General features: G+C 35.9%; 2 protein-coding genes across 2 annotated transcripts; both read left to right on the top strand.

Annotated features, from left to right (window-relative positions):
- Positions 1-3278: 3278 nt before the first annotated feature.
- LOC129255856 (protein O-linked-mannose beta-1,2-N-acetylglucosaminyltransferase 1-like) lies at positions 3279-44090 on the top strand. The gene is made up of 21 exons (XM_064096451.1): positions 3279-3400; positions 6612-6716; positions 8960-9109; positions 10027-10171; positions 11457-11509; positions 13861-13911; positions 16701-16730; positions 27341-27555; positions 28558-28627; positions 29426-29588; positions 30404-30525; positions 32277-32367; positions 33041-33234; positions 34001-34192; positions 34965-35135; positions 35833-36006; positions 38155-38218; positions 39714-39932; positions 40313-40474; positions 41629-41760; positions 42487-44090. The coding sequence occupies exons 2-21, from the start codon at positions 6656-6658 to the stop codon at positions 42572-42574; spliced, it is 2547 nt and encodes an 848-aa protein (XP_063952521.1). The 5' UTR covers positions 3279-3400; positions 6612-6655; the 3' UTR covers positions 42575-44090.
- Positions 44091-53755: 9665 nt separating this feature from the next.
- LOC129257771 (uncharacterized) lies at positions 53756-66977 on the top strand. The gene is made up of 5 exons (XM_064096450.1): positions 53756-53915; positions 56315-56486; positions 57388-57531; positions 58781-58949; positions 60335-66977. Exons 2-5 carry the CDS (start codon positions 56318-56320, stop codon positions 60843-60845), a joined length of 993 nt encoding a protein of 330 aa, XP_063952520.1. The 5' UTR covers positions 53756-53915; positions 56315-56317; the 3' UTR covers positions 60846-66977.
- The last annotated feature ends 54919 nt before the right edge of the window (positions 66978-121896 follow it).

Here is a 121896-nt window from a genome sequence, read left to right as displayed (position 1 = left end):
CAAAACCTATTCTTTCCTCCCTAAGTGGTTTCAAGGATTTAAAAGTGGCAGAACTATATATCAGAAACGCCTTTTTTCCTCAATGGAGGCTCCAAAATGGTGAATTTCAAGGGGGGGGGGGTAATTTCGACAGTCCCCTAAAGGGAGTAGGCTTTTATTTGCCAGCACATCTTTTTATGTAGCTGATAAAGCAAAACCTATTCTTTACTCCCTATGTGGTTTCAAGGCAGTAATAGTGGCAGAACTATATCAGAAATGCCTTTTTGCCTAAATGGGGGCTCCAAAATAGTGAATTTTCCAATAAATAGACAATAATGCAAAAGGGGTGGGGTGATTTCAACAGCCTCCCGGAGGGGGTAGGCTTTTATTTGCCAGCACTTCTTTATACATGTATGTGGCTGATAAAGCAAATCCTATTCTTTCCTCCCTAAGTGGTTTCAAGGCAGTAAAAGTGGCAGAACTATATCAGAAACGCCTTTTTGCCTAAATGGGGGCTCCAAAATAGTGAATTTTTCAATAAATATGCTATAATGCAAAAGGGATGGGGTGATTTCAACAGCATCCCGGAAGGGGTAGGCTTTTCTTTGCCAGCACTTGTTTATATGCAGCTGATAGAGCAAAGCCTACTCTTTCCTCTCCAAGTCATTGCAAGAAAATGAAATTGGCTATATAGTAGAAACGCACTTTTGCCTCAATGGGTGATTCAAAATGGTGTAATTTCCAATAAATAGGCAATATACATGATATAGAGGGGGAGGGGTTGACTTAGACAGCCCCTGAGAGGGATATTTTTCGATGTGCCAGCGCTTCTTAATAATTTGTAGCTGATAGAGCAAAGCCTACGCTTTTCTCTCAAAGTAATTGCAAGAAAATAAAATTGGCTGTATGATATAGAAATGCCCTTATGCCTCAATGGGTGATCCAAAATGGTGAAATTTCCAATAAATAGGCAACATACATGATATAGAGGAGGGGGTGACTTAGACAGCCCCTGAGAGGGCTAGGGTTCGATGTGCTAGCGCTTATTTATGTAGCTGGTAGAACAAACTCTACTCTCTCAAATTAATAAAATACTATTTAAGCACAAACGCTTTTTTGCCTCAATGTTGGGTCCAAAATGGTGAATTTCCAAATTCATTGGCAATAAGCAAAAGGGGGAGGGGTGACTTCCCCAGCGCCCTCCCCCCCCCCCCCGAGAGGGGTTGGCTTCGATGTACGTGCCACTTCTTTTGATATAGCTGGTAGAACAAACATGACAAAGCTTACTCTTTTCCTCTCCAAGTGGTTTCAAAGTAATTAAAGTGGCTGTACTGTATAGCAGAAATGCCTTTTGCCTCAATGGGTGCTTCAAAAAATAGTGATTTTTCCAACAAATAGGCAATATACAACAACATGATATAGCCAAGGGCAAGGGGGGGGGGGTGACTTCGACACCCCCACCCCATGAGAGGGTCAGGCCTTGATGTGCCAACATTTTGTTTTATGTAGCTGATAGAGAAAAGCCTACTCTTAACTCTCCAAGTGGTTAAATAGCGGAGATAATTGCATTTAAATTTTATTAAACTATACATTATACATATTATACATGTACAGTACATGTTATACGTATTAGTCTATGGAAATGCATACAAAAAGCGACATTTCTGAAATTGAAGTATTCAAGTTTGATACCTTATAAATTTGCTAAGAAGAATGATACAGAGTTGGAATTTCATCCACATGATAATAGTATATCAATAAAGTTTTCTGGAACATTTCAAGGTAATTCATTAATTTTTTTTAGAATTATGTAAAATCATGTATTTGCAAAATTTTCAATTTTTGGGAAAAAATGACAAAAAATGCAGTTTTCTACTTAAAATCTCAGCCAAATGACCTACTTATCCCCTATAAATAGTACCAAATTGTAGAAAATTTATTTGTCTTTCATATGACACTAATTTTGTGGCAATGGAATATTTATGTCAAAATCTATGTACGAAAATTCAAATGTTCTGAAAATTTGGCGGCCATTTTGAAAAAAGCGCCCTCACGGGTTAATTTTCAGGATACAGCCTGGTTACCTCATATATTCATATTCAGCGTAAAAAACTGGTCTAGAAGCACTATATGAAAATTTCTCCTTTTTCTTGTGGCACCTTGCTCAATTATAACCCGGACTAAGAAGCCAATTTGAAATTTGCATAGTCTTAGAGATCTCGCAGACATAACTTTCTTATTGCTTGTCCGATTTCTTTCAAACATTAACCATTCTGTTTTACTTATTTTTCTCCTTTCCCACACAACATATTATGACCATGGTTGGTTTCCCCTTTAAAGCTTTTCTCCGATAAGTGAAGAAACACAAATGGTATTTTAAAAAATCAGGAAGTGAAAGTGAAATATATATGGCAGAAGGAAAAGAAAAATAATGAAAATTTCTTAAAACAGATAAAGTGATACACAAGTCATATGGATGAATAGATACAGATATATATACGGTACCAAGTGAGAAAAAAAACACTTGAGACCTCACAGATCCCCAATTCAAGGAAAAGAATATGTCATGAGAGCATATATATATATCAAATCAAATGGTTTGATACCATATTTATTTCTTTATAACACAAACTATACCACATGTACAACCAGTGGCGGACCGTGACCCGGAGGAGACCAAGCATTGGGGGGCACAGCATTGTTCACAAACAATACAGTGCCCCTCCAATGCTTTGTCTCCTCCGGGTCACGGTCCGCTACTGTGTACAACAGCTCATTGGCAACTGTTGTGAAAGAAAGGAATAAAAACTAGTGGTAGTCGTAGCATTAATCAATTTTCCCCAAAGCTATCCTCCCTCACCCTCTTTAAACTTTTGATGGACATATGCAGCCCCTCCCCTTTTTAGTGAAAGGAAAGTAGGAAAGGATCAATTGTGTTCCTTGAAGTGATTTGTAAGTTTATCTATATACCTGTGGGGAATACCCCTCCCCCAATAAAAAAACAAATGAAAAAAAACTTAGTGAGGGGCGGTCGACGTACTAGACATGGCATTTTTCTGTAATAAAATAATATTGTTTAGATTTTCAAAAGCTATTTTCAGAAGATATTTGTCAGTTCGTGGTTGTATAACCATTTGATTGCCATGTATATAAAGGAAAGAAGTAATACATTAAATATATATATATATATAAATTATATATATATATGTATATATATTCATTTGTGCTCACGCCATAGGCACAGGCTCACACCCCTTATGCTCACGCCCCTTACGTTCATCCGGTTGGTACGTACCGGTACCTGTATTTACGTGAAAAAGACAACATCAATTGGGCCTGGGCTGGAGGATCTTTTGAACGATATAAAACCATAGCCTACTGATTGTGGACGGTGCAGATCGCAAGAGGAACTCTTCCCAGAGTAAGTTCCCTATGTGGTTTTAGGTACAGCAGATCTGTTAACGAATAGAATGATTAGGAGTTATAGGGACAAGATGTGTGAATAATGAACCGGGCTAGTATCCGGCGCGCCAGCGGGGCGGCGAGGAAACTCGGGGGGACTCCGCTAGCCAAGGCTCGGGGGCCCGTTTCTCAACACATGACAAGTTAGTCATATCTTTATGCACATCTTACTAACCTCGCATGTTGTGTGAGTGCATCTTACTAAACCCTAACGATAATCCCTTGATACTATCGGTATAAAGAGCAGACGAGACATAGCCTTTGAGTCACTAAATTTAAGTTTCTAAAGTTGCAAATGTTGTGATCAAATGGGGACATCTAAACAAAATAATATCAGAGCTAGGCAAAATCACTCACACGTATTGCGAGGTTAGTATACTATTAGTATATTACTATACTAATCTCGCACTACGAACGTGCTTACGCTATGGATTTTAGAGTTGTCGGTTAACATCGGTTCATAACGCGAATAATGTTAACCGAAACTCATTCCGCTAATCACCAAGGGCAGGGCATTTTCTGGTGAAAAGCGTTCCATTTTCAATTTTACAAATATTTTTTTATGATGGGGTGTCCAAACTTCGCGCACTTTTCAAAAATATTCATCAGGCTTAAATTTTTTCACAAAATATTCATAATTTATACAAAACCAATTCAAGAAATAGTTACCACATTGACGGCAAGATCGTAAACTATAAAATCATGAACGAAAATGTAAAGTAGGTCAAGGGGATTTGCCGGTATCGCGATCTCAAAATTCTATTCCGATCGGCGAATGCGCGCTGTGCTGGAAAACCGTTCAGAAAAAGTGTGACCTAACTTCGCGGACCAAAGTTTTTGTGGACATTTAAACAAAACTCAAGCTCAAAAAGTGAAATATTTATATCAGATTGATGGCAAAATGCTATAGAATCGGTTAGTACCACATTTAACTTACATTTTTGATGATTTCTGCTTGCAAAATGGTGATATCGTGATGCTTGTTGAGAATATCAGATTTCTTCAAAACGGGCGCTAATGGTGACAAATTTGCCGATCTTTTGCCAATATTTTCATGAATACTGAACTCATCCTAAAGAAACTTACACCAAAGGGTAATTTTAGGTCGCTTTTCATGTTGATGATGTCAGATTTTAAGGATATTGGCTAGTTTTTTAGATAATGACCGTCCGCGAAGTATGGACACGCGCGAAGTTTGGACTCACTGCCATATATAAAAAACACATAAAAAAGAGCAAAATCGCTTACCTTGGCCTGGAAAGTTGCTTCGCATGTCTCTTCCACGGAAATAAAAGGAAGGTCGTTGGTGGCGCTAATACAATTCACAACCTTAATTCAGCTTGTCAGTATTTTTAAACTAGATTCTTGATTCATTATATGCGCAATTCCCATGATTGTTTGATAAAAAATAGACACCTATAAATGCAATAACTTAAAAAACATACTTTTTAATTATTTTTGCTGAGGATAATACTTTTTGGAAAAAATTCAAAGCGATGACAAATTAAAAAAAAATATTGAAAATTCTACGTACCTTGAACGGCGCCCCGCAAGTGCTACCGTTCGTTTGTCAATTAACGTTCCACCAAAGTCTTTACAGTAAAAAGATTTGACACTTTGCCGACTTCGTGTAACGCTTTTCATCGATTTACGTGTAAAATAGTTTTTGTGCCTAGTCTTTCCCTTGTAGTGTCTTTGATATGAAGATAAATCGCACGCCCTCTTAAGCTCATTAGGTGAAAAATTTGGGAAATTGCAAGCTCGTTCCGTATTTTGTCAACGAGAAGAAAAATCAACGCTCAAATGACGCTATTTGAGGGATATTTATCATATTAGGGGGAATTGACTTCACATCGTTCGGTAAGTTTTGTAGGAGGACTTGATCCTGTAAATCCTCATGAAATTTGTGGGAGTTTGTTTCAATTTTGCATGCGCCGTGCTTTCAATTTTCCTGTTCACGGTGGCAGTAATGCACCCATGGGTGAGGCAAAATATGCGCCATACATAAACTATGAAGAATGGAGCATTCAATTGCTGAGAAAATAAAATTATGAATAATTCATTTCATGACGAAAAAATTGCTTGTGTTGAGATGGGTTCCCCGGGATATCAAGTTTTAATAGTTTATGGAAGCAAAAAAAAATGTTTTCTTTGTAAAAGGATGATATTTATACATTTTTTTTATGATTCCAAACATCATCAAAATATAGTGTAACATAAATAGTTTAAATCTTTAAATACCGCAACATACAATTCGGCAAATTCTATGCATAAATTAGAGATAGAATTTATCAAAATGTTGATAAGGGTCTGAAAACAGCGAATACGAGTCCAATTATGGATGGCCTGACATGGTGGAATCTTTATCGATTCAATTATTCTACTTTTTAAAATGAATGGTTTTGAGGTGGTTTACCAACAGTTTTTATGGTCTCTATGCAATACAATATTAAATTCTATCCCACTTGTTTAGCAAGATTATCACTTGATGGATGAATTCACTCAATTACTTGTTCATTTTTTTATTTCAATCTCATCCCCCCACATTCAGTGCCAGGATTTGGGGGTATCTTGTTGATCTTTTATCTAGGTGCAGATTAAAAGAATTTTTTTCTAGGGTACTAAATCTTTATTAATTCATTCTTAGATTTTATTTATTAAAATACTCACTTATCACAGGGCTCGACATTAGCAGTGGCCCAGGGCAACCAAAAATGAGAGTCAGGCCACCAAATTTCTGTAGAAGCGCACACTTTGCCCGGTTGGGCTCCTAATTTTAATAAATTGTAATGTTTTTTTTATCATTTTAGGGCCACCAAATTTGCTTTGCAGGCCACCAAAATATGAAATAGATGATTTTGGTGGACTGATCGGGCCAACAAGAAAAAATTTAGTGTGGAGTTAGTTTGTGCTTATCAAGTCCCTATCTACTTTTGGATTCATTAATATATATTTCTGCAATATTTGAGAGTTTTCTCCATGCTTGTACCTACTTGTTCTAAGGACAATCACGCACAATGAAAAATATCCATGTTTGGAAAGGAATATTAATTTATATATTTTCCCAATATGTCATGGCAGAATACATCCTCTTTCTATGATTTTCTGTATTGTAAAATAATCTTGACCCATCTAACCTGTTTTTTCTTTTCCTATATTAATTGTTACAGATCTGTGTTTATTGATGATGTAGTGAGAACACCCTTGACCCTTTATGCATAGAGGAAGCTGGGATATAAAAATGAGGCTTCTACGCAGGTTTAGGAGAAGCAGTTGTGAGTAATAGTGAAAAATTCCTGATTTCCTCTGAATTTTAACCTTACCGGGGCCCTGACATAGAAAGGCTTTTTAACAAAATCCCATTTTCCAAACATATTTACTATCAGGCAATGAAATTTAGTATCTTTGATCAGTATTTTGCAATTTTTGGATGTAAGATTAACAAGAATTATTAGTTGTTTTATCGAAAGTTGCTGATTTTAAATTCTGTAGGTTAATTTGTATCACAAATCTCTGGAGGCAGATGCAATCAAATTATGTTTATCGTATTTTAATTATATTTTTTAAAGATGCAATTTTAGATTATGAAGTAATTCTGAAGATGGATGAAACACACAGGTTGTACAAAAAAAATGCCCATAAAAATGATGATTGAATCAAACCTGTATAAAGATGCCGGTTGGTCACTTTTCAGACTTGTGTCTGAATTCAGACTTTTTAAACATATTTTCAGATATATAAAACACATTTTCATACGCCCGTATTATGGTATCACGCTCGGTGTCCGTCCGTCCGTTCGTCCGTCCGTTAACCTTTCCTTGTAAACGTGATAACTTCAGTTTAACTTAACCTAGGCTCATATAATTTAGTATGTATAATACTAGCATGGATCCCAGGAAGCCTATTGACTGAGGTCAAAAGGTCAAAGGTCAAGGTCACAGTGACGTATTTTCATCGTACCCTTCTGCAGTCATTGTAAACGCGATAACTTCAGTTGAACTTAACCTAGGCTCATATAATTTGGTGTGTATGATACTAGCATGGATCCCAGGAAGCCTATTGATTTTGAGGTCAAAAGTCAAGATCACAGTGACGTATTTTCATCGTACCCTTCTGCAGTCCGTGTAAACGCAATAACTTCAGTTTAACTTAACCTAGGCTCATATAATTTGGTGTGTATGATACTAGCGTGGATCCCAGGAAGCCTATTGATTTTGAGGTCAAAAGGTTAAGGTCACAGTGACATGTTTTCACCTTACCCTGCTGCAGTCCTTGTAAACGTGATAACTTCAGTTGTAAACATGATAACTTCAGTGTAACTTAACCTTTGGCTCATATAATTTGGTGTGTATGATACTAGCATGGATCCCAGGAAGCCTATTGATTTTGAGGTCAAAAGTCAAGATCACAGTGACGTATTTTCATCGTACCCTTCTGCAGTCCGTGTAAACGCAATAACTTCAGTTTAACTTAACCTAGGCTCATATAATTTGGTGTGTATGATACTAGCGTGGATCCCAGGAAGCCTATTGATTTTGAGGTCAAAAGGTTAAGGTCACAGTGACATGTTTTCACCTTACCCTGCTGCAGTCCTTGTAAACGTGATAACTTCAGTTGTAAACATGATAACTTCAGTGTAACTTAACCTTTGGCTCATATAATTTGGTGTGTATGATACTAGCATAGATCTCAGGAATTCTATTGATATTGAGGTCAGACAGTCAAAGGTGAAGTCGCCACCTTCCACTTTTCTTGCTTGAATGATATCCCCCTTAGCGACACTCTTGTTCATGTATAAAAATGGGCCATTATGAATGATTTCCTGACTTTTTCAGCAATTCGAAGTGGCATCCCTGAAGAAAACCTAAGGTCGATACAAGTAAATGGTCTCTATGACCAGGGGGGTGTTTCACAAAGATTTAAGTATGACTTAAGTAGCACTTAAATGCCAACGCGTACATGATATGCAACGCGCGATCTTATTGATAGATACGCTTTAGTGCGCGTCTTCATGACACGATCTGACCAATGTGGTCAAGCCTTTCATTCCGTACGCAACTCAGTATTTAAGTGCGACTCTAAGTCATACTTAAATCTTTGTGAAACACCCCCCTGGTGGTCTTTTGGAACAGGTTCATGTAAATTTTCAAAAAGGAGTACCATTCAAGAGGGTCAAGCTTTTCTTCCATATTTTTTTATTACAAGCTTTAAAATATTTTCAATAGGCAGTCTTGGGGTACAAGAGCCGGCTCGTGCCTCCCCCCCTTTTGAGAGGCACAATTAAAATTTGTAATTTATAAATGCCATTAAAACACAAGTGTGCCCCTCTTTTAAAAGTGAGGACCTTTCTTTTTCTTTTTCTTTTTTTTGCTTGTCAAATTTTTTCGTTGACAAAATGGACTTAATTTTGGGTTGAAAACTTTTTTCTTTTTTTTTTTGCTTGTCAAATATTTCCTGTGAAAATGTGCCCCCCCCCCTTTTTGGAAAATCCTGGACTGTATCATTTTTGTCCTTGCAGTGTCATGTCAGCTAGCAGTGATAGGTGTGCTGGCTGTGGTTATCGTTGTGCTGAAATCACATCTTCAGGCTGACACCGTTGATGAGAAGATCCTACTTCATAATCTCAGGAAGGAGTTACATAGGATGGAGGGGCATGATGTAGGAAAAGGTCAGTGGGAGAGTATACCTAAGTATTTAATCAATGGCACGCATGCCCGTTGGTGCAAATTTTAAAATGGAACGGTATTCTGGGATGTTCTAGAGTGAATCCAGATTTATTATAATATAATTAATTCATGGCTTTCAACTCAGTAAATAATATCACATTGATCGATCTGTCTGATAAGTCAGATCGATTTTTTTTCTTCAACTTATCAGATAGATTGATCAATGTAATCTTATTTAGTGGGTTGAAAGCCATAAATTGTATTATAATGAAACTTCTCCAGCAAGCCTTTAACATTCAAATCCAGATTTGTTCAATATGGGGGGGAGGGAGGTTAATCCAAACAATAAACCAAGTGGAAAAACACCAACTGCAGTTTTAATTCATGTGATTTATGACATGAAAACAGAATATTTTAAGCATTTTTAGTAATCGTGAATAAGATACGTTTGTCACTAATGAAATAAGGAGTGCCTTACTGAAAAGGCAAAAATATAAGGACGATTTCGTTCAAATTTATGAAGAGGATACGTATCTCACTGAACAAATATAGGAGCGCAAAACACAAACTGAAAAAAACTAATCTGAAACGGGACTTTTACAAATGTGTTTAGGATTTATTACATCCCAAGGACATATCTCAAACAAATTATGCGAGAGCGAGCTGAAAGTTTTTTATATTCAGTTGTAAAAAAAAAACAAGCTTTATAACCGAACAAAATGCATTTGTCACTAAAATACTAATGCAAGTGCGAAGTGAGAGCCTTTAAAAAAAAATCATCCCTGTGATCGAGTGCTTGATTTGTGTTATGGAGCCTTGAATGGAATTGCTTATCTTTACTTAAACTACATGTAGAAGATGTAGCCTGTTTCACTTTGACTTATCTTATTTTTTATTTATTTTCATCACTATTTTATAGATAATTCAAGGACAGAGGTCCCCTTATCAACCAAGTCAATGTGTGGTAACATTGAGCCTTGCCCAGTTGGTCAGTTTGCATACAGGATACAAACTGGTTTCCAGAATAAACACAGACCTGAGATGTGCCTTGATGATGACTATGGGTGAGTACAGGGACTAAAGGGGATTTCCCCTAAATATCTAAAAATAGGGTTGTAGGTTTCAGAAGAACTCACACAGATTGCTTCTGGATTCACAATACATTGGTAAATCTGAATAAGCCAGTTCACGGTTAGCTCATGATCAACTTTTCTCAAATGACCTTTGTGATTTTTCATTAGGATAAGCACTATCATTTTCAAATGTATATGTTGCGTAAGCTTTACCGGTAGAGTATTCAAATTCTAAGAACAAAAGGCATTGTATAGACCAGGTGACTAGAATAGTACATCAGGGATAAAGTTTGGAAATATATTTTATTGTCTGCCTTTGGCACATTTGACTATTGTTTAGGCTACGATCAAATACCAGTGATTATGAAGGCTCTATTTATTGCTCTTCAGCTTGATGTGATAAATATTTTGAAAGGAATACATGAATAATAATCATCAAATCACAAATGCCTATGTCAGTGAATTTGAAAGCCACCTTCATGGTTGTCTCCAATGACCTTTTTCTGCTCGTGCGCAGTTTACAACCGTGAACAGGCTTATTAACAGAATGAAGACAATGGCTGTAGCAGAGCTGCAAAGTAGTACAGGTTTTCCGTAGTAAGTTCTGAAAAATGAGAAGGATACTGATGGTTTCATGCAAAATAATGATTTCTAAAGTTTCAATTGATATGTTGTTCTATGGTATTTCTTTGAAAATACTGATTTCCTCACCGAAATGCTGATTTTCAGTTTAAAAAAATACTGAAATGTTCTTGTTAAGGTTGGTACCTCTGCCGTTCTACTTTGAAATTAATTTTTATCTTGGTAAGAAGGCAGTATATTTTATGGAGTGCTAGGATATATGCTTACCCAAAGTCACCCATTAACAACATGCAACATCTCCGTTCCCCGAAGAGTATTCTAGTCATATCCCCAATTTCAGAATGTTATTCAGAGAAAAATCAAGATTGCATGTTCACATTTAGCAACTTTTTGTCATTTGCATTGTGAGTACCGTAATTTAACCACATGTTTTGAATAGATCAATTTTCCAATTACAATTATGATAAGTATTTTTGCCTAATTCAAGTTGATAAATTTAGTTTGTTTTAGTGCAGGATAAACTTTAATGTTGGTTTGTGAAAAATGAATATTTTGTGTACTTGTTAAATCTGTCTTCATGTAAGCAAAGCAAATCTTGGTTTAAAGTAACCCTGCTTTGCATACACATGCATACATTCATGATTTATTTTGGTTTCATTTCTTAATACTTTTTGTTTTCTTTACCTTTCTACAGGGTATTTCCTCAAATTGAAATGGGAAGAGGACTCAATATATTGCATATAGATGGTAAGAAGGAAGGAAATCTTTTTTTTTATAGAATAGTAGTGTGTATAGGGATTCATTTGATAGTGTTATGTTGATATTAAAGGGATGGTCCGGGCCGAAAATATTTGTATCTTAGTACATAGAGTAGCATTCACTGAGCAAAATGCCGAAAATTCATCAAAATCGGATAACAAATAATAAAGTTATTGAAGTTTAAAGTTTAGCAATATTTTGTGAAAACAGTCGTCATGAATATTCATTAGGTGGGCTGATGATGTCACATCTCCACTTTCCGTTTTCTTATGTTATTACATAAAATCATATATTTTTCATTATTTCATACTTGTGTGAATAATATGTCTCTCATATAATGAAATAAGATGCAGCAATAAATATCAAATGCACTAAATCAATCGTCGATCTAATTTTTCTAGTTCTTAGAGGAAAAAAATTGAATAAACCTAATTTCATAAAATAAAATACAAAAGAACAAGTGGAGATGTGACATCATCAGCCCACCTAATGAATATTCATAAAATTTAACAACTTTGTAATTTGTTATCCGATTTTGATGAAATTTTCGGCATTTTGCTCAGTGAATTCTACTCTATTTGTTAAGCTATAAATACTTTCAGCCCGGACCATCCCTTTAATATGCAAATATTGACTGACAGGGTGTGTAATATAATATTCTTTGGACCGCCAGATTTATATTTTCCCAAGGGTATTATTTTGCCGAAGAGCAAAGCACTGTGGAAAATACGATCACAAGGGAAAATCCATTTGGGGGTCCACAGAATGTTATATTTCACAACCTCGCAGTCTGGTAAAGTTTCGTAGGGTTACTTACTCAATGTGCTATTCCGAGGGCTGTAATTCAGGGGTGTTATCCATGGTTAATGGATGTTATATCTGATCTGATTTCATACTGTAAATTGCATACATGCCTTTAACAGAGCTGCCAAGTAGTACGATTTTTCCGTATTTAGTACGTTTTTGCAACCAAAATACGGCAGTACGTTTTTTCTTTAAAAAATACGTTTTTTGTATTAAAAAAAAAAAAACAACGTAAAACGTACACAAATATGTTATTAGATCAATGTAATTTCAGGTAACTTGTTTTTTTTTCAATCATTTTGTAAAAACCAGGGTGAGATATACACAAGTTTCAATGTTTTTTTTTTTTCATCTGCAAGAGCAGTGCACATTTTAGCTTGCATGCAGCTTGAGCGCCGTGATGGGCGAGTGCGCCAAGCATTTTATTATGAAATACACTTTTTTGGGAAAAAATACAAAATATTTATCTCACATGGTAAAAATACTGATTTTTTTGTCAAAATACTGATTTTGGGGGATAAGAATACTGAAAATGCAAAATACAACTTGGCAGCTCTGCTTTAAATGTCAAGTTTACCCCAGTAAAATTTTGATTTGAATCAATAGAGAAAAGTCAAGCATAACGCTGAAATTTCATCAAAATTTTAAAGTTTCACTTTAATATTTTACACAACTCAGTGACATGTAAATGAGAGATTTGATGGTGTCCCTCACTGTTTTTTATTTTTTTAATTATACAAAATGTAAATTTTTACAGATTTGACATTAAGGACAAACTTGACTGAACAATAAAATGTTAAAACAATGGTAATTCCATATGTTCAAGGAGGAATAAATATTTGTTTCACGTTACAATGAGGAGAAAATTTGAATATTTCATGAAATACATAAGAAAGTCCCCTCATTTGCATACGACCAGGATGTGCATATAACTATTTTGTAGATTTAAGCGAAACCTAAATATCCCATAACTTTCTTATTTTACTACCGAATTTGATGAAATTTTCAGTGATATGCTTGTTTGATTTTTCTCTTTTTGTCAACAGCAATCAGTGGGGCAAGCAACCCAAAGTTTTGATCACACAATTGTTTTCTACACGTGATTGTTGATCAATGTAATCGGTCATAATGATCAGCTTTAGATCGATTGCTAAGCTTTCTGTGTTATGGGGTGCTGGACTATAGTCTAGCCCAGAAGAAGATGGTGGAGATAGAGAGGCCAACCAGTGTGATTTCTTTGTAATAAATATGATAAAAAGAGTGAAACTCATGAAAGGTCAATTTTCACAGACTCTAATGAATCCAATTTTGTTAACTTTCATCCAGAGTATGACATGGATGCTTCTGTAAAAATTGATAAATTCAAGTTTTTTAACTACGGTTCAAAGAACGTAAGTTGCAGACCCCCGTGCAAAAAGATGTGTTACTACCAAAGTTCTCTACACCCAAACTCTATGGTTACTACACATTATTCTATGTGGGTTGTTCATATTTTATGCTATCAAAAAAAAATTGTACTTTATTTCTAATTGCAGAACATACAAAGAAGGTCAAGAGGAAAAGATCATTTGACACATATTTACATGGTAAGATATAATTTTATTTATTCTGGAGTACTCACTTGTGTGAGATCAGTCTTCTAACCTCACTCAACAGATATGCCGTAGCTAGTGATTTCGCTCATGTACTTTTCCAATACACGTATCGAGGAATCATGATATTGCCTATTTCTATTGGTGTTTGTTTTATAAAATAGTGATGTGGATCCTTGGTATAAGATAAACCATTTTTGTCTCGCCTGCATAGCAGAGCGAGACTATAGGTGCCGCTTTTCCGACGGCGGCGGCGTCAACATTGAAATCTTAACCAAGGTTAAGTTTTTGAAATGTCATAACTTAGTAAGTAGATGGACCTAGTTCATGAAAATTGGACATAAGGGTAATCAAGTATTACTAAACATCCTGCCTGAGTTTCAGGTCACATGACCAAGGTCAAAGGTCATTTAGGGTCAATGAACTTAGACCATGTTGGGGAAATCAATATCAAAATCTTAACCAAGGTTAAGTTTTTGAAATGTTGTCATAACTTCGAAAGTATATGGACGTAGTTAATAAAACTTAGACATAAGGGTAATAGTGTATCACTGAAGATCCTGCCTGAGTTTCAGGTCATATGATTAAGGTCAAAGGTCAATTGGGGTCAACAAACTTTGGCCATGTTGGGGTTATTTGAGGAATTGTCATCATAACTTTAAAAGTTTATGGATCTGTTAGAAACCTTGTTGCTTACTTTGATAGTAATATGAATATGTTAGAACAAGTTAATCAATTATGTAAATCTGTCAGATTCCATCTAAGAAACATATCGCAGATAAGAAAGTACATAACTGAAGAAACCTGCCACAGTGCTGTTCGTTGTCATATTTTGTCCAGATTAGATTACTGTAACAGCCTATTAACATCTGTTCCCCACGTGTATTTGAAGCGCCTACAAAGTTTACAAAACTGGGCAGCCCGTATTATCTTTAAGGTGGACCGACGTCATGATCCTGGCCCTTTACTTAAATCTCTTCATTGGCTCCCTGTAAAGAAGAGAATTGTCTTTAAATTACTTCTTTTTGTCTTCAAAGCCTTTAATAACCAGATGCCAAAATATATCAAAGATAGCCTTGCTTCCCATAGACCAACTCACCCTAATCTCCGTTCATCTAAAGACCCATATTTGCTTGCCATACCCAAAACTCGTACAAAAACAGGTGATCGCACATTTAGTGTTACTGCTTCTAAAGAATGGAACAACATCCCCACTTTCATTAAATCATCAAACTCTTCAGATCAATTTAAGAAACTTCTAAAAACATACCTCTTTTCCGATTAATTTCTTTTGCGTGTATTTGTATTGTAATTATTATGTACTTTTGTTTTAAATCGTTTGTAAACGCTGTGATATAGTTAACTATGGAGCGCGTACTAAATGCTAGTTATTATTATTATTATTATTATTATTATCTAGTTCATGAAACTTGGACATAAGAGCAACCATGTATCCCTGAATACCATGTGCGAGTTTCAGGTCACATGATGATGGTCAAAGGTCACTTAGGGTCAACAAACTTTGGCCATATTGGGGGAATTTGAGGAATTGTCATCATAACTTTGAAATTTTATGGATCTAGTTCATGAAACTTGGACATAAGAGCAATCAAGTATCCTTGAACATCCTGTGCTAGTTTCAGGTCACATGACCAAGGCCAAAGGTCATTTAAAGGTCAATGAACTCTGGCCGTGTTGGGAGTATGTGTTGAATTGGCATCATAACTTCGGAATTTTATGGATCTAGCTCATGAAACATCGACATAAGGGTAATCAAGTATGATTGATTGTTTTGCACATGTCTTAGGTCACATGATCATGGTCAAAGGTCATTTTGGGTCAATGGACATGATATTTTATTATCATATTAGTGTTTTCTTCTGTGAATAATTATTCATTAGCTATTTTCAAAGGAAGCACTGCTGCTATATCAAATTGCGTAATGCAGGCGAGACTGCCAGAGGCATTCCACTTGTTCATCTTGAAATCAGGATCACTCGAAAGAACTAGCCGCAAGCGTATGCAAATTTGCTTGTTAGCTAAACTAAATGACAGGTCACATTATAGATTTCAGCCGATCATTTGATTAGGAGCTATATCATAATTTCATCAACTGAATTCTGTCCACTATGAGAAAAAATGAAATCTGTCCTGGCAATTTGTGATAAATGGCTACTCTAGAAATGAGATTTGGTTGATATATTTCAACCATTCGGTGATAATGTGAGATTGTGTATTTGTTTTGTGTGTTGAAAGGGCCAGCTCACCTCCAACAAAAGTGGATTTGAATAAAAAGAGAAAAATCACAGAAGCATAATGCTGAAAATTTCATCAAAATTATGTAAAATAAGAAAGTTGAGACATTTGAAAAATTTTGCATATTAAAAAACAGAACACTGATATGCACAACACAGTGGAGAGTTGGAGATATTACCCACTCACTATTTCTTTTGTATTTCATCATATGAAATACATATTTCATTATTTTGCATATTTGACAATAAGGACACATAATGTAATACAATATAAAATAGTGAGTAGGTGATGTCATTAGTTTCCTCACCTGCATACCCACTAGGATGACTAACTGTTTTGTATAAAGCAAACTTTAAAACGTCACAACTTTCTTACTTTACATCTGATTTTGATGAAATTTTCAGCGTGATGCTAGTTTGAATTTTCAATTCAATGGGTTTTTTTCTGGGGTGAACTTGCCCTTTCAAGAGAGGGTGTAGAAGTTCTTAGAATGTAGATTAAACATTACAAATTTGTTTTCTATTCAGGCAATCAAAAAGTTTCTGAGCAACTGAGAAGTAAGTTTTAAGTCATTGATCTGGATCGACCTCTAACGCTATTAAACCATAGTCATGCTCCTTCAGAAACTTCATGTTTCTTATTTCTTAAAGGAGAATGAAACCCTTGAAAACAGCTGAATCCATATCAAAGAGAAAAATCAAAGAAACATATTGTTGAAAGTTTGAGGAAGATTGAATGAATAATAAGAAAGTTATGAGCATTTGAATATTGAGATCACTAATGCCATGTAGATCCTCCTATTGGCAATGCGACCAAGATCTGTGATGTCACACACGTACAACTCCCTCATTACTTTAGTACTTATTTCACTTGTATTCTCACTTTTATAGAGTCTATCACAAGGTGATGTGTTCTCTTTATGAGAGGACAAGTACAGAGGTTTCACAACATTATATCATTGATGAATCGTTTGTCATATATGATTAGAATGAGCAAAAAGAGATGTTTTGGGGTATATTTTCAGTGTCCAAAAGGGGAGAGTTGTTCATCTGTGACATCTAGATCTTGGTCGCATTGCCAATGAGAGGATCTCCATAGCATTAGTGATCTCGACATTCAAATGCTCATAACTTTTCTATTACTAGTCCTATTTTACTCCAACTTTTGTTGATCTTATTCTTTGATTTTTCTGCTTTCACAAAAGCTAACTTGCTCCAAGAGTTTCATTCTCCTTTAATCATAGAAATTCCGTTTATTTTTATGATTTGTCATAATTGATGATTTGATTTCAGTTTTGTCAGTTCATAGGTACATCTATTTTAAAGGATAATAAGATTTTGTTAAATGATTTTATAGAAAATCTAAAAAATTCATTAAAAAAGAAAATCTTGCGACAAAATTTATGACATTATGCCATGCATGTACTTTGAAAAATCTTGCTTTTGGCATTTTTAGGCTGGTTACATGTAAATCTATTTGCTTGTAAACATAGGCCAGACCCCCCCCTCCACCCCCCCCCCAAAAAAAAATCACTTCATAAATTTGTATTTTGTTTTCATGACACCACAAATAAACTCTAACTTCAACTGATGTGAAATACATGTTCACATAATCATCTTAATATACTAAATACAGTGGTTTAAGTCTTTTATGTGACAAAAATGATGAATGCAAGAAATATCCATGAAGATGGTTAAATTCTAATTTGTCTGTTTACTTGAACTATTCTGTAATTTGATATTGGAATGCAATGAAAGCATTTGTCTAGACTATATTGTCAAAGGTATTAAAACAAAAGAAAAGAGAGTTATGTCATATATCTGGTAAGTAATATCAGTAAATTTACAATTGTAAGTAAGATACATATACATGTTTTCAATTCCTTTATACAGAATTTGACTGATTTTTTTCATTCAAACTTGCATGTGAGTGTCCAAGGTATGAAAATATCCACCTTAGTTGTAAGACTGTGAAGTCATGAATCAGTTGTTATTGCTGGTATATATAACACTCAAGTTCCTGTACACTTAATGGGTTTTAAAGGGATGAATTAACATTTGGTGGAAGTAAATCACAAAGGTATGCTATTAAGCTATTTTGTATTGAAGTTGCAGGCACTATACACATGACTGGGTTCTTGTGGTTATTAGATTTTCTAATGATTTTTTTTCCTCATGTTTCAACAAAGTCTGACTGAATTTCCTTTAAACTTGATCATATTTTGACAAGTAAACTTGCATGTAGATTCTTGTCAGAACAGGCCTTATATTTTTATGTTTTTAGAGCAAAGCCACTGTTTAGTCACATTTCTTTATCACATTACAAGTGAGAAAACTTAAAGGGGCACACAACATTACCGAGGCAAATGAGAAGGGCATTAAAGGGATGGTCTGGGCTGAAGATATTTATATCTTAATACATAGAGTAGAATTCACTGAACAAAATGCAGAAAATTTCATCAAAATCGGATAACAAATAATAAAGTTATTGAAGTTTAAAGTTTAGCAATATTTTGTGAAAACAGTCATCATGAATATTCATTAGGTGGGCTGATGATGTCACATCTCCGTTTTCTTATGTTATTACATTAAATCATATTTTTTTCATTATTTCATACTTGTGTGAATAATATGTCTCCCTTATAATGAAATAAGTTGCAGTAATAAATATTTAATGCACTAATTCAGTTGTCAATCCAATTTTTCTAGTTCTTGGAGGAAAAAATTTGAATAAACCTAATTTCATATGATAAAATACAAAAGAACAAGTGGGGATGTGACATCATCAGCCCACCTAATGAATATTCATGATGACTGTTTTCACAAAATATTGCTTAACTTTAAAATTCAATAACTTTGTTATTTGTTATCCGATTTTGATGAAATTTTCGGCATTTTGCTCAGTGAATTCTACTCTATTTATTAAGCTATAAATACTTTCAGCCCGGACCATCCCTTTAAGCCAATCTACAGAACATCCAAGGCAATGATCTGAGATGTCCTTGGATTCATTGAAGCTTGGTTAAAAACGATGATTATAATCTACAAAGATCAGTTTCAACTAGCATCCATTCCAAGAACAGGGGCCTGTTACACAAAGCTTAGCAATGATCGTAGAACACTTTCTACAATTGATTACATTTTTGGAAAGTCAAGCATGCGATTAATTTCAATGGGACCCTTGTCTTTCATAAAAGTCCTGTGTAACTGTTGAACGTCAGTGTATCTAACAGCACCCCCCCCCCCTTGGAATGCATTTTGGGTATCTTAGAAAAAAAAGCTTTGCAACAGAAGCTTGTAAGTGCCCCTGAAGAAAAAAAAAATGATTCAGAAAGCAAAGACAAGATGAGAAGACAAAAAGATAAATAGAGAATACCTGGTAGCCAGTGAATAAATTTGCTTAGGAAATTTGTGTAGAAGTTTTGGTCATGAATGAAAAGCTGAAAGAAAAGCTTTTAACCAGGACCTGTACAGTCCCTTGTAAAATCTGCTACACAAGAGATTATTTGTGTAGCAGTCATCAAAAAACGTGGAGCAAATTGCGATTCAACACCAAGGAAACTATTCTGTGCTGGTACCACAGCAAATGAAAATAATCCTCTAGTCAAGTTTGTCAGTACAAGAATGATATCTGAGGAGTTATCAAGATGATTTAATGGGGACTGGTAATAAAAAAAGAGTTTTTATTTGACTTGATGACTAGTTTCTTTGCTTCTTTTCTATGAGGATTAAACTTGAGAGGATCAAAGATATTTCCTTTCATCCTTCTCACCTCATCTTCTTGTTATTTTTTATTTTAGAAATATTTCCTTCTCATTTGCCTTCTGGCGGCACCTTTCAGCTTTTGCATTTTTTTTGGTAGGTTTCTTGATAAAGCAAGGATGGTATTGAGACTGATTTATTAATCTCATGGGGCATTGCAAGAAACTAACAATCAATTGCAATTAGCTATTTTGGGTCCCTTAGTCAATCCTCAGTTATTGCTGATTTGCTTCTTGCATCAAAAAGCACAAACTGATTTGCTGCCGCTGAAATTGATCTATCAATTGTTAAATTGATTGCAAATTTTTCTTGCAACACCCCCTGCTTTAACTTATTTTGTTCATACTATGGGACATTATTGTACTTGGTATGTAAACTAACAAAATGAAAATCAATAGTAATGAGAAAGGTCAATAGAAATTTAATGCTGCGTACATTTATATTGATGTGGGCATATGCTTTTGCATTTTTTTTTGCAGTTGTATGGAATAGCTGCATTACAAATTTTAGGTACATAATCGTCTTAATTAGACTGGTTCAAACTAAATTTGATTCTTTTATCATTTTCAACTTTACAAGTTTGAATCAAAATCTATGTAGATTGATATTTTAAATATGAAGTAGATTTATGCTATAATTGAATGGGGATTTTTGAAAATACAGTCGGGATTTCTTGAAGCATGATATTTCACAATCAAGTTATTCATGTATCGTTTTATAGACTTGAAACCTGTATAATTTTATGAATAGAAAAGCTGTATAAAGTGCCCACAGGTCACAGGAAATAGTAATCTAGGACAATAAAGCTTTTTGGAATACTCACATTTGTATGTACAAAGGGAACTAACTCGCTAACAGTCTTGAAAAGAAAGAACAAAGGCTTTTGTATGGTCTTGAGGAACACTAATTATGAAAATAACCTAGCTTTGACATTACATTAATCTGTGGGTACGAAGTACAAACTGACTATATGATTTCAAGAAAAGGAACTTATGGAGTACTAACTTGGTATTGTATTACAAATTTTATGCCTCAAATATTTTAATACATTGGATAAAGCAATAAATACCGAGGCCTCTTGACTTCTCATTTATGCCATTTTTGGAGTCAAGGTGGGTTAAGAAAACATCAAGGATGAGGCTAGATATCTGTTTATCTTTGCTGGAAATCCTAATTATTATCTTACCATTTACATGTAACATAATTTTCATAAATCTCTTAAAATGCAGTCTTATCATTTTCAATGCTACAAGATACTATAACCAATTGTGTGGATATTAATTCAAAATAATAGCAACAAATAAAGTAAATATATCATATTGGACAAATGAGCTTCATAGATGTATATAATTGATTTCAATTGTCGAAGAGGTTTGTGCAGATTTTTCCTTTTATCGTCATGTTGTATCAGTTGTATAATGTATACACAACAAAAAAAGTAAGTCCCCCCTTGAACAAACATCAATAATTTCCGAACCAATGCAAGTTTTCAATATATTTTTACATGAGCGTATAGGTAATTTTATAAGCTACCCTCTGAGTAAATGTTATGGACGTATTTTACGTCATGCTTCAGTGAGCACCGTCAGAAGGCAAAAATGTCACTTTTCAAAAGTCACAAGCCAAATGTCAGGACTTTGATTCCATTTTATTGGAACTCATTCTTCATTCTCATCATGAAAAATAGTCAGAAGGTTTGTAAAAGGTACTTTCTAAAAGACGATACAACTTTTTTGGCTAAATTTCACGGTTGAATAAACACAAGTCCAAATTTGCTATAATTGGATTTTTTACACATTTTTATCAATAATAATGATAGAATATGATGACAGTTATTTTTGGGAAGAATATCTTCAACATTATTCATCGTTTCACGGTTCGATGAACATTTATTGAAAACAAAAAATACGATTTTCAAATATCATAGGCAAGTATTGTTTCATTTTGGTAACTGAAACTGATCTTTTATCAACTTTTTTGTCATGTTCATGACCAATTAATATGATTCAATGATTCAAAGGCGTTTAATTAAACATTCACGCTTGAATGAACATGTGGAATGTGATTAGCTCTTTTTTACGTTATTGGAAAAAATGCAATTTGTAATTATGGATATCTGTCACAAACCTCCTTGCATGGTTCATTTGATTTGATTTTTATGAAAATCCCGATGTTTAATGCATCAGTGAGCACACAATATTCGAAAATTATGCAAATGAGAAGAAAGTTCAAGGCCTTGGCCCCACTCTGTGCCGTATCGAATTGTTATTTTGGTGAGCGCGCCTTTTGGATAGTGTTACTCTGAAGCAATGTGCGAAGTTTCATGAAATAACTGTTGGCAGAAGTAACAAAAACCGTCCATGAAACAAACCCTCATTTCATATTTGTTAAAATTTTGACTTCCTCTCTCATAGACTTGTGTACATTATTGGTGCATATGTTTAAGAATAAGTAACCCCTTATTCAATATGGTGGAACTTTTTTTCAAGGCTGTCATTAGCAATGTCATTTGGCAGTAATGTTTATCAACCTATCGGCATAATTCTGTGCAAAAATGAAATCGATTTGTTCATTTACGGATGAATGAGCACGCATCAAAGTGGGAAAATGGGTATTTTCAATGTCACAGACTCATTTTAAAGGGTAATAAGGTGAATATTGGGGGCAAATTCGGTTTCAAATGTGACTTTAATTGCTGTTGTTTTTATCATCCATCATTTCTATCACCACAAGCTTTCCGAACTTTTAACATTTTCATGGTTGAGCGAGCACATTCGAAAACTTAGGAATGAATACTCTTTATACTGCATAAATGTATTCTTTTCCTAACAATATATCATGATCAGTTTGATTTATGGACAAATCAGTAGTGAATCCAGAATTTTAAAATGGGGGAGGGGCCTATATTCGGGGGAGCCACCAAAATTTTCAAAGTTTAATATGACCTAACAAGTTGTAGAGGATACTACCAAAAAACCTTTTAATGATACGTCACAATACAGGGGCCGCGGAACGGTTTTCGAAGTATGGTGGAGGGGCTGAGCCAAAAGTGGGGGAGTGGGCTGACCATGCAAAAACTCACAATCGTATGGTCATTTTTACATTTTTGTACATGCTTTTGGAGTGGGGGCTGAGCCCCCCCCCCCCCACCCACCCCACCCCGCTTCCGCGGCCCCTGCAATATTGTGCTCACTCAACCATGAACATACAATATCAAAATTGTGTGTGGAGTGGCTAAATGATGGATAGTAAAACAGCATTAACACCATAAAATTCACCTAAAAACAACTTTTGCCCAACTTTGTATTTGCACAATCTGAAAAACGACTCTTGTGACTTTAAAAAATTGTCATTTTTAATTCAATCTTTAATTTCTCATGCATGACTCAATCGATCAATCTCATTTTTCCCCAGGAGTTGCTTAATGAGAGCAGAAAATCACCTACCAAATATCATATCTCAAAATAATTCCGTTCAAAAGTTACAGCAATTTGATTTAGGGGGGACTTACTTTTTTTTTGTGTGTATATATTGATATTAATTAATGACTATTAAAGCACAAAGCTTAGCAATCATCGTATAACATTTTTTAAACAACTGATTGCATTGGCTACAATGTACAATCAATTGTGAAAATCAAGTGTAGGATTAATCGCTAACCTTTGTGTCACGGAGCCCTGGTCAGTTTTTGTTTTTTGTCAGTGAATTATGTATTAAAATTTTGATGTTAACTTTTTCTTCATGATGTATCAATCCCAATTATTAACTCACCATTTACATATGATTAGAATGAGCAAAAAGAGATGTTTTGGGGTATATTTTCAGTGTCCAAAAGGGGAGAGTTGTTCAACTGTGACATCATAGATCTTGGTCGCATTGCCAATGGGAGGATCTCCATAGCATTAGTGATCTCGACATTCAAATGCTCATAACTCTTCTATTGCTAGTCCTATTTCACTCAAACTTTTGTTGATCTTATTCTTTGATTTTTCTGCTTTCACAAAAGCTAACTTGCTCCAAGAGTTTCATTCTCCTTAAAGTTAGTCTTACTCTTTAGGTCTGGAGTCGAATTAAGCAGTCAATGAGTCTAACTTATCCAAAATAGTCTAGATCTAGCCTTAACTTAGTCTAACTTTCTAACGACAACAGTTAACGTTGGTCAAACTAACCTTTTGCGAGCGTGAATAAGCTTGAGTAGGCCTACGGTATTAACTTTAACAAAACAAGGCTTGAATTGATCCATCCGTCAAACAGTCCATGATAAATTCCCTTTAGATTCTTTCCAATAATGTCTTTATTCTTGAAACATATTCAATAAAATATTAGTGATAGAACAAGCTGGGGTCACGAATCAGTATCGTTCTATCGATATGTCATTTCCATTGTGCGCACTTGCGCAATAAGCGGGTAAATGCGCGAGTTGTCTAAAAAATTTTGTTAAATCGCGCGGACCTTTGTGGTAGCCGCAATCACCGCAGAGAGCAGCATTTTGCATGCAATCAAATGGGGATCTCAGCCAAATTTAACTGTGCCCATCTTTAAGGGGTAGGTCAGGGGGCAACGGGCAGAAATCTTGTTAACTGTGCCTGTTGCCCTCGGTTACCACCTTAATTTGTTGTATTGAAGGCATGGTGGAATACATGACCCCACTTTTGACCAATCAGAGGAACAGAGTATTTGATATTCTTAAAGAGAGGTTTATAATCCTGGCTAGTTCATGTCATATTTGCGATGCTAAGCTGGCATATATGCATAACATATTCATGCACATGACCTTACCCCAGCGGGGGGGGCAGTTGCCCTCCCAGAAATTTTGAAAAAATTTCATTTTCTTACAATTTTTTAAATACAAATTCACCCAAATTGTGCACATAATCCTTAAATTTCACTCTAGAAAATGCGCCCCAGTGACAAGCTCAGTTGATTCACTCACTTGCTTTTGATTTTCTTCAAAAATTTGTTTGCATCTTGCCCCCAGGAGCAAATTTCTGCGTACAGCCATGTTCATGCAGTATTTGCAGATACTTCACCATTCATCATCTTTCATTTGAGGTACAAAAGTTGACTCCATGGCTTGTGAATTGCCATGCGTTATAGCCAAAGGAGCATGTATTGGCTTCATAGCATTCCTTGTTCTCTATCTTTCATCAGATAGCATCGATCTGATAGCATTCCTTGTTCTCTTTCTATCATCAGATAGTACTGATCTGATAGCATTCCCTGTTCTATTTTCTTCATCAGATAGTATTAATTTGGTAGTATACCTCGTTCTTTTTCCTTCATCCGATATTACTGATCTGATAGCATTCCGTTTTCTCTTTCCTTCATCAGATAGTACTGATCTAATAGCATTCCTTGTTCTCTTTCCTTCATCAGATAGCACCGATCTGATAGCATTCCTTGTTCTCTTTCCTTCATCAGATAGTACTGATCTAATAGCATTCCTTGTTCTCTTTCCTTCATCAGATCACACCAATCTGATAGCATTCCTTATTCTCTTTCCTTCATCGGATAGTGCTGATCTGATAGCATTCCTTGTTCTCTTTCCTTCATCAGATAATACCAATCTAATAGCATTCCTTGTTCTCTTTCCTTCATCAGATCACACCAATCTGATAGCATTCCTTATTCTCTTTCCTTCATCGGATAGTGCTGATCTGATAGCATTCCTTGTTCTCTTTCCTTCATCAGATAATACCAATCTAATAGCATTCCTTATTCTCTTTCCTTCATCAGATAATACCAATCTAATAGCATTCCTTGTTCTCTTTCCTTCATCAGATAGTACTGATCTGATAGCATTCCTTGTTCTCTTTCCTTCATCAGATAATACCAATCTAATAGCATTCCTTGTTCTCTTTCCTTCATCAGATAGTACTGATCTGATAGCATTCTGTGTTCTCTTTCCTTCATCAGATAATACCAATCTAATAGCATTCCTTGTTCTCTTTCCTTCATCAGATAGTACTCATCTGATAGCATTCTGTGTTCTCTTTCCTTCATCAGATAATACCAATCTAATAGCATTCCTTGTTCTCTTTCCTTCATCAGATCACACCTGTAGCTGCAGCCAATCAATCAAACATAGCAGACATGTTTTTACGGGAGTGGTTTTGTTTATTCTGTCTTTTCCTTGACTCCGTGAAAACTGTAACAAATAAAATACATAAATGGAAACCAATTAATATCATGAAACTTGACATAGCTCTTCACACTAGATGATATCATTAAATAAAGCTTCCTTAGGTCCATGCTATCATATATCTCTTCTAACATCTCTATAACTAAAAATTTGGGCGTGACCCATGGGCATTTCAACACAATTGCCCTTTTTCTGACCTTATAAATATAGCCTTAAAATGCCCCTTCTTTGTATTTCATTGATTATCCTAACACTTCTATAATAGCTAAATGCTCACAAATTCACTCACTTAAATACTTGTCTCATACAGGTCGATACTACATGTATATTCAACAATAAATCTATCCTTTTATCAAAGAAACTATTTCATAATGACTTTCGACCTTCGTAATAACTTCGTAAACTATAACCAACATGAATTCTTATATGTGGGGCATGTAACGCTACTCACATGTACGAGTGTAATCAACTAATATTTTAACACAAAAATATCATATTAGCACACATTATTTCTAATAAATTATACAATACGAGTGTAAACACTGACCTTCTTGCCTCTATTTTGTCGTTAAAGTTGGCTGCAACTAAGGGATTACTTAGATTTTCTTCAATTTATGGAAACATCAGGCATTTTATGCCTATCATCAAAACTCAAGATGTGGTGCCGCAGATGGCGTTCTAACTTTTTTGTTATCTGGACCACAAAATGTTTCCTTAAAGTCACGCAGTTACAACACCAATCTGATAGCATTCCTTATTCTCTTTCCTTCATTGGATAGTGCTGATCTGATAGCATTCCTTGTTCTCTTTCCTTCATCGGATAGTGCTGATCTGATAGCATTCCTTGTTCTCTTTCCTTCATCAGATAATACCAATCTAATAGCATTCCTTGTTCTCTTCCCTTCCTCAGATATTACTGATCTGATAGCATTCCTCGTTCTCTTTCCTTCATCAGATAGTACTGATCTGATAGCATTCTGTGTTCTCTGTCCTTCATCAGATAGTACTAATCTGATAGCATTCTGCGTTCTCTTTCCTTCATCAGATAGTACTGATCTGATAGCATTCCTTGTTCTCTGTCCTTCATCAGATAGTACTCATCTGATAGCATTCTGTGTTCTCTTTCCTTCATCAGATGATACCAATCTAATAGCATTCCTTCTTCTCTTTCCTTCATCAGATAGTAGCATTTCTTGTTCTCTCTCCTCCATCTGATATAATAATACTGATTTGATAGCATCCCATGTTCTATTTCCTTCATCAGATAGCGACGATCTGATAGCATTCCTCGATGGGGTTCCTCCTCGGGATGTGATCATGGCTGTTGTATTTGATGACGCTACCAACCGGTTGGCACCAGAAGCTGTCAGGATGTTTGAGGACCATTTTGGGAGTCGACAGGCGCATGTGCTTGGCTATCGGTCAATGTGGGCTTTCATAGGACAGAAGTACGTCCAGCATGATGGGGAACATGAAAAGGTTTGTACAGGGGGCCAATTTGCTCTTAGCCAATCAGTTGCAAGGATTGCAGTAGCTTGTAACAGCCGTCAGTGGGTGTTTGGTATAGCTGTTCGTAAGTTATGAATAACTTAACGTTAACTAAAAACATGTTCCAGTAGTATTTATGAAACACCCACTGGATATATATATAAATTGTGAATTTTACAACCCTTACCGTACTACTACTACTACTACTACTACTACTACTACTACTACTGCTACTGCTACTGCTACTGCTACTGCTACTGCTACTGCTACTGCTACTGCTACTGCTACTGCTACTGCTACTGCTACTGCTACTGCTACTGCTACTGCTACTGCTACTGCTACTGCTACTGCTACTGCTACTACTGCTACTACTGCTACTACTGCTACTACTGCTACTACTGCTACTACTGCTACTACTGCTACTACTGCTACTACTGCTACTACTGCTACTACTACTAACTACTACTAACTACTACTACTACTACTACTACTACTACTACTACTACTACTACTACTACTACTACTACTACTACCACTACCATCACCACCACCACCACTACAACTTATTATTACTTCTACTACTACCACCACTATCACTACAACTTATTATTACTTCTACTACTACTGCTGCTACTTTTAGTTTGAGTTTGATAGGACTAACCTATGCTAACTCCTGAGTCATGAACAAAATGTCTTCAAGCAGTCCTATTTTGGCTTGGGTTTTTCCTTTCTAATTGATTTGTTTTACATTTATCATTAATTTTGGCAAAAACACAACTTCCTTTGAAGTGATACACCATTTTGAATGACTGCATGATATGTACACCTAAATATGAGGTCAAGTCAGTTCACAGGGTTGCATATTATATCCTTATTTCTTACAAAGAATCATTTTTTTACTGATAGTAAGTCATATTTTCAGATTTGACCTGCATTTTTTTTTACCACTTTGCATCTGATTTATTTATGTCATATTCTGTATTAATATCATAGTATACAATGAAGAAACCAAATGAGGAATGGGGAGCTCAAACAAATGTCCAGGGATGTTTCTCAATACCATGTAAGTATTACGTTTTATTCATTTTTGTCTTGCCTGCAAAGCAGAGCAAGAGTGCCACTTTTCCAACTGCGGCGGCGGTGTCGTAAACTTTGAAACCGTAACCAAGGTTAAGTTTTTGAAATGTCATCATAATGTAGAAAGTATATGGATCTAGTTCATGAAACTTCAGGGTTAATCAGGTATCACTGATTGTCTTGTATGAGTTTAAGGTCATATGATCAAGGTAAAATATCATTTAGATTCAATGAACTTAGCATTTTATTATTATATATATAGTGCTTTTTGTGAAGTAATCGTTTTAGTTGTTGATTTCAAAGTCAGTACTGCTTCTGTATTGAATCGCGTAATGCAGGCAAGACTGTCAGAGACATTCCACGTATTTGTTCATTCATTTTTCTGTCCATTTATTCATCCATCCAATCATTCAGTCTTCCATACATCCATCTTTTCAATCAGCCACCTATCCATCCATCCATCCCAGTGACTTGTCGAGAATTCCATATCCTTGCTGTTTAGGAAAGGAGGAATTGAAGTGTGGTTGGGAGTTTGATTAAGGGATATGTTGTAAATGCCTTAGATTGGTGCATCTCTATGAATTCCTGAATGTTTAGGTGAATGTGTTAAAGTGTTTGTTTTTTATGTAGTGTTTTTAAATGCCTCTCATAGATAGTAAACATACTATAGATAGCAGTATTAGGGGTGATCCATGAAGGATTGCAAATATGATTATAAAATCAGTGATTATGATTTTAAATCCTTTGCAAATGCCCTTAAGTCTGCCCTTATTTTTTTCAATAGTGACTCCAAAGAAAGAATCAAGCAACAATGAAGGGATGCCATACCAGAACCTTTGTATGGTGCCACGAGTCTGTGAGAGTAACGAGGTCGCTGTTCATGTTGAGTCGGGTCACCTGTCAAAGAAGGCTAAGATATACCCCAAGGTCTGCGTCGATGGCAAGACGTAAGTCCATATTTTTCATTAAACCAATTTTAAATTGGATGTTTCGGTTTCCTAAACTGGATTCGTGGATCATGAGATCCTTGTCAGTGGGTTAAGGGATGCTCTATTTTCTTATATTGATAATTATAATATTAAACATTTATGTATCACTTGTTTGTAAACTCTGCATACTATTTTCCCAGGCTACCTAGATCAGGTGCTCGAGCATTCAATGAATTCCTTCCTACTGGGATCCATTAACTCTACCTGGCAAATGTAGATAAACATGTGACCTAGAGCATATATATATTTTAGATGAGACCACACACTGGCATTTAAGGCATGTCTCACTTCAATTCTTGTAAAATCCCCAAAGTATTTAAAAAAAAAAAAATGTAGTAGTTAATGGTACATGAAGTTTTATCATTTTCAGCGTTGTGGTCTGATGGTTTTGCAACTAGAGGGTTGTGGGTTTGAGTCCCGTCCATGGCGTAATTCCCTTTAACAAAAAATGGATTCACATTTTGCTGCACTCAACCCAGGTGAGGTGAATGGGTACCTGGCAGGATTAATTTCTTTGAATGCACCAAGAGCCTTTAAGCAGCTGGAGCTACAGCTAGGGTAATACATAGTGCGCCATTGTATAGGCAACAAGATAATTGGCGCCTCATAAATGCTGTATTATTGTCATCATTATCGCCATTATAAATAATAATAATTATTATTGTTATTATCATTATTATTATTATTGTCATTATTGTTATTATTATTATGTAAAATGAAATTTCATGCTTAATTTATCCTTTGTCATATTTTTTTTTTTTTTTCCATCCAAGGATTCTTAGTGACCATAAAATTGAGAAAGTAAACCCAGCAAAGAGAGGGCTGAATTTCCTTGTAGTAGACCCAGAGACTGCACAGGTTGTAAGCTCTGGTAGCTTTGATACATATGATTCAGGTAAGTCTATTTCTATCAATCTCAAGCCCAGTCCACACTACACAATCTGATACCATGCAGATTTTAACAAATCGCATGTTGCCTTAAATATAAAAGTTCTAAGAAGTAAACATACTTTATTGAAGTTCGGCCTACTGCAAGGAATACTAAACTCAGAATTCTGCCTTGCTGCGAGACTTGTGGTCGAGGTAAATTCGAAATCAGCTTCGAATCGCACCCGATGATGATGTCATTTTGATTTTGAATAGAATTTGCTTTGATTCCCACCGAGAGGCTCTAAATTTCCTTTGGAATCTCAGTTTTGAGTATTCACACCACTATTCGGAACTTTGATCGTAAAGATTTTATAGGTTTGATTGTTCATATCAAATGCTATTTAAATTCGGATCAGAAACGGATCATGTAGTGTTCACCGGGCTTTAGGTTATGCATTGTCAGCTCTGTGTCTGCGTACCTATCTCAATGGGAGGGTTTCATGAAGATCTTTGAAGGGGATTTTAACTGACAGATGTTATAAGCTACTGAAATCCGTGTGTCTGATTGGCTGAGAGCAAAGTAGTCAGAGAGACTCATTGACACAACTCTTCATGCAAAATGCTCCCTAGGTCTTGTCATTTTGAATCGCTTGAAGCATTGAAAAGGTATTGAAAATCCTTTTGGTTTTCTTCTTACTTTTGTTGTATATGTTAATGTAATATGATCTGACCATACACCCACACTAGCAAACATCCCCCCCCCCCCCCCCCGTAACCCCTCCATCCCTCTGCGCCTCTGAATAGTTTACTAGATAGATGGCGCATAATAAATGCTGTGTTAATTATTTTTATTATTTTTCACTTTTGTCATTTTTCTACCTGTGTTTAATCTATGATCAGTCAGTGCTCAGATTATAGGCTAATTTAGATGTTTATATCAGTTCAGGATATCTGGAAGAAGAGGGAACTGTGTGGTCTCTCATTGACTATGATAAATTGCTAGTCTTGAAAAATACAGAGAACATATTAGCCTATAAAATCTTAAAGGAGAATGAAACCCTTGAAACCAGCTGAATCCATATCAAAGAGAAAAATCAAAGAAACATATTGTTGAAAGTTTGAGGAAGATTGAATGAATAATAAGAAAGTTATGAGCATTTGAATATTGAGATCACTAATGCCATGTAGTTCCTCCCATTGGCAATGCGACCAAGATCTGTGATGTCACACACGTACAACTCCCTCATTACTTTAGTACTTATTTCACTTATATTCTCACTTTTATAGAGTCTATCACAAGGTGAGGTGTTCTCTTTATGAGAGGACAAGTACAGAGGTTTCACAACATTATATCATTGATGAATCGTTTGTCATATGATTAGAATGAGCAAAGAGAGATGTTTTGGGGTATATTTTCAGTGTCCAAAAGGGGAGAGTTGTTCATCTGTGACATCTTAGATCTTGGTCGCATTGCCAATGGGAGGATCTCCATAGCATTAGTGATCTCTACATTTAAATGCTCATAACTTTTCTATTGCTAGTCCTATTTTACTCAAACTTTTGTTGATCTTATTCTTTGATTTTTCTGCTTTCACAAAAGCTAACTTGCTCCAAGAGTTTCATTCTCCTTTAAATGTTTTGAGAAGAAAAGAACTTGTTATAGGAGCACCTTGGGCGCCTAACAAGATGGATATGTGCACTATATACAAATACCCAATATACTCCACCTACCAATCTATTACCCTTTTAAATGGTGTCTGTGTTGCTTTCTTTCAGCTCTCCACGACACAAAGTGTGCTGACTTTCTACGATCAGTGGGTCCTGGTATGATGGTGATAGGAACCACGTTTGATGAGGCTTCCAGGCAGTGAGTGGTCCTTCATGTAACCCAGTATTCTTCATTATAATTTGTTTCATTTGATTTATTTTCCCTTCATTCAATCTTTTCATATTTACAAGTTACATAGATCAATGTGTAAAATACAATAAAGGCATCAAATTGAAAGAGAAGGAGGCCGACCAAATGCAGGGTGATGAAGGCCCCTTCTTTTAACTAATCAATATTAATTACAATAACTACATAACAAAAATATTTGATTCAGAATATACACCAATCATTTATAATGCAAATGACAATAAATATGTATAAAGAGAAAATAAAAAGTACATTCTACTATATTAAGCTATGAGATACATTGCATTGGGAAATAGAATGATGTAGTATGTAATTTATAAGAATGGTTGACTCCAAGTTAAGTATAGTTAACACACCTTATATTAGAGTCAAAATATTGATTTTTTTTGCCTTGGAAGATATTTTATTTTTATTGGGTACCTGATCAATATAGATTTAGGTGTAAAATTGTTAACTTTATGCAAATAAAATAAATCCATACCTTATATTCTTCATGTTAAAATTGTTTTAGGGCATTGACATCAGTGTAATCTTGTAATAAAGCAGACCAGTGACATGCACCTGCACCTTTGGGGAAGTTACCTTAACAAAAGCTTTAATGCCCCTTATCTTTCTGTGAATACAGACTTGGTTATGACACCAAGCGTGAGCTGCAGAGGTTAGGTGCTATGAAGATCCAGGACCTTGGCTACAGGGAGATGTGGGCGTTCGTTGGTCAGAAGGGAATCAAAGGACTCACACCCTACGAGAAGGTCAGTGAAGACTTCATCGACGGATGGGGCGTCAAGGCGGAAGTCTGGCAGTGCATCCCCAAATTCAGTAAGTTAACGGGGTACTTTTCATAACGAGACTTACAACTAACTTTAAGGTAACATTGCATCATGGCAAATGTCATGATAACATGGCTCATCTGCTAATTAACTTACTTAATAACCATCCAGGCCACTTTTCAGTGAGATAACTTGAAGTTTAAATAAAGCAAGAAATCATGAGATAGTACAATTATATTCCTGAATACTCAATATCTTAAGAAAAAAGTCTGAAAGAGGTTGACAAGTGTAAGATGGAGCTGGATTGGCACTCATGAACATGATATCACTGTAAACTGGAAAACTGAACATTGTTTCAAAATGGTTAATAATAGTTGCTATCTATATAGGTTGCTTAAAAAATGCATTAAAAATGTGTATTTTGGTTTATAAGATCTCACCATCCCATCTTCCCTTCTATAGTGATTTGTGTGAAACAATATCCCTTGATATCTATGATCAAACTGATCCTTTTTTTTTTTTTTTTTTTTTTTTTTAGTTTCATCTCTTTTTAAAATTTATTTACAAATATGTTTTATTGATTTTCAAAGGTTTACAATCATCGAATCAATATAAATGTAACAAAAGACAAAATAAGCAGCAAAAATAATAATAACAATAAATCAAACTGATCTTATGAAGTGATGCCATGTGTGATGAGAGAAACGATCTGCTCAATCACTTTTTAGGGGGATAGATCAAAATAATTAAATCAAAGTAATAGATATATTTCTCATTTGCCAATGTGAATGCTCTTCGTTGCTTGTGTTGTACAGTCAATGGGACATCCATGACCGATACCAAGATGGGTCTCAAGAAAAAGACTGAGTTCTGTCAGAAGTACCTTCCAAACTTCCGTGAGATGTGTTCACCGGTCAACATCCACCGTCCTGTCGTACCCCTTCAGCTTGATGATGAGAGCTTGGCTTCAAATCCAGCTTACTCTACACCCATCATAGTGGTACCAGGTAACACAAGACATTGCAATTGATGGATTTTAGAACCTGTTGTAATGATTTATTGCATTGATAATTATGTAGAGTCAATTATACAAATCAGTTGGATGATTCATAATCAGGCTTTGTTTTACACGGTCCTGGTGTCATAAATTTGGAGGAAATTGACATTAATTGTTTTTGTTACAAACTCTGATAATGATAGTAATAAGCATGAAACTATATAGCAGAAATACAAATCAAAATATATGTAGCTCCTCTAAGACAAAGTTTTATTTTAACTAGTAAAAAATAATGACTTGCATCTTGGATTCAAACATGACATGAGCTCTCATAACAATTCCCTCTAGTTAGTATTACTGCTACTACTTCTATCACCAACATCCAAACTAAAGACCAATCTTTTCTTGCAACTATGTGAATAATGTGTGACATATTGGAGAGTCAATGCCGTTGAATGTTTTTTTTTTTTTTTAAGATTAATGATACAAATTCTGTCATCATCATGGTGTGTTTGTGATATCTCACTTTTAACCATGAAATTTGTTCTTTGGTTTTGCTCTACACAATTCAAAAGTTCATTTCTTGACCTAACCTTCAACCTCTCCTAACCTATACAGGGTCTGACCTGGAAGCACTGTAGTTGACCCTCGAGTCTCTGAGGGCATAACGCAGCCTTCAGAATCATCCTATTGTTGTCCATATGAGTAGCATTTAGTTTAAGCAGACTGATTCTTGACCCAAAGTTTGTGACTTAACCTTTAACCTCATCTTACTGATTCAGGATCTGACCTGGAAGCACTTCAGTTGACCCTTGAATCTTTGATAGCAGTACCCGGCCTTCAGAATCACCTTGTGGTTGTCATCTTGGAAGGAAACTTTGCTCAACCTAATGAACTAGTTGGAGTTTATGGCTTCAGAGTTCACTATATCAAGGCCAAATCTCAGTACATATGTAAGTAATGTGTTTATTATTATAATAGAATTATCTTACGAGATACAATTTATTCCGAGGTGCACAATTATTGCCTCAGCTTTAGCTCCAGTGCTCAGTGTATAAAAGGAATAAGCCAGTTAATAGTTATCTTATGGCCAAGTTTGTACAAATGACCTTTGCTTTCTTTCATTAGGTTAGTCAAATGTCAAAGCAAGGTATTACGTAAGCATTTCTGATATAGCAGGATGCAGAAATTGCAAAGACAAGGTGACTAGAATAGAACATCAATGTTCAATTTCTACTTTGAATGCATAGCATGCTGCTCTTACGACATACTTGGCTAAGTGCAAAATTACCAGTTGCCAGGGGATGCATCCTTGTTTTCCAGTGAATCTAATGAAAATCACAATTCAAAAGAATAGTTGAATAATCAACGACGTCAAAGACATCTCACTGAATATTAAATCACCATGCCATTTGAGTGCAAATGACCTTCTGATCATGCACAAAAGGGAACTAGGAACTGGCTTATTAGCCCAGTTATTATAAAGTCGAATCTACTTTAGTGACAACTTGTTGTGAGTATTCACCTGTTCATAAAGACCACAAGCTTGGTTTCTTTTGAATAATTTTCTATGATGAAACATGTATTATGTGAACATGAGCATAAAGACACCAATTTTTTTTCTCTTTAATTTTTTTTTCCTTTTCACAGACACCCTCCTTTCAGGCATGGAGGAAGCCATGGGGCTCTTTCCAAAGAATGAATACTTTATCATCATAGAGGAGTATGTAGAGGTTGCTCCTGACTTCCTGCGGTACTTCTCACAAACCATGCATCTATTAGAAGATGAGACGATACTTTCTATATCAGCATGGAATGAACATGGTAGGTCACGCTTTACTTAGTCTGATTGCAAGTAGAGAGTGATTTAATACCATTGATGATGGTGATGATGATGATGATGATGATGTTAAAGGTGATGATGATGATGATGATGGTGGTGGTGATGATGATGTTAATGGCGATAGTAATCATAATAATAATATGTCCATTTATATAGCGCAGTTACTATGTGCTTATACTTAACTGCGCTTTGATACTTGGTATCATATTATGATAATGATGGTAAAGTTAATGGTGATGATGATGGTGACGATGTTAATGGTGATGATGATGGTGACGATGTTAATGGTGATGATGATGGTGAAGATGTTAATGGTGATGATGATGAAGTTGGTAATGTTAATGGTGGTGGTGATGGTGACGATGTTAATGGTGATGATGATGGTGACGATGTTAATGGTGGTGGTGATGGTGACGATGTTAATGGTGATGATGATGGTGACGATGTTAATGGTGATGATGATGGTGACGATGTTAATGGTGATGATGATGATGACGATGTTAATGGTGATGATGATGGTGACGATGTTAATGGTGATGATGATGGTGACGATGTTAATGGTGATGATGATGGTGACGATGTTAATGGTGATGATGATGATGACGATGTTAATGGTGATGATGATGGTGACGATGTTAATGGTGATGATGATGGTGACGATGTTAATGGTGATGATGATGGTGACGATGTTAATGGTGATGATGATGGTGACGATGTTAATGGTGATGATGATGGTGACGATGTTAATGGTGATGATGATGGTGATGATGATGGTGACGATGTTAATGGTGATGATGATGGTGATGATGATGGTGACGATGTTAATGGTGATGATGATGGTGATGATGATGGTGACGATGTTAATGGTGATGATGATGGTGATGATGATGGTGACGATGTTAATGGTGATGATGATGGTGATGATGATGGTGACGATGTTAATGGTGATGATGATGGTGATGATGATGGTGACGATGTTAATGGTGATGATGATGGTGATGATGATGGTGACGATGTTAATGGTGATGATGATGGTGATGATGATGGTGACGATGTTAATGGTGATGATGATGAAGTTGGTAATGTTGATGGTTGTGATGATGGTGATGATAAAGACAATGATGACAACAGCGATGGTGGTGGTGGTGGGGGTGATGTTGATGATGGTGATGATGCTGCTGCTGATGATATACTATGTTTATTAAGCCCACGTATCCACTTATCAATGTGCTCAAGATATTCTCAAATTGCCCTTTTTGCAAGGTTACTTATTACGAAGCATTCATGGAAATCAATCCTGTCCGTTCTTTTTTTTACCAGGGTGTGGAGGGGCAAATATAGAATCTTGTCTTATGAAAGAACATCATTGTCACAGCAGGATATTAAAGGAGAATGAAACTCTTGGAGCAAGTTAGCTTTTGTGAAAGCAGAAAAATCAAAGAATAAGATCAACAAAAGTTTGAGTAAAATAGGACTAGCAATAGAAGAGTTATGAGCATTTGAATGTCGAGATCACTAATGCTATGGAGATCCTCCTATTGGCAATGCGACCAAGATCTATGATGTCACAGATGAACAACTCTCCCCTTTTGGATGCTGAAAATATACCCCACAACATCTCTTTTTGCTCATTCTAATCATATGACAAACGATTCATCAATGATATAATGTTGTGAAACCTCTGTACTTGTCCTCTCATAAAGAGAACACCTCACCTTGTGATAGACTCTATAAAAGTGAGAATATAAGTGAAATAAGTACTAAAGTAATGAGGGAGTTGTACGTGTGTGACATCACAGATCTTGGTCGCATTGCCAATGGGAGGATCTACATGGCATCAGTGATCTCAATATTCAAATGCTCATCACTTTCTTATTATTCATTCAATCTTCCTCAAACTTTCAACAATATGTTTCTTTGATTTTTCTCTTTGATATGGATTCAGCTGGTTTCAAGGGTTTCATTCTCCTTTAAATTCACTAGTTCCCATTACCCTTTTGCCTTAATATTAACCTTCAAAATCATTCGAAAATTATGTCTTTTGTAACACAACCACTAAGATAATTTATTTTTAATAAAAATGAAAAGAATCGTGGTTGAATTAGATTTATTCCCATTTTCGTTTTCAGGATTCAAGCATACGTCAGGAGACACAGGGTTACTCTACAGAAGTGATGTTTTCCCAGGATACGGGTACCTATCTTAAGTTTTACATTTTCATTAAAGCAGTTTAGTTTTATTTTATACTTATTGTTAAAAACATTGAACATATCCCCCCCCAAAAAAAAAAAAATTGTTTTTAAGAGTAGATTATGGTTATACAATCTAATCGACTGGTATTGATGTTAGGATTATTTGTCATATTCATTGCCGTAACTTGCCCTTTCTTTTTTATGTATTTGTTACGTGTCCTTGTCAGGGTCAATCTTACCCTCCCTGATGGTTTTTCTTATTCTTCTTTTCCTACCTAAATTCTCTAACCCTGTACTCTTTCCTTTTAATTGTATCATAAGATCAATGGTATACAGTATACTGTATTTTATCTACTTACACACTTGAACATTGTATTGTAAAATGTATTCAATGAAATGTATACTTGTATTTTTAGCTTTGTAATTCACATGCAATTCAGTTTGTTAACTGCAATATGTGGAGAATTTTAATAAATACCATTTATCTATCTATCATCTATCTATTATGTATTCACTCTCCCAATATACCTCTCTGGTTGCAGTAATTTTTAGATCACTAGTGATATGGACATCCCCCTTCTGGCAATGCAACCAACATGTGTGATGTCACATTTGTCCAACTCCCCTATTACTTTACTACCATGTCTTTCCGTCTATCGATAAATTAGGGTTTTTTCATGGGAGGACTTGTAATAGAGGTTCATAAAATATATCATGGGCAAAAAGTTTGCATTATCATTAAAATGAGTGAAATACTTGTTTCGTGGTTGAATTTTAGTGTATAAAGGGAGAGTTGTAGTTTTGTGACATTACAAATCTTGGTCACCAATGGGAGAATATCATTAGCATTTGTTATTTCAACATTCACATGCTCATAACTTTCTTACTGTTTGTCCAGTTGTTCTCAAACTTTCATTGGCCCTATTCTTTGATTTTCTATTTTCATACACGCTAACTTGTTCCATGAGTTTTGGTCTCCTTGAAACATCATCATCCCAAAAAATGAAAGAGCAAATGCCTCTTAGGGCATAAGTCTCATGGCCAGGCTTCGAACCCAGATCTTGAAGTATGAAGTCAGCCGCCCTCGACCTCTCAACCATGGCACGTCAAACTCAATTATCTTTTACAGATGTGTATCAATCGGATGTGGTTATTTACGTCTTGGACCGACCTTGAATCTGTAAATCAATTTGTAATTTTTCCCCGTGCAGCTTGTATTACAAGCGCATGCAACAACGTCCAGTCACAGTATCACAGATATTCTTCATTCATCTCAATGGCAATGTTGGAGGATACACTTTGAACTATCCTCTACTTGGAGATAAAGCCATCATCAGAATGCTGCTGATAATGACCATAGGAGCATTCCATGACACTAATTTTCACTGACATTTGTTACAAGCTACTGAAATCCTTGCTGCTGATTGGTTCGGAACGAAATTGTCCCTGCCTATTTGTTTCGTGACACACTGCCCTGTTTTTTTGCTTGATACTAGATGGGTGCTGAGGAGGACTGTTTGGAAGAATGAAATCAAGAAGAATGAAATGACCTGCTGTGTGGATCAGACATGGAGAGGCTGGTTGAGGGATGATAGTAGGAAGAAAAGAGAGTCCATCGTACCCGACGTCTCAAGGGTCAAAAGGTCGATCAAACCAGGCATCTACGAAGACAGGCCTTTCCTAGAAGAGTATCTCTCAAATAGGACCATGACAAGGTATGATTTCCTTTCGATGGATTCACAGAGAACAACAACTTCCCCCTCCCCCCCGGCTCTGTTTTTTTTGTATTGATGGGACCATGATGAATGAGTGTATGTACTTATCTGCTTGAGAGAAAGTTTTATATTGCATGAAATTAGGTAATATACAAGCAAAAGAAGGAGTGAGCAGATATAGAAATATCATTTTGCGAGATCAAGAACGTGATACCTCTTACACAATAATAAAATTTACAGTGCATCCCACAAACAACGAAACCAAGAATTATCGATGATTTGTCAAATCAATCACAAAAATAATGCACAAATGACGTAAATTGACTCGCCTCAATAGGGTAGTCATTGCCTTTTTATCCACAAATATCTTCCTCTCTCAGTGACCCTAGCACTGAACCATCGAGGGCGTTCTACCTCAAGCAAGCAGAGTATGAGAATTATATCAAACAACTCATCAAAGAAGGGATACCTTTAGATCGTAATCTGTTGATTGGATGTGAGACCATTGGCAAGACATCATTAAATCTGTCAGAGTTTTCAAGGTAAAAGATTGCATCTTTAGTTTAACCCTAATAAATTGTAGTCAAAGAATGGATGCCTTTAGATCAGTATTTCCTGATGGGATATGAGACCATTGGCAATACATCATTAGTCAATCAATTATGGTCAAAGAAGGAACGCAGTTAGATCATAATCTTCTTATAAGATAGTATTGAAAACGATAATAATAATAATAATAATGATAGTGATGATAATAATAATAATGATAATAATAATAATAATAGTGATGATAATAATGATGATGATGATGATGATGATGATAATATGTAGCATTTATATAGCACAAGAAGTTGTATCATAAACAGGTTGATTTGTTTTGGCCGTGAAGCCTTGCAAAAAGGAAGTAAGTGTCATATTATTAAAAAAATTAATGTTACATCTTACATATATTAAATCTATACATAAAGCTATATGCATTTTTGGTATTACTGTGTGTACTTTGTTTGTTTTTAAAAGAAGAAAATATATAGAAAAGATATCATTGCGCTTGATCCCTCTGTTGTGAGATACCCGCACAATAGAGCAACAAATTATTGAACTCCGGTCCTTGCCTGTATCTGCAGGCAAGGACCAGGGGCCCGTCTTACAAAGAGTTGCGATGGATCCAATCAATCGCAACTATGGAAAGCCAGCAAAGTCAACATATAAAATGCATGTTTGTTTAAAAGATTTTCTAGATATGAATGTATTTCCATGAATTCATTGATTTCTTGACAATTTGGTGGGTTCTCCTTTGTTTACAAAAGACATTTTGCAAATTCCTTTTATAAAAAATTATGACACTGATGGATTTCCATAGAGTTACAATTGATCGGATCAATCGTAACTCTTTGTAAGACGGGGCCCAGAGTTCAATAATTTGTTGATCAATAACTTGTTAATCATTTTTATGATTATAAACAAATTTCAAGCGCAGAACTTTTTTTTCCATTGTAATTTATACACTTTGTTTCTCATATTTTTTAATCGGTTTCTTATTGACAAATGAATGAAAAGATATCTATTTCATGTGTAATCATTTTAAATGTTTAATGTAATGTTGTAAATAGCAGTAATCTCTTTTACCAGCATGAAAATTACATGTTAATGTTAATTGTCTCGTTTGCATTGTTTTAAACTTTAATCTGTCGAACAGAGGAGCGTATACATTATTCTATCGTCAAGACTCGGTGACAGATTACAGGGTATTGGTCAAGCTTTCTAAATGCCTTGGAATATACATCTACAATGACAACACAGTAAGAGGATTACACAACGGTGTACTCAGGTTAGTCTTGATAAAGTTCATCCATAGTTTAAACAGAACTATATACCAGAGTTGAAACTATACTGGAGTTAGTCTCGATAAAATCCATACTTGGGAAGCTAAAAGCACGCCTCACATTACATGATATATTACAGCGCAATTTCTTTAAACAAATATCGCATTTGCATTCATTGTGAAAGTTTCCAGAAGCAACTATTATGTGAAGTTCGACATCATGCGAGGAATACTAAAACCAGAATTTTACTTTGCTGCAAGCTTTATGGTCGGAGTAAAGTAAAAATCAGCTTCAAGTCACAGCTGAGGATGACATCATCACGTTTTAAAATTGAATTTGCTTTTGTTCCTACAGGGATGCTCTTAATAGTCTGGAATTTCATTTTCAGTATTCATATCACTATTTGGAACTTTGATTGTCAATATTTGATACACGACCATGTTTTCATATCGAATGTTACCTTTTTTTGATGTATAACTCTTCACTTGTATGTAGTAAATAACCTTTGGCAACTCTTTTTTTTGTTTTGTTTATATGTTGTGAAAGAAATGGAGATGGGATGAATCTCATTTGTTGATGCTTTTATATGAATTGAATACAGTACTTTTATTGACTGACTGATAGAAGTCATGAATCAAGAATTCCTAAAAAGATTTGTGTTCAATCGTGTTGGTTTGAGAATTTTTAGAGCAAAGGTTATATTCAATAATATTTTTTCATCTTCTCTGCAGATTGGTATACCAAGGCCAGCAGTTGTTATTGATAGGAACCAAGTCACCCTACTACCAGTACAAACCAATTAATACTGTACCCTATTAGTGACCACACCCACCACCACCACCCTCCTATTCTTGAAGTTTAGCATTCGCCATTCTGCTCAAAGTGACTTCTCCTTCTTGCAGGCATTGACACTACCAACTTTCATGAAGGGGTAAACTTAATTCGGTACCTTCAAAGGGGGGTAACATGTGTACCCCTCTTTAGTGGAGGAGCATCTTAACCATCCTATCTAGGGGTAACACCATCACCTTTACCTTCAAAGGGGGTAACATGTGTACCCCTCTTTAGTGGAGGAGCATCTGAACCATCCTATCTAGGGGTAACACCATCACCTTTAACTTCAAAGGGGGTAACATGTGTACCCCTTGTTAACGAAGGAGCATCTTTCACCCTCCTAATTAGAACTACTATTGTCACCTTCATCTTTACTTTCAAAGGGGGTAACGTGTGTACCCCTTTTTAATGGAGGAGCATCTGTCACCCCCATAATTGGGGTTGATATCATTACTTTAACAAGAGGTTGATACCTCTACCATGCATCCTGATGGCATCCACACAGTCTCACTGGGCGTACCTTCAACTTCATGTGGAATATCTCTTCTCCCTCCAATGAAATGGGGGTAATATCTTACTCTGGACTCAAGGAAGGGACAAGATGGGTATCACTCTCTATTTCTATTGAGCTGAAATGGATTAAGGTGCAGCTTCAATCTCGAAAGGTCGAAAAGAGTTCTAAGAAGCCTGAAGAATATGAGGTACCTTGGTGATACATGACTTGTGATATTAGCAGGCATCTGAGGAGAGTGAAGAATAGGTGGAGAGGTGTTTTGGAAATGAAGGCTTTCAGAATTTATTCTTAAATAACACTTTATTATCTTCTATAGAATTCAGGGTATTTGTGTCATACGATGTCTGTTTCGTGAAATTTGATGTACTATTTATCATTCAAGTGCCATAATGTGGTGGTTAAGACTGAAACTCTTGAAAGATTGTCATGAAAATTTTGTTAGTTACCACAATAACTCGTCAAAGGGGGTTTTATTTTGTATCGTAATTCTTCAGTTTCTATTCAGGGTTGAAGATTGTCTGACTATAAAACGATACATCGTAAAATGTTAGTGATCTAAGTCCAAGGCCCTGCAACATAGAGCGTGTTATCGATTGTACAATTAAGTGTAACTTAAGTCTATGGCAAACCATGCCAAAAATGTAAAATATCATGAAGTCGTTCATAAGTTACGAGCGATTTTATGAACGACTGGTGATCCTTTCTTGTAGTGATACACACCGCATTTCCATTGGCGTTGATTTAAGTCCTAGGAAAGGATCACCAGTCATTCATAAAGTTTCTCGTAACTTAATAGCTTAATGAAACACCCACCTGGTAATATAGAGAGGTTATAAGCAAACAAGTGCTGTAAATGGATCAAGGAGAAATTTATTTATTATTCAATCTAACTTTAAGCATTACAAATTTTGCTGTTATAAATTCAATGTTTCTAACTCTGCCAAAGTACATGAAAATATAGTGAATGAACTTTAAATTGCGAGGTGCGCTTTTTTAAGCGAGTGATTAGTTTTTGGTAGCTGGGGTCCATTGCATAAACCTTGCATTCAAGCTTCCTTAATGTGCTCTTATGAATGGCTGAAATCAACATAGTCTTGTGCGATGGGCTGGGGTCACATATAGTGAAAAATCATATTGAATACTTCATTGATATGTCTGTTTTAAAGGATTTGAGGGAAAATTTTGGGGGGTGTATGAGAGTTTAGATGTTGATACATTCCAAGAAGAAGAGATTGAATCTAGATCTCAGGGAAAGTACTTAAAATGGACTGCCTTGACATGATTCATGTTCATTCTAGTTTTATTCTCTTTCGTTTGCCTGCATGTCGGCCCTCTGCTTTGAGTAATTAAACACTGCAATAGAGGTGCAATCTAGAAAAAGCATGTAGCTTTCTAGTGCCAAAGAGAGCTGAAAAGTACAATATATATAGATTTCTCATGCTATGGAGAGCTGAAAATGCATGTAGCTTTCTAGTGCTAATGAGAGCAGAAAAGCATATAGATTTCTCATGCTATGGAGAGCTGAAAAAGCATGTAGTTTTCTAGTGCTATGGATAGATGAAAAGCATTTAGATTTCTCATGCTATTGAGAGCTGAAAAAGCTTTTAGCCCTCCAGGGCTATGGAAAGCTAAAAAAGCATACAGCTTTCTGCTTATAGGTCACATGATGGTAATGCAAGAGGCGGGCAAGCAAGTGTTTACTGAAATAGTGATCTGTTTTATCTCACATTGGAAGTGAACTCCAGCTGTCGCATACCTAACAGAACATAGGAAATTATTTATGGAGAGCTGTGGGGGCATCGTGTTCTAGTGGTTAGGACTCCCGTCTTTCAACTTAAGAGACGTGGGATCGATTCCCAGCCATGGCATGTTTTCCTTCAGCAAGAAATGTACCCACATTGTGCTGCACTCAGCCCAGGTGAGGTAAACAGGTATTGGCAGGAAGTAATTCCTCAAAAAGCTGTGAGCACCGGAATCGGAAGTAGGAGCACCCCGAGCACCTAACAAGGTGTATATGTGGACTATATAAGTCCTATATCATTACTATTTTTTATCTGACCTGAATCGGTAGTCGGAGCGCCACGAGCACCTAACAAGGTGTATATGAGGACTATATAAGTTCTATATCATTATTACTATTTTTTTTCTGTTAGTTCAATGAAATGGTTCTTATTGAATAAAGATTTTGGTTGTTTATCACTCCAACAAGCTAGTGGGGCCTGATCCTCAATGACAACAGGGTAGTGTATTAGATATTTAATATCAATTCAAAGAATTAAATTTGAAGTAGGATAAGTATCATTTCACTAATAATAATAATAATAACGCACCTCGGAATAGAATATTTCTAGATAGATGGCGCTATATAAATGCCTATTACTATTTCACTAATATTTCATTACATTGATTATCATGTTTCTATTTAAGTTCATTACTCATTAGACAACATTATATTATCATTTGTAGCCAGAGAAGAATTATGTGCTTGCATTATAGTATAAAAACATATAACAAAAATAACCTGTTTCATCTAAGTTTTGCAATGTGTCTTTTAGAGCTTTTTAGCAAAATATCATGCCTCTTTTTTTTGTTAACTTATCAATAGTGTTATGGTCTAGATTGACATCATTTGTCAAGTTTTCTTAGCATGCATCATTTTCATTGTATCATATATCTAGTAAACAGTTTCTACTGAATGAAAACAGTGTGTAAAAAGTCATATTGTATGGCAGCGAATCTTGAAACCTTGACTAGGCTATATGGCCTAGCTTGTAGGACTAGGCTTAGTTTTAGTACCTCACTATCAGGACTACATGAATGACAGTATGTTTAAAGAATCATTTTGGAGTAATGCGTATGTGATCAGGAATTGATCTTAGAGATATATCTTGCGAGATAGTGGAATTGAAACGTCAGTACACTTGAATTCTATTTAAATCAATATTCAGGTACCTTCAGTACATGAAAGTTTATATACCTTTATGATTGTATTGTATTACTGTATGTCATTTGTGCATATCGTTGTTTTATCACACAGACTTATTTTGTAGTTATTTGATATTCATTATGGAAATAATATTCCATGTCGTATTATGCTTCAATTCGATCGTGTTTGGTTTGAGAACAACATGGATTGACATTGAAATGAAATTTGTTCTGACTGCGATATAATATGGTATAGTGATTTGTCATTATTGCAATTTGAACATCTTATGATATTCTAATGTCTTATTTCTTTAGGTGATTTTCTATTTTTTCTTCTTTTTTGCCAAAATAATCCTGAAGCTGCAACTTATTTCTAATTCAGAGAAATTAATTTTCTTTTTTTTTTCAGATTATAATTTTATGACACTTTATCTGAAATTTTCTGTATAAATTTAACTCTCATTGTATTACCACCTCTAGTCAGAATGTAATATAAGTTGAAAGGTTAAATGACTGGTACTTTATACTTCTTAAAGCATCACCAAAGAATTGTGCTCTTTTTAAAGTATTTTTATATATTATATATATATATATATTAATAGTATGAATATTGTAAATTTTCAATATTATCAATTAAATATTTCAGAAAATTGAATGAAGAGGTATAGAGCACAAAGAAATTCAAGTATTAAGTGTTGTAAGTAGAAAAGTCACATGATCTATGTACTCCTGAAAATCACAATGTTCATTGGACATAGGAGATGCAGCTCATATCAATAGCCTTAGAACATAACTTGATAAGTCAAAAAAGAAATATTTTTCAAGAGAAAGGTTTTAAGATGAATTATGATCATATTTTCATAAACCTAGTAATTTCTTCAGAGCTGCCAACCAGTACGTTTTTGGCGTATTTTGTACGTTTTTGCAACCAAAATGGGACAGTACGTTTTTTTCTTTAACAAATACGATTTTGTATAAAAAAAATTGGATCAATGTAATTTCAGGTTACTTGTTTTTTTTTCAATCATTTTGTTAAAACCAGGCTGAGATATACACATGTTTCAATGTTTTTGTGCGCATTTTAGCTTGCATACAGCTTGAGTGCCGCAATGAGCGTACGCGCCACGCATTTTACTATGAAATGCAGTGTTTTGGGGAAAAATACAGTCTTTTTATCACAGAATACAATATTTCATTCCCAGAGATTGGCAGGTCTGGTTCTTATGCTGCCTGAACAAGGCAAAGATGAAAATATGAAAAATAATTAAAAATTGAGTATGATGAAAATCCCCAGCTCAAAATCCCCAGCTCAGAAACCACTTACAAGCTCGAAAAATCAAAAATTAATATTTTATTGTTTGAAATAGATATCAGAAGCAGAAATCCTACAAAATTTTGTATTGCCCAAGTAATCGTTCGCCCGGCAGCCACTGAGCAGCGCCAGATCGACCTTGCTCTATCTCTTTAATCATTGAACGCCAAACAGGGTAGCAGCAACACCCATCTGTTAGCGTTTTGTGGTCTGACGTGGCCAGGGTTTGAACTCCCGACCTCCCGGTTATGAGATGGACGCTCTACATTTGATTGATAATTTCAGGTTGTATTAATGATATGAGAATAGAAATTGTCGTAGTGTTGCTCATCTCTGAGCTTGGTCTGACCAAAGCTAAGTCAGTAGAGGTGCATGGCCGATATTGGAGACTCTATCTCCAATATCAGAGACTTTTGGTATCCAATTTCAGAAACAGTCTCCTTTTATTTTGGCAATGTGAAAGCAAATTACGGGAACTTTTAGCCCAGCGTGTCGTCAGGTGCAGATGCCGTGGGTGACCGCTGAGCTCGCAGTATTGAATCTCCTGCCTTGCCTGCTTATCAGACCATACTGCGCATGCTCGTAACTTCAGGAACTGACCCCGATAGGGTCTGCTTCAGGTACGTCTGAATGCGGAAAATAATTATCAAGTATTTTAAGGCCTGAAACAAGTACCCTTGATTTAACAGGCCTCAATGATTGAAGCGGTCGGAAAACACCTAGTGAGACAAAAATTTTGTAGGGAATGTAATTTACGTTTTATAAAGTGCGTCTTTTCTTTTCTTTTATTCTCCATTTTTGGAGATGGTCTCCCATATTGGAAAGAGTCTCCAACATTGGCCATGTTCCTCTACTGAAAGTGGCGTATGGAACTATAAATTCAAGTGCGATTTTTAGTCACACTTTCGTAGTTTTGTGCTAAATGGTATATTCCTTCACTTGAAAACATGTTCCAGTCATGCCTGTACAGTCAACCAGCTTAATGAAACCTGTTTATATTGTAAAAATTCCATTGGTATTTCCAAGAAATGAATGAAAGTTTACACTCTATATCTCAGCTTTCCTTATGGCAATATGCCAAGGTGTAATTATGGTGATGATCCACAGCATTTTTATTGCACCATATTTCTGTTAAAAACATTCATGGGTGCAGGCTCATCCAATTAAGTTAATTATTTCACATCTGAATTAAGTGAGTTTTGAAAGACGATCACCTGATATTCCACCGATTAAAGATTTTTTTAAATAGTTAAGCACAGCCTGGATTCATTCAAAGTTTGATCATGATTTGTTGGAACGAGTGCTATATAATTATTCACACACCAAATGCCAAACTATTGCTTTATCACAAAATGGTGCTTTTTTAAAGCTTTTACCTAACACTGTCCATTACAATTTTACATCAGTATTTTATATGATTTTAGCAATAGGTATCATGTGTTTACTTTCATTTTTTATGTATCATTTCTATAAAAAAAAATCAAAACCATACTGGTCATTCATGATTTATGTAAATGCAACATATTTCCTTGTATTTTAATGATTTTTTTAAATTAGATAGTTAAAGTATGAACTACAATTGAATTGAAAAAAATTATGGAATTATATTGCATTATATACTATTTACAATGATGTTTATTCTTTTAGCTGGAAAAGTGAAATGTGTTACATCTGTGTAATAAAAAAAGGTTATTGAATGGTATTTTACTTTTGTTTGTTCTTCTTTCATTAACTTTTTATAGATTCTCATTGATAATCAGTTTTTATTACATCTAGATTTATAAGGAGTATCAGTTGCAATGTAGCTTTTGTATTTTTCATTATTCTTCCAGCGTTATTATTTTCATTTTGATGCAATTATGAATTGGCCAACTCTGAAATTTTGTCTATGTTTTTCATGCTTAGTCTTTATTCCACCTTATTATAACAAAAGGTGTTTGCTGTGTATTCATAAGCTTTTATAAATATATCACTGAAATTATAATAATATGTTATGAAAATTTGCATGTATGTGTTTAATGTCAAAATCTTGTGAATCGTTTTTCCTTTATCTTTTATATCATTTAAACTTTGCTCCTTAGTAATAAGTAATACTAACTCACTGCAATGTGTTTGTATTTAAACGTTATATTTATATAATTCTTGGGGTGTTTTTCTCAATGTTACATGACTTCATGGAGCATTTCATCAAAATTTGCCATCAGACAACTATCCTTTGTTTTGATTGGCCGAGAAGCACAGGTGTCTGACTGTTACCATGGTAACTGTCGGATAATCGCAACTTGTCATTGCAGACAACTGTCATAAAATGATCCCCAGATTACTTGAATAAAAACAACTCTTTATCTTTTTTTCCCCTGTGATTTATGTAATGATGTTCATGATACAATGTAGAGGTAGTGGTCAAGTTGATAGAATGTTTAAAGGCGTTGACCCTTGTTCTTTTCACTGCTTGTAGCTAAGGAGATGCTTGTTGTATGATACTATCATACAATGTTATAAAGTGCATTAACATTTTTTTAAATAGAAACTTTCCATTTTGGTTGCTTTTTAAAACCTTTTATCTTTCATATGTAGAATCTGTGGTGAAAAAGGTGTACTTTTTACATTATAGATATAGAATTCTGTTGTTTGAAATTGCATTATAGCCATTAGATTTAATATCTGATGGGATCCCCTCCACCTCCCAAACAAAATATAAAGGAAAGGAAGGCTAATTCAGAATTGAAATTTTCTATGTTGAGCTGATCATTTTTGATTAATTAATGTGCCTTAATGAACACTTCAACTATGTCTTGTGATCAATAAATGTCAAAATCATAATAAAGCAAATTTGATTATCTGTTTCTTTTGTGTTTTCGTTCCTTTTTTTTTTCATTTTTGGTCTGTCTCTTGTTATGATGATTGACGTATGTATAAAAGAATCACCCTCGTAGTGAACTCGACTCGAAATGGTGTCATCTAGAAAGTGTCTCCTGAATCAAAGTTTTTTTTTTTTTACCAGTTGCATTGACCAGGATCGAGTCATTTCTCAGCAGTTACAACACTGTTCCAAATAAATGTTTAATCAATTTGGAATCGGAATGACTTTAACTCAGAATAGAGCCAAACTTTCACTGACAGCATTCTGATTTTAATTTGATTCCTCTAAAAATTTTAAGAATAGGAAAGTGTACCTCCTGCTTGACTTGATATCACTGGCGTAAATCCGTGTTGATGGGTGGGGGGATGACTGAAATATTTTGGCTTTTTTTTTGCAGTCATGTTTTTAGATATGCAAGGAATTGTCATTGATATGTCCACAGTGGCGTACCGTGGGTCACGGCATTGGGGAGGGGGCACCACGGGGAAGGTCGAAGGCAACCTTCTACAGAAAACTAGATATTCAAGATGTCTTTATCATGACCAGGGGCCCGTAACACAATTAAAGCTTAGCAATGATCGTAGAACATTCAGTTTTCTACGATTGGTTGCATTGACTGTACAATAAATCAAGCGAACAATAATCGTTAACCTTTGTGTTATACGGACCCCGGACATTTAAAAAAAAAAATAGTTGATCATATTGAAAAGGATGAAAGTGCAAGATTATGCTATTTAGAACTAGAAAGTGCATAAAAAATAAAACCGGTTGTTTGACCTAGATAGAGTTTTAGAGGTTGTAAATAGATTAAAATATCTTGGTGTTGATAATTTTCTAAAGTCGGGATTCACATATACCGCAAATTGTCTCGAGAACCATAATATAAAACGCATTAGATTTTATTTACCAAAAATAACTTTAAAATTGCTATATGATAGTTTGATATTGTAAATTCAGTGATTATGGTATAATTTTATGGGGCTGTTCAGCAAAGTGCTATCTGGATAAATTACAAATTAAGCTTCAAAACCGCTATGCTCGTCTGATACAAGGGCAGTGGAACTCGGGAGAAGCAGGGAATAAGTGCCCCCCCCAAAAAAAAAAAAAAAAAAAAAAAAAAATCCCCGTAAGAAAAAATGCCCTTTTTTAAAATGGAAAATGCCCTTTTTTCAAAATGAAATTTGCCCTAAAATGAAAACCCATTTTTGAAGAAAAACGTGATGCATTTAAAGTTAGAAAATCACTTTTTTGGGCTCGCACTTCGCGCTCGCATAAATTATTGTTTAGCATAGGGTATTCGTCCTGCTCATGCGGTTACAAAAATGCATAGAATGTCCAGTTTTCAGGTTGGAATATGACACATTTTGGGCTCGTGTTTCGCGCTCGCATCAATTATTGTTTATTTGGTTACAAACAGCAGTGCTTATATCCAGTTGGTGAGAAGATCACAATTTTCTGGCTCGCGCTTCGCGCTCGCATCAATAATGTTGTTTAGTAAGATACTCATCTTGTTCATACAGAAATGCTTAGAATGTCAATTTTTCAGTTTCGAATTTCACACATTTTGGGCTCTGTTTTACACTCGCACCAATTATTGTTTATTAAGGTAGTCATTCTGTTCCTGGTTAAATAAAATGGCTATAAAATGTTAATTTTTTGGGTTAGAATATCACAAATTTTCAGCTCGCGCTTCGCGCTCACATTATTCAATTGGTGAGATATGAAGCCCGCCGTATCCTATCCATGAGTAAATAATGCAGTCTCTAACAGGTTCCTTTTCAGGTCAGTATATTAAAAATTTCAGATCGCGCTTCGCACTCGCGTTAATTCTTTAGTTATATTCACATCTTGTTTTCATGATTACAAAAACTGCTCAGAATGTTTACTTTTCATGTCTTATTAAATGAAATTTCCAAAAAGATATTTTCATCATTTTCATACGATGACAAATAGTCCTAGGAATGTCCCGGTCCCATATAGGCCATAATCGCATCATTTATTAAGTGCGGTCCATATAGACCCCTTTCCACTTCAGAATTTTCCTACACTGTGCTTGAAATAGTGCTTAAATTCACCCATTTTCAGATCGAAATATCAAATGTTTTCAGCTCGCGCTTCGCACTTGCATTATTAATTTCCATAATGAAAAAATGTATTCAGAATGCTTAGATTCTATATAGGACTAAATATAAATACGCAAAGTCACGCATGTCTATTTAGATACACAGCTTTTTTATTATTTAAAAAGTGCTTAAATGTTAAAGTTTCAGATCAGAGTATCAACAATTTTCTGCTCGCGTTTACATTATTTATGTAGGAAGATACCTATCCTTTACCTGATTTACAACAACATAGAGTGTAGTATTTTAGGTCTACATCTCAATTTTGTTTCTGCTCGCATCATAGTTAAGTATCGACCTTTTCATGATTACAAAAAGTCCTTAGAATGTCCAGTATTTAGGTCGGAATGTGAAAATTTTTCAGCTCACGCTTCGCATTATCTAACATTATCTAATTGTTGAAATATGAAAGCCTATTTTTTTTATAGTCTTCATATGATGGGTTACTGAAAACTGTTTTTAACAGGTCCCTTTTCGATCAGGCCAGAACGTATATTCATATATATATATAATATAAGAGGCAATGACGTAATGCATTGTTATATAGTTCCAACAAAGTTTATTTCCAAGTCCAAATTTTCGACGTAAACCAACGTCTTCTACTTTTATCCCATCTGTGACCAACACGCGGAATGTAATATATTTATTTATATATATATATATATTTTTTTTTTTTAATATATATATATAATATATATATATATATATATATATATATATATATATATATATAATATATATAAATATACAATACACGTTAACAATTCGTTGGTCATATCCTGCATACGGAAGGCCCAGGAAATTTGTTCTTTTATACACATACACCCATAAAAGAACAATGAAAAACTCAATATAATTGAATGAAGCAATAATCTAAGAGGATAACATGATAGCTTCCTTAATGTACTCCGTGTTAAAAATAAATGTGATTTGAACAGATATAGGCCTATATTAAAATCAAGTTGGTCCTTCATTGTCAAATCTATAAAAAATGAAATATTGTATAATTCAAACAATAAAAACATAGTGAGTGAGGGTCTGAGGGACATCATCGACTGTCACATTTGAGTTGTGCATATATCACTGTTTTGTGAAAAATAAGCAAAACTTTAAAATGTCATAACTTTCTTATTTTACATCCAATTTTGATGAAATTTTCAGCATTTCGCTAGTTTGATTTTTCTCTATGATTCAAATCAACATTTTTGTGGGTACGTGGACTTGACCTTTAGGCCTAATACAAATGGGGAAGCTGCTCGCATATGACTTCACAAATGAAAAAAAAAATCTGATAACTTTTTAAATCTTTGATAGGTTTTCCTAAAACTACCAATATTGTAATTATTTTTGTGTTGTTTTTACAAGAAACCTTTCGTCGTGAGCCTCACCTTTCGAACGGGGCTCCATATTAATGTTTATGATGGATCGAGTTTTTTGGGGTGCTTTACAATGGCCGGTCGAGTTGGGCACTGTATGTTAACCGGATCGATCTCGCAGAGACAAGCCGAGCGAAGCCGAAGGAAATCAGTCGGGGGAAATTGCCTTACAAATGCATAGTTTCTGAGCTGTACCACTCACTTTTACAATTCATAGTGAGTATATTTAATAGATACACGAGAGCGTAATGAGTTTTATACGAAAGGATGAATGAGCCCTGAGTTGAATTTTACAAGTATTGTCACTGGTATTCTCGCACATTGTTACAGTCAACTCATGACTGTAGCTGGCGAATGAGTTCATGTGCAATTCGGTATGAGCTATCACGAAAATGTGCTTTCTCTTACTCGTTTTGTGTATATGAGTCGCACATGCAAATTGTCCTAAGGCATCCTGTGAGAGTCAATGTTCTGAAAAACACTAATATCTATGTCATGTCAGTGTCTGAATGTGATGACTTAAGAAAACTGTGTGAATTTTAAATGAAGGGCTGTCGCCCAGGGCCAGGGCAGACATGTTAAGCTTTTCTGCAATATCTTTGTTCAAATTTTCACAAAATTAATTTTCCATGACAATGTCAATGTTACTTTTGATTTAAAATCTAAATCTGATTTAGATTCTAATGTCAATGAATCCCCATGTTTTGCGGCTGGGATTCGTCAGCCCCCGCCCTCGTTTTCGATATGTAGCGCATCGCATAACTTCTTTAGTCAGTGTGCAAGCTCTGCTAAATTGCGCTGCACCGCATGCGACATGATACCCGGAAGTTGCAGACGCCATTCGCTCCCGCATTATACGCTCGACCCCATGTCGAATGGCGTTAACTTGATTTCTGTACAAATTCAAAGCGGTACACTTTCTCCGTTTTTCCTTTTTTGATTGGTCTTTTTGAAGATCTTTACGATCTTAAATTTGGGAGAATGTTCGCGAACTCGTAACTAAACCACATATTTTTTTCATTTTTAACACATTTTTCAGTGCTGACCCTGCTTCTTAAATCTGAGCTAAGCCGCTGCATGCTCTGGAAATATGGTGCAGATTCTGCATTTTAAAGCCAGAATTGACTTTTAATAAGGGAATTTTTTAGTTTGAAATCGGGACTTTCATGGGGATAGTGCCTGTGTATAACAATGTGTTCGGTGTGTGTTTCGGTGATTGACTGTGCTGGCTTGTAAAATGAGTTTGCCATGTCGGATGGCGGCACATGTCAAATTTCAGGCACGTTACTCTCGTCACGTTAGTAAAATTGTGAGTTTGATATGTTCGTTAGGTGCAGTCTAACCCAGGTGGGCTCGCTGCAGCTTTGCGGTAGCGCCCAATATTGTAAGATGCGTTCGGATATTTGCGACGCAGAGGTACTACAAATTAACCTCTAACACAAAATTATAAAAAAAAGGAAATGATGCACCCAACTCAATTCCATGTATATTCCTTTTCCTGGTCCGTAGGTACTAGTAGTATATACTAATTCAAACTGGTTTAGGGCCTACCCTGAAAAAAAAAGATAAATAGATCAGCGAGCCCACCAGGGTTAGGTGCAGTCTTGTTATGTGTGGGCTACAGGAAACTTCTTTAGGGGTAGGCTAATGCAAAGGTAGCAAGGCAAAGCTTAGGTCTGCATGCTGCATCTGAAATAAATGAACTGGGAGTGGCACTATTGCACAGAGTCACTGACTAACTTGTTTCAGGAGCGTACATGTATGGAAAATATATTACTTTTTCTTGGGTGTAAAGATTGCAAAATATCAGCAATTTTTGAAATTTTGGGAAGTTTTTTCTTTTTTTTAATGGTTACAACTGGTCATGAACATGGGCAATGAGATTTCAATGTTCTGACTACCGGTAAATAGGGATTACATGTACAGTTGAGGCCAGAAATTTACATACACCCAGGAAATTCAAAGAAAAGCTGACACTTGTCAAACATCATAAAATTTACTGTATCTTATAAAATATTTGTGGTATCATGTTGAATTTGATATCAAACAAATGAGTATGTCATGCCCCTTCATCACATTGCTTTGTCATCAGGAGCTGAAAAATATTTAGGCATCATTTTTTCCATAATAATCTTCATATTTTAGACAAATCAAAAATAAAAACTTGACAAAAACATTTCACATTTCAGATTACACTTTTTTGTTCATTGGTGACATATGATAGAAAATGTTGGCCTAATATAAATCATAGATTTGACATTTACATATTTCTATGAAACAATGTTTGAAAATAATAACAAGCAGTATAATACATTTAGCACAAATATTTTTTTCTTCAATGAAAATTCCACCTGAAATATACTTTAATCCCAACGGCATCCCAATTGTGTGATACACTCTTTCATTTGATACCAAATTACTCACGGTAGTATTTATATTTCTGAAGATCTGGTAAATTTTACGATGTTTGGCACGCGACATCATTTCACTGAATTCCATGGGTGTATGTAAATTTTTTAAGCCTCAAGTGTATGAGTAGCTCTTGCTGAAATACTTCATGATTTCTTTGAAAGGTTTCATGGAAAATCAATTTTGCCTGTTTGAATTCCTTGCAGATCATGAGTGGAACGGTAGTAGAGGTGGTAGACATGAAAGTGGAGGAGGAGGTTGAGGAGATTGAGGACCCGATAGAAGAGCCTATAGAACTAGAAGAGCCTGTCAGCAAGAGATCCCTTCGTCAAGACCCACGTACATTGAACAAAGATTATGGTTATATGGATCAAATAAGTAAGCATTACAGACTTATCTGATCCATGTGAAATGACATTGCCTGTATTCTGTAGTCCAGGGGGGTGTTTCACAAAGATTTAATTGTGACTTTTATATCACCGCATTGTTAAAAGCATGATAAGAGGATTTGTGCAACTGCGTATTAATCAAGAGTGCGCGTTATATATACAGACATGCCAGCCGTTACCTTTTTAGAGTATTTGTTCCTCCTTTTTGCTATGAATACGCCAATACTTTTTTGTATGATTTGTTACTGTTTTTTTAATTTCTAATCATGGAGTATGTATTATTCACAGCACGTAAAATTCACTATCTTGTAACTTGTCAGAGATGTAGCGTTGTAATAGGGTTTTTTATTAGCTTAGGGTAGGGTGTATTGTTATATCAAGGGTTTGTTTGTTTGTATTTATTTCCATATAAAAAATGAAATATATAGATGCTCAATTTAACATAATGTACAGATCATATGGAGGATGGCCCATTTCAGCATTATTAATAAAATTCCACTGTTCTTCCATGGGGTCCTTTAAAACGTAAATACATGCAAAAACAAATATATATATACAAAAATAAACCCAAAACTTAATTGAATGCATGACAAGAAAGAAAAAAAAGGGTTGAAGTTAGTCATTTGATTAGTGTGTGGAATTTATAGCGGAGCACATGTTACTGTCGTGAGCAATTGTCATGGAACCGTACTTGCAGGAAATTCTTTAATGTCTATATTTTTCAGACTCACTCTTCCCAATTGTCCCTCTTTCCTTTGTTTCAGGATTGGTGTTGGTGGGAATATATTGCCATATCTTGGTTGCAGATAATGCCCCCCCCCAAAAAAAAAAAAAAAAAAAAAAAAAAAAAATTCCCATCTCTAATTTTTCATTGCTTTCCCCCATTTCAGTGGAAAGACAGGGTATAGACGATCAGCTGATAGAAGAAGTCAAGAAGAACCCTTGCATTTATGATCCTGCACACATGTATGCCCGAGATTCCTTCCTCAAAGAAACCACATGGAGACAGATTGCATCAACCCTCAATGTAGCCCGTAAGTAGTAGCCTTGGTATACCATATCGGGTCTGGGCCCCGAACCTAGGGTACATTTCCGAAATCAAAGCAGTTGAGGTGCTGTGGCTTAGTGGTCTAAAGGCGACCGCACCCCTTACGACTGGTCTGCGACCCGATTTCAGAATAAAATGCAGTAGAATTTGATGCTAATATTGAGACTTGGAATATCTTCCTGTGTAATGTTCTAAATCATCGTACGAATACCTATGATCAAATTTGTGACTATGCTATCATCCTTCTTAAAATAAAAGCGAATTTAATATCTAGTCGTAATGCCATCATAGCAGTCGTACGATTGGCTACGATTTGAAACTAATTTGGACTTTACTCCAAAATAAGGGCTTGCAATCCTCCAAAATGGTTATAATATTATTATTTCAATTAATTTTAACCTCAAATAAAATGATATGTTACATTCACATCTTCAGAAAATGAGCGAAAATGCGATTTGTTCCAAAATCGGATCGCGAACAGTCTTCAGGTGTGCGGTGGCCTTAAGATGCCTGACTGGATTTTATAAAAATCGATCATCGTCAACTGCAATTACCTCCATGTGAAAGGCATTTAATCGATAGTGCTCTATTCATTGTTCTGATTTTGGTCTGTATCAATTTTCAGGTTTCCTTCCCCCCCCCACCACCTTTTGGTTTTTGTCTCGCCTGCAGAGAGTACCAAAGTGATGATGCCCCCCCAAACTTTTTTTTGCATTTCAGCGTTTTGATACCATATTCTGGTACTCCTGGTAGAGCATGATGAAAAACCCCCACTTCCAAAAATTGGTGAGAATGGGTCCATGGGGGCCTGAGATATGACCTCATGAATACAATTATCCCCATTGCAGTCAATGTATTATTGGCCTGGTTGCTAACATTTGTTGGGGGTATTTGTTGAATTACCATTGTAACTTTGATTGTTTATGGAGCTAGTTCATAAAACTTGGACATAAGAGTAATCAAGAATCATTTAACATCATGTGCAAGGTCATTTAAGGTCAATGAACTTTGGCCATGTTGAGGGTAATTGTTGCATTGCCATCATAACTTTGAAAGTTTATGGACATTGTAGTAAATGAAATGTGGATATCAGCAGTGCTGACATATTGAATCGCGTAATACAGGCAAGACTGCCAGAGGCGCTCCCCCCTTTTTTTTAAAATAGATTTTATTGTGTATTCCATACGGTAGCACTGCTTCATTGACATTTGCATTCCTGCCTGTTATATTTTCAGCTGAATATTGCAAACTTCGATGGAAGAGCCTGAGGGATCGCTACGTGAAAACTCAGAAAGAGGAGAGAAGGAGGAGAGAGAGCGGCATCCACAAGTTGTCCAAGCCGTACAGATATGCCAAACAGCTTGCTTTCCTGAGGAACTTCTCAAGAGGGATCAACAACTATGAGTATGTAGAGAGATCTTGCGTTTGCTCCTATAAAGGCCACCGCACACCTTACGATTGGTCTGCGACCCGATTTTGGAATAAAACTTTGGAATAGAATTTGTTGCTAATACAGTATATTGAGACATGGAATATCTTGCTTTGTAATGTTCTAAGTCACCATACGAATACCTGTATCAAAATATGTGACTATGCTATAGTCCTTATTAGAATACTGTATAAAGCGAATTCAATATCGAGTCGTAATGACGTCATAGCAGTCGTACGATTGGCTACGATTTTTTAATTAATTTAATATTATTCATATTTAATTTACTCAAAAATATAGGCTTGCAATCATCCAAAATTGTTATATTAGTATTCTTTCAGCTAATTTGATCCTGTAATAAAAAGATACTTTTCATTAACATTTTCAGAAAATGAGCAAAATGCGATTGTTACAAATTAGGATCGTGGACCAGTCGCAAGGTGTGCGGTCGCCTTAATAATGAACTATTTTGTAATTATGATTTTGCGCATTATGAGAAGATGAAGTTCATTGGCCGTAAACTGGAATTGTGCTTTTTGTATCGCTGATATGAGCATGATTATTAACAGATATTCATGCCATCCCATTCAAAGAAGAACAACATAGTGATCAGTCATGTTTGTTATTTGGCTACGGGTCAAATGATAGCCAAAAGTGGACGATGTTTTCCAGTTGTTACAGGACAAGTCCACCCTAACAAAAAGTTGATTTGAGCAAAGAGAGAAAAATCCAACAAGCATAACACTGAAAATTTCATCAAAATCAGAGGTAAAAATGGAAAGTTATGACATTTTAAAGTTTTGCTTGATTTCACAAAACAGTTACATGCACATCTTGGTCGGTATGCAAATGAGGGGACTGATGATGTCATTCTCTATTTTTTTTGTATTTTATTATATGAAATATGAAATGTTCTAATTTTCTCCTCATTGGAAGGTGAAACAAGTTTGCTTCCTTCATGAACATGGGGAACTACAATTGTTTGAACATTTTGTGGTTCAGTCAAGTTGGTCCTTATTGTCAAATCTGTAAGAATTAAATATTGTATAATTCAAACAAGAGAAACAAAAGAAATAGTGAGTGAGGGACATCATCGACTCTTTCATTTGCATGTTGCTGAGTTGTGCATGTAACTGTTTTGGGAAAAATAAGCAAAACTTTAAAATGTCATAACTTTCTTATATTATATCCAATTTTGATAAAATGTTTAGCGATATTCTTGTTTGATTTTTCTCTATTGATTCAAATAAAATATTTTCCTGGGGTGGCCTTAATAGAATACCTAATAGGATACTTAAAAGATTAGTTTTAAAAATCTTTTATATATTTGAAAACAATTTTTCTTTCTATCTTCTTTCAGTGAAATGTCAGCTATGATTGCATATGGCAATGGTGACGTTCCAAGTGAACATCCTGATTCGGGACATGAGATTGAAGAAGACGAGGGTAGCAGTGGAACTATAGAACAGGGATGGGCTGCGGCCGAGGGTTATATGTCCTCACCCTCTTCTTCTCATCACACTAGCAATGACCATCACATCACAAACAATGTCAAGGAACAGAGCTCCCATAAGAGAAAAACCTTGGCGATACCTGCCAATGATTATGTGATGAACTACCTTGGCATGGAAGGAGAAAATGGCCCTCCCGCGAAACGGTCGGCGCAGTCGCAGCCTTCGCCCTCGACCTCCGATGATCGGGGTACACTGAACCACGCACCCTTGGTTGGGGAAGACCCGGAACAATCCTATGACGAAGTATTTCATTTCCTCGTGAGCCTTGCACCGGCCATGAGGAGACTTTCAGCTCAAAAACAGTCCCTGGCAAGGATTAAGATTCAGACTGTACTCCATGAACTTGAATTTAGTTGAATGTGATCAATATTTTGACAGATGTTACTATGCTCTTCAAGCTGCGGTACATAGACTTCATTCGTTTGGAACTGACAAGATCTACTACTATACAGAAGAACGTAAAGCATGGATGTTTGAGAAGCAGACACAACGCTGTATTTGATCAACCACATTAGCTCTTTGACATCTCAGTTTCTTGTCAGCCTGTACTTGCCTTGTATATGATTTCTTCAAAGACAACAACTCCTGTGACGCCTCAATGGCAACAATGTAGGGTAGTATTGCTTCTGTTGATTGACAGATTTGAACAATGCCCTTCTTGGCAAGAATACCAGCTAGGTGAAGAAGAAACATTCCAGTTGCCATGGCACACCTAGCTTTTGGACCCTGATGAACCATTCATGTTTAGAAAACCAACCTGTCATTCCCTCTTCAGTCCACATAGATAGTGACAGAGATAATTCCTTTAAGATTGCCTTTAAGGTTGCATAATTGACAGGACTTCAAGATACTGAAACCTGATGGTTATCATGGTCTGTCCCTTCCTTCTCAGTCCCTCCCCACTCAAAGAATGACAGACATGATTCCTCAAGAATTCCTGTGAGGTTGCAGATTCTGCAATCTCCATTGTAGTCCAAACACTGAATTCCATAGTCATTAGGGAGGTCCCAGCCAATAAGATAAGGTAATTCCACTCCCTTGTCATAAATAGTTTTTTGTTATACATTCATCCTTATTTTTCTCTCATGAGTTCATTGACAATTTGAATTTTTCTTTGAAGTTGCAATTCATTATTTTGATTAATTATTCATCATTTCAAATGTTGTGAACCCTGTAGACAAGAGTATGTGTTTACTGGCCTAGCATGACATCCTTCAGATACAGTGTGACAAAGCTCATCAACATTTTGTTTATGGTGTTTACGAATATGGCAGGACAAATCATCTCACTAATGAAAGTGCACTATATGAATGATCCAAAATTGAACAAACAAACTCATATAAGAATTCTTTTCTGATGTCATGGCTTAATTCAAGAATTATGTTGAGTGATAACTTGACATTTTGTTGCCACTGTGGACTGATATTTGGCCAGCTGTTTCATTTTTCCTTAAATTTCTCAATAAAATTTGATTAAATCTGTTTTTCGGTTTGCCCTGCAACAAAAGAAAGTGGCTTTACCTCTGCAACAGGTTTTCTGTGACACCTCGTATCCCATTGAGCTTTGTAAACAACAATGCCAATGAGCTTTGTCTTGCAACATTTGAATGAGTCTTAACACTGACCTTGGAGCCCGTGACACCAAGGTGCAATCATCGTACAGTACATTTTTCTACGATTGATTGCATTGACTACAATGTACAATCAATCAAGAAAATCAATTGTACGATTAATCGCTCACCTTTTGTGTTACAGAACACTGGAGAGCATTTCATAAACATCTGCTATCCAATAAGTTGTCAGACTTGAAAACTTTCCTTGGTTTTTGAATGGCTGAGGGGCACAAGTATCCTACTGTTACCCTGATAGCTGTCAAATGAAAAAGCCTTTATTAGATAAAACATCCAACACATCCTTTCATGAAAGGCTCTCACTGTTGGGTCATGTGTTTGTAGCTAGACCGCTTTCCACCTAGTCTTGTCTGCAGGCTTCATGATGACGTACAATCTTTAGGCAACTTGTCAAAAGTCTGCTGTGTCTACTAGCAGGAATTATGCTATATCGCACTCATTCAATGAACAAGGTTATGATATAACCTTGTTCTCTGTTACTGCTCCCTTTGTTGTGAAATAAGGCTGGCAATGTCCGGCTTATTTTCTCTTGTTCTTGGGACAAATACTTGATATTTTTTACACTGTCAGTTTCCATTACAGCTATTCATCATATATATAACTTGGCTCATAAGTAAATTGAATTCTTTTAATTATTTTTTCTACATTAAAAATAGAGATTGAAAAATGACAATTTTCTTGCAATTTTACTTTCCACCAATAGAGGGCGTGCAAAACAATATGCAAAAAATTCAGTTATTGAGCACTCTGGTGACTACAAAAATGATTCCCAAGTTACTAATGAAAAATAAATTGCAACTGTATGAAAATAAGTATTTTTGGTCACAAAAGTGATATTTTATTGATTTTTTTAAGTTTGTACTGCATTGGCATGTACCATAGATCTACATGTAGATTCCCCACAGGCAGGGTGGTTGCAGTGAGCAAGTGCTATATCGATGCTATGCATTTTTTTCAATGTCGCTTTCCTGCAGTCGCCAGTGTTATGTCTATGGTGACTGTGATGATTTGGAATGAAAAGCTATTTGCAGGGTTCCTACAGTAAAGATGTGAATCTGACTTTGACAAGTTGCCTTATACAGTTTTGATTTGTAATTGATTTTTTTATCATCTTTACCATATCTGCCAGTTGGTGTCTTACTAGATAGTCTGTATTTTAGAGAATAGAGGACAGAAATCTCAAACATGAGTTTCTAATAATCTTATCTTAGAAATGAAAAGGAAATTTTAGGAATATTATTTTTTATTTGTATAAAATTTTCACTATCAATTTGAGGCTGGCAGATATGCAGTTGACATAAGTTTCTTTCATTACAAATTTGGTCAATTTCAAATCACATTTTAAAATTTTTTATTGCATTTCCATCAGTGTTTTGGATATTTATTGAGTTTTATTCATTGTTTGTGGTTTTGTTTTTCTTGTTTTGTTTGCTTAATTTTAATTGTTCAAGGTTCTTTACTAACTAGTTGGTGCTAATATTCTGCCAAACTGGAGAATTAATTTACTCAATGCAATTTTTATGCCAATAATGAACACTTATTTGCAGTTTTTTACCAAAATCTTCAACTCTCCATCTGCCTGTTGCAGAAAAGTCAACGAAATACCGTTGGGTGTTTCATGAAACAATTTTCTGTGATTTTCACTGATAAATTTGCTCTCGACCAATCAAATGCAAGGATTTCAGTCGATGAAAATTGCTTACTGTTTGTTTCATGAAATAATCTCCTATTTTTCCATTCAAAAACGTGGTTTGAATCCATGAACTACGTTATTACTAGTGGGTGTGTCACAAATATTTAGAGGTCAAGTCCATCCCAGAAAATGTTTGATCTGAATGAATAGAGAAAAATTAAACTAGTGTAACAATGAACATTTCATCAAAATGGGATGTAAATTAAGAAAGTTATGACATTTTAAAGTTTCGCTTATTTTTTACCAAACAGTGATATGCAAAACTCAGTGACATGCAAATGAGACAGTCGATGATGTCCCTCACTATTTCTTTCGTTTTTTATTGTTTGAATTGTACAATATTTTATTTTTTACACATTTGACAAGGACCAACTTGAATGAATCACAATAGTATTAAACAATGCTAATTCCACATATTCAGGGAGGAATTTATCATGGTTTCACTTGACAAAGAGGAGAAAATTAGAATATTTCATATAATAAAATACAAAAGAAATAGTGAGTGGATGATGTCATCAGTCTCCTCATTTGCATACCAAACAGGATGTGCATATAACTGTTTTGTGAAATTAAGCGAAACTTTAATATGTCATAACTTTCTTATTTTACGTCCGTTTTGATGAAATTTTCAGTGTTATGCTTCTTGGATTTTTCTCTTATTCAAATCAACTTTTGTTGGCGTGGACTTGTCCTTTAAATGCGACTTAAGAGCGTTCGCACTTAAATTTCAGTAATGCGGGATACATAACCCATCACCGCATTAGTCAGATCATGCGCACGGGACGTGCACTACCACATATCCATCGATCAGATTATGTGTTATATAACGCGTGCATGTTGGCGTTTACGCATGACCCTAATGGGGTGTTGCAAGAAACTTGCCATTGATCGCAAGTCCATTTCAGGTCTCAAAATCAATTGAAAGACATGCATTTCATTGCCAATTTGCAATAGATTGGTGGTCTGCTTCTTGCATCGACAAAATCAATTGAATTGCTTTATTCAAAATTGATCTATCTCTTGTAAATGTGCTTCTGAAATTTGCAGTTGATTACAAATATTTTTTTTGCAACACCCCTTTGCATGTACGTCACACTTTAATTTTTGTGAAACGCCCCCCTGGTCCTATATGACTTCACTCACAAATGGTGACCCTTTTTTAGATTCAGATTCAGATACAGTTAAAATCCAATCTATGTAGATTAAAATCCTAATTTTTAACAAGAATGGAAAGTCTTGATACTTCCAAACTTCAATTAAAACTTGAAAAATGTGGGTTGCCGTATTAAGCATGAGAAACGGTCACCAGTAATAAGCAGAGTATGGCTTTCAAGTTCTTGAACAAGCTTGACATCCCAATGTGGCGGTGCTGTTGGTAAGCAAACCTTTCCAAGAGTTTTATTTTTTATACTTGTGTTATTCTAAAAATTTGTAATAAATTTATATATATGTACATGTATCTTTGTAGAAAATAACACACAGATATCACCATTAGCTGTGAGAACACAATGCATGACATGTTTTAAAAATCACAAGATAATCAATGCTCCCATAGGAATTCTCAGAATGAATAGTATTTTTCTCTGACCCAAGCTATGCTTGGTTAAGCAATATGATACAAACTATTCCAAGTAAATGATTAACTGTATCTCAATAGTACCGAAGTGACAATGTCACAAAAAAACTTTCTTCGCATTTCAGCGTTTTTGATACCATATCATGGTAGAGCATGATGAAAAACCCCCACTACCAAAATTTTGTAGGAATAGGTGATAGGTCAATTGGGCCTTGGATATGACCTCAAGAATACATAATTAGCCCCATTGAAGTCAATGTATTCATGAGGTCATATCTTGTGGTCCCATGCACCGATTCCTACCAAATTTGGGTTGTGGGGTTTTTCATCATGCTCTACCAATATATGGTTTAAAATATGCTGACGTGCAACAATGGAAAATTGTTGACGTCACACTTCTGTAATCTGTGTTGCAAAGGAATGGAAAATGAAATATTTGAAAAATTTGGCAACATCCTGCTCTATGAATTCTGAATTTAGTTGAATTACAATTATATGTGGCAGGTGTTTATAAAGTTACATTGTTTTATTGATCAATGATCAAGTTCCCATACAATGAGATTCTCAGATTTTAATATTGACTGAAAATTATGAATTTGAGATTGAAATGTTGAATTTTATTGCAATTTTCATGGATATTTTATATTTTTCATTCTTTTTAAATAACTTATTATTATAATTATATTTCTTTAATAACTGATCACTTCATTTCATAGAGTCATAATGCACTATGAACGATTTTGAGCAAGTGTGAAATAAGAGGTCATTGCCACTACATGTTTTGTCTATTTTGCCCTATCACATGTAGCGATGGTAAAATACCTTTGTGACATCACAATGACCTTACATTCATGCACCAGCAGTAAAACAAGCATCGACTGGAGAGCATTTAAGAAGCGAAAGCCTTAAATTAAAAAAAAAAAATTCTTGTATAGGATTGTAAGTAGTGGTTCTTTCGTTTATAAAACATTACTTCTTGATTTCAGGTGATAGGTAAACTATCACTTCCTCAATCAAATCACTTTTGTCAAATCAATCTCTGTTGAATATTTTTCTCTCTCTGAAATAACGGCAATTTTAAGGATGAATATATTCAAATAACTGGAATAATGATGATGATCCGGTATTTATGAGGCGTAAACGTAGTAACTCATTGCTTTTCAGATTAGTATTACCCCAGTCATCGGATTCAGTCTGTCTTGCCTGCATACATTGTATGCACATTCTTCACTCCCTGGGTAGTATTCCAGCCGGTTGTTGTGGGAGGCACTCATCATGCTGGGTTGATACAATGACTTGGCACCCTACTCCTTACCAGGTAACCATTAGAAATAAGTTAGAGTGGGCCCAGTTACAAATAAATGCAGTGCAATTTGGCATGGCTTTATTTCTATGGCAAGCATTTTACAATCAATTGTAAATAAGAATTGTCTCTTTGTATCAAAGGGCCCGGGAAGTTTGAGTAACCTGTGTCTTATGGTTGGAAGCTTTATCAGTGCAAGGTGTAAACATTATAACTTGCTTTATTTTGTATATGAATGTTTCGTGTAAATAATATCTATTCATGTTAAAAAGGAATTAAAAAAATCATCTTTAAAACCAGCTGGATTGATGATGAAAATTGTCAATGTTGTGGGTATGATGATTTTAAAAGATGACTTTGAAAAAAGTTTACACATGTGTATTTTAGTTTTAACAAATTATAGCCCTACACAGTCACAAAGTTTAACATTTGGGTAGAAGGTGCTGTTCATTGGCATACCAGGAAAACATGGGCAATAATTTTCTGTCAAGCTCTATAAAAAAAAAGGTGATACTAGTATGTCATCACCAATTGTGGTAGCACCTGCCCATCTTAAATTTCTGGACAAGCATTTTTTCCTCTCTCAAAACAGGAATTGATTAGAAGAGAACATGAGAAGAAGCCAGAATAGGCAGAAAGATTGAAAAAAATGTGAAGAGAGAGAAAGAGAAAGAGAAAGAAAGAAAGGAAAGGGATACAAGAGAGGAGGGGGATACTAGAGAGAGAGAGGGGAGAGAAAGGGAAGAGAGGGGAAAGAGTATGGAATAGGGAGAAAGGGAGTAAAATAAGAGATGAAGAGAGAGGGAGAGAAAGAGGGGTGAGATAATACAAATGAAAAGAATAGGGGAGGGATTATGAATTCAATGAGAGCAAACGTAAATTTCAGACGTACAACTATGTATAAATGAAAATTATGGACCACATGATTTTGGTAGAAAAATTGATAAATGCTGATTGACAAATATAATTTTGGCATGATATTTTTGCAAGGTGACAGGTCTGTTTCCAAGCAATAATATAACATGCTCCAACATTTCCTTTATCCTTGTTGGTAGTTTTTAATGAGCTGGCTTTCAGCATAGATTTTATTTATTTTAGAAAGTTTAGTTTGCATAAACCTATGAGATTAAGGTCGACAATATAGTTTGATTTGTACCCTTTGTGCCTGAAATGCCGGAAAACTGGTCACAGGTAAACTTTGAAAATATCCATAATGCCTGAATGCCACTCTGAAGCTGTGTTAATTATAAACAAAGATACTAAATGTCAAGTGATCTTTTCGAAACGATGTCATCTTTGGGATAATGATAATACTAATCAAATTTATATAGCGCTTTTTTCAGAGGATACAAAGCGCTGTTCATGGCATAAGACAAGTTAAGGTTTATGGTTATATAGCAGAGCTGCCAACCATTACGTTTTTGCCGTAATCATTACGTGTTTTCATTCAAATTACGGCATTATGGTTTTTCTTTTCAAATTACGTTTTTTGACAATTTTGATAATGTGTGTACATAATTGTATGTATGTGGAGTGCGTGTTGAGCCCGAGATGAGCCTGGTACTTGCGCGTGCGTAGTCGCCCGCCGGCCGGTTTTCCAACGCACTTTAATAATTTGATAGCGTGCACGTACATATACGTTAGTTGAATATGCGAGCGGCATGCATGGTACGAATCGCGATGTATAGCGACTGGTAAATACGTCTGTAAGGATGATGACGTCATCCAAGATGGCAACTTACGATGACAAACGAAATGATCGAGGATGATTATGTTTTGATCATCATTTGAAAGGAAATAACAATAACTGCGGTCTAAGGTACGATATTTCTGAATTTTATATATTTTATCTTAAATTTGCATGTAATTTCTTTCCTATAAAGTGATGTCGTATGTACAAAAAAACGATCCGAAAATCAGATTTCCGCCGAATGTTAGATCTAACGTTACTGCTAATACGTTGTCTTTACGCACGGGCCAACACTCTTCAGGTGAGTGGAGCCAACGTTTGTTCTTGCAGCGCAGAGCGAGGAGTACGATGAATTGGGTAGGGTAATTCCCCAAATGTAGTAAGAGAAGAGTCCATTTGTAATGGAGGGGATTTGGAGGTTTGAGGGAAATTATTATTCCATTTGCAAAATTTTACAAAAATACTCATCATATATATTAAAGATTGAATCATCAAAAGATATTTTTCATATACTTTAAAATTAATTGTAGTGATAAAGAAATGAAATTTTGAGGCTATTTTCTTGAATTGATTATCAATTCCCTTCGGATAACGGTACTGTCTGGTTAATTTTCATCAACTCGTATCAAACAAATACGATGAATTCGGCTTTGAAAAGACCTGGAAAGCTCTTCATTGTCCCCTGAAGTAATAATTCTGGGTGATATTCAACATTTATTGATAGTTTCACATGATTTATACTAGAGAGATGTCCTACTGCCTTTGGAATTCATTAAAAAAGTCGGCACTTTAGCATTCAGTTTAGCAGGAATGGGAAGATTTCTTCCCCGGTTCTGGCGGCCTAGATGTCTGCTCTAGTGCTGTCACTGCTGGGGATGATTGAGTGTGCGTGCAGTGTGATTGAGGCTGAGCTGTGCACATCGTGAAGTGATTTACGATGGGACTTTTGTGGAATGATTTCAACTTCTTAATCTTATCTATAGATCTATTTGAATTTTAGATTAGATTGATTTATGAATAATTTTTCTATATTTGTTGAATGTTACATGTACACTTCCATTTTATGACACTTTATGGCAAAAACAATTTAACTTGGGAAGAGAAGTCTGAATTGATGTCAACTTTTTTTTTAATTTCTCTTAGTCTACAATTTGGTAGTTTTGTCAGGAAACTCAACATAAAACAATGAATTATTTTAGAAGTGGAAAGGAAGCCCCAGAAAAATGGAGCCCTAAAAATGTTCACCAGAACTGATTTTGGTGCCCCTGAAAGAATTTTTTCTCGACAGATCTTCACTTTGATAAGTGCCGGAGTAGGTTGCACTACAAAATGAAAGGCCTAGCTACTTGTCATTTTTAGAAAAATTTGCCTAGGTGCCCATTTGACTAGAATAAAAGTGGCCTTCATGCCCTTTAGAATGGCCTTGATACCCCTTGAAATTTTGGGGCATTCAAGGCCACTTTGCCGGTTGCCCAAAGCTGAAAGTGCCCATTTAAAAATGGCCTTGCCCCTCTTAATTCTTAATTCAAGCCCTGCTACTGACTTAATTAAAGTTGGTAGATTATATCAAACGGCCCAAGACTAAGGGTCCAATTTGTAACACTCCGTTACTTAGCCCAGACTAGGCCTAGAGATTAACTTTTTTTAAATTGTTCACTGCATACATACTTTTTGCATTGGATGTTTGTCGTGTGTGGTTTTAAGGTTCGTTTTAACACATTCCTTTTTTTTGTTGGAAATTCCTTTTTTTGGCCATAATGATTCCTTTTTTTGCTTGCACAAGGTTGGCAGCTCTGATATAGGTGTGTTTTAAGATGTTTTTTGAAGAGGTCAAGAGAAGAGAAGAGATTTAGTCTATATTGGCTGCAATACCAGGGAATAATTATCCTGATATCGCTTCGCAATTTGCTCCACATTTTTGAAAGACTGCTATGCATAAAGTCTTTTGTATAGCATATTTTTACATGGGACTGTACATTACTTAGTTAAGAGCTTTTCTCTTATGACCAAAAATGCTATTCAAATTTGTAAAGAAAGATTATTCCCTGAGTACACATCTGCTGACAATTCTGAGTAAGCAATTGATAAATCGTGGCCCCGTTTATAAAGAGTTACGATTGATCCAATCAATGGAAATCCATGATTGTCATAATTTTTTCTACAGGAAATTTGCACAATGTCCTTTGTAAACAAAGAGAAGCACAGTGAATTTTCAAGAAAACAATGAATACATGAATATGCATCATAGCTGGAAAATAATAGATGATGACATTGCTGGCCGTCCATAGTTGTGATTGATCGGATCAATGGTAACTCTTTGTAAGATGGGGCCCTGAAATCAGTCAAAGCAGTGATTTTGAGGATTAAACAGACACTAAAATTAAGATAATGCCAGCACCAGTGGAGGAAGATGCCGCTGGGATTCTTAATCATGGGAATAGGAGATTATTCATTCTTCATTTTGCAAATATCCTTGGTATGCACAAATAATTCATGATGAGGGTCACAACTGTCCCAATTCAGGGTTCAAGGGGTTAAAGGCTTGCATGAAAATATCGCTTGCTGCCATTATGTAAGATTAACTTAAAGATGCTATTTCAAGAATTAGGAGGCACTTGGTTTCTTTCTATTGAATAATTGTCGTTTAGAAACCTGAAAATAAGTAATTTGTGGGCAAGGAAATTTGTAGATTACCTTGCAATTACAATTAAATATTTGATTAACACACTAAAACCTGAAGTAATGATTCTGTTCAAAGTAAAGCTTACGATGAAACTCAAGGTGTGATCTGCAGCATTGTGTACTTCGCCCTCTTGTGGTCATTTTGTTACGGTGCTATGTAGTTTGTGCCAACTTCAGTCTGTGAAATGTGTAAGGTGAACGTCGAAATAGGCCATCTGTATGTTGTAGAATAGGTACGGTAAAATTAAGGCAGGAGAAGAAAATGCATTTATATGCTTGTACATCTACAATGCTAAAGCCAGGAAGAGAACAGTGAATGCTAGGCTTGCTATATAGTCTTATATGTTGGTCTAAATACAGAACAATGAAATTTATTTAGCACAGCTTTTGTATGGAATATATTCAGCTGTGCTTGCGAAGAGCTCTTTCTGAAATTGATTCTATAAAGCACTTTCTTAAAAACTGAAGAGTTATTTTGAAAATATTTTGCGATAGAGGGGTCTCTTAGGTCAGTTGACTTGCCAAGCCATACTTTGGTGGGACAGTAAGGGCAAATGTATGATTGCGCAAGAGGCGCAATTGTATGTTCAATTTATACTTGTGCATCAGCAATATGCCTTATTTATGGCTAATTCAAATATGCTTACAGAAGTTAAAACCTCTACCTTGGTTTTAGCTTTGTGGATAAATGAATATTTAATTCAGAGATAAAAGAGAAATTTAGGAAACCTTGTTTTTGATGGGTAAACCTACTCTTCCCCATCTTATTGTTGAATTAAAATTTCAAAATTCAACTGTCATTTTTCTTATATCTCAAAAAATATATTTCACTAAGTGTAGCTCCTTGCATTGAATTCCTGCAAAATAAATGTGGCAGATTGCCAAGTTAAGTTGGAAAGCTATATCTTTTCCTTATAGTTAGGCAAATATGTCATTGATGGAAATTAGTAAAGAATGGAAATACATACTCTGTGTATCGGTCATTGCAGGTTTAGCTTGCCTGCAGATGAGCACGTTGCCCCAATCTTCTGAAGATCTGAAAGTAGTCTTGCCAAGTTTTCGTGACGGATTTGAAAGTCATGTGTGTTACAGAAAATGAACTATATAGCATGAATTCTATATAATTTTGATGTAATACGTTCTCAATATTGTTATTTGTAGTAATAGAGGCATGCTTTGTTTATTACTATCATAATTGGTAGTATAATGCTAAGAATAAAATGATTCTTGGGATTAACAACTGTTGCTAACTACTGCTACTACTACGACTTCTACTACTGCTGCTACTACTACTACTACTACTACTACTACTACTACTACTACTACTACTACTACTACTACTACTACTACTACTACTACTTCTACTGCTACTACTACGACTTCTACTTCTGCTGCTGCTACTACTACTACTACTACTACTACTACTACTACTACTACTACTACTACTACTACTACTACTACTACTACTACTACTACTACTACTACTACTACTACTACTACTACTACTACTACTACTACTACTACTACTACTGCTACTACTGCTACTATGACTACTACTACTACTACTACTACTACTACTTCTACTACTACTACTACTGCTGCTGCTACTACTGCTACTACAACAACAACAACTACTACTACTACTACTACTACTACTACTACTACTACTACTACTACTACTACTACTACTACTACTACTACTACTACTACTACGACTACTACTACTACTACTACTACTACTACTACTTCTACTGCTACTACAACAACAACAACTACTACTACTACTACTACTACTACTACTACTACTACTACTACTACTACTACTACTACTACTACTACTACTGCTACCCCTACTGCTACCCCTACTACCACCCCTACTACTTCTACTACTACTACTACTACTACTACTGCTACTACTGCTACTATGACTACTACTACTACTACTACTACTACTACTACTACTACTACTAATACTGCTACTACTACTACTACTACTACTACTGCTACCACTTCTTCTACAATTATTCCTACTGCTACTACATGCACTGCTACCAGTAATTCTATTTCTACTACTTCTTGTACTGGTACTGAAATTGATATTAGAAAGAATATTATTAACAAGCAGTAGTAGAGTAGTTGTTGAAGAAACTAGTAATAGTAATAGTCATAGACTTTGTAGTAGTAGTAGTAGTAGTAGTAGTATTTCGAAGAGGAGGAGTAGCAGCAGTAGTGGGAGTAGTAGTAATAATATTAGCAGTAATAGGTAGTAATAGTATTTATTATGCTTAGTTGTTGAATATTGTATTTAGTTTATTTCTTCGGTGAACTCGGTGGCATAAGTCGCCATTTTATAGAATCACCATCCAAATAATTTTGAATATGAGTTACTTTCCCTCTACTGGGTGACCTCTTTCTATACATTTCTGCCATTAATTCACATTTCGGTAAATTTATTCATTAGGGTGTGGACCATACAGGCTTTCACAGTCTGTCAGAATATTACGATTATAACTGATAGTGATCAAGAGGTGAATGGAGAATGAAACGACACAATGACATAATATCAAGTAAGATAATTGCAAACATGTTAATGAAATTGGTATAATTGTTGATTTAAATCTGGACAAACTTCAAAGAGAAGTAAGGGCAAGAGGGGAAAGGAAGGGCAGTTCGCTGGTGACATGGAAAGGTGTTACTCTTTGGACGCCCATGATAATATCAAATCTATAGACAGACATGCTGATATAACTGTAGGTTTTTATATGTGCATTCATATTACTGAAATTAGTATAGTTGTTTACTTCAATCTGGAAATATAATTGGGGAAAAGGTGAGAGGGAAAAGGAAGGGTTGTTTGCCGTTGTCATAGGAAGGTGTCACTCTTTGAACGCCCATGATAACGATATCAAATATATAGACAGATAACCCTGAAATAAAATTAAAGTTAGATATGTCCATTCATATTATTGAAATCGGTATAATTGTTGATGTTAATCTGGAAATAAACTTCCAAATTGGTGGAATAGGTGAGATGGGAAATGAAGGGCGGGGTCGCGGATGGCATGAAAACCAATTATAGTGGAAAGGTCATGTGATGAGTAAGGTGTGGAGAATATGAAAGAAAAGATAAAAGGGGCTACATATCCTCTCTGGGTCATGGCTTAAGGAGAACATCCATGCACACGCATTACACCCATGAAATGAAGCAGCCCCCCAAGACATGGGGGGGGGGGGGTCGTTCACGCCCGAGTAACGATCCGCCGCGGTGATACACCCACCACATACATTCCCTCGCCTCATCTACATGAGCGCACAGATGCATTTCACGAGGAGTTGGCCATCTAGTATTACTCCTTGGTTAAGATGCCTTTGCTCTCGTGTCCTAGTCCTGTAAATCACGTGATGAAAGGTAAATACTAAGAAAGATAGAAGAGAAATTAAGGGATAAGAGAGGGAGGTTGGGAATGAAGGTCAAGAAAGACAAAAAATCAGTCTGACTGATTACCTTGAACTTGAGAGTCCTAATTTTTTTTCCTAGTTGTAACATCTCAAAATGGCATGTCATTCATGCTTGATTGATGATCTTCACATCGCTTGTCAAACATGGTGTCTTCTCTGGATCTCTCCCTCTCTCATATCTTGCTTTCTGTCTCCCACTCTTTCTATCTCTCTGGATATACAGTATGTACGTAATGTAGCTCAGGTTGCTTCACTCATGAAAGACAGATTTATCTCAAGTCCTCCATTTATGTATTTCTCCCTCTGCTTTCATTCTTCCTATTTTTCCTATTCTCCTAACCCATCTAGTCTTCTGTCCGGTACACAAACCACTCTCACATTTTCCTCACCATGGTGTCTGTCTGTCTCTTGTCTGTCTGTCTGTCTCAGTCTTTCTCTGTGTCTGTCTGTCTGTCATTCTCTTCTCTTTCCCTTTATTTTCTCTCTCTTTCTGTGACTCTTTTTCTCTGTAACTCACAGTCTTTATAACTCTATATCACTTTCTCTCTTCCTGTCTCTCACATTCCATATTTCTTTCTGCATCTCTCTTTCTGTTTATCTTGCTATTTGTTTATACCCTCTTTCCACTCTCACTGTCTCCATTCTATCTAGCGTAGAGTGGATTAGTCTTCGGACTTTGAAACAGAGTGTCGTGGGTTCGAATCCCAGCCATGGCGTAATTTCCTTCGGCAAGAAACTGATCCACAATGTGCTGCACTCAACCCAGGTGAGGTAAATGGGTACCGGTAGGAAGTAATTCCTTAAAAAGCTGTGTGCGCTATGAACGCCTAGCTTAGCCGGGTAATATAGGAGCGCCTTGAGCACCTAACAAGGTGGATATGTGCGCAATATAAATACCCTATATTATTATTATTATTATCTCACTCTTGTTTTCCATTCTTTATCCTCATGTCCATCCCACTTCCTCTTTTTCTGCTCCCCATTGATTCACCCCTCCCCATCTTTCACTCCACTCTCTTCATTATTTTTCTCTTTTGCACAGATCTGTACTCCGAAGGTTCCCTCAACACCAAGGACAATGCAACTAACATAGATATGAAGATGTAAGCAAAGAAATGATTTGATGGATGAAAAAAACGGGGAGATAGGACAAAGTAAGGTGGGTTTTATCTAGAGAAGGAATGTTATGAGAGAGCAGGGTGAATTGAATGCAGCAGATACATCTATATGTATGTTTGAAAAAAAAAACCAGAGTTAAATGGATTTATAAAAGTTATTGTAACTTTGCCTCTATAATAACTACCATGGTAACAGGGCTCAGTGGCCAATCAAAATCAAGGTTTCCCTGGAAGTTATGATAATGACTGATTTTCAATAGTTGTAAGTATTTATGAAATGGGCCCCTAAATTGTTTCATTATCATTTTGACAAAAAAGGGAAATTATAAAATAATATATTGTCTTGATAAGGAAAGTGGTGAGAGAGAGAGAAAGAAAGTCTAAATTACGAAAGGAAGGAGTGAGGGATCTTCTATTTCTCTAAAACAGATTGAATATATACTAAATTAGCAGATTCCTCCAGTAGGAATGAAGTTGGGACAGTGATGGAAGAAAATCTGATCAACCTCTTTCGTTTCCAATATCGGGATGATCTGGGGAAGATGAGCTTCTAAAGAAACGCAGGATTACAGATGAAACATCTACCTCATCAAACAATCGGTCATTCACGTCTTGATGGTGATGGGCTCACCGATTGCTCTAAGCAAACACATTCTCTCTCCCCCCTCATCTGCATTTATAAGTAAAAGGAGTTCATCCCAAGGCCAGTGTACTGTATCCCGATCGGCTGGTCTTCGGTAGTTTGATTAAGAGAGTGTGAGAATACTGACAGCTTGTGGGTTTAGATTGCGGGGTCTGTTTGATGGCGCTTGAGCCTCACCGCACCACCCGTCCTTCTCCCCCTATTCTCCCTCTTGCCTTGTCGGCGATTCCCCCACAGGTAAATCTCAGCGCTGCTATCGGATGGAACGCTGTCTGAATGTGACAAGAAGGGCTTGAAAACCACCAACACCTTACATTACATTAACTGACTACTTACATCATCAATTCTTCTCTCGTTTTCTTTTTCTTTTTTTTTGTCTTGGAGCCTTCTTGTTTTTAACTCCTCTGGGATGACCGCATGTGGTAGCTGTTGTATTTGAAATGACTGAATGTGTTACTTCTACACGACAGTCTCTTTATCCTTTACATGCTCTTTTTTTTCTTTACAGACTTTACAAATATCTCAAATAAAAAAAAGCAGACAAGAATACCAAGCAGCATACATTTGTATGGTTCTTTTCTTCATTAAAAATCCCCCTTTAAAGGGAATTTCAAGGGAGTTTCAAAGAAAATGTGCAACTAAAGAATATCCAAGTGAGTTACTTATAAATTCTTCCAACAGCTTTCATTCCTATGTTAAATCTTGAAAGTTTTCTATAAAGTAATAAAAATGAAATGTCTTCGCTATTAAACTATGAATTGCAAAAAAATATTTTATTGTGATCTTGGGAAAACAATGGAATATGATGGAAAACATGAAAAAAAGAAGAAAGGTGGAATGTAATGAACAGATTCATCATAAAAAAATCAGTGAGAAAACATATCTGAATAACAAGATTATTGATGTGTCATTTCAAAATGGATACATGCTTTAATAACTCAAAAGCAATCAATGTTTTTCAAGACATAAAATGAGGGAGTAATGGCGGAAGGAGAAGAAGCATGTTTTTCCTCATTTTTAAATGCTATGCTATGTTATTTTAAAATGCTATCTTATGCAATAAAATCACAACATGTATGAGCAACTTCCTGTCAAAATGTGGTTGATTACCTCAGGGAATTAATGTGTGTAAGCTTCACTGAGCTTCAATACATTTATGGAGAACTATCAACTGGAAATGCAACTTCATATGATTTAAACTTAAGTACAGAGAAAAGCTCATACCAGAGTTGTACATTACAAGAAGTGCATTCCTCTTCTTCTTGTGACTTAAAAAAAAATTCTTTTTGGAATGTTTGTGATTTCCTGTTTGGCATGCACAGAAGAATGGATAGAAAACAGGTCATTTACCTTTAACAAAATTAACAAGAAGTATCATCATGGAACTTTCTTACCATTTTTTTCCAAGAAATCCACCGTGAATACATGTGACTGCTGTGACTTGGTCTTCATTGCATATTTCTGAGTATAGTCGCAGTCAGTATCATTTTATGAAAATATTTCCCTCTCAGTTCTACCTGACATGCCTGATCTAGCAGCATGTTAATTGATAGAGCAAATCAGTTTTAGGATGATTGATGTAGATCCCTGAGCTATTACTGATCTAGTAGTTTATCAATAAAATAAAATCAGGTTATGATTAGGATGATCATATATATATATAGGTAATGTTTTATGATGATTTCTGAAGTCTTTGCCACAGCTATACCTGCTCTAGCAGAATTTTGATTGATAACACAAATCAGACTATGATGAGGGTGATGTTACATGTACATGTAGGTAATGTTTTTGGATGTTCATTGTCTCAGCTATACCTAATCTAGCAGATAGTTTAATGGTGAAGGAAGTTCATGATCAGGTTTGTGTTTGATGTTTGTCTTAGCTTTACCTGATATAGCAGACAGATTATTGATAGAGTAAATCAGGGTATTATTAGGATGATCATGCATATGGAACTCGTATATCTGCTCAGTTTTAAAATCTAGTCACCGGATTAGGTTCAGATAGGATTATAATGTTTTTGGATGATGTCTCTGCCTGAGCTGTATCTGATCTAGCAGGCTGTCTATGTATGAATGCCATTAATGCATAATTTTGAATGATCCAGATGTTTATAGGATGATGTTTTATATCTCTGCCTCAGTTGGACCTGGGGCCCATAACACAGAGATTGGCAATGATTGTACAACATTTTTCTACGATTGATTGCATCAATTACTAATGTACAATCAATTGCAAAAATCAAGACTACGATTAATCGCTAACCTATGTGTTACGGCACCATGTTCACTGATGATTAAGTCATCAGGGCTCCCTAACAGTGAAAGTAAAGGTCATTGTAAATCAAGGTCATAGGCATGATGTTCAATGACTGACCAGTACAGCACCTTACCAAAAGAAAGAGCCATATCTTTCGCACAGAAATCCTAATCCTTGCAATCATAATTGAGAAAACAATGGGGAATGAAGGGAAAGTCCCCCTAAAAGGTGCATAATGCCTTTGAAACTGACTACAAATAATAATAATCCGTTTTTTATATAGCGCTTAATACATCGGAACGACGTGTCTAAGCGCTTTACAGATATATTATTACCCCGGTCATCGGATTCAATCAGTCATTCCTGCACACAATGTGTGCACATCCTCCACTCCCTGGGGAGTATTCCAGTCCGTCGCCGGTGAGGCGCACACAGTACTGGACAAGCTACAATGACTTTCACATCCTACCGGGTACCCATTTAGCACCTGGGTCGAGAGTGGCAAAGTGTGGATTAACGCCTTGCCAAAGGACGCCAGACCGCGGTGGGATTCGAACACACGACCCTCTGTTTACAAGGCGAGAGTCAGAACCACTACACCACGGCTCCTACAAAGGCACTGCATCTTAGGAAGCATCCATTTACTGTCAATTTTAACTACATTACATGTACACATTTGGTTTCACAGAACTTGTACGACATGAATAATGCTGTGATTATTTGTCATCAGGGCCCCCTTTCATAAAGGACTTGCAACTGTTTTAACTTTGCCGTTATTGCAACTACCATGGAAACCTTGATTCTGATTGGCTGCTGAGCCCTGTTACCTTGGTAGTTGCCATAATGGCAAAGTTACAACAGTTGCAAGGCCTTTATGAAACGGGCCCCAGAATGACAAGTAGATTCTTGTTGAAATGGCTGATATGTTGCTGTGTTCCTGTTGATGTATATCTCATCAGGTAAATTGACAAGTGGGAGTAGCGGGTGGGTGGAATTGTGATGAAGGAATATATTGAAAGGCAGCTATAGACCAGGTAGCTTGAGGTTTTCTGTGATTGTTTATTTTTTTTATCGTTCAGACGGGCAGATCCCTGATTTACCCCGGGGGGGGGGGGGGATTATGACAAGCAAAGAGCGGTTCCAGAAAAAAAAAAAAATGTATAATATATGCCTCTTTTGCTTCCCATACCCCCAAGTCCCACCCCTCATTCAGAGCCTTCAGGTTAAATACTTTGCTTTTCTGTCATGTTTTACTGTGGGAGTCTTATTGATGTTTGATGTCCGTTTGACTTCTCGTCGAAGTTGAAAAGATCTAAATCAGGTTCGTAAGGACATAATTGTGAAATATCCAGTGTGACATATGAGAGTTTTTAGCAAAAATGAAAGAAAGGAAGAGGTGGGCATGGAGGAGCGGAAATTTACCCATTTAATGAATATACAATTTTTTTTTAAGTTGAAGTTGAAAAAGTCTATGTCAGGTTCTTGATGACGGAATCAAGACAGTTCCAAAGAGAGATATGACAGTTACCAGCTAAAATGAAAGGAAAGATTAACAGTCTTATTCAAATTTCACGTAATTGGATATATTTTCAGAAAGCGAATATGATGTACTTACCAGTGCTGTTGATTTTATTCATTTACTTAATTATTTATCTCTTAATTATTGTATTCATTTATTTATTATTATTATTATTTTTTTTTTGGGGGGTGGTTCAGCAATCAGTTGCTAAATTTCATGTAACAGCTCCATGGACTCCATGACACAAAGCTTTACAGTAATCGATTATATGGCTGATTGTAAAGCCTGATTACATTTACAATCATGCACAATAAGGTGTACAAATCAACTGTATATTCAATCACAAGGTTTTGTGTTACAGGGCCCCGCTTTAGCCCTGCTGTGCCTCTGCTATCCTAGAGTGCCTCTTTCACGATGAGTCTTGATTAGTTTTGTACTAGAAGGGAAAGTAGCTGCCATTCTCTTTCTCTGCCGTGAATGTTGGTTTGTTAGCAATCCATACCTGGCCCTACCTTCGATGGCATTACATTACACCGGCCCGTCTGCTAATGCTCTGAACTTTTGACATTTTCCATGTTGTTTTTCTCTCCCTCCCCCCGTTTGTCGCCCCCGTATTTGCCCCCTCGCCTGCCGGGTACAAAAACAATCTGGGATAAAGTATAGCAGGTTGGGAAGATATTCATGCTTGCCACTAGCCGCTCCAGAGAAATTAAGCGATATGGGAGGGAAAGAAAGAGAGAGATCATGAAATGAATCGGCGGTGTGTTTTTCTTGTCAAAATGATGCTAAATGTACCACGCAATGAATTGGTTTTGGCCGCTGGGAGGTGTTTAGTGGGTGCATGGCGCGTGAGGCTCCTCCCGAGGCCCCGTATTAGGGTCACGTGGAAGACCCGGACTTGTACAGAAACTTTCACACGTTGCATTGAGCCTCATTGGTATGCATACCCTCACTCCTGGAATTCAGATGGTGCTAAAATTAAGATAAATCAATGATGGCATGTATTCTCCCGAGTATTATGATTTTATTCGCCTCGCGCTTCCCTACATGTAGAAATGAAAACTGGAAAAGCTTACCTTTCGATCCGAATTCCCCCTGATGATTCTGTAAGATATTTATGAAAGATCCACAGTGACATGCTTTGAGGCTTCTATCAAGACCCTTGGTGTTTTATTGATTATTTATATGTCACGCTGATTTATAGGGCTATTTATAAAGCTGGTCGGAATGTCCACCGGAATATTGATAGAAAGCTACCATCTACCAAAGATATGAACTTCTCAAATCATCAAATCTTGACTATTTTTGTTTTTTTTTCTTGTTTTTTAAGGCTAATACTCGAGTGGTGTAAATGTGATATGATTTCTGGTTTGATGATGAAGAAGGAAGTAGGTTTTCCATCTTTTGATAGTCTTTGTTCTCAGCCATTAGTTCAATGGAATATATCAGTAGAATTTCTATTATTCCCCTCCCCTTCAAAGGAATTATCTAACATTTGTTAATGTGCTAAGCATTATTCTTCAAGCATGTTTCTTTTGAATTATTCTATTGTCACAAATTTATTGCATGATAGATAGAGTTACAGGTGGTACAGAAACAGATGCCTACATTTTTGGATATGTTGGTAGAATTTGTTCTGTACATGTATATCTATTGCATTCAAGGTGGATACATACACATATATGTAGGTATTGTCATGGATGGGATTCTCACCTAGTATCTGTATTACTATCAAGGCATTTTATCTGACCTGCCTCTCTCCACCCTGGTGTTAATTGCGTACGTGGAATAGACCAGTTCATAGTTACTTCATGGATAAATTTGGTCAAATGACCTTTCATTTATTTCAAAGCAAGATATTACGTAAGCATGCCTTACATAGCAGGATGAAGAAATTGAATAGACCAGGTGACTAGAATAGCACACCAATGAACACTCAATTTGTTGCATTTCTACTTTGAATAATTATCATAGCATGTTGTACAATGTACTGGCAAACTGTGAAAAACCCGTCCTTCGTGGACGCATTGTTGTTTTTTGTGGATGTAAATGAAAAACACAATTCAAAGAATATATGAATATCAAGACATCAAATTTGGTGCTTATCTCATTAAATTTCAAACCACCGTGTCACTTTAGTACCAATGACCTTCCTCTGATCATGCCCAGAGTGGAACTATGAACGGGCTTATAGGATTCCAGCTCATTGTGATTTCTTCAACATTGTGAGCAATATACATAGAGGGACATGGCTACCTGATCGCGTGGCTAGAATGCTCCCCAGGGAGTGGAGAAGGTGTATATAAATTTGCATTTTATTTGCACCAACTTCATACATGAACTACAGATATTCATCTTCGGTCCTGTGATTGCAAGTAATTAGCAACATATAAGGGAAATGTCGGATTGATCACTTGGCTTGAGAAAATCAACATTAATGACTTAACAACTTGCCCACATTATACATATACCTGTATATTTGATACATGTAACAATATTCTGCATTTGTCACATCAGGGGGCTGTTTCATAAAGCTGTTTGTACGTTAAGAGCGACTTTAAGAATGACTGGTGAACCTTTCTTACGTGCTAAACCATCGCCAATGGTGTATACCATTTACCACAAGAAAGGATCGCCATTCATTCTTAAAGTCGCTCTTCACTTACTAACAGCTTTATAAAAACCCACCTGGACTCATGCCATAAAGTTTGCAGTGAAAGAACCGCACCAATTGGTTCCTGGTCAATATTTTGAACAAAGTGTGCATGTAACATTGACCATGATTGGTCATTGGCGTTTAGCGATTTAGAGTTAGAAAAAAGGGAAAACGGAGAAAAAAAAGGAGGAATTATTATGTAGGGTCTAACTAATTGTAGCATGAAAAAATAGATTTGAAACTAATACCACAATCTAATCTAAATAATATCATTGTATGCTTGACATTTTGTTGGCAGGGTATCGGGATGTTTGGTACTAAAAGATATGACAAAATTTATTACTGCTAGACCCTGTCATAAGGTTTGTCATATCTTTTGCTTGTATATTGGGATTATGCGCATTTAAGAGCCGCATGTTTTTTAGACAAACTTATGACAATTTTTATGACAAAAGTTATGACATCCACCAGAATACCGATCCTGCCATATCCTTGAGAAAGAAAAAATATGGAGAAAAGACAATGTTCAGAATACCGCCCCGATTATTAATAATGGGGCACCCCCTCACCAGCATCACCTGTTATTCATGTTCAAACAGGTATGATATTCATGTACTGATAATGGTAATAAACTGAGATAACAATTGGCTTCATATCAAATTTTCAATGGGGGACTTGACCTTACTGTTTTACAATCACATGAAGAACATGTTCTAGTGGCATGCTACGGATCCATTGGCATTGTATGATATATGTCTCTTGAAAATGTTATCATCTTGTTGATCGTAGAACTCAACTTTGCACATGGTATCATGTGGGGTCGTAAAGAGCTTCTATAATTGATCATGTGACCGGTGGCATATCTTTGCGAACACGAATATGTTTGATTAAATAAATAGATAATATCAGAAATGAACTCTTTCTCAATGTCATGAAATGTTAAACCAACTGCTTTTGTGCGGTTCTTGAAAATGGATGAAGGTTCTTGTAAGGATTGCATTTTATCATAATTTGCGGAAGCTGTTTGAATAAATGTTGAAATTATGAATTCTTTAGGCCTTTAAAGAATATTTATAGGGGTAAGATTGCAGTGTTTTATGAGGAGTTAGATTGATCATCAGATGGTACCATCCAGCATAGGAAATATAAGAATGCGACTGGCACTTTTGCTCTTATTACAGCCAAAATCGTCCCTAAAATTAGCAATATGGAATGCTTTGGGGCGACCATCTTTTCTAAAGTTGCCCCAAGATTCGCCACAAATAGTATTTCAAAACATTTATTGAATTAATCTTCTACCGTATACTGCAGAATAATGGGATATTCCTCGTCAGCATAATTGCTCATTGATTTCAACTTGATTTCAACAAGATGGGCAAGTTTCAGCGAATCTGAAAGAGACATTCTATGTTTCAGTGTGTCTGGTGTGGTGTTGAAGGATCTCTTGCCTATCTCTGCGAGCACATGACTATGTCATTCTGCCCTGTTACATGATCCATTTGCTGTATGGGAGCCAGTCTGACCTTCGACTCACCCCTCTCCTTCTTGCCCTTCCCCAATCCACACTATTACTCATACACAGGGATTTCCTCTTGAATCATCCCTATCTTGCCCCCCTTCTCGTCACCCCGTTTCCCCCCTCCCTCAAACTCGTCACCCAAGGTATCCTAGTTTAGACTTCCTCTCTGATATTTTTATCTGATTTCCTAAATTTGATCTGTAGTCTGTTTCCAGACTTTTCCTGATCTTTGCGTGCAGTGACATATAGGAGCATGCAGCATTTTGTTGTTAATGGGGCATTCAATGTCATCATATTTCATGTGATTGGTAGAGAAATAGTCTTACTTAATGTGCACATTATTCTCTAAATATTTCTATCCCCCTGTCTCTCTTCCTCTCTGTCTTCTCTCAGTCGATCTCATTTCTTGTGTCCCTTGTTCTTTGATCCTCTTTATTAAGACTCTAATTTACTCTTAACACTTTCTGCTCTTACATGTAGGTTTTAAGGAACTCCTGTAATGATATAAGTGCATCAATCTCTCTTTCATATAAACATACTTCTTTCTTTATCACTCGATCTTGCTGGTTCTTCATTCAATTTACCTAATTTGTAATAATTTTCATCGCATTTTCCAGTGATCACAAAGGACAGACATTTTTGTAGCCAAAACATTGCAAAAATTGTTAATATATTTGATATGCCAGATAATATTAAATGGAGATCACAGATAAAATGAACTGCCCCTGTCATGAATAATAAAGAAAGCAGTGAAGAACAAAACGCAGCAGGTATCTGGCCTCTTCCAGCATGACTAAATATTGCTAACGATGAGGACTCTGTCGAGTTTCGTTAAGATTGATGGTATTAATCACATCGTGTGGAACAGACATTACTTTTCCTTCCATATAAGGCCAGGGGAGCATTACATGAAACAAACAGACTGATTCTCACTGACAAGTCACTGAAATCCTTGCTTCTGATTGGCTGAGAGCGAATAAGTCAGTGGAAAGTCACTGACAAGATGCTTCGTGCAACACGGCCCCTGATTAGCGTCATCGTCACCCAAAGCCAAGGTGACTCTGCAGAATACTTGATGGGGGCTGAGATATCAGCCTCCCCTTCCCCTCAACCAAACCAGACAACTCTGACCTTAATCCACAAAAAAGAAGATTAAAAGACCAGAAATGGTTGGCACGGGTGATCTGGTATCCCAGAGTACCTCTCTCGGGAGTCTGTCCCAGGAATAGGTGCTGCTGTCATTAGTGATAGGACCTTGGCTGTCAGCTTGAATCTTAAGATCATCTCGGTATCAACTTTGATACTTCTATATCTGTCCAGGCCACTTTAAGGTATCTTGGAAGATATGACCAAGGTTAATTAGTTAAAACACAACACAACTATAAGGAAAGAATATAACGGTACTTGGCCTCGTGGTCAGTGACATCTGGGGCGAGTAACTTAAAGAGTTGATCGCAGGGCTGTTTTTTACAATTGATCATACACAATAATCAATGCAATCAATCTTAGAAAGCTACTCATGATCAATTGCTTACCTTCATAAGGCCTTAACCATGATTATGATTTAGGATTTGATGATTATGATCAGGGGCCCGTAACACAAAGCTAAGCAATGATCATAGAACATTTTTCTACGATTGATTCCATCGACTACAATGTACAATCAATCGTAAAAATCAAGCGTGCGATTAATCGCTAACCTTTGTGTTACGGGCCCCAGATGTTGTAGATATTTTGTAATGATTTTAGTGTATTTACAACCTTGAATGAGAAATTTTTTTGTTAGTAGTACATGGTAAACAAAAAGCTTCCTATTGATTTACAATGTGATACATATCAAAGCTCATGATGAAATAGATAATTTAAAGGCTAATGGCAGAAACCAGCAATATGGATGATTCTAAGTGGATTCTTCAGATTTTAGGGGGGGAGGGGTGTAAAAGTGCAGAAATAACATTGAGGTGGGTGGATGGCGAGAAGAGTTCAGAAAAGAAAAACTATTGCTAAAGCTTTGCAAGAAATAATTTGCAATTATTTGCAAAGCAAGGCAAATGACAGATTTCACACTGAATTCCAATTTCTGTTATCAATTTACTAACCAGGATTCCATTTTTATGATTCTACAAAGTGTGTATCACAGAATCCATGAAAAAATCCATAAAGGATCCTTGATAATCACCAGTATATGATTTTTATCATCTTTGAACACTCTGCTGACCGTTGTCTCAGATGTTGCTGCGTTTGGTAATTTATCAGGCAACCTAGTTGGGACTGGAGGGTAGGGGAAGTGATAAGTCTGGATGTGAAGGTGTTTTCACACTAACCTTGGCAGGAAAATAACTTTAATTCTCTTAAATTTTTAAAGGGCCATACAATGGTCTATAATTCTGTTGTGCGTTTACTATGAAGTCTTAAATTAAGACTTTTCCAACATATTTCCAGCCAGAGAAAACACCATTTTCATGTAGGGATATGTCAATTCTAGATGATTTTAAGACTTTATAAAAAGAAATGTAAGTGGCAATCCTGGCAAATCAGACATGTATTATGAAAATTCTTGAGTTTGTGACAGGGTTGTTGTATTTCTGCTAAGAAGAATGCGCATTGGAAGTGACATGGCTTAGTGGTCAAACTGATGTTCACCTTAAATCTAAGGTTCATGTGTTCAAATCCCTCTGCTCATCAAGTATCGTTTGGCAAGGCATCAATCTCTACTTGTCCACTCTCCACCCAGGTGTTAAATGGGTACCTGGTAGGATGCAAACACCAATGTAGTATATGCTTAACAAGTTCATCTCTGAAACTCTTGCTTGAGTGCTCCCCAGGAAGTGGAAAAAGCACATACGTCGTCGTGTGTGGGCAAGTCATTATACAATGGCTGGTAATTTAAAGGGATTACACAAATCCCATTGTATCAAGCACTATATAAAAACACTTTATTATTATCATTTTTATTATCATTATTATATATTCAAGCACCAATGTGTTTATGGAATAGTATGTTTTGTATTAGATTTGTTTTCAAACTGCATATTTCCTTGTGATCTTGGAAAAATTCAATCGTTAGAAAGTACTGACTAATCTGCAAAAATGAGTGGGAGATAAGTATGAATACTCTCCACTCACATCAGTGAGATATTGTTTGACTTGTATACTTGATCAGAAAAAAATGCATATTTTCCTTGTGAGGGAGGTGTAAAAGCTCTATATAGATTCCTATCCCACGGTTTTGTATCATAGGAATATCACATTTGAAACCTGTCTCCCTTGAACACCTCAGATCCTATCTAATTACAGGTTTAGTGACAGGACAAGGCAGGAATTCTGCCAAGATTTTTTTTTTATTCAGGAAGATTCCTCTATAAATAGGCTTATCTTAAGAAAATATAGCAATTACAAGGCTGCAGAAATGAACAAAGAGAAGTTATGTTGTAAACTTGTCAGAATATTCTAATTGAAGACTTTGAGTATTATTAGACCACCCTCACAAGAATTTGATGAAATTGAATAGAGAAGCTTCAAATAAGCATGATGAAATAAGTCTGTTACATATATGCAGCATAATTGCCACTTATCAATAATATGCATACACAGGCAGTATGCAAATGAGGGAAGCGATGATGTCACACACTCACGACTTCTTTTGTAATTCACTATATTTGAAAAAAAATGAGTCAATGACATTATTGGTTGTCTCATTCATACATCACCAATGTTGTGTGTATATAAATTATACATCTGTGAAATTGAGCAATGATTTGAAAGTCATAACTTTTCTTATTTGACATTTTATATTTTGCAGAAAGTTTCTTTTCAACTCATTTCAACTGATCTTGTACTTGTCTCTCCTTCATTATGTATATATTTTCCTTATGTGTTGTAATTTGTAGGTTTGCATGTAAACACAATGAATTTCCATTAAGTTGGACAATAAAACAATATATACATTATTCAGGTTGAATTGACCTTTAGGCTGTGAGCATATCAATCTGCTTGGTCAGGAAGGCATGTACCATGTGACTTTTATCACACAGGAAACTTTTTTTCAAAGGAAAATTGACATTTTTTCGTATCTCTTAATTCACATCTAAATCTCCTGTTAGCTCCGAACTGACCAAATTATTTTAACTGCAACAGCTTCAGGCATAGCAACGGTACATATCATATAGAAACCAAGCAATCTAATCAGTTTTTATAGCTGCCTTTCTTGTCCCCTTCACCTCTCTTACTCATTACTCTCTGTCATGCCTGTCGGAGACTGTCATTTCCTTCGTTATAACACTCAAAACATGTGGGTGCTAGATTTCTAGCGCCAGAAGCCACGATAAGGACGACGTCAGAAAGGCAACGCAAGGTAACTGGGATCGTGGACAACTTTTTTTTCTGTCAGAGGAAGTTAATATTAGATATCCCCGAGGATCGAGAAGCTATTATAAGTATGTGCTTGCTAAAAATAATGTCGAGGACTTCCCATTGGGTATTTTTTAGGCTTTGGATCTGATGGATCAGGTTAGAGGTGTAGAACGAAAATAGGAGATAAGACTGCTATTAGTCGCCTCGACCGCAACCTCAGACTCTCCCACATCAGGGGCAGATTGATTTAAAGATCCCGTCGTCGTCGTATTCTCTAGTCCCTTTGGTGTGATTCATTACCTTGATCAACCGTACCTTGGGTCTATTTTTAGAGCAACAGAAATGGATGATTTTTGTTCTTTGTTTTAACATCCTTTGTGTTAAGGCGATAACTCTGAAGGGGAAAGAGAGAGATATTTCGGGAGTGTGGCCATGAGGGAGTTCCCTGCGGTGATCCCAGCTTTCTTTAGACAAAAGAGATTTTGCAAATTGATGTTTAGACTCAGATGCACTGCTTTTTTTCTTTAAATAGAATTTGGTATTGAATACACCTATTTGCAGTTAATAATAATAATAATAATCCGTTTTTTATATAGCGCGTAATACATCGGAACGACGTGTCTAAGCGCTTTACAGATATATTATTACCCTGGTCATCGGATTAAAGTGATTTACATCTTTATTGGTGGAGCCAAATCCCATCTGGAGTTCACACAGAGATCACATTTACCCACTTTTATATTATATTATATATATATATATGGTATATATATGTATATATATATTTATATATATATATATATATATATTTGAAAAATAAATAAAGTTATATATATATATATATATATATATATATATAACTTTATTTATTTTTCAAATAGGGGCTACTTTTGGATTTGGAGTTGGATGGACATACTTGCTATTTGCTATGAAGGTCACACTTCTTTTTTAAACAAATAGTGGAAATATGTGCGCCCTAGATCCCTAAATCAATGAAAGAAAGCCAGATACAAGACCTTTTGGTATTTCTTAATCAAATTGACATTTGTGGATTGACCTTGGCAGTAAGGCTTGGTAGAATACTGTGAATCATCCCCAGTTATCAATACTAACTATATGTAGTTTAAAGCAGGAAGCAGGCATGGATGTATGTTTGTTTGTGGGGTGGGGTTCCCTCGTGCCCCCCCCCCCCCTGTTTTACATAGCAGTACCTTATGGTATTAACATGCAGTACTACCTTGCCCCTATGTTGCTACCTTTCCCATTTTGGAAGTGAAAATGAAAATAGCTGAGGACCCCCCCCCCCCAAGAAATTTTTATTTGTTTGCTCCCCCCCCCCCCCTCCCTGGTTAAGGAAACCTGGATCTGCCCCTGATTTGTAATCAAGTAAGTGATTTAAAGTTTTCAGTTAATAGTTAATAAAAAGTTTATCCATCCATTAACATCATGTTGTTGTATTTCATGTTTCCCTTATTTAAAAAATAAACACCACTTCAATCGGTGACCAAATTATTGTTGTCTATCCTAAAATCATAAAGAGGAAAGAGATTTGAAAACACACAGTCCACGCTGCTTTTTTCCATCAAAGAAGGAGATATATTCAAACTCCCATTCTTTTACCTTCCCCCTACTCCACCCCCCTTCCCCTCTCTCCCCCCCCCCTCCTTCTAAAGCCCACCTGATTCATTCATTGGCTCATCTTTGGTCACCGTCGTCCCCTTGACCATCATATTGATTGCATATACTCTCTATTTTCTAATCCCCTCCCCCCCGTATCCAACTCCACCCCATACTCCCCTCTCTCTCTCCCCACTACCCTTCTAAAGCCCACCTGATTCATTCATTGGCTCATCTTTGGTCACCGTCGTCCCCTTGACCATCATATTGATTGCATATACTCTCTATTTTCTAATCCCCCCCCCCCCGTATCCAACTCCACCCCATACTCCCCTCTCTCTCTCCCCACTACCCTTCTAAAGTCCGCCTGGTCCATTCATTGGCTCCTCTTTCGTCACCATCGCCTTGACTGTCAAATTGATTGCATATTCTCTCTATTTTCTAATCCCCCTCTCCCGTGTATCCAACTCCACCCCCTTCCCTTCACCCCCCCTCTCTCTCTCTGTTCCCCCCCCTTCCTTCTCAAGCCCACCTGGTTCATTCATTGGTTCATCTTTCGTCACCGTCGCCTTGACCGTCAAATTGATAGCTTCCTCTGCCTGCACCTCTGCATTCCTCTACGCTTCACTGGTTCCGGATGCGGCAAAAAGCTTCACCTTTTCTGATCATGTATTGTCAATTCTTGATGTAGTCTTAAACTCAGACCCAAAATCCATCCCCTAATATGCTACCTTTGAATCAATACGTCTTAAAATAAAGCAACAAAATCTGTGTTAGATAAAAGGACCACTTGCCTAGGAGGACCACAAGTTTGGTTCCCTTGATTAACTTTCTCTATTGAAATATGTACCTGTCCATTAAGACCACTTTCGATTAAAACTTCTTGTCTTTTTTTAGCGGTCTTTATATACAGGCTTCCCTTTACCATGTTAAACATGCTATGAAAATGTCCCGTTACATGTGATACGATGGATTAGTTTGATAATGGTTTCTGTGCAATCAATTGCAAAATTCAGGTGTCTGATCAATTTCAAAGAGCTGAGTCACAGGGCCCAAATGTCATTTATTGTTAATTGTAAATGGTCTTTGAAAACACTCAATCAACTGCAGTATAAAACTCTATTGGTCCTCCCATATCAATTTGTGGGAGCGTTGTCTAGTGGTTAAGACTCTTGTCTTTCAATCTGAGGGACGTGGGTTTGATTCCCAAGCATGGTGTGTTTTCCTTCAGCAAGAAATTTAAACACATTGTGCTGCACTCAACCCAGGTGAGATGAATGGGTACCCGGCAGGAAGAAATTCCACGAATGCCAGAGCGCCTGTAGGCAGCACGGCTATAGCCGGGGTAATAATAATAACATTATTGTAATGTGCAGTTGAGTAATATACATATAGAAATTGCGCGATATAAATGTACAATTACTATAATTATTATTAATTTTCTTTTTGTATGTGCATGCATGAATAGATGATAATTATGTCAATATCTTATTTAGTCCAATGTTAGAACAAATTATCTCTTGACATACAGACAAGCATATCATTTGATTCTGATCTCTCGAGCTGACATGACTATTAACATAACTTTGTAAGATAATGAAATAGAAGTATCGGCCACCTCAAAAATGATATAGTACCAGGGCGATAAAAAGGTCGTACTATAGCTGGCAGTCAAGTACTGTTTGTGATCAATCATTCTTATTTGAAGTATGGCCATGATAGGACTATTCTCTGAATTCCAACCTTCACACATGGCCTTCTTCTATGATGGTAAAAAAATAAAGAGCTTTTCCCTATAATGCCCCGGTAGAGCTCAAGGTCACTGCAAGGACAAATGACATAATAGCCAGGCATTAACAATAGTATTTCTTTCCATTCATACCTATTATATGAATTTGGGTGCAAATGATGGGTTTGTCAGCATTATGCATGAAAGGTCAGATGCAAATAGATAGCCTAGGCATGTGAATCCAGAACCAGTGCTTCACTAAAAGGCTCGGTACGGCCTACTTATCGTTTGGGTCAACTGGCCGTGTTTTAAACGAGACGTCAAGCTACACGCCATAGATGAAACGACGGAACTACTTCTGGCGAGAGCCGGCCTCACGCCCTTGCCTTGAGCAAAGTTCAGTTAAATTAAGCCAGCTGCTGCTATAACAGCAGAGAAGCTACACATGCACTGCATGCCTGGCTAGAGGCCCTGATGAATATGCATAAGCTTGGCTATGACACGATTGCTTTCCTGAGGTAGTCGTGAATTATTCATGAGCTGTATGTTTGTTGTAGACCGAGCAGCTGATGATTATTTGAAGTGCCAGTCTGTGTCTGGGTATATGTGTATACACAGTAGAAGGGGGGCGGGGCATGCTTGTTGGTTTAGTCTGATAATATTAATTGGTTAATTATTCATCCAGATATAGACAGTTGATGGGTATCTATAATGGATTATTATCAAATAGCCTGTATCACAAGCTTAATTTTCTTTCTTTATGTAGGTGATAGGTTTATTTTAGAGTCAGTTTGCAATCATCACAACAAATTACTGATAATGATAATTTAGACATGGAAGATTGCATTATTGGAAAACAAAGAGCAGAGCTGAATAGTCTTAAAACCCTCTACTGAATGAAGGTAGTGTTTAGTTTTAAACAAAATTTGAAATTCTGCCGCCATGATAAAGAATTATCATGCAATTTCTGTTCTGAAGTTGCCTGTAATAAGATTTTAGTTAATAATATTTTTCATTAATTCAAGACATGATTTGAATTTTTATGCCCAAAAAACTCTGTGATTGTAAGAAATATCTCAGATCTATATATCCACCTGATTTTACCTTGTTTCTTCATTTTTGACAGGTAATGATGATATGATTTGGGATATTCATATGTCAAATATATCTATCACCACATATTGTTGAAAACATTCCAGTATTAGCCTGAGTTAGGCAACCGATAGCAACACCTTCAAATAATTCATACCTGAAAGGGGGATGGCAGATGCAAATCCATTTCAAAATTATATTTGTGTCTAAATGGGATTTAATGGTGTTGATTTACCTGATTGGTAATGATTGTAATGATTGAATGCTTATAAGCAAGCAACTAGAGGACTGAAGGCTTAAGGTCCTCTCTGAGGGACCAGGTAATAAGGGAAGATGCCTTACCAAAGGGCACTAACGTACCAAGTGGGAATCGAACCTGGGTCACCGGAATCCAAGACCCCCACTCTCCCAAAATGAGCTATTACACTGCATACCTCTTGCATGGTTTATGATCTCAAGAAAGTATTCTATTCAATATTTAAGTCAGGGAATTGAGTATTTTACGTAGACTGTTACCATGACAAAATAATTAAAAAAGGATTTAATTGTGTAAGAATTTTACTTAGCATTCAGTCCACATGAGGAGACTTAATTTGATTTGCAGACCATAGTATTTTGAATAGGCCATCATGAGATGTGCATAATAGCCGTTTGGTTTGATGCGCCGATTGTGCATTACTTTTGCAATGACAGTGTGACGTCACATTGATTCACAGTATAAGAAATGTGGCTTATTGAGTTTAAATCTTCATCATCGAATTGAATGCGATTGGAGTTGATATCTTCACCAAGCAAATCACTCAGTTGAAGTTTTACTTCATCCAGCTATTGAAGTGATTCCATTCCCAGGGTTGTAACCATGAATGTGTACGAGGCGAGATATCAGTGGTAGATATGGACATATTGAATACATGTAGGTGAATTATAAAGCAGATTTGTGACAAATATGAAATTAAACTTGTCAAATTCAATCTATGGAAGTGAGCTGAAGAGGTGGAATTGGTTAATATGTATGGAACACATGAATGTGAGAACGGAAACTATTTGTGCAACATGTCCTTCATGGTTTATTCACAAGAGAATGGGAGAAGTTTCAAATTCAGTCCGGTTTTATTCAACAATACTTATCAAAAGTCCAAAGCCTAACGATGTGAGTTTACACCAAAAAACACATAACAGAGAAAATGAATAAATATACAACATGCAGTGACCATTATTTAACCAATTACATGAAGAAAAAAAACATATGTTATGTTTAAAAATGCAATAACAGTATATCAACAAATAGAATGAGCAGATGCATGTAATGAGACAGATTTAATTCATAAAAAAAAGACAGGCAAGCAGGTGAGTAGCAAGAAAGGGGAGCAAGCATGGCAAGAGTAAGCATGTGAACAGTTGAGAAGAGAGGGGGTGTAGTAAAAATAAAGGAAAGAGGAAAAAAGGGATGAAGGAGAAAAGAAAAAAAAGAAGAGGAAAGTAAAGAAAAGAGAAAGAGTGAGTAATCAAAAGAAAGGATGAGAGATAAAACAGAAAAGAGGAAGGAGAGGGAAATAGAGAGAGATGGAGTGGGGAGGGGGAGGAATTTAAAAAAGTCGGGTAGAGTTCAGATTGTATAACCGTTTGTAAAGCCAAATACAAATAATTTACAGTGTACATGGGGACGGGATATAAATATAGGTATAGTTCAGATTGGTGAACCCTTTGTAAAGACAAATACAAATAGCTTATGGTGTATACAGGGACAGGATATAAATATAGGTAGGTGGAGACATGTAAGATCGGACTTTGCCTGTGAATGATAGGTGCTGTTAATATTTGCCCTGTCAACAGCGGCCAGACTTCCCCATTTGCCCTGTGTATTCAAATGTAAACTAATATTTGTGAAGTTATCACGTTCCTCTCATGTGGACTCTCGATGGCGAGCGATGATGTGGCAATTTTTTTTTTGATCTGGTGTGTTTAGGTTTAGCATGCAGGCGTGGATACACCTGAAGTGCTGAACTTTCAAAAGTAGTCCCAGTTGATTGCTCTGTGTCGATAGCAGTGCAACAAACTATGAATTCATGGGTAAAGTTCAGAATTTCAACTCCATATGAAGTTATGAACTTTGCCTTGGAAAATTGAAATTGCAGAGTTACTAGCAGATATAAGCAGATGACTCAAGCTTGAGATAAATGTGTATGAACCCATAACATTGATCATGGTATTCATGTCCTCCACTATGGCCCTTGTATCTTCAATTTGTTATCATTGCCAAACATTTTTCTAAATTAATAAAGTGTATTGAATTCCTGAAGTAGGAATTTAGACATCTCTTTTTGCTTTGAGAGATAGGGGCATTATCATCTAGATTTTATTAATTTATTAATAAATAGATATTATAGATCGATTTAGAATTTGAAGGAAATTCATGTGCATTCAGCATTTAGTCAATCTGGAAAGGGTAAGGAGGGGATGTGGGGGGGGGGGGTAAACAAATGTACAGATATATTTTTAATTTTTTATTTGTTTGTGTATTCAGCCTTCAGTTAGATGTTGTTTTTTATATGAAAAGTATAAATCCCCTTTCTTTCTTTTTCTTGTACTAAAATCAGGGTTATCTTACCCTGCTCTGTTAAATTTAGATTATGAATATTTTGTAAGATAATAATAATAATAATAGTAATAATAGATGGAATTTGTAATGTGCCAAATCCACTCTGCAGAGTGGACATCACTGCTTTTGGATCAAAGCCATCTCAAATATCAAATAAATAACCTGTAAATGAAACTTTTGAGCAGAAAAAAATATAGTTGCTAGTTGCAAGTTTTCAACTCTGCTCTTTGTTTCCGGTGATTTTGATGTATATCATGTACTTTACAACATTAACATATATATCTTTCCTGAGCTTCACTACATAGTAAAAATGCTATTTGCTTTTTTTTATATAACGTTGTTTACTATATAAACCTTAAAGTAGTTGTTTAAACGGTCTAAATAAGTGTTTAAGATCTTAAGCAACAAATTTTGATTTTTGACATTTAATTCTCAATAAATTAAGCATAGTTGTTTAAACTGTTAAACAAATACCCTAAGATTTGTATAGCAAACTTTGTTGTGTAACATTTTAAACAGCGTTTTTACTGTGTAAAGAAAGATCTTTGAAATGACATCATCCCATGCACCAACTCTTCCATTGTTAATCATGTGCTTTCTTATTATACATGATGCTATACTTGTCAGTTTTACTGTTAATTTGCAAATATAATTATAATCTTTATCAATGTTTGGAAAAGAGTCTAATCCTCTTTATGAATTATTGATTCAATATTGATGAATTGCCCTTTATGAAAACGATAAACCAGATTTACTGATTACGTCGAGCAAATTGGAAATTCTGTCAGCTTCATAAAAAACCCTACAGTCATTAGGACCAACTTAGAATTTATTTTCCAACAAATCCGTTTAAAAATCCAGCGACAAATCCCCTTAATAAGCCTAATTTCCAGTGCCGATGCTAACTTGGCCGGGGGCAACGGAATATATTAATAAGTAGGACTGTCGTTCTCCTCCTATGGTGGCTTCAAATGAATCAGCATAAATGGCCTTGGGGTGTTCTTCATCTTGTTGACATCATATTTCTCCGCTGTGTTCTCCATAGATGAAATCCGAGCAATGAAATTGATAGGAGACATACGTCAGTTTCTTCATTACTATCAATCAGGTTGTCTGTCTGCATCTTGGGCTGAACTTAGAATAACCTTTGCTGATTTATATTGTAACAAAAGAAAATGAGAGTCTGAAAATTGGGAATAATGAAAGTACAAGACATGGAAATAATTGCGCTTTTGACGTTATAGGTCACCGCTTAGATGAATTTACTTTATATGAGCGATTAGCAATTTGAAGTAAACAATGTTTGCTCTAATCTTTTGCAAAACAGATACATTTATTTTTCCAGAAAATATATAATATTGACTAATAAATGGGTAATTATAGATTATAAGCAAAGATATGTTTGAAATTAAGGTGTTTGGATGTGTGTGTAAAACTCTCCTTATTGTTAATCTTAAAAACTAAATGCAATTAAAAACAAAAGCCCTCTACATTGTAGATGTGTTACGAGACTTTTTACTCTGGTAGCTATTTTCGAAAGAATTAATATTTTTTCAGAATGCAAAATATTTTAATGAAACTCTGAAATTCAAGTGGTTTTCTTTCTCCAGAAATCAGTTTCAACAGATGAAATGAATGCATTTTTAGTATTTAAAAACATTCCTAGTGATTTTAAAGGAAAATGCACATTAAGATAATGAGCCTAATACAGTTATTCATGGTCATGGAAATATAAATTATCCACAATTATACATATAATTGCATTTATTGACTTGCAGCTACTGCTGTGTAAATACTCTAGACATTGCTATAAATCAATCAGTTTACACCACAGTGAATACTAGTACTTACATTCAAACCCATTCTGCACTACATGTCATTATCAAATCCAGTTGTAGTTTATTGCTGAATCGTAAGTATTAATCAAGATGAAATGCAGTTGGGTCTTCAAGTATCCTTCAGATCAATAGCAAAGTCTGACTATAGCAGCCTTGAACCCTTGATGAACTCCTTTGAAGGCTTCTTATTGCCCTTGGTCAGATAGTCTGTCTGGGTTTCTGGGACATTTACCAGATGATTCCGAATCACTGCGATTAATTTGTAGAATTTGACGAATCGATAAATGACATGCGGCACAAAATGAGGGCTTTGTTGGAAGGTTGTTTCAGGAAAAATCTTTTCATTTGATTCTGAACCACTACAAATAATTCGCACAATAAATGCATGTAGTACTGCAAATAATTAAAGAATTTGTTGAAGGTTGTTTGAAGAAAAATCTTGTCCGTCTTTTCTGAAATTAATTAGCACATTTTGACGAATCAATAAACATAATATTGCAAACAAAATGGGTCTTTGTTGGAAGGCTGATTCAGGCTAAATCTTGTCTCTCCTGTTTTCTGGGACATTTTCCATGACTCCAACCGACAACAAATAATTAGCAAAAATTTGACCAATCAATAAATGTATTATTGCAAACAAAATGGGACTTTGTAGGTTTTTAGGGTAGTTCATGTTTTGATGCAATGGGGGAAATTTTTTTTTTTTTTTACTGTGTACCAGGGCCCAATAACTTTGGGGCTAATACCCCTTTCATAAACCCAATAAAACATATCCTCCAATTAGCCGCCTAAGAGTAATGCGGATAATTCAATAAAAATTGCGTTCACAAACTCCATAAATTATTTTTACGAGCGCCCGTCCTGAAAAAGGCGGATAATCGTCATGACAACTGGATACGCCCCCTCCAATGCGGTTGTGTTGGAAAAGGGTGACCTTGTGACCGCACCATGGCAATTATCCGCATTATTTGGAAATACGTTCATAAACTCAAAATCTTGTCCCGATGCCGCTATTATGCGGATAATAGCAGCATCAGAATAATGCGGATAACTCTTGTCCTCCTCTGATTTTACGACCAAATTATGCTGCTATTAGCCGCATAATTGTGTTTTATTGGGTTTATGAAAGGGGTATTATTTTCACAATTGATCATGCACAATAATGAATGGAATCAGTTGTAGAAACCAGTCCCAGTTGATCAGTTGCTATGCCTTGTGTTACGAGACCCAGATGTTTTTTAACAATGCAATTAATTAGGAATTTTTCAGGAATCATTAAACGATAATTCAAGAAAATGGTACTTTGGTTTGAAGGTTGATTCAGGAAACAGTAGTTCTTTTTTTTTGGAAAGGTATATAGCTTTAGTTTTCTTAATGTTCAGTGCAAGCTGGTATGTGACATAATTCCTTGTTTGTTTATTTCTATCTATCTTGGTATGTCTCTCCTCATTCTATTTCGTCCTGTATATGTGTCCTTGCATCCCCTACTTCTCCTCTCTCTCTCTCTCTTTCCCATTCTTTCTCTTACTTTTCCTCTCTTTCTCAAAAAAAATTGTCTTCATCTGCTTTTGGGTCTGTTTATTTTTTTAAAGCATTTTAAGCACTCATTTTAAGCATCTCATTGATTTTATTATTTAGCAATCTGCCTTCAGATTCAAAATTATCTCTTACACATTTTCCCTGGTTACTCCTTTTTAAAACTTCCTCTTATCCCCCCCCCCCCCTCTCTCTCTCTCTTGTGAAATATATGTTTGTTGGCATGAAAACCTATAATTCATTGTATGTCAGATATCTTTTGCAGTTACCTTTGTGCAAATTTGAGCCATCCTCTTTTATATTAGCTCATGCCAGACTTCATCCATCCCATATTGGTTTGGTTGAAGAGGAGTGAAGAGCTTATTATATCTCACCTTGCTTCTAACCAACTCGTAATTCAATTCCGTTGACACATCTGGGTTGTTTTGCTGTCCTTCAGTCCCACATACTGCTAGCCCTGTCTGGTTTGGGTGTCCCACGTCTGGAATTACAGCAAATCTGCCTGTGTCTCCACAAATAAGACAGAGTTTTACTAAATCTATTTGAAAAAATGATATCCCCTGAGTTAAATTGTGGCATAAAGTTTCACCTTAATCAAAACATATATACTACCAACTTCAGACTTGAGTATGACATTGGCCTAAATGACATGGCTGGGGGTGTTCCACATAGATTTAAGCCTGACTAAAAATCACACTTAAGTACCTGTTCTGTGCAGTACATATAACACATTGTTGCATTGATCAGATCATACTCTTATGGCATGCTCTATCACGTATTAATGAACAATATATGTTGTGTCCATTGGCACTTACGCTTAACTTTAAATCACACTTAAGTCTTTGTAACCTTGCACCCCCAGTTTCGCATCTTACGCCGCCGTTAAGTCATGACTTAACCCAGGCTGGCTTTGAGAAAACATATGGGCCAATTTAAGATTATTGGTAGTAAAGTTTTTAAGGGAAAATTACCTTTCATTTGTGTGTGTATATACATCATGTTTGTTGTAGTTATTAAATGAATGCAGTAAAGAGCTAGGTTTTAAATAAATATTCTGAACCAGGTCTGGCGGAATGCTTGACTTTGTGACGGTGCTTAAGAGGAATCATGAACTTGAAATGCAAATGTCATCTGAAGTAACAAACTCCTCTTTCTCAAGTAACAACAACAAAACTGACTGCCAAGGTATGTCTCATAAAACTTGTTATGATAATAAAATTGCAATAACAGTTGCAAGCTACTGAAATCCTTCATTTTGATTGGCTGATAGCAGATTGGTTATAGAAACTCTTCATTTGTTATTATAACAAGTTTTTATTATGAAACGGGACCCAAATCAACTTGATTGTATGTTATTGGAAATAACGTCATACATTTGATCCGTTTGGATAGTATATATATAAACTACCATCATCAAACTCCTCTGCTAACACCACCAGCTCTTGCGCCATTTGAATGATCTTAATTAAACAAGAGCATCCAAAGACGAATTGTTGATCAAACCCATCTAATAGGCTCTTTTTGTATCATCTGTACCGAATCTAGGGTATTTTATTTGCACTTCAGTTCAAGGGTCAGTTGTGGGTTTGGGGCGGGGCAGGGCAAGGCAGGGATGTTGTATTATTTGAATGATTTTGATTAAACAAGGACATCCAAAGAATCGTTGTTGATATAACCCATCAAATAGGCTGTAATCTGTATCAACTTTACCAAATCAAGGGTATTTTATTTGCACTACAGTTCAAGGGTCAGTTGTGGGTTTGGGGCGGGGCAGGGCAAGGCAGGGATGTTGTATTATTTGAATGATTTTGATTAAACAAGGACATCCAAAGAATCGTTGTTGATATAACCCATCAAATAGGCTGTAATCTGTATCAACTTTACCAAATCAAGGGTATTTTATTTGCACTACAGTTCAAGGGTCAGTTGTGGGTTTGGGGCGGGGCAGGGCAGGGGAGGGAAGTTGTATTATTTGAATGATTTTGATTAAACAAGGACATCCAAAGAATCGTTGTTGATATAACCCATCAAATAGGCTGTAATCTGTATCAACTTTACCAAATCAAGGGTATTTTATTTGCACTACAGTTCAAGGGTCAGTTGTGGGTTTGGGGCGGGGCAGGGCAGGGGAGGGAAGTTGTATTATTTGAATGATTTTGATTAAACAAGGACATCCAAAGAAGCGTTGTTGATATAACCCATCAAATAGGCTGTAATCTGTATCAACTTTACCAAATCAAGGGTATTTGATGTGCCCTTGTTACTATTGGAGGGACTGTGTTGGGTGTGTTCTCTTGTACAGGGGGTGCACTGCCAGGATTTCACATGTCTGGGAACAGTGGAAATTAATTAGGTTGGGTGGATTTACCTGAAGTTATTGGCACCAAGCACACTAAAAACACAAAGAGATAGAATATATAACAGTGACTAAAACATATGGTTGCAAACATAATTATGATTGTAATATTTGATAAAAATTCATTGAAGGCTATTGTTATGCTTTGATATGAGGACTTTTTGGCATTGTTATTTTTATGGCAGTATTGCTTGATTTGAGGACTTTTTGGTATTGCTATTTTTTTTTGCAGTATTGCATTACTTTTACTTGTACGCAGGGTGACACTTTCTTTCTTTATTTTCTTTTCCCTTTTTCCTAAGTTTTGATTGTATGTTTGATTCTAATGTGTTGTGATCTTCAACAACTATATAGTTGTATTTTACTATATTGTATTACATGTATGTTATTTTTGTAAAGTCGCATGGATTGAAAATGAGACCTTCGGGTTAAAGTTATTTAGTTAATCTTTTTCCTTTACCCGGCATCCATGTGACTCTCCTTATCCTGTCGTTTGTATATTATGTTGTCTATATGTTTGTTTATGCCGAATAAATAATCACAATAATAATAAAAATGTATAAGTCAAGCTTGTATTTCAACGATATTTTGCCAAATTGATTTACTTTCTATTTTTCAGTTATTCTACATTCCATGCATAGGTGAGAAGTATGATGTTATATGCTCACAATTAAAGGGACATCAATATAGGAGTAAATAAAGTGTCCTCTCCATCATTTCCAAATTTGCTTTCATAGCTGACATCAGTTGATATGTATACTTTGTTGATTCTAATTAGTAATTGGAGTGTTGTGGCCCAGTGGATTAGTCTTCTGACTTTGAAACAGAGGGTCATAAGTTCGAATCCCAGCCGTGGCGTAATTTCCTTCGGCAAAAAACTGATCCACAATGTGCTGCACTCAACCCAGGTGAGGTAAATGGGTACCGGTAGGAAGTAATTCCTTAAAAAGCTGTGTGCGCTATGAACGCCTAACTTAGCCGGGTAATATAGGAGCGCCTTGAGCACCTAACAAGGTGGATATGTGCGCAATATAAATACCCTATATTATTATTATTATTATAATTATAATTATTCGGTTAAAAAATTCCTAGCATTTGATGATAAACTAAACATCAGTCTTATTATAAGTGTTTTAATTAAAAGGTTTTAATCTACATGAACTTTATCAAGCAAAATGTAAATAGCTCTAGAAGAAATAATCTTCAATCTGTTTCTTTGAATTGAGAAAAAAAAATGATATGGATGTTTTTTCAAACCTTTTCCCTATTAAAAAAAAAAAAAATAATTTCCATACAATTATTTGTGGCACCTGTATTGATTAAACTGATTTTTTTCATATTGGCAGAATATTCTTTAGGTGTGAATTTACGAACACATATCATATTCAGATGGAAATTTCCATACTATTGTTGTACATTCCATTGCTCTTCTTATCATCCAAAGAAGGGTGTAAATTCCACTAGCAAAGACCAATATATATCTGTTCTGTGTATCTAAACCAATGCTGCTACTCAACAGCACAGATTCATTCTTGACTTATTCAATATTTGTTTACCCTAATCCAAACATGAAGAACCTAGTAAGGTCATGATGGAAGAAATCTCAGTTTATCTAGACATATCAATTGTTGTTCTTGTGAACCTACTGTCTCACATCCTTCAGAAGTCTTTTGAATTAATATCGCTATTACTCAAAATATTCCTGATGGTGATTATTAAATTCTGCATACCTCCCCCTCCTTCCCTCCCCTCCCTTCTCCCCCCTCCCCTCTCCTTCCCTCCCCTCCCCTCTCCAAAGTGCACATGCAGATTAACATGGAGATATGTTTACTTCAGTCAAGAATTACTAGGTATTTTATGATTCCCCTCCCTTCTCCCCCTCCCCTCCCTTCTCCCCTCCCCTCCCCTCCCCTTCATTCTCCCCTTCCCTCTCCCCCCAAGTGCACAAGCAGATTGTCATGGAGATATATTTACTTCAGACAAGAATTACAAAAACTAGGTATTATATGATTTCAATTAGTAGATGTCCTAATGTTTCTAGAACTCTTAAGGTCCTTGAATATCAAGAAAACTTTCAGAATTTGAACTTAAAAAAAACCCCATCAATTTTCAAAAACTCCTTGATTTGGAGATTGGTGTTGGTGGGGGTGTAAATCCTTTGTAAATGCTGGATAACAAAGTTGGCCACTACGTCTTTGAGGATTTTTATAGTAATTGCATCATCCTTGAGAATCTCTACCTGCATGGCACTGTCTTGGATCAAAGCTCGTTTCTCGCCCCACATCAGAACTCAATTGTTCTATATTGGTACAGATTACACTCTTAAACCAAAGTGTTGGTTTTTACCTAATTTGTCAACACCTAACAATCCATTGAAGTGTTCTTAAGATAATGATCCAGTGGTATTCAAGTGCCCTCCTTCGGAGAGAGATACCAGGAGGGAAAATAGGTAGCTCTGTGACCTACTCAGAGTTGTGACATTGACAATTCGTCAGTGATTTTACGAACTGGCTCAAACCTCGGCTGGTCTCCAAAACATGATTGCGAGATAATCGCGTTCAAAGTTTGAATGTTTTTCAGACCCTCCTAACTTCGCACTTTGAAAGAAACCAGATCAAATATTTATACTAATTTAAAGTGTACATTCTATTCTTTTATAATATACAAACTTTTGTCTGCAATTCTATTCATCCTCTCAATATTTGAAATGAAGCACATGTATGCATTTAAGAAGCTGCTTATTTTTATCTCAAATGGTTTTTTTTTAGTCACTTCGTAAAATCATGTGCACCTTGCGCACTGTTTTTTAGCAGCACAAACCATGGTTTGAGCCTGTTTGTAAAATCATGAAAGGGATGGTCCGGGCTGAAAATATTTATATCTAAATCAATAGAGTAAAATTCACAAAGCAAAATGCTGAAAATTTCATCAAAATTGGATAACAAATAACAAAGTTCTTGAATGTTAAAGTTTATCAATATTTTGTGAAAACAGTTATATATGCACATTGTCATGAATATTCATTAGGTGGGCTGATGATGTCACATCTCCACTTTCCTTTTTCTTATATTATTACATGAAATCATAAATGTTTCATTTTTTCATACATTTCATGTTAATGATGTGTCTCCATCATAATGAAATAAGTTGCGGTAATAAATAACTAATGCACTCAATCAATTGTCATTCCAATTGTTTTAGTTCTTGGTAGAAAAATTTTGAATAAACCTAATTTCATATAATAAAATACAAAAGAATAAGTGGGGATATGACATCATCAGCCCACCTAATGAATAATATAAAGACATGCCTAGAACTTTTTCACCAGAATAATGCAAATCTTTAAAATTCAATAACTTTGTTATTTGTTATCCGATTTTAATCAAATTTTCAGCATTTTGCTCTGTGAATTTTATTCTCTTTATCGAGATAGAAATATTTCCAGCCTGGACCATCCCTTTAATGCCATGTGCACAATTTTTTAGGGGCACAAACCCTTCGCAAACCACATATGTGCGGCATCTAGGTCGGGTCTCTGACCTGTGTGCGCCATCCCAGAGACTTTAAAGTACACAAAGAATGGTTTGAGCCAGTTCGTAAAATCAAAGGAGGGGGTTGAGCCGGTTCGTAAGAAATTTGAATATGCTATTATTTTAATATTACAAATTTTTATCTGAAATTTGGCAAATCAATATGAAGTGAATCACTGGCTTTCAGAATATGCACAAAAAGAATTTAGAAAATTTGACCAAAAATTAGGTTTGAGCCGGTTCATAACATCACTGTCAAATTATGGAACAATTACTTTGTTTTCATAAGCAAACAATTGCTGTGGAATGTAGCAGGAGAGCCAATCAATTCAGAGGCGATCTGTAACTATTCAAAGCAGAGTTGAGAAGATATCCCTTGAATCAAAAGGTTCTTTATGTGCTTCATATTTCACTTCAGAAACATTTTTTTTATGGTAGTAAGAAAAGGGTAATAATGCTAATTATGACTATACATGTATCATAGATCAAAGCTGTGAAGTTGAGACATCAGCAAAAATCAGAACAGAGTTGAAGCTATGGGTGGAATTTTATTTGATCACATGATGCCCTTTGGACCAATCACCCGCACAGATTTTTCTTCCATAACAGATACAGAGTCTTTAATCCCTCTCTGTCTCTTCCAACAATACAAGTTCATAAATGAAAGGAAAGTAATCAAAACTAATGTTTCACATTCAGTGCGGGTAAAAATCCATTAATGGAATTTTTTTTTGAAAGTTCCATATGTAATTTCATATACAAATTGATGATTTATGTACTTTGACCCCCCCAAAAAAAAAAATTCACGAAGTAAATAGATCATGGGCTGACTATAAGAATAACTATTATTGGTATATTTTGATGAACTCTGCACAGCTAACAGTAGTTTTGTTTTCTCGGCCAAAGTGCTTTATTTGCTCAGTAGTGATTACATTGTGATTTGTCATTGTTATTTCAAATATATCTTCTGATCATATAATTTGCTTTATTTACCCAAAATGACCTCTGATAGTTATTTCTCAGAAAACTTCTCTATTGAGTTGCAAACATGTTTTGTAGTTATCTAATTTCATGTAAAAGTTACCAAAATATGTCTGGTGGAAAAAAATTAATAAGATCACTCAGGTAATTTTATATAACTGGTTTTTATATTTGATTTTTTTTTTATAGTAACCTTGTTTTCTTTAAATATATGATAAGATACAGAATGAAGGGAGCAATCGTCCCAAATTTCCTTGATATTCTACTTACCTGAATATGTTTGCGTTCTGTTTTCTTTTCAGCAGTTGGCAGCCAAGAGCAAGGAAAAATACTTGTGTTATATGACCTTTTTCTTTGAGATTTTTATTCAATCTTACCAATTGTATACCATGAGATGATTCTTAATAATTATTTGATTTGTGAAATAATTGAAATAGATAACTCAGCGTCCTTTTGGTATCCTTGCGTGGCCATTAATGATAGTAATTTGCCTGATCATGTGGCTTTATTTAGAGGCTTGCTAAGGGTATGTCCAAACCATCTTCACTGCAAAATAAGATGTATCTGAAATTCTGATACAAAACTTCTTTATGGATTTTCCATTAACTTGCTAATTCAAAATATTGAATTGCGAAAAGGACATGAATGTTTCCTTTATTACATGATTATTTTCAAGACCTGTCTAAAGATTTGGTTAATTCATGTAAAAAAGTGAATATGATTTAAAACTATTATTCTAACTACAGGTAGTAATCATGGATAACGTGTTTAGCATCATTACTGATTGTGAAAATAGTTTGTATGTAAAATTTATTACCTTCCTTGAAATGATAAAAATATAAATCCTTTCATTGATGATTGTTTGGGAAAAAAATAAAGGAATTTCGTGCATCTTGTTTCTCAAATTCAAGCTTGTGTGTTGCATAGCAATGTTTGGTTGATAACAATTTTCCTCTCTTAAATCTGGGTGCTTAGTATTGAACTATAATGCTTGTTGTTCCTGACATTTTCTGCTTTGTGCGAACAAGCCCTTTTAGGGCTTCCTTCATTTTCTTGAACTACTCATTAATATCTGATAATCTTTACTTACGAACACAAACCTCAATTAACCTTATATGGCTTTAATAATGAGTAAAATATAAAATAAGTTAGGATATACTTTGCCATTCTTTATTGAATATTACAAAAAAATATGTTGTCATTAGGAAAAATATACTAGTGCAGTTAGATTTAGAGACAAAAGTTTACAGATAACTGTACAGGTTATCACTTCTTTGCTTCTTACACAGCTGTCACTGTTTACTATGTAACATCTATTCACTCCCACCACCCTTGTACATTATAAAATTAAAAAAGGTGTGTGTGTGTGGGGGGGGGCATACAGAATGGGTGGGGCAAACCCAGTTGGTAATCTTCACTATACATTCCAGTGGGGGGGGGGGGGGTGGATGCCTGGAACGATATTGTGATGGGGTATACCTCAAGAAATACTGCCCTAAAATCAGGGGGGTGGCTAAGGAAGTGACTGCAAGGTGTAAATTACTGGGCCTTGTTAGATCTGTGTCACAATTGGCTATCCGTAGTTAAAACACAATTTTAGACCAGAGTTGAATTAAACCTGTGGTCGGAAAACCAGCCACGGAGACTAAAGGATCGATTCCCACTTGATGCGCTAGTGCCCTTTGGTAAGGCATTTAAATCCTCATTACCAGGTCCCTCGGAGAGGACCTTAAGCCTTTGTTCCTCTGGTTGCTTGCTAACAAGCATTCATGCTTTCTCTGCTATCAGGTAAAAAAATCACCAGCATACCACTACTACTACCACAAAGATCTCTGTTTTTCCTAGCGTTTTCAGTGTTAATGCGTGATCTATGGAAGATATGAAGACACTGACGTACATTCTTCTGTAGTCCAACTGCCTAAAACTCTCATACACTGCAAAACCAGTAGTGCTAAACTACACCACCAGTGTAAATAGAGCACCACACTAATCATTGTACACCAGTTTTCAATTCATGGTGCTAGATCAACACCCATTGGTGTTTATTCAAGCACCTTCACTTTGTTATTTGAACACTTTTTGGTGTTATATTCAAACTCCAGAGTGTATTCTAACACCTTTTCATAGAAAACCAAGTATTAGTGTTCTCAACACCTTGGTGTAGTAAATGTTTAAGATAGAGTTATGCTCTGGCCTGAATCTAACTGAAATCGCATAAATACCATGAAAGTAAAGAAGCATTTAGGTTTTATTTTATTTTATCCTAACCAGATGAATAATGAAAAAGTTATATGATTTCAAGCATTTTTTTAAAGGTCATGGGCGGAGATTTAAAAATTTCAGTAAAAACAATTAATCTTGAATATACACAACTTGGAATTGGGTTTTTCCTCAAAATTTCAATTATGTTCTATAATGAAATTTAGTTTGCTTAATATATATATATATATATATATATATATATATTTATTTTTTTATATTTTTTTTGTCTTTATTAATCAAGTTAAAAAGGTTTGTGATAATTGTGATATCATATTGAGAACTCACACAGAAAGAGGCTTTATTAAAGGAATTGATGGTAACTTGCATTTAATTGAATCTCTTAATTTCCTCGCAAGTCTCTTTTCATTACCACAGTAAAACGAGGAGCGCTGGAAGGGATATGCGAAGTGTAGCCTCTTGGGGTGATGGTGGAGGAGGTGGCCATTGCATGGAGCCTAGGAAAAGAACAGTTTGCCTTTCCTAAGCATGATATAATGAATTATTTGAGTGTCACCATGTTTGACGTTTTGAAGCATATTCCCAGAAGTTTGTCGGTTGCTGCATGTATGTTGAAATAATCATGTCCGTGTGTCGAGGTGAGGCCTGTCACTTTTCATATTGAGGTATCAAGGGCCGTGGATGGGTGGTGGGCCAGTCAAGGGTCCCATAACACAAAGATTAGCAATTAATCGTATGCTTGATTTGGATGATTGATTGTACATTGTAGTCAATGCAATCAATCGTATAAAAATGTTCTATGATCATCGCTAAGATTTGTGTTACGGGCCTCAAGATTTGGTTAACAACAGGCAGGGTGGGAGAGAGAGAAAATAGAATGGGGAAGGGAGAGAGAAAGAGAGAGACAGAAAGAGACAGCCAGATACAGCATACCTGCCAAGTGTTATCTACTCTTGAATAGGAGCATTCCTATTTTGGGAGGAAAATGCTGTTTTAAACTGTGTGTTCTGTGGAGATTTTTTATATCGTATACAATAAGAAATGTAAGCAAGTTCCTATTTCTAGAAATTTCTTAGCAATTTGAAACTTTCATTTATTGGCTTTCACGGTCAGCCAGTATGAGAGTAGAGTAATAAATAGAGGCAAAGAAAAACAGATTGAGAAAGACAGAGAGACAGAATGTCAGAAGGATACAAAGAGGAAGAGAGAAAGAAACAAAGAGAGACAGACACAGAAAGGCAAACAGACAGAGAAGGAGAGAAAGACGGTCAGAGAGACCGAAAGACAGTGGGCGGAAAGGAAATGAGAATGGGCTTGAAGGAAATTACTGAATAATGAAATATAATAAATGAGACAAATATCAAAGCAGTTGAAATGATATTTTGTTTATTGGAAGTGAATGGTCATACGGCTCCTATCAGTCTTGATTTAGCTGAAAGTGCACTTGATTTATCGTGACTTTCTTTATGATCTTAATATATGGGAATTAAGAGTGGAAGAGGGGGGGGGGCAAAGGGGGAGAGGGGTGGGGAAGTGGAGAGATTGTAATGAATAAGTAGATAAATAGTGACATGACATTTGCTCTTGCGACAATTGCTCTGGGCTTAATTTTGCCTGAGATGATGGGTTAGGGTTGCAATAGGGTTTAATGTTAGGTTTAGGGTAGGGTACAGTGTTATACCCTGGGTTGAAGTTGGTCATTCCATTAGTGTGAGGAAGTACAAGCAGAGCAATTGTCGCCAGAGCAAATGTCATGGAACCAGGTAAACAGATGGGCAATGAAAACATGGATTTATAGACGGAGAAAAATCAAGAAAAAAAAGGAGATGGGAGCAGAGGTGGAAGAGAGCTTGACAGTGTAATAGGAAGATGGAGAAATGAATATGTTGATTAAAGTATAGATAGACTACTATTGCACTCCATCACTTGTTAACTGGGCTGACTCATTGTAATTTTGTAGGATATAGTGGAAAATATTTCTCTTTTCATTCCAGTAAAATGTAGAACTTGTACTTTTGTTATTACCAACAATCATGTAGTTTTGTATTTTTTTTTACTGGTGTTGATAAATGGGGCTTTAACAAGCTTGTGTCCTGTATGCCATATATATGTTTGTTTCTGCAGATGGAGTTATTGTTGAGATGAAGAAAGAGAGAGACTAGAGCATATTTGATACAAAGACAGCAAGAGTAGCACTTCATGTCTTTATTAAAAGATCAAGAATAACAAGAACCAGGCTCGGCAACCTATCAGGTTGGCCGGCAGGTTAAATACACATTATTACATGATACATAAGTCACAGTACATTATACATTACAATCATAATACATTATTATATTACTGTTCGATACAATAATGTAATGATAATAGCATTAAATATCTTATAGACTGAGCTAAAGTGGAAAAGCTATCAAGTAAGAATCAACTCCCATTGATGGGGATGATTGCAGTTACTTTATGACTTTGTGAGGTGCCAAACTTATATTAGCCATCAGACATGCAGAGTCTCATTAATTGTCTTTTCTCACCACTTCGATTTAGCAGAGCCAAAGTGGATGACGGCTGGGCAGAAGAGGCGGATGGGAGGAGCATCTTCCATAGATTCTGGGGGTTGCGATGAGGTGGAGATTTGGAGAGAAGAAAAGAGATGATGAGATATGGGCAGGTAATGAATGGAGGAAGATAGATAGACAGAGAGAGAAGCAGATAGGGAGAGAGATAGAAAGCAGAATGTGTAGAGAGACCAGAAAAGAGTAAATGGGTGGGTAATGAGGAGAAGGAGAAAGACGGTGAGACAGACGGAGAAACGGACAGAGAGATAGAAAGCAGAATGTGTAGAGAGACAAAGAAAGAGAGTGAATGGGTGGGTAATGAGGAGAAGGAGAGAGACAGAGAAACAGAGAGAGATAGAAAAGCAGACAGGATAAAGAGAGCAAGTAGAGGGTGAAAGAGTGAGAGAGAGAGAGGGTGAGATAGAAACGAAGGACACACAGAGATGAACGGGGGGGGGGGGGGGGGGAGACGACGGGGCCGAGAATCAGAGAGACAGTGAGATAGAGAGAGAAGCTGAGATGGACAAAATGAAATCAAAAGGAGTGAGATGGGGGATTTGGTAAAACAAATAAAAGAGAAAGAGTTACTACTAAGTGATGAGGAAGATGAAGAGCGTGGGGGTTCATCTGCCGGGCAGCGGGATATCTTACACAGGGGTATCTTTAATATTCACAAACACTATCTCTCCTCGGAGAGGAAACACTGCTTCCAGAGGAAGCATTTAATTCAGTGCCCCACTCGCTCCACTCATGAACAATTCATAAGGTCGAATCTCACTGTAAACCAGGACCCCGGAATGGTGAGACAGGTGCTTTACTCATTCAAACTCTCTTTTTTATGACCCGGCCCGCTATAATTTATTCTAATCAAGCACTCATTACCGAGAGTGACTCACCCTCGACAAAAGGGAAGTTAAGATGGAATATTTATTAGGGTGATTTGCATCAATTTATTCCGTTTTCAAGCATTTATACGTGGAGCCTTCCCCGTTGCTATGAAATCAGAAAATAAGACTTTTTTCGTTATTACATGTATGTCAACTGTGATATGTCCACTTTCCAATATTGAGCATGCCATTAAGTGTCAGATCAGTGATATCAAACAAATTGTAAATATTGTGAATTCAATATTTTACTCAGTAAAAAGTATTAGACTCAAATAAAATATTCAATTAGAATAAGTGCCTTTCCAAATAAATCTATCCATCCTTATTAGCAGGTCCCTTGGAGAGGACCTTAAGCCATTATGAAAAATATATACTCCAAATGTCCCCTTTGTCTTAAGTTTATAAGGTCACTTGCATTTATTTCTTAGCCAATCAAGTACTTACACAAAAATAGCCAAGAAGTGTTCTCCATCATGGTTGATAAACAACGCTTATGCGTAATATTGTGCAATAGAAGGCAGTAGCAAGATTTTGTATTAATGACCCATATACTCTTTTTTTTATATGATCAAGGTCAAAGATCATTTCAGGTTTAAAAAAATTTGGATGAAAATTGATATTTTGTCATAGTTTCATAGATAAATGGTGATATTCATTCAGTTCCTTATTCCATTTAGCTTTTCTGTCAAGCATACATTTGGATGTACATGTCTTCATATGAATATTGGATAAATTTTCAATATTTTTTTAAAAATCATAAATGGGGAAAATTGAAAAAGGGCACCAAGTAAAAGGGGCTTTGAGGCCTTTCAACAAGGTATCCTGAACATTGTCTCTTCATGACCTTGATTATTACATTGTTATATTCTAAAGGTAAATGTAAAAGAGAATTTTGTCTAATTCAGTGTCACAGAGTCAACCATCATGCAAATATGATAATAATAACGATATATTTACCCAGGGTAGGCACTTCAGTTCCGAAAACTGTTCTCCCAGCGGGCCCTGCTATTATTATTACCCAGCTAAGCTAGGCTACCTATTCAGGTGCACACAGCTTTTTGAGGAATTACTTCCTGCCGGTACCCATTTACCTCACCTGGGTCGAGTGCAGCACACTGTGGATGAATTCCTTGCTGAAGGAAATTACGCCATGGCTGGGATTTGAACCCACAGCCCTCTGTTTCAAAGTCCGGAGACTAATCCACCGGGCCAAATTGCACATGAATACAAGACTGCCAGAAGCATTCCACTTGTTTCATTGTCTATTTATACCATTAGGTTTCCCATTTGGGAAGGGAGACCTAGAGGTTTTAATTATTCCTATTATTTTTCTGGCATCCCTGTGACTTTTAGCACCCCAGAGTTATTCATTGAATTCTGTCATAACATTTAAATAACAATTTACCAAATGTTAAAAGTGACTAATGCTAATATTTCAAAAACATTTTCTTATATTTATGAATAATTATATAGAATCAAGAATGCTGCCTCTATGAACTACATGCAGCTGATCCAATATAAACAAAACAAGTGCTGTTGAAAGAACTATGTCTGTTGTTGGTTGTGAATTGAAGCTCCTTTGCAATTGAAAGGTAAGTGATAATTCTTATTCTAATCAAATGTGACCAGCATAACTCTGGATGCAGATCTAAATCCTTAAGATTTATTTTCAATTCACAAATGATTTACATTCATGGTTTACATTTCATTCTATTGTATTTGAATCTAATTTCTCCATCAACTGATCGTTTGACTAAAGTTAAATCCATTTATTTCTTTAATTGCAAATGATTTGAATTCAAAATATTTAGTCTTGATATCAAATTCAGAGTTCAGCAAGACGCTATTGTTGTTGTTTTTTTCCAGCAAGCAATTATTGACTAAAATAAGCCCCTGCTGCTCATCTAAATGAAGTATTGAAAAGATCCCAGATAGTTCACCACATACTACTAAAAAGAAATATTGAAAATCTGTCACACGATTTTAGAATCAATATGGCCTCATGATCGGAATTTTCAATGCATGTTTTCCTTTTAAATCTTAAAAAATGGCACTGCTCCCTAAATTGACTGTAAATGCCCCCCAAAAGACGTGTGCTTTCATGATGTTCAAAGAACATTAACTTGATCTTTTGTCTCAAAGCATGTTCTTGAAGTATTTCATTCTAAGCGTAAATGTGAACTTAAAATACCACACAGAAATCAAGGAGCACTTGGGTCTTAATATTTCATTTGCTCCAGAGGAACGACATGGCCCTCACCAATATCAAGTACTTCAACACCTTTCTCTAACCTATTTTGAGCCTATGTGGGCTAAAGGAAAGGGTAGGAATTCCTTAATAGTCCTTTTGACAGCAACCACTCAATTCTCTGCATTATTGATTGATCCCGTGTCCTACCATGTGCTTTTGGAACTTGTTTCTTACACGGAAGATTCCTTATAATATTGAATCTTTGATCTTGGGCCCGTCTTACAAAGAGTTGCGATTGATCCGATCAATTGCAACTATGGAAAGCCAGCAAAGTCAACATATAAAATGCATGTTTGTTCAAAATTTGTTCTAGATACGAATGTATATCCATAAATTCATTGATTTCTTGACAATTTGGTGTGTTCTCATTTGTTTACAAAGGACATTTCACAAATTTCCAGTAGAAAAAATTATGACACTGATGGATTTCCACAGAGTTACGATTGATTGGATCGATCGTAACTCTTTGTAAGACGGGGCCCTCTGCTGCTGTCTCAGGGACATTGGGTCTCCTGTGGGGCGATATGCGATGCTCAATTTGCATGAATACCAGACAGACTATTATTCTCCCACGTATCCTCTCCTGAAGATCATCACTCTCGTGTCCTACGTCACGCAACATATTTTATTGTTTTTTAGTTTTTAGAGACTGTCCATGCAGGCACCAATACCTTTGAGCTTACATTAACTAGACATCAAATCCAGTCCAATCCAACAGACATTTGATACAGCATATTTTCTTTTCGGTTACAAAGTGCTGCAAGAACAGAGTTACATATTAAGATTATATCCATCTTTTTGTAGATATGATACTCATTAAAAATTTATGGTTTACAGATTCAATTGAATCTACCTTCTTCTCTTGCTCTATTCCCTCTCTTGTTCTTTCTGAATCAACTTTGTTGATTGTAGAAATATTTGCTTCTGACCAAATGAGAGGTACTTTGTATAGCGTATAATAACAATGCCCGAATGGTACTTTATTAAATCACACGGTGAAAAATGATTGAGGTCTGTCATACACAACACCTGAGTGCACCTTATGGGCAGACTAAGTGAGATATGGAGACCAGGGGGAGGTTTCACAAAGATTTAAGTATGACTTAGAGTCGCATTTAAATGCCTAATTGCGTGCGTTATAAAAGGCATAACCCCATTGGTCAGATCATGCCAAGATGACGCGCACTATTGCGTAATCAATGAGATTGCGCACAGCATATCATATGTGACCTACCACCCCAAAACCACCAATAAGTGGCCAGGTAAGGTTCTCTGTAAATAGCCAAAATAGTAATTTAGTCTCCGAAAGCCCAAAATTAAAAAAGGCTTATCTGAAAGTGCAATTCTTCTTTTCCATACTGTGAAAATTTGAAGTTGTGGAGTTGAATAAAAGAAAAGATACAAGAGTTTTTTGGACACTACTTTTCGGACTGCTTGGAAGTTTCATTGAGATTACACAGTATGCATTCTCATGCTTGAGTGAACCTCAATCTTCAAACCTTGTTTTCTCCTTTATTTTTTAAGCTCTTGCTGAATTTCCTCTGCATTCAATCAAATACTTGTAATGGTTATTGTTGGTAAATTTTAACACATTATAAATCATTTTAAAGCTTAGGAAATGAATTTTTAATCTTAATCAAAATCTCAATATTCATTTTGGTTGACTTATTGTTGGTTTGGGGGTGGCAGGTCACATAAACATGTCAGCACTTAATAATAATATAATATAATATAGGGTATTTATATTGCGCACATATCCACCTTGTTAAATGCTCAAGGCGCTCCTATATTACCCGGCTTAGCTAGGAGTTTATAGCGCACACAGCTTTTTAAGGAATTACTTCCTACCGGTACCCATTTACCTCACCTGGGTTGAGTGCAGCACATTGTGGATCAGTTTCTTGCTGAAGGAAATTACGCCATGGCTGGGATTAGAACCCACGACCCTCTGTTTCAAAGTCCGAAGACTAATCCACTGGGCCACAACGCTCCACAGTGCGACTCTGAGTCATGCTTAAATCTTTGTGACCCCCCTGGACTGTTAGAAGGACTTAAAGGCATGGTGGAGGCATGGGTACTCTTATCTAGATATCATAGATTAATATTAATGACTGACTGATTGCAGGCTTATATAGCTGTGGCCTTTCCTGTCTGGCGTGAAGGACAGAAGCTATGAATTAATTAGTGAATCATTTAAATTCATTTTGAATCATGGTACAAGGTTTATAACAACCTCTCAAAGCAGTCACGTCAATTATCAGTTTTATTCCTATAATAAAGGAGACCTTTTTCAGATTGAAACATTTTGCCTTTCTTTTTTACCCAATTTTCAAATATTGTTGATTTCTATTAACAATATTTTTAATTATATCAACAATATACAAATATTGTTAATTATTATTGTTCTTTTCACTGACAGTAAACGATGTTAAAACTTGTAGTACTAAACACATATTCTAGCCAGCAAGGAGATGATATGAATGCTTATTTTCACCCGGACTGACAGAGATGAGTGCAAATGGATGGCAGACCCATCGTATCCGGGATGTAATGTTAAACCGAGAGTGAAACTGGTCAGATTAATATGGGTTCATCAAAAGGGTAGTTGTTTCTTATTCCAAGAAATGCTTTCTATACCAGCAACTTTATAATCATATTCTGGTTTTGTCAAATAATAGTCATATGATGTTGCTCTTGTTTTATTTTAAATGCATCTATCAAATGGATTGATTGGTCCATTGTAGTGTCCAGTCCCGAGTGATTATTGTGTCTTTAAAAGAAATAGGTTTTTCCAGTGGTTTTAGAAAAGAGCAGACAGTCTCAAGTATATGTTAATGTGAAAGAACATTGTGGAGACGTTGCCTAGGTATCCAGGCACGGGTCCAACAAGTGTGTTCTTCATCATCCTGGTTATTGCAGTTGTCTCTGTTTTTCTTTTCTTTTTTATCTCTTTTGTTTCATTGTCTCTTTGTGTCTCTGTCTCTCTGTCTTCTCTTTATCTTTTATCCTCTTGTTGCTAAATCATGCTCCCACATCAAACCTCTGCATGCTTCTCACCTATGGGCCTATACAGCCCTTTTCTCTCTTTGTAAGACCAAATTTTATGTGCGCTGTATTCAGTGTATTGCTTTGTCTCATACAGAAAAGAACACAAACACAAATCTCTTCATTTAATATGTATGATTACAATTATAAATGTATGTCCTCTTTAAAGGAGCTGTATGGGATTTATGTGTATCATGATATTATAATGGCAATGGCGGTATGTGAGGAGTTAATAAGATGGGCATAGAACATTTCAATACGTGACAAACTTTCTGATGATTTTTTAGAATTTTCTTCTCTCGATCTATTTAAATCTAGTTAGAGATATTACTTTTTCCAAAGATAATCCTAAAATTTTCCTGGTTGTTTATTGATTGTACAGCTATAGTTCCCAGTCTCTGGTATTCATATTTTCATATATCGCTTTATTGGGATCACAATGAAGGAAAGAAATTCACAAAGTGCATATTAATATACAAAGCATGTCTGTATATGTCATGTAATGGCCCTATATGCATACAGGGCCATTACATGACATATACAGATAGCATATCGGAAAATTGAGTGTGTGAAATTATATATATTCAGCCATAGACCCTGTGGCTTAAGTTACAGTAAAATAAAAAGTATGATATTGTGTTGGATTAAAGAAAGTATTTAAAATATGTTTATTACCAACTTCTCATTTTTTTTTTTGGGGGGGGGGATCCTGACCACAGTATTGAAATTTCAGATATCGTTATGATTGTGGATATTGAACATAGTTTTCCAATTAAATTATTTTTTCTCTCTTTCTCATTCTTCCTTTTTAATGATAATAATAAGTAGCGCACATATCCACCTCGTAAGGTGCTCTCCTATATTACCCCAGCTAAGCTAGTCTACCGATTCCTGTGCGCACAGCTTTTTGAGGAATTACTTGAAAAGTATAAAGAGACTTCATCGTATTTAATAAAGCCTTTTCTTTTTAACGTATACCGTTCTCCATCATAATAACATAGTTGATATATATTTCCTGGAGCAAGTAACAATTAATAATTTCCAACATGTTGCGTGCGAGTATGGCTTTTGTTAATGGGATGGTCATTAGTATACAATCATTCATTGCCAGCGTTTTCTGAGAATTTTAATACATTTATCCTATTCTTGATTGTGTCAATGGGTACCAGTATTAATATCATAATGGCTAATTCATCATTTCCATCATCAACATAGAAAGGCATTAAGCATAAATGATTTGTTACTATAAAAAAAAATATCCAGGGACTACTATGGAAGAGATAAATAAATTGAATTGAAAAAGAGAAAGAGATTAAGGATGGATAGAGAGAGAGAGAGAGAGAGACAGACAGACAGAATATAGAGGGACTTGCATTAGATAGATATACAGAGTAGGGGGCAGGGAGAGTGAGAGGCAAGGAGATTGAAAACAATTCAAAAATAATGCCAGAAAAGTATTTACAAATCATTGTGCTAGCTTTGAATTCAGTCCATAAATTTGTAACAGATTTAACTCGGTTTTGCATTATAATGAATTCTGTGTGTTGAAAAATAAACAAACAAACATACAAATATATTAATGAAACTGTTTGAAAGGGGTTGACAACCATATTAATTTCAGATCAATTTAACATTTTGGTTCTCTGGTTCAAAGTATCATAAATCATATTGAAGGTAAAACTGCAAATCGATGCTTTACCAGGGGCATTGTTTCACACTATGTTAAATATGACTTAAGTCCATTCTTAAATTTCAAGTTGCTTGTAGAATAACAATTACTTAATCCATTATTGAGATCATGTTTAGCTGCTTCACACAAAGTTAAGTGTGACTTAAGCCCGGGGGGGGGGGGGGGGCACTTACATTGACGAGTGGATACCATGCGCAACCATGGGGTCTAAAAAAGCACCCTAAACACGTACGTTCCATATTCTGAAAATGTACCCCTTAAAGTATACATCCAAAGAATCAAAAGTATTTTATAATGACTTTATGTGGTCATCATTGTAAAGGGGAAGTATTACTAATCAGATATATAACTTCACTTTTCAAAATAGTGATCAGAGATTGCAGAAATCAGCTCTCAAAAATGATTTATTTTCATGCCATATTTCTGCCTTCCACCGGTCCTCTTGCGAGCTCCAGCTGAGTGACGTCACACAATGAGCAGTGAGCAGCTGAGCTGACAGCAGCCCATTGGAGACGATCTTTCCAATCAGCGTTTTTTGCTCTTAGAATTGTTTATTCCTCTTAAGATTGGTCTTGTTATATAGATAAAAGTTTGAATTTACTGAACAGTGAAAAAAAGTGCACATTTAACGTATTTTGGTGACCGATATTTAGCTTAGAATTTTTTTTTTTTTTTTCAAGAAATATAGGTGAATAAACAAAGCATATTTTCACGTAGAAATCACACTTGCGTCACATTAATGTTATAGTCAATATAAAGCATAGACATTCTTCTTTATGACTGAACAAAAATTATGAAATTTCATTAAGTAGCAAAGTCAGGAATCACAAAAAAAACACGGCAATATCCATCGCGAAATGACTGAAATTGCAGTTGAATTGCCGAAGCATTATTAGGAAACAGCGGCGAGCGGACTTTCTTTCATATATCTTAAAAATGCCTCCTGTTAGGGCGATGGTCTGTGGCCAAATGCGTTGGCCATTGTTTTATCATGTGCGAGGACCCTGGTTCGAAACTCGGATTTTTTTTTCTGGGTATTTTTTTTTTATTCCTTCCCCGTCCCTACCCATCTTTTTTTTCTCTTTTTATTTTCTTGTGAAATTCTATTCAGACCTGTATTTATCAAATCTTGCTTCTTAATTGCTGCTTTTGATTTTCAAGTTCTTGATTAGATTATTTCTACTCTTATTTGGGATGGGAGGGGTAGAGTTAAAAGTCAAGTCCACATCAACTAAAAATTATTTGAATAGAGTGATTTCCCTTGTTGTTTTTACTCAAAACAGTCATATACACAAAACAATGATATGCAAATTAGAGTTGTCACTCACATCACATTCGTTTCTATTTTTTGTGGCATTTTGTTTTTTATTCTTTGCAGATTTGACGATAGGAAACTCTTCATCTGATCACAATAGGTTATATTTACGGAACTGTTAAAATAGTAATTATATAAATTTGAATCAAAGTTTTTATGAAATTTCCTGCAATATCTTGTTATTTTTCTTTAAATTCAAATGAATTTTTGATTGCGTGGACTTCTCCTTTACTCTTAATGTAGGGAATGCATAGCAAAATTTATCCAGAAACAAAATTGTCTTAGAATATGCAAATCAGTAATTGGACACATGTTCACTTTTCTTTCATCCAGGCCACTTCCTCACATCCACCAGGCTTTCAGTCTGATGATGAACCATCACACAACATTCACAGTGCTTCACAATAAATATTTCACTTCTGTTCATACATGCAATAAATATTGTGGAAAACAAATAAAAGGCGTACCCATATTCAAATACCGTTTAAAAGGACAAATATATTATACCTTTCGAGAAAAATCAGCACGTTAAATATCTGATAACAAAACATAATTATGGGGCACTGCAAGAAACTTATGTTCAATTGCAAATCAAGCGTAAGTCTTAAATTCAAATTCAAGCGTAATAAGGTCGAGTTGCAATCGCAATTCAACTACATGTTTAATCAAAGGACTTTCCCTTGATTTGGGACGTGTGATTGAGTATAACATTTCTCGCAAAATGCCCTAGTAACATTAAAATTGTTCTTTCGTTTTAAATTGTGTGTTATTATTTTTGACAAGCTGTATTCCTGTCCGAGTAAAATTTCTTAGTTCTCTCCAAAACTGTGCTCAAAATTGTTTCCAAGATTGATAAAGAAATTTTTTCTTTTGTATCATTATCATTCCACAACTTGCAAACCGTAGGTCCTGGAAAGAGTGAAGAAAAAAATGGCTATATCCAAATCATAGTAAAAGGACATGATGGAATCTCCCAGATTGAGGTAGCAAGCAGAGACCTGGGGAGTGTTTCATCAACATTTTCATCCGACAAGTTGTCAGATCTGACATCTTTCCCTGCATGTTGATTGGCTGAAAGGCACTGTTCCTATGATAACTGTCGGATAAAATGGGACTTGTCGGATAAAACGTCCGACAAGTCCTTTCATGAAACGCTCCCCGGAAGTCACCAGAGTTAGCAATTGTGCAGATCTGTGTGTAGAAGAGAGAAAAAAAGAAATAGTTTAAATAATCAAATCAAAGTATGAATTTAATTATCGTGATGATTGAAGACGTGCGGTGGCATGTAATTCCTGGTCAACAACAAATGATAGTAGGTTTAGACACCTGAAAAGTTCCACTCAGAACACTGGTGCTCTACCTCAAGTGATGTTTGTGTAGGCCCCACTCCACTTCACTACCGCTACACTACCGTACATGTACGCCACACCTACCCGGGTAAGTGTGTAGCGTAGTGTAGGCTGTAGCAGTACTCCAGTAGTGAAGTGGAGACTACACGAACATCACTTGAGGTACGGTGCTCTCTGAGTCTCTGTGTCATTACAAAGATTGCATTTATCTTCATTGTTGAAGGCATTACGCATACATATATGCAGCAACACTCTAATCAGAAAGAAACACCAGACTCTAATTTTGGCCCACCCAAGGGTTCATTACATGCCGCCGCGCACAGAAAATTCAAGCAATAGAAGTCGTGGACCCAAGAAGTGAGATCCCAGCACGCGCGACCCACTAGTTAGAAATCCACTGCCAAACGCGGTTCGTGGTTAGTATACTAATACTAACCTCGCAATACGTACTAGTAGTATACTAATACTAACCTCGCAATACGTGTGAGTGATTTTGGCCAGGAATCAGGGTAATCACTGCTGAAAATTTGTCTGGCTTCATGACATCGGCATCATGGTGATATAATTCTGTGTATAATAAAAACTTAAACATTCCTCTGAAACAGCAGATTTTCAGCCATGGTCCATACCACTCAGTGCTCCTAAATAATTTAATTGCCTGCCTGAGTCCTGACCAGTTTTAGAAATCTGAAGAAAAAATCTGCTGGAATTGTGCCACTCA

This window comes from Lytechinus pictus, chromosome 3 (assembly GCF_037042905.1).
Source record: "Lytechinus pictus isolate F3 Inbred chromosome 3, Lp3.0, whole genome shotgun sequence".
Classification (NCBI taxonomy): Eukaryota; Metazoa; Echinodermata; class Echinoidea; order Temnopleuroida; family Toxopneustidae; genus Lytechinus; species Lytechinus pictus.
The sequence above is the reverse complement of the archived record's forward strand: the minus strand, read 5'-3'. Positions and strand labels throughout refer to the sequence as shown.

Excerpts from the sequence above, each read along its gene's own strand:
- LOC129255856 (XM_064096451.1), top strand. The coding sequence starts at position 6,656 with ATGCATAGAGGAAGCTGGGATATAAAAATGAGGCTTCTACGCAGGTTT. Across the intron at positions 32,368-33,040 it reads TTTGATGAGGCTTCCAGGCA|ACTTGGTTATGACACCAAGC; the intron begins GTGAGTGGTCCT and ends CTGTGAATACAG. Across the intron at positions 38,219-39,713 it reads GATGTTTTCCCAGGATACGG|ATGGGTGCTGAGGAGGACTG; the intron begins GTACCTATCTTA and ends GCTTGATACTAG.
- LOC129257771 (XM_064096450.1), top strand. The coding sequence starts at position 56,318 with ATGAGTGGAACGGTAGTAGAGGTGGTAGACATGAAAGTGGAGGAGGAG. Across the intron at positions 56,487-57,387 it reads TGGTTATATGGATCAAATAA|TGGAAAGACAGGGTATAGAC; the intron begins GTAAGCATTACA and ends CCCCCATTTCAG. Across the intron at positions 57,532-58,780 it reads ATCAACCCTCAATGTAGCCC|CTGAATATTGCAAACTTCGA; the intron begins GTAAGTAGTAGC and ends TTATATTTTCAG.